Below are 144,179 nucleotides of genomic sequence, written 5' to 3'. Positions count from 1 at the left end.
AAAATTACTGCCCTCGATCTGACCTTCGTGGTGATACCTCACATGCATGGTGCAATTGCTGTTTACACATGACAGCAGACCGACGCTTGCGTTCGCCTTTGCGCGTGAGCACGGGGGGACAGGGGTGCTTTTTTTTTTTAATTATTTATTTTGCTTTTTTATTATATTTTTAAACTGTTCTTTTCATTTTTTTTAATCATTTTTATTGTTATCTCAGGGAATGTAAATATCCCCTATGATAGCAATAGGTTGTGACAGGTACTCTTTTTTGAAAAAAATTGGGGTCTATTAGACCCTAGATCTCTCCTCTGCCCTCAAAGCATCTGACCACACCAAGATTGGTGTGATAAAATGCTTTGCCAATTTCCCAATGGCGCTGTTTATATCTGGCGAAACCTACGTCATGAAATGCTCATAGCTTCTGGTTTCTTAGGCCATAGAAATGATTGGAGCCATTCTGGTCTCTGATCAGCTCTATGGTCAGCTGGCTGAACCACCGGCTGCATTCTCGGGTTCCCTGTTGGGACAGGAGAGCCCGGGGAAAACCATGGAAGACGGTGGGGGGGGGGGGGGATGTTCCCTCCCATTGCTTATAAAAGCAGTCTAGAGGCTAATTAGCTGCTAGGATTGCTTTTATATGAAAGCTGACCGCTGGCTGAAAAGAATGATAGCAAGATGATCATTCTGGTATAACCACTCAAAGTCCAGCAACATACCAGAACGTTGCTGGTCCTTGTTGGGCATGCATTGTAATGTTCTTTTTTTCATGCAGCCTGTAAGCTGAACGAAAAAAAGAGATTGATCGGTGGGTATGCCCACCATTAGAATACCGCCCTTCATCCACCCACTTCTAATGATGGGCATACATGCACCATTTTGTTTTTAACTGTGGTGGTGAAATCACCTCCTACAGTGCTGGAGTCGCTGATTTACGTATCGTGGGAGCAAACGCTGCTGCTGTCAAGATAAATAAATCAGTGCTGCAGCTGAATGGCCTAAAAAATATATGCTGAAGCATGGGGGCAACCGCCACAAAAGTTAGGAGCAAATCGCTCCTCCGCCCCTGCTGCCCCCATGCTTTGGCATATGTGCTCTTTTTTTAACTGTGGTAATGAAATCACCTCCGACAGCACTGGGGTCACGGCTTTACATATCGTGGGAGCAAACGCTGTTGCTGTCAAGATAAATAAACCCTTGCTGCAGCTGAATGGCGTACCTGCTAAGCAAATGATGGTTAACAATAAAACAAAGTAACATTACAGTATAGCAGTAATGCCTTGTACACACGGTCGGATTTTCCGACGGAAAATGTGTGATAGGACCTTGTTGTCGGAAATTCCGACCGTGTGTGGGCTCCATCACACATTTTACATCGGAATTTCCGACACACAAAGTTTGAGAGCTTGCTATAAAATTTTCCGACAACAAAATCCATTGTCGGAAATTCCTATCGTGTGTACACAAATCCGACGCACAAAGTGCCACGCATGCTCAGAATAGATTAAGAGATGAAAGCTATTGGCTACTGCCCCGTTTATAGTCCCGATGTACGTGTTTTACGTCACCGCGTTCAGAACGATGGATTTTCCGACAACTTTGTGTGACCATGTGTATGCAAGACAAGTTTGAGCCAACATCTGTCGGAAAAAATCCATGGATTTTGTTGTCGGAATGTCCGATCGTGTGTACAGGGCATTAGACTTACCATACTTGCAAAGCAAATACAATAAAACATAGTAAAAATAAAACATTGCAATCTGTGCCTAAAAAAATATATGCTGAAGCATGGGGGCATCCGCCCCAAAAGTTAGGAGCAAATTGCTCCTCCACCCCTGCTGCCCCCATGCTTCGGCATATATGCTCTTTTTTTTAACTGTGGTGGTGAAATCACCTCCGACAGCGTTGGAGTCATGGCTTTATGTATCGTGGGAGCAAACGCTGTTGCTGTCAAGGTAAATAAACCCGTGCTGCAGCTGAATGGCGTACCTGCTAAGCAAATGATGGTTAACAATAAAACAAACATTACATACCATACCATACCTTCAAAGCAAATACAATGAAACATAGTAAAAATAAAACAAAGAGAGAACGATAGATATAGAACAATAGTGGGTGAACAGTAGAGAGGGAACATAAGAGAGAGGACAATAGAGAGAGAGAGAGAGAGAGAGGGAAGTAAATACAACCACAACTATTTTTGGCTTTTTTATTTATTTTTTTGTTTTTTTGTGTGTTATTTTTTTTTTTCCACTTTTATAAAAACTGTAAAAAAACCTTCAAACTGAACGTTGCAGATTAGGGTCTCTCGAAATGTGATGGCCATCACATCTTTCGAGACCAAAAAAGACCCTGTGTTAGCGTGCCCATGACTGTGTGGTGCTGTACTCTACGCTAATACTCAACTAGTGTGTGGTAGCGTTTGAAACATTCACCAATGCAGAGACCAGGTTGGTCAGGACAGGAGGGACAATAAAAGCACAGGAGGGTTCTGACGATCTCTTCCTGGAATTTAAGGAAGGATCCAGTCCGTCCTGAAGCTTTGTATAGCACAAAAGCATTCAGCAAAGCCAATTGAAATAAATAAACAGACACTTTTTTGTACCAGCGTCTGGCCTTATGGGCAATTAGGTACGGCGCCAACAACTGGTCGTTGAGGTCCACCCCTCCCATGTTAAGGTTGTATTCGTGGTCACAGGGGGGTTTCTCCACAATACCAGACGCCGTAGGAATTTGGACTGCCGTGTCTGCGTAAAGCGAGGACAGGATGAAAACATTCCGTGAATCCCCCCACTTCACTGCTAACAAATTATTACTCTTCAAGCAGGCTCTCTTCCCCCATCTAAGTCAGGATTCTACAAGCCGTTGGGGGAATCCCTGGCGATAAGATCGCACGGTGCCACATGCGCTAATTCCACAATCAAAAAGGTGACTAAAAATTGTCATGCTTGTGTAATAATTGTCCACGTATAAGTGGTGCCCCTTTCCGAATAAGGGTGACACCAAGTCCCACACTATCTTACCAGCGCTCCCTATGTAGTCTGGGCAGTTCTCCGGCTCTACGTGACTATCTTTTCCCTCATAAACCATAAAACTACATGCATAGCCTGTGGCCCTGTCACAGAGCTTATACATCTTGACCCCGTATCTGGCACGCTTGCTGGGAAGATACTGTTTGATAGACAAGTGGCCAGAAAACTTAATCAGGGACTCATCAAAGCAGACAACTTGATCGAGAGTAAACAAGGCTGCAAAACGTTGGTTGAAGTGGTTTATGAGGGGCCGAATTTTTTAGAGGCGATCAAATCCAGGGTCACCCCGAGGACGACAGAGTTCATTATTGTTGAAATGCATTAACCGCAAGATCTGCTCGTATCGTGTCCTGGTCATGGAGGCAGAGAACGCGGGCGTATGGTGAATTGGATCAGTGGACCAATATGACCGCAACTCGCTCTTTTTAGTTATGCCCATGAGGAGGAATAGGCCCAGGAATTCGGAGATCGTAATTGGTATCCAATCTCTGGCAAGGGTCAGCTGGGGATTAACGGCAATGAATTGACCAGCATACAAATTGCTTTGGTCCACAATAGATCTATAGAGATCTTCGGTGAAATACAGCGAATAAAAATCAAGTGACGTAAAATCAACTGTTTCCACCTGAATTCTGGGTTGGCCAGTGAATGGGGGAAGTACAGGTGCTGCAGAAGTGGTGGGTTCCCAATTAGGATTGGCAAATGCAGCAGGAAGGGCACTATGGGCTCGACGGGCCTGTGTTTGTCTTCTTCTTGGTGGCAGCGGAACACTACTCGTGCTTGCCACCTCGCCAGCTTGGACTGCACTTATGGGACTCGCCACGTCACCAAGTTTTACTGCAGTGCTGGATGTACGACCAGGATGTACTAGGCCGCTGGTGCTTGCCAGTTCACCAGAAGGAAAAGCGGCACTAATACTGGCTCTCTACTCTATACGAGAGCCCTGCGGTTCTTGCACCTCAACGACAGCAGAAGAAGATCGGGGTCTGGTATGCCTGACCTTGGCAGGGACCACAACTCGTTGTTAGAGCTATATGTCAGGGTGCCGCTCATAGGCGTGCGCACGGGGTGTGCCCAGGCACACCCTAATCACCCTGTGCAGAACAGATTCCGCCTACTGACCTGACTCCCCCTCCTTTCCCCCCACCCCCAGCGCTGCCACCTTCCATCTTCTCCTATCCCCCCAGCTGTTGCTGCAGAATGTTTTAGGGTGAGTGCGTGAAGGGCCAGTAAATATTTAATTTACCACCCCATCCCTTTCTGAATGAACATCGAGAGTGATTGGTAGTGTGTGTTTGAGCTTTGGGGTGCACACCCTAATTTCATAGGCTGCGCACACATATGGTGCTGCTGTCGTCTACAGGACTGCATTTTGAGCCTGAATCTGACAGATGAGTGACTTCCTCTTCACTATCTGTCATGCTCAGAAACGTGTAGGCCTCTTCACTGCTGTACCTTCGATTTGACATTTTGGTCTCTAAATTTACTGGTACAGTAGTGAGACTCACAGGTAAAAAAGCTCCTGACTGTTAGTGATTGATTCAAATGCTACCAAAAAACTGTTAACGTTCGCAGGGATCAGCCTGAATGTTGTAGTTTTGTGTTTTGTGTTTTGTAAGTGACAGTGATCGATTGATACTGCACTTGGGTGGGCTGGGCTGGGCGCAGTGGCTAAACCCGGGTGCTAGCAGGTATCTGGGCTGATCCTGCTAACACTGCGTTTTTGAGAACCCTAAACTGCTGGGGACACTAGTATAGATCTGATCAGATCAGATATCGATCCGTTCAGACACTATACTACTAAGGGAGGCATATGGTGCGTGCGTGGGTGTTAGCGGTACTGGTACTAATCTGACGCTCCCCGGGGCGATGCAGACCCTATCTGACGCTAAAACCTAACTTTGATCACCCGCCGGGTGATCAGGGGGTTAAACCATTATTGGGTAAAATATGGCGGGTGCCCTGACACTATAAAAAAATAACTAGCTAAACTGCGTCACCCGTGACACTTATACTGTGATCACAGGTGACAGGGGATAATCAAGGGGTTAAATCTTTTTTTGGGGGGGTTAGGGGGTCCCTAGACCTATCTGGGCCTAAGACTAATTACCCTAACACTGATTTTTGTCACTAATGACACTAGTACAGCAATCAAAAAAAATCTGATTGCTATACTGGGTGACACAGTGACAGGTGGTGAAGGGGTTAACTGGGGTGTGATCGGGTGTGAATTGTGTGCCTACGTGACTTGGTGTCAGTGTAGTGTTGTGCAAGTCACTGTAATGCCCCGTACACACGGTCGGACTTTGTTCGGACATTCCGACAACAAAATCCTAGGATTTTTTCCGACGGATGTTGGCTCAAACTTGTCTTGCATACACACAGTCATACAAAGTTGTCGGAAAATCCGATCGTTCTATACGCGGTGACGTAAAACACGTACGTCGGGACTATAAACGGGGCAGTGGCCAATAGCTTTCATCTCTTTATTTATTCTGAGCATGCGTGGCACTTTGTCCGTCGGATTTGTGTACACACGATAGGAATTTCCGACAACGGATTTTATTGTCGGAAAATTTTATCTCCTGCTCTCCAACTTTGTGTGTCGGAAAATCCAATGGAAAATGTCCGATGGAGCCCACACACGGTCGGAATTTCCGACAACACGCTCCGATCGGACATTTTCCATCGGAAAATCCGACCGTGTGTACGGGGCATTAGATGCTCTCTCCTCTCGATCTGGAACGGAAAAGACCGACACAAGGAGAGATGACATCACTTCCCCTGTCAGTGTTTACAGTTACACAGACAGGGGAAGGATATCATTTGTCAGGGGTGATCACCAGGTCCAGGCCAGAAATCATTGGCCTGGGCTTGGGGATTGATTGGTTCCTGATCGAATCCGATCATTGCAGCCAGCGCGGAATGTACAGCTACGTGATTTTGTGCAGCCGGGCCAACCTGCCGCAGTATAACTGCGGCGCCTGGTCTGGAACTGGTTAAAGAATTACAAAGGCAATAAACCACAGTGGTCACAGAAATTTGCTATACGCAAGAGGCCCTTATTTATTCACCAAGAAAAAGTTGAAGGCCCAAGGTGAAGTCTGGGTTGTTAAGTAATTTAGCCAAGGGGGTATGAGCAGATTTAAATGTATACGTGTTTGTCACTCTATCCCACAAATCGAGTGAAAAAGAAAGGGTGGGACATGATACCAGAGGCCTGTCCTTAGTCTGTTGCCACAATAAATGGCTAGCCAGTCTCGACGGGAAGAGTCCAACTGCATCCATATGGGCCACTGAGCCTGGGTATGGAATCTGATCAGTTTGGCTAATTATGCGGCTTGAAAAAATACTTGACCATGTTTTGGGGCAGTATAGTGTATGCCAATTCACCCTAGGCCTCTTTTCCCCCCAGACATATTATCATTTTTATTTTATAGTTCTGTTCACTATAGAACAAAGTACATTCAGTACTACTTTGTCCTTGTTTCTCAGTACTTTCTAAACCTAGTTACATACCTCTCAACTTTTTGAGATGGAGACTAGGTAACCTATTAGCAAAAGTATGTAAGTGCTTTTTTTATTACCACTACTATTACTTTATAGTGGCTTTTGAAATTTACAAATGCAACAATTTAGAAACTGGATGAAAGGTTTAGCACAGGGAAACACTTTCTGAAAGAGAAAAGTGCATTTTATATACAACTATATACAGTGCCTTGAAAAAGAATTCATACTCCTTGAAATTTTCCACATTTTGTCATGTTACAACCAAAAAGGTAAATGTATTTTTTTGGGATTTTATGTGATACACCAACATAAAGTTGCACATAATTGTGAAGTGGAAGGAAAATGATAAATGGCTTTCTACATTTTTTAAAAATAAATATATACGTATATACTTGAGTATAGGCCAACCCGAATGTAAGCCGAGGCACCTAATTTAACCACAAAAAACTGGGAAAACATATTGACTCGAGTATAAGCCTAGGGTAGGGAAATGCAGCAGCTACTGGGTAAACAATGCCCATCTGCAGCCTTACTGTGCCAATTTGCAGTCTAATTGTGCACATTTGCAGTCTAATTGTGCCTATTTGCAGTCTCACTGTGAACATTTGCAATCTCACTGTGACCATTTGCAGTCTAATTGTGACCATTTGCAGTCTAATTGTGACCATTTGCAGTCTAATTGTGCCCATTTGCAGTCTCACTGTGACCATTTGCAGTCTGTGCCCATTTGCAGTCTAATTGTGCCCATTTGCAGTCTCACTGTGACCATTTGCAGTCTCACTGTGACCATTTGCAGTCTAATTGTGCCCATTTGCAGTCTCACTGTGACCATTTGCAGTCTCACTGTGACTATTTGCAGTCTAATTGTGACCATTTGTAGTCTAATTGTGCCCATTTGCAGTCTCACTGTGACCATTTGCAGTCTCACTGTGACCATTTGCAGTCTAATTGTGCCCATTTGCAGTCTCACTGTCACCATTTGCAGCCTAATTGTGCCCATCTATAGTCTCACTGTGCCCATCTGTAGTCTCACTGTGCCCATCTGCAGCCGTACCTTTCATTACGAAAACAGCGTGTGTCTCCCGGTGTGTTATGCGGTGTGTTCGGCTGTCCATTGTAACAAAGCCTCCTCTTCATCTGTGATAGATGGAACGCTGATACAGTTTCCCAGCATTGTATCAGTGTTCCTCTATCACAGACGAGGAGGAGGCGGGGCTTTGTTACAATGGACGGCCGAACAGACTGCATAACACAACGGGAGACACACTCTGTTTTAGTAATGAAAGTTATGGCTTACTCAAGTATAAGCCGAGGGGTGGGGTTTCAGCCTAAAAAATGGGCTGAAAATCTCGGCTTATACTCAAGTATATACGGTATGTGAAAAGTGTGGCGTGCGTTTGTATTCAGTCCCCCTGAGTCAATACTTTGTAGAACCACCTTTCGCTATAATTACAGCTGCAAGTCTTTTTGGGGATGTCTCTACCAGCTTTGCACATAGCTCCAGCTCTGTCAGATTGGATGGAGAACATCTGTAAACAGCAATTTTTAAGTCTTGCCACGGATTCTCAATTGGATTTAGGTCTGGACTTTGACTGGGCCATTCTAACACATGAAACTACTTTAATCTAAACCATTCCATTGTAGCTCTGACGGTATGTTTAGGGTCGTTGTCTTGCTGGAAGGTGAACCTCCACCCCAGTCTCAAGTCTTTTGCAGACTCTAACAGGTTTTCTTCTAAGATGGCCATGTATTTGGCTCCATCCATCTTCCCATCAATTCTGACCAGCTTCCCTGTCCCTGCTGAAGAAAAGCACCCCCACAATATGATGCTTTGCTTTTAGGCCAAAAAGTTACATTTTGGGCTCATCTGACCAGAGCACCTTCTTCTACATGTTTGTTGTGTCCCCCACATGGCTTCTCGCAAACTGCTTCTTATGGCTTTCTTTCAACAATGGCTTTCTTCTTGCCACTCTTCCATAAAGGCCAGATTTGTGGAGTGCACAATTAATAGTTGTCCTGTGGGCAGATTCTCCCACCTGAGCTGTGAATCTCTGCAGCTCCTCCGGGGTTACCATGGGCCTCTTGGCTGCTTCTCTGATCAATGCTCTCCTTGCCTGGCCTCTCAGTTTAGGTGGGGGACCATGTCTTGGTAGATTTGCAGTTGTGTCATACTCTTCCCATTTTCGGTTGATGGATTGAACAGTGCTCCGTGAGATGTTCAAAGTTTGGGTTTTTTTTTATAACCTAACCCTGCTTTAAACTTCTCCACAACTTTATCCCTGACCTGTCTGGTGTGTTCTTTGGCCATCATGATGCTGTTTGTTCACTAAGGCTCTCTAACAAACCTCTGAGGGCTTCACAGAACAGCTGTATTTATACTGAGATTAAATTACACACAGGTGGACTCTATTTACTAATTAGGTGACTTCTGAAGGCAATTGGTTCTACTAGATTTTAGTTAGGGGTATCAGAGTAAAAGGGGCTCAATATAAATGCACGCCATACTTTTCAGATATTTATTTGTAAAAAAATTGAAGACCATTTATCATTTTCCTTCCACTTGACAATTATGTGCCACTTTGTGTTGGTCTATCACATAAAATCCCAATAAAATACATTTATGTTTTTGGCTGTGAAATGGTGGAAAAAAACTTGCGCTAATGAGCAAAACAAAGTGAAAGAAATGACTTAAATTCAAAGATGCAGCTGCAACAAAATACTTCAAATATCCATAAAGTAAAAATCATCTGAATTAAAATTTGTGCGCTAGCAAAATATAGTGAAGTGATACAATACAGAAGCTCCTAGAGGTGATATCTAGAGCCACAATATGTTTGAAACCCAGCATAAAAATACAAAAACAATAAATAACAAATTAGTGCGTTACATCATATCTCAATGAGAAAGTGAAAAAATATATATATATAAAAGTAAAAAAGAAGTGAAAGTTCTGAAGGTACGATTGATCACTCAATCCTTTAAAGAACACCACATTCAGTTCATGAAGCCACGTGAAAAAGGAGAAAGGGAGACGTTCCTTCGGTGTATCACATCAGAAGCAGAGAAGTGAAAAGATGCAAAAACGCTTCCAAACCACCTTTGATTGCAGGAGAGGAGTGATGGATGTGCCCTTACCCCATTCGTTGGACCTCCTCTATGGCGAGGTCATACGGGCCTGCAGATATAACCCTCTGCGGGGACAGATGGAATGTTAGTATCCAGGTCCTGTTAGCGTGCACCGCCAACTTCGAGCTGATCCAACCGATCCACACGCTGCAGCATCAGAAGGGAGACTCGGGATTGGAAGGATCCATAATTGAAAAAAGAGGGGAGAGGGCTCCAATAGTGTAGTAATAAAAAACATGTGATGGTAAGCACTGCGAGGCCACGCCCTACATGTTTCGTCATACGTGACGTCTTCTACGGGGCACCGTAGAAGACGTCACGTATGACGAAACATGTAGGGCGTGGCCTCGCAGTGCTTACCATCACATGTTTTTCTGTTTGCACGGGCGTTCAGCCTCTATTTTTATGCCGGCTTTTTAGATTTTATGATTTTCTATTTGTAAAGTTTTGTATACATATCTTCGGTTTATTTTAACCAATAAATCCCTTAATATTACTACACTATTGGAGCCCTCTCCCCTCTTTTTTCAATTATGGATCCTTCCAATCCCGAGTCTCCCTTCTGATGCTGCAGCGGGCGGATCGGTTGGATCAGTTCGAAGTTGGCGGTGCACGCTAACAGGACCTGGATACTAACATTCCATTTGTCCCCGCAGAGGGTTATATCTGCAGGCCCGTATGACCTCCCCATAGAGGAGGTCCAACAAATGGGGTAAGGGCACATCCATCACTCCTCTCCTGCAATCAAAGGTGGTTTGGAAGCGTTTTTGCATCTTTTCACTTCTCTGCTTCTGATGTGATACACCGAAGGAACGTCTCCCTTTCTCCTTTTTCACGTGGCTTCATGAACTGAATGTGGGGTTCTTTAAAGGATTGAGTGATCAATCGTACCTTCAGAACTTTCACTTCTTTTTTACTTTTATATATATATTTTTTTTCACTTTCTCATTGAGATATGATGTAACGCACTCGTTTGTTATTTATTGTTTTTGTATTTTTATGCTGGGTTTCAAACATATTGTGGCTCTAGATATCACCTCTAGGAGCTTCTGTATTGTATCACTTCACTATATTTTGCTAGCGCACAAATTTTAATTTAGATGTTTTTGGCTGTAACATGACAAAATGTGGAAAATTTCAAGTGGTATGAATACATTTTAAAGGCACTGTAGATGAGGGACAAATGAGGAGGAAAGAGGGACAGAGGTACTTTGTTCCAAATCAGGGACAGTTCCTCGAAATCGGGGACAGTTGTAGTTAATAGTACCGATCTTCTCCCCTCTTGTCCTGCCACAGCCGATCCAACAACTTCTTTGAAGGAGACAGTAGACTCATAGCTACAGCTTGTCTTAGCTGCAAACATTTTTTAATGATAAACAACAGCAAGAAGAATGCAGAGGCTGACATGTCCACCCCCTCCCTGCGTTTCTCTTACTGTTGCAAGCGGAACTGTAAAATAAAAATTATAATGATAGATCTTCTTTAAATTGTGAAAGAAGTTTCAGTCTTTGCCACCCTCCCAAATAATAACCAGAAATAGGGGGTGACCAACTAGTTTAGGAAGGAGAGCCGTGCCACGTCCAATAATCTATAGCTACAAGATAGAGGGTTCCCCTAGGTGGACTTTTCCGGCACTTGCAAGGGCAAACAGGTAGGGTGTATAAAGAGTAAAGGGCGTTTGTATATAATAAAAACAGTATAATTTTATTAGTATAAACAAGTACATATGATAAAAACAAGCAGTAGATATCCAAGATAACATAATGAAACTACACAGTAGCCATGATGAACACACCAAAAAGAAAAATAGTGAAAAAAGCTCTTCTCAAGCCCGACGCGTTTCGGGGTACTAAGTGTCTGTACGATCCTTCTTCAGGGGCAGAATTGAGAAGGGTTCATCTGTGCTGAGGTGTGTAATTAATTGCTTGTAAGTATTTCTAAAAAAACAGAGGGCCACAGAGTGGTGGCGAAGTATGGCGACAAATATTAATATCGTGGCTGATATAGGTCTAAACACTTAGATGGTGAAAAATGCAGGATGGTGGGCTGCAGTCACCGTGGGGAGGTGTGACAGTGCTCCCGTCCCGCCCGACCCAGGCACGTGCAAGCCAGAGCGGCGTACTGAGGTCACAGGAAGACGTCTCTTAGAAGAAGACAGAAGTGTATCAATGCAGCCTCACCGCCCAGCGTCCAGCAAATGTACTGCCTGAAGAAGGATCGTACAGACACTTAGTACCCCGAAACGCGTCGGGCTTGAGAAGAGCTTTTTTCACTATTTTTCTTTTTGGTGTGTTCATCATGGCTACTGTGTAGTTTCATTATGTTATCTTGGATATCTACTGCTTGTTTTTATCATATGTACTTGTTTATACTAATAAAATTATACTGTTTTTATTATATACAAACGCCCTTTACTCTTTATACACCCTACCTGTTTGCCCTTGCAAGTGCCGGAAAAGTCCACCTAGGGGAACCCTCTATCTTGTACCCTCCTAAATAATAAACAATACTCTGTTTATGATCAGTCTTACCTTTATTGCATTTTGAGGAAAAAACAAATATACTTTAGCAGTTCATCTGGCATAAAGTGCTGTAATACATATATTAAAGTGCATATCCACAGAAACTCAACAACAATGTTGTCACCTTATGTCTGGGTGTGTAACAGAGACTTACATTTGAAACCAGTTATTTAGATGGTGACATTGTACTATATGGAAAATCCTAGAATAATATTGGGAGACGCATACCAAATCGTGTCTGTCATTTGGAGATACCCTAACCAAGGGTGTGTGCTTGTAACAACTTGTATCCCTAACCTTCTATCCCACACCTAGGTACAGAAGGTGGAGGAAGGGGAAGAGAAAAAGGAAATCAAAGAGGAAAGGGGAAAGTATTTGAGGAAAAATAAGATAGATCAAGATAAAGATATTGGGGGAAAGGATGGAAAACCTAAAGATGATGAAAAGATGGGGAGGAAGAGGCCAGAAGAGAAAGAATCTAGAGTAATAGGATAGGCTCTGAATTCTAGTAGATAATGATGAAGAAAACGCAGAGATGAGGAAACCTATTTTTACTAGGTCTGAGAAGTGTCTAAAGTGAACCTATACAGACAGTGTAATTGCAACAGAAGTAGAACTGTCCCTATCCCAGGAGAGCATCTCTTCCAAGTGGTAAATGGAATCAATCTCACAAATCATTTCCAACCGTGGAGGAATATCTGGTTTACGCCAATGGTTAGATAGATTAGCGCAAGTATGTTGGCAGGTGTTAGTACCCTTTAATTGGTATCCCTCCTTTAGTGATATAATGGGTGTAGATAGTGCACTTTATATAATGCCAGCTGTGTGTGAGGCCCAGGGAAGTTAGGGTATGGGAGAAGGACACCCCTGATCAGCAAAGATATAGTGCTGTGTTTGGGCTGTATTAGAGAGTCCTTTGCAGGGCTGAACTGCAGGAGTAATGAGAGAGGACATTAAGGAGCAGACAGAGAAACCTTAACCCTACCCCCGCGCCCTTGACCCCCGACGAGCGGGTCCCTTGGCTCAGTTTAGAGTGGCCTCTCGGTCTATGGAGGATGTCTTTTATGTGACAGGAAGGAACACCCGGTGTGAGTAATACCGTTGTTAAAGACACTGTAACATCTGGGGAAGATGGCTTTAACCATTCTTTGAGACTTAGAAGGGTTCTGCACTTGTGTGACCTCTGCATGGGAAGTTATGTAAAGGAGGAGAGTGTTCTGTACTGTGAACTTCTCAGTGAGTCTTGTACTGATACTGTATTGCAAAGTGTTTGCAACCTAGAAACTGTACTGGAGTAATGTTTGTGCAGTAAAGCATTTAAAATGCACTTTGACTGGACATTTATTTATTCTGGGTTACAGGCCTCAGGCTAGGAATATGAGGCGAGCAGGGTTTAGGCCAGGTGAAGGTGGCACAATATGGTGGAGTTTCCTTAAAATGTTTGTGCAGTAAAGCATTTAAAATGCACTTTGACTGGGCATTTATTTATTCTGGGTTACAGGCCTCAGGCTAGGAATATGAGGCGAGCAGGATTTAAGCCAGGAGAAGGTGGCACAATATGGTGGAGTTTCCCTAAAAGAACAGTTAGGTGACTGTCTCATCTAAAAAGAAGCAGGGTGGGTCCAAGGCTAATATGGTGCGAACCACCAACTAATAACTCATCCTTTACAAGTAGATACCAGCAAATGACAAAGTAGATTCTTTTAAATTTGCTTACAAGGTCATGGGATCATGGAGAGGAGGAGGATAATTTGGGAAACAATACCCTGTTTAATAGGAGATATGACACATTTGTACACTGCAATACAGAACCCACTAAAAAAGAAAATCTAACCCAAGGAAACAAAACACAAATATTAATAGGCACACACATACTGTATTGCCAAAGTGTAAAAAATAAAATGTGCACATCAAGCAAAATAAAACATGAAACAATTTGTTAATAACATGAAATAACAGTCCATAACTCTATGTGAAATCTTGAATAATAAATAAATCCAATGATCTGTATCACTCAGTTCTATCCCTACTGTGCTGAGACGCACTTCAACAAAATGACCATCTGTTAAAGAGTAAGCCAAAAAGCACTAATAATCTACCACCATTGAATAAAACTTGCTTCCCCCTATGGTCTTAAATGCCGTATAGATGGATATCCTAATATGCACGAGTATTTACGCGTTCAATGCTAAGCAAGGAGTATCCAGCACTATCAGATAGTCACATATTTATACAGTTTCAGTAAGGTAGTATCACAGCCACAACCCATCCTTAAATGTCTCACTCAGTATCATGCATGTACACTGCACATCTACAGTATATGCTTACAAGAATGTGCTGATTTGTCAGTGAGATATCCATCTATACAGATTTCAAGACCATAGAGAAAAGCAAGTTTGATTTCATAGAGAGAAGATTTATAAAAGCGTTTGACTTTACCGTTGAACAGGTGGGTATTTAATAGTAAAAAGGTGAGGCCTGAGTATGTACGGTAGGCTCTTTACAAAATAATCTGAAGTGGGAGACTGGGGATAAAGAGAAGGCAAATTTATTAAATACCTTCATCAGCTTTGTGTATACAAAGGAACATGGGGGAGCTCATGTCCAAATTAGGGATGATATTGACACAGCCCCAAATGATCCACAATGGCTCAAAATTGATAATTGATATTCAAAGCCATAGTTTCTAATTTTTAGGGACTCGTTAATGACTGGAATAGTACCGCTGGATTGGTGTAAGGCTTATGTGGTGCCAATATTTAAAAAGGGGTCAAAGTGTAGCAAAGTCCCGGGGGCCCTGAAACCCAATGGTGACCTCCAGAGTTAAGGACAGCTGACATCCTTCAGTGTAGAGTGGGTTAAAAGGTATGGTGGGTGTAAAGCAAGATGAACAGGTGGGCGCCAGACACTTTTTGAAGAAATTTTTTTGTCTCTTAAACAGAACTGTGGGAGAGAGGATTAGGGCCAGGACACCCTTAGGTAGATGCAGTGTTAATTGGCAGACTCTGAGACTTCTATAGGTAGACAGCTATACAGGTGAAGGCCTCCAGCCGGACACCACTTCTGTATAGGCAGGATCACTGTGTCCTATGGCAATGATCTTGTAGCTGTTACTAACGTTAAAGGTATTTAAAACGGAGTTCCAACCACAGATTTTGTTTTTTTTTTAATATATCTGTTACTATCATATGATATTGTTTTTGCATTAGATCTTGTGTTGTAAATAGCGCTGCTTTAGTTACTGTTTAAATTAAAAACTCACCTTATATTCCTTATGATCGGGCGTTCCTATCTTGCTTGTGGGCAGGTGAAGCCCACAAGCACAAACTTCCGCGTTTCAAGGTTGCTGAATAACCAGCATGCACCACCTGTTCTTGCGCATGCGCAGTAAGCTAATTTAGCAGTGCAGGAAACTTCTCAGGTTGCCATCACAACGGGCGTCATCGTCGGAAGTGCCCGCCCCATTGTGATGGCAACCATGATAAGCCTATCAAATACCGGGATTCTAGCCCTCGGCGCTGCCCAGTGACTCCTGGGAAATGTTGACACACATCTCCCAGGAGCACTAGCGAACACAGGCGCCGAGGGAAGTGACATCAAGCGCCATGGAGAGGAAGGGGGCAGATTACAAGAGACTCCATAGCAACAGCCCTAAGCAAGTATGTAAAAAAATATTTTTTTTTAATGTTTTTTCTGATGTTTTTTTCCAGTTAATTAATGTAAAGTTAATTTTGTGGGTGGGACTCCGCTTTAACTATCTGCAACACGAACAGTTCTCTTTACCCCACACTCACTGACTGTGGGTCTTCACTCAATGAGCTCTCAGTCTCTCTCTCTCTAGACTTCAGGTCCACTAGCCACTGGATCCTCTGAGCTCTTTCACTGTAACACTCGGTATCTTCCTCAAGCGTCACCCCCACTTCACTGCTGGGTCCCTGGCTTGGTACTCACATATACTCCTCAAGCTTCACCCCTACTAACATGTTAGGTCCCTGGCTTGGCACTCCACAAGCATCACCTCTGCTGTACCGCTGAGTCCCTGACTTGTCACTTGCTGATGTTTTCCCACTTCTTGACCATCCCCGGTTGGCGAGAAGTCTGCTCTGGTACTGGTCCCAGCTTACTCACAATGGTCACCGATAGCAAGGTGGATGGTCCCTTTGTGGTTACAGTTCCTCCTTTACCTCTGACCACGACTGGTTCCCCGGCCGGCTGAACCAATACTTCTGGTTGGACTACAAGCCTGCAGTCCCAACCCTGCACTACACCTGGATAGGCTCTCAAATAGCCTAGCAGCCAGATGTCCCCGGGATAAGCCTTAGGTTTCTGGCCTAGCAGCCCCCCGATCACCTGACTCTACCCAAATTAATAGGTTCTCCCAGCAGGCCAATGGGCCCAAGAAAATCCCTGCCTATTGGATGAGACACCCCATTCATTCCTAATCTGTCCCTGCAATGCCTTCGTCTTATCTAATGTCACCAGATACCCGGTCATCTAGTGACAGAAGAGAGAAGTGCAGCAATTCCAGAATTAGGGTGAAATCAATTGACCTCCTTACAATTGGCCAAGGCAACTATCTCTTGGCAAAAAAATTTAATAGCAACCCTGCCTAAACATCAGGGTGCTACATCAGTAACTATAGACCTGTTAGTTTAACTTCTATAAATGGGAAGCCCTCACTGGACCCCACCAACCTGAACAACTTAAGACCCATCTCATTCCTCCCATTCACCTCTAAACTTCTAGAATGCTTAGTCTACAACCGTCTTAGCTCCTACCTCAGTGAAAATAACCTTCTTGACCCCTTACAGTCTGGCTTTCACTCGCAGCACTCCACAGAAACTGCCTTACTAAAACTCACTATCGATTTACTAACTGCTAAAACCAACAGCCAGTACTCCATACTCCTACTACTTGATCTCTCTTCGGCCTTTGATACTGTTGACCTCCAAGATTCTGCTCTATCCTGGTTCTCTGCCTATTTATCACAGCGCTCCTTCAGTGTCACCTACAACTCTGTCTCCTCCTCTCCATTGCCCATTTCTGTGGGGGTCACCCAAGGCTCTGTTCTTGGACTCCTTCTCTTCTCTATCTACACTTCCTCCCTTGGTCACTTGATAACCGCCCAGGGCTTCCAATACCACTTGTACGCCGATGATACCCAAATCTATCTGTCTACTCCTCACCTCACTCCTTCAGTCTCCTCTCGCATTACTAACTTACTAACTGACATATCAGCATGGATGTCTCACCACTTCGTTAAACTAAATCTCTCTAAAGCTGAGCTATTAATATTCCCCCCCCTGCCCGTGCCCCCCTCTATGACTTTTCCATCAAAATCAACAATGCAACTATCAGTCCCTCCCCTCATGCCAGGGTACTAGGTGTAATCTTAGACTCTGACTTGTCATTTCAGCCTCAAGTCCAATCGTTGTCTAAAGTTTGTAGAATTCACCTCCGTAACATCTCTAAAACGTGTCCCTTTTTAACAAATGAAACCACCAAGCTCCTCATCCACTCCCTTGTTATCTCTCACCTATTGCAACTCCCTTCTCATTGGCCTGCCTCTCCATAGGCTATCCCCTCTTCAGTCTATCATGAATGCTGCTGCCAGACTTATACACCTTACCAACCGCTCAGTGTCTGCCAACCCTCTCCTCCAATCCCTACACTGGCTCCCAATCACCTAGCGAATTAAATTCAAAATACTGACGACAACATACAAAGCCATTCACAAGTCTGCCCGGAGCTACATTACCAATCTCGTCTCCAAATATCACCCAAGTCGTCCTCTCTGCTCTTCTCAAGACCTTCTACTCTCAAGCTCTCTCTTCTCCTCCTCCCATACTCATCTTCAGGATTTCTCCAGAGCCTCTCCCATCCTCTGGAACTCGCCACCTCCATCTGTCCAGCTATCCCCTACTTTTGCTACCTTCAGGCAATCCCTGAAAACTCATCTCTTCAGGAAAGCTTATCACGTCTCCAACTAATCTTTTACAACTTTCATCAGCTCATTCCCCACAGTTACAATCTTTTGTGCCACCTGCCCCACCCTATTAGATTGTAAGCTCTTCTGAGCAGGGCCCTCTTAATCCTCTTGTATTTTATTGTATTATAACTGTATTGTCTCCCTTTTATATTGTAAAGTGCTGCGTAAACTGTTGGCGCTATTTAAATACTGTATAATAATTATAATAGTACTGGAGCATTCAATAAATGACCATATACAGTGAGGGGTCAAATACTTATTTCACTCATTAAAATGCAAATCAATTTATAATTTTTTTGATATGCGTTTTTTTTGGATATTTTTGTTGTTATTCCGTCTCTCACTGTTAAAATAAACCTACCATTAAAATTTTAGACTGATCATTTCTTTGTCAGCGAGCAAACGTACAAAATCAGCAGGGGATCAAATACTTTTTTCCCTCACTGTAATGGGCTCTAAAGTTCTAGTCCCTAAGAAGGAATGGGTGGCCAAACCTTTTGATGACACTTAAGCATCTCAAGAGAAGTTCCATTCTAAAGCTCTCATCTTAGAGATCTTAGATCTCAAAATGGCCACATTTGCCTGTATATAGTACCTTAAAAAAAGGTTAAGCCGGAAGCATGGGGCAGAACCGCGTGTGTTAGAGGCTCAGCCCAAGGGGAGCCTGACCAATGCCGGCGGTAAAGGAGAAGCAGTTGCCACAAAGGGAAGACCACTCCTGTTACCAGAGGCAAGTTTGGAAGGGATGAAGTTCTGAAGGAGTACCAGAGCAGACGCTTCACTAGCTGGGGACAGTGAAGTAGTGGGAAAGCTTCAGTGGAGACTCATCCAGGAAGGCAGCAGGTAGCTGTGAGTAAAGCTTGAAGAAGTACGGCAGGTAGCTGTAAGTAAAGCTTGAAGATAAAGTACAGTGGTAAGCTGTGGGTGAAGCTTGGGAATCCAGCATGTAGCTGAGAGTCCAAGAAGTCTAGTGAAAGACAACGAGCTGTGCTTAAAGTGATTGTAAGGCTTTGTTTTTTATTTTTTTAAAATAACAAACATGTCATACTTACCTCCACTGTGCAGTTTGTTTTGCACAGAGTGTGCCTGATCCTTGACTTCTGGGGTCCCCCGGCAGCACTGGTAGCTCCTCCCCGCATCGTATAATCCCCTAGGAGAAGCTCTCTCCTGGGGGGGGGGTTTACCTTGCGGACGCGCTCCCAAGTCCAGCATTCGGCGTCTATGGACGCCGAATGTAGAACTCAGCCCCGCCCCCCACATCATTGGATTTCATTGACAGCAGCGGGAGCCAATGGCTGCGGTGCTATCAATCTATCCATTCAAGAGCCGAATACCCCGGGCAGAGAGGAAGAGCACGTCTCCGGCGGGGGAACACAGGACTCAGGTGAGTAAACCCGGGGGCGCTGGGGGGGCGGTCAGTGACAGAAGTTTTTTCACCTTAATGAATAGGATGCATTAAGGCGAAAAAACATGAGGGTTTACAATCCCTTTAAGGATCTACAGTGGGATACTGTGAGTTAAGCTGGAAGATCTACAGTGGATTACTGTGAGTTAAACAGGAAGATCTACCCAGAGGAATCTAGCAGTTTTCTGGATGCTGAGTTCATGGAGGAGGAGGTAGCCTCGGCAGTAGGGTCATTCCCTAGTGGTAAGGCTCCTGGACCCGACGGTCTGCCAATTGAGTGGTACCGCCATTACTCGGAGACCTTGGTGCCCAGACTGCTTCAATTATACACAGAATGTTTTCAAAAGGGAAGCCTCCCCCTCTCCTTTTATGAGGCTCACATTGTATTGTTGGCTAAACCAGATAAGGACCCATTACAGTGTTCATCATATAGGCCCATTTCTTTATCAAATATGGACTTCAAAATACTGACCAAACTGTTAGCTACTAGATTGATGTTGGTCCTGCATCAGGTTATCTCCCCAGACCAAACGGGGTTTATGCCCAAAAAGGCCACGGATATTAACTTGCGCAGGGTTTTCACTCACACGCAGCTGGGCCCAGATATTTCCAGCGGTGGAATACTGGTCTTTCTAGATTTGGAAAAGGCCTTTGATTCCGTGGATTGGAATTACATGAGGGTGGTATTGGAGGTACTTGGATTTGGTCCTAGGTTCCGGAAGTGGATCGACATTCTATATCATTGTCCTACAGCAGCCATAAAGTTGAACAATATGTTATCCGAATTTTTTCCAATATATAGGGGCACTCGCCAAGGATGCCCTTTATCCCCAGGTCTTTTCTCTATCATGATTGAACCCTTGGCTGCGGCTTTGCGAGCCTCTGAGGAGGTACAAGGGATAACGGTGGGTAGCCTGACTGAAAAAACAGCACTATATGCGGATGATATGGTTCTTTTTTTGCAAGACTCCAAGAATTCCCTGTCGGCAGCTTTAGACATCCTAAACTCCTTTGCTCGCTTTTCGGGTCTGAGGGTCAACTGGGGGAAATCCCAGATTCTATCACTCAAGACTCCATCCCCTAGATGTGAGATTCCCACAGATTGTCCTTTGCAGAGGGTAGAAGTGATTAAATATCTGGGGTTACACATATCCAACTCCGTATCAGACTTTATTGCTTTGAATGTCGATCCGCTTCTGACTAAACTAAAGTCCAGGCTACAGGCATGGCAGAATTTACCATTGACACTCATAGGTAGAGTGAACTTAGTGAAAATGAAATTTTTGCCTCTGTTTCTGTATATATTTCGGAATTCCCTTGTTTGGATTCCGAGATATATATTCAAAAGAATAGATCAGCTCATAACGACTTTCCTGTGGCAGGGGCGACACCCCCGCATTAAACTTCGGGTGCTGCAGCTGCCGTGGAAACAAGGGGGATTGGCGGTCCCAGACTTTCATAAATATTTCTTAGCGGGTCAGCTAGTAATCGTACATAGGTGGTTTGTTATGCCTGAGGACGACACTGCTAACACTCTAGAGGCAGCGGTTGTTGGTTCTTATGAGGCACTGAGACATCTCCTGTTTCGGGGTTTCAGGGCTCCGTATAGACTCACAATATCCATGCGTGCGACTGGTAGGGCATGGGTGGCGGTGACCAAGATGGGTAATGCGTCTGAAATTTCTCCTCACACACCACTTTGGAAGAATCCTATATTAGCACACTTTTATGACCATCCAGATCCGGTCATCTGGACTAAATTTGGTATTAAGACACTGAAAGACATAGTGGGTGGTGGGGAACTTCTACAGTTTGACACCCCTAAAACTAAGTTTAATCTTCCCAACACTCACCTGTTCCGTTATTTTCAGCTCAGGCATGCATATAATGCCCAGTTTGGAAATAATGGAATTACCCCGAAAATGAGTGATATTGAGTCTTTACTGAGGGAGGACACTTTGGACAAGGCCTTGTCTACAATATACAAACAACTGTTCGGTGAGGGGGGAGATCTCCTTGCAAAGTGTAGGGCGATGTGGGATGAGGTGTTCCCCCAGATGGACGGGGATGACTGGGACGATGTATGGGACATTAATTTTACTAGATTGGTTTCTGCTAGAGACCAACTCATTCAATTCAAATTGCTTCATCGCATATATCTTACTCCAGCTAGATTAGCTGGAATGTTCCCTACCCGGTCACCTAGTTGCTGGTGGTGCAGCTCCCTCACTGCTGATTTCATGCATATTTTCTGGAATTGCTCGAACATTCAAGCATTTTGGAAGGGAGTTACAGAATGTATAGCAGAAGTAACAGCCATTCCTATACAGCCCACAATAGAGGTGTGCCTTTTGGGGTTGGTGGACAATTTAGCCCCAAAGAGAGTGACTAGTACTTTGCTAACGATCCTAATCTTTATTACGCTAGAAAAATGATAGTGTTGTCATGGAAAAAGCCTAATCCTCCATCTGTATCAGCGTGGAAGGGTGTGGTGAATAGGGCTGCACCTTTATACAAGGCTACATACATTAGCAGGGGCACACCACAAAAATTTGATAGAGTGTGGGGCAGTTGGATGAATAGTGACACTACCGTGGCGGATTGAGTGATACCTAATGGAATATGCTTATAGTGGGTTTTAACATGTATGTAACTATCTGACATATCCTAAAGTTTTCATTGACTGATATTGTGAAAAGGTGGCCTAATTACTATTATCTTATTTTTTATTTTTACTGAGCGAAGGTCTGAAGGGAAGAGGAGTGAGCCAATGCTGAAGAACTGTAAATAGTTTATTTTGTGTGTGGCCCAATGGGTCTTGTATGTACTTGTTATGGTATGTTAAAAAAAGCAATAAATAAAACTTTTCAAACAAAAACAAAACAGGAAGATCTACAGTAGGATACTGTGACAGAAGTTGTTGCCATAGGAGACAGTGGTTGCTACAAGATACAGATTGCTGCATTCAGCTTAAAGGCCCTCGTTTTGTATTACCGTCTGCCTAGTTTTATTTTTGTCTGCAGAGTTTGCCTTAATTGCTATTGTATTTGCCTAAGGGTGTCCTGTGCCCTAAACCCTCTCTTCCCACTGTTCCTGTTAAGAGAAATAAAACTCACTTTGTTAATTTTTACAAAAAGTGACTGGCGTCCAATCTTTCCACCTTGCACAACACCCATTATGCCTAGTAACCTGCACTCTGCAATCAAGCCCTTGGAAGTCCAGGAGACCGATTCACTAGAAAAAAATAAATTTTAAGAAAAAGTCAGCATGGATTCATGAAAGACAGATGCTGTCAGACAAATCTGATTTCTTTTTATGAGGAGGTGAGCAAAATCTTGGACAGAGGGGTGGCCGTGGACGTGGTATACTTTAGATTTTGCAAAAGCATTTGACACAGTTCTCCACATATGGCTAATGTGTAAGGTAAAATCTTCAGACTTGGAAAAATCAGTTTGTAAATAGATAGAAAACAAGCTAAAATGCAGTATTCAAAGAGTAGTGGTTGATGATTCTTACTCTGAATGGTCTAAGGTTATCAGTGGTGTACCCCAAGGTTCCCCACCAGGTTATAGAGTCTGGGATTGAAAGTACTATTTCAATGGATGCAGTGGAAGAACATCCTTACAGGATGTCTCCAACTTACAAGCCAACATCAATGCACTGTCTAATTGAGCAACTGTGTGGCAAATTAGGTTTAATGTTGATAGATGTAAAGTTATGTACTTGGGGGTAAAAATATGCATGCATCTTACGTACTAGGGGAGTACAACTGGGGGAATCTATGGGGGAGAAGAATCTGGGTATTCTGGTAGATCACAGACTTAATAATTGCATGAAATGCCAAGCTGCGGTTTCCAAAACAAGCAAAGCAAAATCCTTTCTTGTATTAAAAGAGTTATGCCGCGCACACACGAGCAGATTTTTCGTCGGACTGAACTACGAAGGACTTTTATGCCGCGTACACACGGTCGGACTTTCCGGCATACTTGGTCCGGCGGACCAGAGTGTGCCGGACAATCCGCCCGTGTGTGGGCGGCGGCGGACTTTTCCGGCGGACTTCTTCCCAAAAGCCCGCCGGACCTAGATTTGAAACAAGTTTTAAATCTTTCCGTAGGACTCAGTTTCGGGCGGAAAGTCCGCTCGTGTGTGTGCTGGTCCGACGGAAAGCCCGCTCGTGTGTAGGCTGGTCCGACGGACCAGATACGACGCGAGGGCAGGGTATTGCATCTCGCGCTCTCTGCAATAGGAAAAACAAATTTTCCTATTGCGGTGAGCGCGGTGCATGCCAGGCCCTTAGGTCTGGTATGGATTATAAAGGGAACCCCCTACGCCGAAAAAACGGCGTGGGGTCCCCCCTAAAGTCCATACCAGACCCCGATCCGAGCACGCAGCCTGGCCGGTCAGGAAAGGGGGTGGGGACGAGCGAGCGCCCCCCCCCCCTCCTGAACCGTACCAGGCCGCATGCCCTCAACATGGGGGGTGGGTGCTTTGGGGGAGGGGGGCGCCCTGCGGGGCCCCCCCACCCCAAAGCACCTTGTCCCCATGTTGATGAGGACAAGGGCCTCTTCCCGACAACCCTGGCCGTTGGTTGTCGGGGTCTGCGGGCGGGGGCTTATCGGAATCTGGGAGCCCCCTTTAATAAGGGGGCCCCCAGATCCCGGCCCCCCACCCTATGTGAATGAGTATGGGGTACATGGTACCCCTACCCATTCACCTAGGGAAAAAGTGTAAGTAATAAAACACACTACACAGGTTTTTAAAATATTTTATTAAACAGCTCCGGGGGGGGGATCTTCCTCCGGCTTCGGGGGTCTTCTTCCGGCTTCGGGGGTCCCTCCGCTTCATCTTCTCCCGGCGTCCGGTTGGTTCTTCTCCGCTCTCTTCTCCCGGTGTTCCTGTTCTTCGGCCGGCTCCTCTGCTGTCTTCAAGTAGCTCTCTTGCCAGCAGAGGTCCGGACTTCTGGGCTTCTGGGCTTCTGGGCTTCTGGGCTTCTCTTCCCCAGATGTTGACACGACGCTCTCTCCTGCTGGACTGCTCTCCGAGGGCTGCGTTGTGACTTATATAGGTGGAGACCCCGCCCCCTTTTGATGTCACAGTCCCTGGGCATGCTGGGACTGTGACGTTTTAGGGGGCGTGGTCACTGGGTGATGTTGACCACGCCCCCTAAAACGTCACAGTCCCAGCATGCCCAGGGACTGTGACATCAAAAGGGGGCGGGGTCTCCGCCTATATAAGTCACAACGCAGCCCTCGGAGAGCAGTCCAGCAGGAGAGAGCGTCGTGTCAACATCTGGGGAAGAGAAGCCCAGAAGCCCAGAAGCCCAGAAGTCCGGACCTCTGCTGGCAAGAGAGCTACTTGAAGACAGCAGAGGAGCCGGCCGAAGAACAGGAACACCGGGAGAAGAGAGCGGAGAAGAACCAACCGGACGCCGGGAGAAGATGAAGCGGAGGGACCCCCGAAGCCGGAAGAAGACCCCCGAAGCCGGAGGAAGATCCCCCCCCCCGGAGCTGTTTAATAAAATATTTTAAAAACCTGTGTAGTGTGTTTTATTACTTACACTTTTTCCCTAGGTGAATGGGTAGGGGTACCATGTACCCCATACTCATTCACATAGGGTGGGGGGCCGGGATCTGGGGGCCCCCTTATTAAAGGGGGCTCCCAGATTCCGATAAGCCCCCGCCCGCAGACCCCGACAACCAACGGCCAGGGTTGTCGGGAAGAGGCCCTTGTCCTCATCAACATGGGGACAAGGTGCTTTGGGGTGGGGGGGCCCCGCAGGGCGCCCCCCTCCCCCAAAGCACCCACCCCCCATGTTGAGGGCATGCGGCCTGGTACGGTTCAGGAGGGGGGGGGGCGCTCGCTCGTCCCCACCCCCTTTCCTGACCGGCCAGGCTGCGTGCTCGGATCGGGGTCTGGTATGGATTTTAGGGGGGACCCCACGCCGTTTTTTCGGCGTAGGGGGTTCCCTTTATAATCCATACCAGACCTAAGGGCCTGGTATGCCCCGCGACGGGGCTCGCAAGGTGTCAATCTCGCCGATAAAAACGGCAAGATTGACATCCTTTTCTAGTCCCGTCGCACCTGAGTCACGTTCAAAATGAACGGACTTGTCCGTGTGTGGGCAAGTCCGTTCATTCTGAAAGTCCGCCGGAACTCCGGCGAAAGTCCGTCGGAAAGACGGGCGGACTTAGCCCGCCGGAAAGTCCGGGTGTGTGTGGGCAAGTCCGTCCGTTTTAAAGTCCGGCGCACCTGGCGGACAAAGTCCGTCGGAAAGTGTGCCGGACCAAGTAGGATAGAAAGTCCGACCGTGTGTACGCGGCATTAGACGGAGTTCCGACGGAGTTCTGATGAAACGGACTTGCCTACACATGATCACACCAAAGTCCGATCCTTTCGAACGTGATGACGTACGACCGGACTAGAATAAGGAAGTAGTCAATAGCTGCCCTTGCGTTGTTTTTGGTCCATCGGACTAGCATACAGACGAACAGATTTTTCGATAGGAATTGAGTCCGTCGGAAAGATTTGAATCTTGTTCTATTTCTAAGGCCAGTCAGATTTTTAGACAGAAAAGGTCAGATGAAGCCCACACACAATCGAATTGTCTGACGGATTCGTTCCGTCGGACCTTTGATGCCGAAAAGTCTGGTTGTGTGTATGCGGCATTATGGACTGCAGAGAGAGAGAGACATTATTTTACCCCTGTACAAATCATTAAAAAGACCTCATCAATCTGGCGTTTTTTTTTAAGCCCAGTGTACATGGTGTCATGGGGGGATATAATCGACATGTATAATTACATAAGTGATCCATATAGTGAACTCGGTGTAGTGTTATTCTCCTTAAAGTGGATTTCAAACCGTTTCTGTGTTTATTAAAAGTCAGCAGCTACAAAAAGTGTAGCTGCTGACTTTAAATAAACACACACTCACCTGTCCCACGATCCAGCGATGCGGCTGCCTGAAGCCTCAGTTCTCTCCCCTGCCTCTCCCCAATGCCGGCATCCCTAGTGTGGGTGCCCGGCTGTGACAGCTTGCGGCACCACAACTTCCACTTGAGTGGAAGTTGGGTACCTGTCAAAACTAGGTACCCGCTCCCCCCCCCCCCCAAAAAAAATAATTACATGCCAAATGTGGCATGTTGGGGAGTCAGGAGTCCTTAAAGCGGAAGTTCCAGTTTTGGGTGAGACTCCACTTTAAAGTGATTGTAAAGTCAAAAGGTTTTTTATCTTAATGAATTCTATGCATTAAGATAAAAAGCCTTGTGTGTGCAGCAGCCCCCCTCAGCCCCTCTAATACTTACCTGAGCCCCATCTCTATCCAGCAATGTTGTAGGAGTGTCCTGGCTCATTGTCTGAGATATTGGCTCCCACTGCTGTCAAAGTCAGTCAGCCAATGAGGAGAGAAAGGAGTGGGTCTGAATGGACACAGGGAGTTGTGGCTCGGGTGACTCCATAGCAAGCTGCTTGCTTTGAGGGCACTGAACAGGAGGGAGGGGCCAGTAGCACCGAAGAAGGACCCGAGAAGAGGAGGATTCAGGCTGCTCTGTGCAAAACCACTGCACCGAGCTAAGTATGACATGTTTGTTATTTTTAACTGAAAAAAAACGAGAACGAGACTTTAGGATCACTTTAGGGTCATTACAAAGGACAAGGGGGCACTCTCTACATCTGGAGGAAAAGAGATTTAATCTCTAGATATGGAAGGGCTTCCTCACAGTAAAAGCTGTAAAAATTTGGCATAGACTCCCTCAAGAGCTGGTTCTGGACAGCTCAGTAGATTGTTTTAAAAAAGGCCTGGGCTCTTTTCTAAATGCACATATTATAACTGGTTACTAATATTTATAGGTAAAGCTGATCCAGGGAATATACGATTTCCTATTCTGGGGATCAGGAAGGAAATTTTTCCCCTGTCCCAGCAAATTGTATCATGCTTTATTGTTTTTTTTTGCCTTCCTATGGATGAACTGTGGGTATAGGTTAGTGCAGTGTTTCTCAACCTTTTTCAGTCAAGGCACCCTTTAAAATTCTGCACCCCATTCTAAAATGTGAAAATCAAAACGAAGACTTTGACATAATGCCGCAACATCTAAACACATTTTTTTTTTTTTTTTTATTGAAAGCCTATGCGTGCATAACACACCCAAAAAACTTCACCCGGTGCCAAAAAAATGTGCACACACATAGAGAGTGAACACAAAAAAGTGCAACGGGTACACAGACGTGCCAATTCCCTGATCCCCCGGGGCGTTAGGCTCCAGACGGGGACAAAGGTACTTTACAATGGTCTATCTGGCCGAAGCCAGACAGACCCCGTTCTCTGGAGGGCCTGCCGAAACAGAACCCACCCAAGTACTAGGTGGGGCTCCCCCGAAGGGAGACCCCATGAGAGAGGGTGAACTAAGCCAAAAGGCCATGTCCACCCCTACCCAAGACTTTCGGGGCTGGCCCAAGGACCGCATCCTTACTCATCACACAGTGAGGCAAACCGTGTACAAACATAAAAAGACAAAAAGTGACAAACATAGGTTTCAAATAAATAAAATAAAGTGGGGAAGGGTTAGTGGAGAGGAGAGAGGAGAGAGGAGAGAGGAGAGTGAAAAAAGGTGGCCATTGTGTAAAACAATGACCAGGCCCTCCGGCCAGGAATAAAAAATTCCTCTGGTCCCAGCCAAAAGGCCTGGCCCAAGAGGCAGGTGCTAAAAAAGCGTGTTCTATGGTGCAGTGACCGTGGTGCCTCAAATCAAAGTGACTGCCACTCACAGTGATTATTTGGCACCCCTGGACGGCCACTCCAGGGGCACATACTCCATAGGCTTTCAAGACCAACCCTGGCCCACAGCCCAGACCACAGCAGCCCCCACCACAGACAGAAAAGGCATGAAGTTCAGGGAGCTTGGTGAGAGTCCTTGCCCCTAAGGCTTCACCGTCGCTCCCATCACTCCTTCCAATTTCACATTCGGGTAGATACTAACCACACCCCCCCACCAGCAAAAGGGGAGTAAGCGTTCTCTTCCCGAATAACTGTCTGTAGCTAGAGCTACCTCAATCCAGGCCAGAAGGCCAGGGACCCGACCCTCCGGCCAGACCAAAATGCAGCACCCATTCTCACCAGGAGCACCCTTCCAGACGGCTCAGACTCAACCATTGGCCGGTCCCCAGTCTATCTGTTGGGCAACTCAGCATAGTCCCTGCTGAGTACCGCCCTTCCAGGCACTATAACATTGGATTTGCTGGCCCTCCCCAACGAGAGTGACACAGCGCTCCTCTGGAAACTGATAAGAACAGATACTACACTTGATCTTAGCCAAAAGGCCGAGAAGTGATCTAAACACATAGGACACCCAACATTAGAGGTGATTTATTCTTCCAAAGCAAATACATCTTTGTCACCCCATCTAGTTTATAGCCTCCCTCCTGATACTTGCAAGCTATGGAGGCGTTATGTGCTAAAGTAATTATCTTATCTTTTGTGTGTTTTATGTGTGCCTTTAAAATCACATCTGGGAGTTAATGGCTTTCCCTAAGTGGATTATAGGCTATCATAAATCTGTGGGCCAGTGGTCTTGAAAGGACTTATAGTAGGTTAGAGTGTAGCCATCTGGGCCTGGCACCCTTCCAGACTTCATAGATTTTAGTGTTCGAGAATTTTTAATGATGGGGGTCCGCTAAGTCTTGTATATCTGCTGAGAGCTTGGGCATGCCAGAAGCTTGGATATACAGTTGAGCTGCTAAGCATTTGGTCTCCTAGGAAGAGTGGGGAGTCTGTTCTTCTAAATTCTAGAGTAATAGTCTTTGAAGGCCCAATCTATGCCAGGTAAGGTCTTAACTGCAATGTCTCCCTGCGTCCCAATATGTGGAATATTTCTTGCTTTTGTACATTGAAGAGCATTAACAACCATTCTTCCTGGCTTACAGAACACAGAATGCCCTTATACATGGTGTAAGTTTAGCTTCTGCTTTATTGATAAGGAGGAAGTTTAGCTTATCCAGAAGGTTTTTCAGTTGGTCTCCCACCGGTATAGCCAATGATTTCTTATGCGCCCTTTCTAAAGGATAGGTTTCCAAAAGTAGGGAGTCAATCTGGGAGTTAAGAGTTTTCTTTCTGTGGGACCACAATTTTATGAGCAACCCCCGGATATATGTGTTTACCAGAGACAGAAAGGTGAAACATTCTAAGTGTCATTTGTGGTACAGAACAAGTCTAATTATTGCAGGATTTGAATTTCATGAGCCGGATCTTGTAAGAGTATCTTAATTAATTTCCAATGCAATCCCTAGCTTAAGGAAGCGATGTGTGAGGGCATGGTCCAACAGGGTGAAAGAGCCAATAGTGGCAGTAGAGAGCACGGAAAGGGTACTCTGCGAAATAGATGTAATCAATTCTGGTATACGTACTGTAGAAAGTTTAGTCATTGACATGTGTATTGAGAGTCCTCCAGCTATCCACTAATTGATGGTCATGAAGTAGCTTTTTAGGTTTCTGCAATGTTGAGGTAAATGAGAAGTTCCCCTCAAAACCTCCAATAGGGGATCCAATGCAAGGTTACAGTCACTTCCCATTAGGAGATTGCCCTTTTTATGTTGCTCTATTAAGGCTTAGCAGGATTCTAGGGCGGAAACCTCATTTGGCAAATACATACTGACTAGAATAGTCTTTTGATCGTACATAAAACCTTTTTATGTGAAAGAGGTGACCTGCCCCGTCTCTAACAGCTTCTAGTTCTTTTCAAGGCATCTGTTAGCATATTGCTTTTAAAGTAATTCTATTGTCATAGCATACACTTTCATATTATAACACCAGGATTGTAAAAGCAATACAAACAATAGTTATTTTTGACAATCCAATTTAGGCTTACTTGAAAAATCCTCCCTGTTGTGAGATCTGCCAGTCTGCTGGCCATCTCTTTCCACAACTTTCAACACGCTGTGTGCTCTTGTGAGTTTCATATGCAATCCAGGCGCAGTGTGATTTCAGCACATTCATCTGAAGGGGCTGAAATCACACCGGACTGCACAAAAAGTAGTGCATGCACTACTTTAAAAAACTCACAGCAATTGGATCACATGGTACTACTGTACCATACAATCCGGTGCAAGTAGACACACTGTGTTTAGACCTACATTTGGGGTGTCATTAAGTTAATACTGACACCCACTACAGATAGCAAGTGCGGTTCGGGAAATATGCATGGAATGTGGGTCTCCCGCACCACGTTCTGGTGGGAACTGTCCCTCAGGCCCTGTTCACACTATCAAGTGTATTAGTAATGCATGTAAAAGTGTGCAAATTCACAAGGCGCATACAAAGTCATGCACCTGCAATGCACCTGAAACTTGCAGTAGTGTACTGGCCCTAATACTGTACTGTAAGAAAAAGGTAGAATTAGGCCTCATGCACACAAGTGTAAAAAACGCATTTCAAAGCATTTGTTTAGTTATGAATATGAATGCATGTGTATTGTTTTTAATGGGGACATGGACACAGGTGTGTAAGCATGCACTACATTCAGGTCCTTAAACCAAAATCAAAAAAATCTGCATCTAAGGACATGTATTTTAGGTGCTTACAAGTGTAAATGTGTACAAATGCATATATACTGTACATGTATACCCGATGCAAAAAGTGCATTATTTTGAAAAAAGCAGAAGGAAATATAACTCAATTTTTACGCATTTAAATCACATATATAAAGGCAAGCATTTTACGCAGGAACTTTTGTGCCAGAAAAACCTTACCTATATGATCAATAAAATTTTTGCATGTACATGTTGCATTTTTTTGTGTGCATAGTCTTCAAGTGAGTTCTTTTCTCAAATGTCTATACAGGTAGGCCCCAGCAGGAACTTGTCAAGCAAATGTATGGACAGTTGTAGCTTTCAAAACGACTGAATAATACATACAAGGCAACAAAGATTATAGTTTGATATTTAATTCAAAGGTTTATGCAGCTTTTTAAATCTTAAAATAAATTGGGGCATTAGGAAAACAGATACACAGCTACAGCTCTTCCTTAATCTTCTTTGCATCATCATCACTGCTTGTTTCAGACGAGTCCTAAAAAAAGTGTGAGTTGTTAGAAGTTGTTTTCAGGCAATACAGTATGGATTGTAAAATACTATAACATAGTAAATAAAGGAAAAATGTTAAAGCAGTATTAAACTAAAAAAAATGTATTATATTACAGTTTTTCAATTGTTAGATGTGGTGGCTGCTTTCGTTTTCTCTTTTTTAGGCTTTCTTCTCTGCATACACTTCCACCATTGTGTGTACCTTCACCACTTTCTGTACACTTCCTCCACTCTGCGTACACTTCCACCACTCTCCGTGCACTTCCACCACTCTGTGTACCTCCACCACTTTCCGTACACTTCCTCCACTCTGCGTACCTCCACCACTCTCTGTACACTTCCTCCACCACTCTCTGTACACTTCCTCCACTCTGTGTACCTCCGCCACTTTCTGCACACTTCCTCCACTCTGCGTACCTCCACAACTATCCGTACACTTCCTCCACTCTGTGTACCTCCACCACTCTCCGTTCACTTCCTCCACTCTGTGTACCTCCACCACTCTCCATACACTTCCTCCACTCTGTGTACCTCCGCCACACTTCATACACTTTCTTCCACTCTGCGTACCTCCACCACTCCACATACACTTCCTCCACTCAGTGTACCTCCACCACTCTCCATACACTTCCTCCACTTTGCGTACCTCAACCACTCTCTGTACACTTCCTCCACTCAGTGTACCTCCACCACTCTCCGTACACTTTCTCCACTCTGTGTACCTCTGCCACTCTCAGTACACTACCTCCACTCTGTGTACCTCCGCCACTCTCCATACACTTCCTCCGCTCTGCGTACCTCCACCACTCTCCGTACATTTCCTCCAATCTGTGTACCTCCACCACTCTCCGTACACTTCCTCCACTCTGCGTACATTTCCACCACTCTCTGTACACTTCCTTTACTCTGTGTACCTCCACCACTCTCTATATATTATACACTACTATATACAATGATTATTTAAATGTCAGAACTAATAATCTCCTCCTATACCTGCCCATTATGAAAGCTAGCACTAAGCACCTCCCTATTATACACTTGGCTGTAATGACTTTCTCTTTTTTTATATATATATAATGCTGGTTTTGTCAACTAGCAAAAAATTATAGTTTGTAGCAAACGCAGTTTCTTTTCAGTGGTGTGAAATATTTGTGTTTTTGCTTGTTATATGTCCTAGGCTCTCCATTAGTGAGTTGTGGGCTCTTCATGTTGGGTATTTTATTTTCTGGAGAATATTAGAGGAAAAGCAGGGACATGTGAAGGTGGACAGAAGACAAGACATAGAAGAAAGCAAGGCCCCCCCTGCTCCACCTAAAACTACAATCACAGATCACTTCTATGTGGACTGTCCCTCTGAAGCTGTAGCCGGGAGGAGCAGTCATGTAGGTGATGGATGATCACTTCTGTGATGTCTAGATGTATGAGGGTACCTGGGGCAAGGGGCTGCTCTCCAGATCTCTGTGTACCTCCACCATTCTCCATACACTTCCTCCATTTTGCGTATCTCCACCACTTTCTGTACACTTCCTCCACTCTGTGTACCTCCACCACTCTCCGTACACTTCCTCCACTCTGTGTACCTCTGGCCATTCTCCATACACTTCCTCCACTCTGCGTACCTTCACCACTCTCCGTACACTTCCTCTTCTCTGTGTACCTCCGCCACTCTACGTACACTTTCTCCACTCTGTGTACCTCCACCACTCTCCGTACACTTCCTCCACTCTGTGTACCTCTGCCACATTCTATACACTTCCTCCACTCTACATACCTCCGCCACTCTCTGTACACTTCATCCACTCTGTGTACCTCCGCCACTCTCCATACACTTCCTCCACTTAGCGTACCTCCACCACTCTCTGTACAGTTTCTCCACTCTGTGTACCTCCACCACTCTCCGTACACTTCCTCCACTCTGTTTACCTCTGGCCACTCTCCGTACACTTCCTCCACTTTGTTTACCTCTGGCCACTCTCCATACACTTCCTCCACTCTGCGTACCTTCACCACTCTCTGTACACTTCCTCTACTCTGTTTACCTCCGCCACTCTCCGTACACTTCCTCCACCACTCTCTGTACACTTCCTTCACTGTGTACCTCCACCACTCTCCGTATACTTCCTCCATTTTGCATACCTCAACCACTCTCTGTACACTTCCTCCACTCTGTGTACCTCCAGAACTCTCCGTACACTTCCTCCACTCTGCGTACCTCCGCCACACTCCATACACTTCCTCCACTCTGTGTACCTCCACCACTCTCCGTACATTTCCTCCACTCTATGTACCTCCACCACTCTCTGTACACTTCCTCCACTCTGCGTACATTTCCACCACTCTCCGTACACTTCCTTCACTCTTCACTCTCCCTGTGTGCCTCCACAACTCTCTATATTTTATACACTACTATATACAATGATTCTTTCAATGTCAGAACTAAATATCTCCTCCTATACTTGCCCTTTATGAAAGCTAGCACTAAGCACCTTCCTATTATACACTTGACTTGATTTTATTTTATTTTATGGAGAATATTAGGGGAAAAGCTGGGACATGTGAAGGTGGACAGGAGACAAGACAGTAGAAAGCAAGGGCCCCCTGCTCCACCAAAAACTACCCTTAAAGATCACTTCTAGGTGGACTGCCCCTCTGGAAGCTGCAGCCAGGAGGAGCAGTCATGTAGGTGAGGGATGATCACTTCTGTGACATCTAGATGTATGAGTGTACCTGGGGGCAAGGGGCTGCTCTCCAGATCCAGGGCTAGACTGGCACAGCGATCACCTTCATTGGCACACATCTTCCAACAGGCAACCTGAGCGATCCCTGCTTGTTTGTGGAGTGACACTGAGCACAGACCTAGATAGCCAATCTCTCTGAGGCTCTTCCTGTCTGTCCTGTTCCCGCCTCCCGCTCTTAGTGTCTCTGCCCTCCTATTGTGTATGACCAGCTTTGCAGGACTTCATCTTGCCAAACCTGCTGTCCAGTCTGCTCACACAGCACCTGTCCAGGGAGGACACAGCACGGCCGTCTACTGTCAGCAAACCCTGTCCCTCCTGCTGAGACTGAGATCTGCTCTTTCCCGTACCTAGATACCAACCCCACCAGAGGCGGCTCTTTAATTAGGCAAATTAGGTGGCTGCGAGGCCCCTGTGAGCACGGGGCCTTAGGCGACTGCCTAATTTAACTAATTAAAGAGCTACCTCTGAATACAGGAGGTTTGTTACTAGCAATCACCAGTATCACAAAGGGGAAAAAAAGCCTAAAAAGGAAAACTAATGAAGCCACCATATCTAAGGATTGATAAGCTGCAATTTTTGGTTTTGGGTTTAATAGCGCTTTATTAGGCTTTTATTGCTGTCTGTGCCTGGAAATTCATCCTCACTTCCTGTCCCTATCCCAGAAAATGTGGATAAATATCCCCAGCGTGGACAGAGACAACATTAAAAATCTGACTCTAATCATACCCCACTCTATCCAAAACAAAGTTGGTATATTGTAGTTTACCAGACCTTAACCGCTTAACGATCGCCCACCATAGATATACTGCGGCAGGGTGGTCGCTCTGTGTCAGATCACGTACCTAGTACTTGATCTGACACTTCCGGGTCTGGAGCATGCACACGCACCGCTGGTGACCCGCTTGAGCTGTGATTGGACACAGCGGGAGCCAATCAGCGGGCCCCGCCAATCGTTCAGAAGAAAAGCAGAATGGTGGTCTGCCTACGTAAACAAGGCAGATCGCCGTTCTGTGAGAGGGGAATGTTAGGTGTCCAATTTGTCTCCCGCAATATCGCAGTCCTGCTATAAGTCGCTGATTGCCACCATTACTAGTAAAAAAAGAAAGATAAATAAAAATATACCATAGTTTGTAGATGCTGTAACTTTTGCGCAAACCAATCAATAAACATTTGTTGGGATTTTTTTACCAAAAATTTGTAGCAGAATACATATTGCCCTAAATTGATGAAGAAATTTGGTTTTTAAAATTTTTTTATTGGGAATGTTTTATAGCAGAAAGTAAAAAAAAATGGTGGTTTTTTCAAAATTGACAGTCTTTTATGTGTACATAGCACAAAATATAAAAACCGCAGAGGTGATCAAATACCACCAAAAGAAAGCTCTATTTATGGGGAAAAAAAGGACAATTTTATTTAAGTACAGTGTCGCACGCCCACGCAATTGTCAGTTAAAATAACGCAGTGCCGTAACGCTAAAAATGGCGTAGTCATGAAGGGGGGTAAACCTTCCGGAGCTGAAGTGGTTAAATCATTAAATGCATGAGCCATCTAGGGAGAGGGTAGTATCAGATGTAATAGCAGATTTAGTTGGACCTGACTATGAATTAAAGCCAAACTCAAACAAACAGGGACCACGCTGCAACTGAAAGCCGGGTTGAGGTGCAATATTTACATATAGAATGTCCATTTGGCTGTCAAAAAAACCCAAAACAACGGGCATTTAGGAATTGCCAGTATCACCTACTGCTCTCTGGAAAGTATTTTTCAGAGGCTCCCATAGGTGTGGATGATAACTTACAGCAACATTTTTTTATTACCCTTTTTGGGATAAAAGTTTTACATATATATCCTGGTGGGGGGCTGGTATCTTGTTAAAGGGGGCTTCCAGGTTTCGATAAGCCCCCCGCCGCAGACCCTGATAACCAACGGCCAGGGTTGTCGGGAAGAGGCCCTTGTCCTCATCCACATGGAGACAAGATGCTTTGGGGTGGGGGAGGCAGGCCCCCCTTGCCCCAAAGCATCCACCCCCCCATGTTGAGGGCATGCGGCCTGGTATGGTTCAGGAGGGGGCGCTCGCTCGTCCCCCCCCCCTTTCCTGACCTGCCAGGCTGCGTGCTCGGATAAGGGTGTCGTATGGATTTTGAGGGGGACCCCATGACGGGGTTCCCCTTAAAATCTATGCCAGACTAAAGGGCCTGGTATGGTCTTGGAGAGGGAACCCGTGCTGTTTTTTTGTTTTTTTTATTGGGCGTGGAGTTCCCCCTAAAGATTCATACCAGACACAGTGCCTGGCATTGTTGGGATCAAAGTCAGATCCCTGCTCACTGAAGTCGGACGGATGTTGCACTTCAAGTCACAGGGAAAAGTCAGATCCACTGTCGTGTCGTACCAGTGTGAACCTGGCCTAATGAAGCCACTACATCCATATGTAAGCTGCAATAAAATATTTTTTTTCCATTTGAGTTTAATACTGTATTTGATGCTGCAGTTTTTGGTTAGATTTATCACTTCTCCTAAAATGTTTTGTAGTGCTCTGCTCACTACAGTCACCACGGTCACATGCTGTAATGGTGGCCAAACTTGCTTTGATTTTTTTATCCAATCAATTTGTGATTTAATCCAAACAATCCGCAAACAATCAAATAGCCATAACTTTACTTTTGACTCAATTTAGATTTAATCAGACTGAGCTGATTATTATTATTATAGCCAGAGTGGAATATTATCAATCGTTTTGCATCACCATCAGCGAGATACTTTGTTCATGAGTACAATTGTATTTTAATCAATCCGATTATGAGATTACATGAGGGAAACAGAGATATGATTGATAACTTATGATCTTATTTTAAATATCGATCGAAATCTACTTTCCACCATGTGGCATATTAATCCAATGGTTTGTATACTATAGATCGATGATTCCTATTGGAAGAGATCGATTGGATAAGAAATTGATCCTTTATCGAAGCATTTATGGCCACCATAAACATTTAATGGGGATACCAAACATCATATTCTGTGGTCTCCCTTGACACCTTACTATTGTATGCAAATCAGTGATATTGGATGATGGGCGGTTGGTGATCGCATACATTTTTATAATAATATCTGTTAAAGATCACAAAATATAGATACGTTACCTCCTCCTTGGTGTTTGATGACCTGAGCTCATTTTCTAAGAACTCTGTGAATGCCGTGATTGTTTTGTCTCCTGTATAGCGGACAGACTTTAAAGAAAAGGAAAAGTTAGCTAATGGAGGTGTTTTCCCAGACAAAAGAACATACAGGGTATCATAGCTCCCAACTGTCCCTGATTTCGAGGGACTGTCCTTGATTTGGAACAAAGTCCCTCTTTCCTCCTCATTTGTCCCTCATTTTGTCTGATCTATACAGTTATATATTTATGGAGTTGTAAAGGCAAAAGGTTTTTTATCTTAATGCATTCTATGCATTAAGATAAAAAACTTTTTGTGTGTGGCAGCCACCCTAGCCCCCCTTAAAGGGGTTGTAAAGATGTTTTTTTTTTTTTTTTAAAAATAACAAACATGTTATACTTACCTTCACTGTGCAGCTCGTTCTGCACAGAGTGGCCCCGAACCTGGTCTTCTGGGGTCCCTCGGCGGCTGTTTCAGCTCCTCCCCGCAAGCATTTACCACCTTCATGCGAGCTCCCTCGCACGGTGGTGAGTGCTTGCGGGCGCGCTCCCGTGATACAGCCGGCGGCTATAGCCGCTCGCTGTATCACTCGGCCCCGCCCCCCGGCGCGCCGCGTCATCGGATGTGATTGACAGCAGCGCGAGCCAATGGCTGCGCTGCTTTCAATCCATCCACTGCAGCCAATCAGCGACCAGGCTGAGCTGCAATGAAGCTGACGAGGACGAGGAGCGAAGATTCGAGGCGTCAGGTAAGTAAAACGGGGGGGCTGGGGGCGGCGGTACTGTCAAAAGTTTTTTCACCTTAATGCATAGAATGCATTAAGGTGAAAAAATTTTTACCTTTACAACCCCTTTAATATTTACTCTGAGCCCCTTCTCTATCCAGCAATGTCCATGATTCCCTCGACCATCCGTAACTCTCATACTCATTGGCTGGGGCACAGCCGTGGCGCCATTGGCTCCTGCGGCTGTCGATCGACGTTAGTTAGGCAATCAGGGGAGAGAGGGAGCAGGGCCAGGTCAGGGCTCCGTGTCTGACTCGGCTTGGGTGAAAAAACAGTGAGTCTTTAGTATCACTTTAAAGGCACTTTTTATCTTTCAAAAGGTGTTTCCCAATGCTAAACCTTTCATCCAATTTCTAAATTGCTGCATCTGTCAATTTCAAAAGCCAGTATAAAGTAATAGTAAAAATAGGAGCCAGTAAAAAGCACTTGTGGGTTTAACTAATCATTTTTTTTTAAATAATTTTAACAGGGTGTGGCGGGGAGAGGGGGGGGGTGTCCTATGCCTACATACTTTTGCTAATAGACGTCCATCGTGTTAAAAGCAAACAAAATTTTAAAGTACTTTTGGATGACATTCCTCAAGTCAGCAAATGTACTGATCAGAATGTTCATACGAATATTCGTACTAGTGTTTGTTTGAAAATCTACGACTGTATGGCAAGCTTAATGTGGAACTAAATTCCAACAAACAATTTCCTACTCTGTCCCTCCCTCTTACACAATTGCTAGAATTTTTTAATTTCATTTTTTACAATTTATTTTCTTGTGCTGCAAGGCAGTTGATTTCTGGCCTAGGTTGGTTTCCGTTGCCTCCTGGGATTGTAACATCACAGCTATCCCAGATAACAGTGGGGTACTAAACGGTGAATCTGTGTACACACAGCAGATTTCTGCGCATGTGTACAAATGATGCTGGGCGCTATATTGCCTATCCACCAGAAGCCGGTGGCATTTCTGTGCATGTGGTAATCGACTGCGTGTGCACAGATGCACCACCAGCCTCTTCCAGCTCCCAAATACCTACAAGAGACCAGTGGTGCATCTGCACACGCGCTAGTTTTTTATAAATGGTGGCGCGGAAGAGGAGTGATGGGAAGTAGTTCACAAGCAGTTTAGTTCTGTTTTAGGAAGCCCTACTTTGGATGCAGGAGAACGATGAACTTTGTTGTTTCTCACATACAGATTAAAAAACTTCAGTACTATATCAGAAACTGGAGATGCCCAGGAGATTGTCCTGACAAGTCTATGAGGGCTCACTACACAAGCACAGCCAGCAGTAAAGATTTCTGCTGGAGGAACTAGTTCATACTGTCCTACTCAGGAATGTAAGCATGGGGGGTGGTTAGTTTACATCATGAGGTATGGTAGGTAAGTGTACTTTTCTGAAAGTACACTTCCTCTTTAATCTTTAATAGGAAGTTAGGGGAATATAAAGGAATGGATCAATTGTCAAGTTCGTTATTGTAAATTGAGATAACCATATCATGGCATCCTGCAATGCTTTAAAAAAGATGCATGCATCTAAACCTGCATTTAGAAAAAAACTTTTATGCAGGTACAGTACATGACAATCTTGCTGTTAAGCTGGCAATGCATGGTTTGAAATTTGGCTGGTCCAGCTCCCTACTCAAAACGTGTTATATATTTAATCAACTTCTGTCAAAGAGACACAACGGAAAATTTTCCATTGATCGGAGGCTGCAGCCAATCAGCGCATTTTTTGACAGTGGTGGTTGCTGCTGTCAGGATACAATGTCTCAGCAGGTGGGTGTTGGGATTCCCTCATCTGTCTTTTTTGGATGGAGGAACCTGTAAGTTTTTTTATTTCAGGTTGAACTAAATGAAAACTAAAGCCGGCCATAGGTTGGAATCTTGGCAGGTTCAGCAGGGACCAGCCGAAAGTCAAACCATCTATAGGCATGCTGAGTGTACCCAAGTCAATTGATAGATTGACTTGGGTACAACCTGCATGCCGAATTTTTACATGTGATTACTGCCAGTGGCTATAGCCACTAGCAATATTCACTATATTCTCCCGGCAGTGACAGCTCCCTCCCTAGCTCCACAGGAGAGATTCCCACATCATCACTGACTGTGTTGATGGGGGAATCAAGTGATTTTCTTTCTTGCAACCCATGGTTGCAGGAAAGAAAATTGCACCATCTATGGACGGCTTTAGACAAGCCATAGATGATTAAATTTTCTTTCCTGCAACCACTGGTAATTGCATGCCAAAAATCCAACAGGCTGGTTGTACTGAAGTTGGATCAACTTCAGCACAACCAGCCTGCTTATACGTGGATTGAATCTTGGCCAGCCTCTACGGAACCGGCTTAAATTCGATCCATCTATGGCCGGCTTAATCGTGTGTGGCCAGCAGTAGTTAGAGAGGACAGGTTCACTTGAAACAGAAGTCTGATTGTGTCACATTCTCAGATTGTTTCCTTACCCTGTTATCTGATCCTGCAGGGAAGAAACGGAAATAGGGGTAGCGATCCAGCACTATAAGCTGAATGTCATTGGCGGTACAATCTATTTTAGCAATTGTCACATTTGTATTATTCATATATCTTTTTCCTAAATCCTCCCACAGTGGTAATAGCTCTTGAGATTCCTTGTTCCAGGGAGCATCTGTAATGGGGAAGAAGAAATAACAGTCATACTAAATGAGCAAGTTATTTATGTGTACATGGATGTTAATGTAATGCCTCCTCCATGTTTTTTTCCTGTTTCCAGCTTCCTTCAGAGATAAGGAAAAATATAGCGAGTAGGTGGAATTTAGCAGCACAGCCCAGTATCCATTTCTGATGTATCCCATAAGACAGAAAAAGCAATGAAAGAGACATTTGAATCTACTTTGGATTGCAAGCTAGTCAAGTGTACAGGGCTGCTTTGGTGCCTAGAATCCAAATGTTTATATGCAAGCCTTCTTTTAATCCCCATCTTTGAATGTTGAAATAATTATAATCATTTTTTTATCGTACATCATGGGAAACAGAGCCTTAAGTAATAACTTAATGGGTATATAGGCACCTTCAGGTGATGGACACTGGTATACCCAATCCAGGAAGTTCACTCCCTATATAACGCCTCCTCCTTCCAGGAGCACATCAGTTTTTTCGCCAGTGTCTAAGGTGTTGGTCATGAGTAAAGATGTGCTCTAAAGAGCTCCAGGAGGGATCCATGCTGGATTTAAATAGCCTCCTAATTGGATGGTACCTGGGCCTCGTATCTGAAGCACAAGGTTTTGCCTGTAACGCCTCTTTGTAGGGCTGGACCCCGAGACCCAGGGCTTTGGTCATGCTACATTACCTAAAGCTTTCCTGGTGGGGTGCTTTTTACAGGTCCAAGGGAGTAGAACCCCGATATAAAGGGACCCGGTCCATGAAGGTTTGCTAAACGCAGCCCACCGTGATGGGTGAAGGTTGGATTGTCTGTTAATTCAGCAAATCCTGCGGCGGGGATAAGGTAAGGGAAGAAACTTAGGAAATGAAAAGTCCACCTATGCTTTCTTCTTTAAGGGAAAAAATGTTGTCATGCCTTAATTCTCCACTAGAGGGAGTCTATGCACATACCTTAATCTGTTGTCATCACTGAAAAGCTCAGTGTGAGTTTGTGTCTGGCCGCAGCAGCTTGCGCAGGGGGATTTTCTCAGGTAAGAGATCTGCCAAAATGCTTTTTTTCTTGCCCCTGAAGGGACAGATAGTTAGGGAAACACCAGAGGTGTACCCCCCTTGTAATACCCCATTCCCCCCGCCGTGGGGGATGCGGAGGTCCCGGATTTTGTTTCATCTGTTGTTCCTTATGCTGGCTGGTGTCAGGGGCTCTGCCTCCCCCCCCCCCCCTCGTGTAGGGTCTGCAGACCTGAAAGCCACCCGCGGGAACATTTTCAAAAACGAAAGAGGGGGTGGGTTTACAGAGGGGGCAGGGCCTAGGCACAGCGCCGTGCAACGTCCACGAGGATGCACGGCAAGCAAGCAGGATAATTAAAATACAGCTGGAACAGTCTCTCCTCAGCTGACGAGGTGGAAGCAAGCAGTCTGCATACAGGGACACAGGAGCTGTGGGGCATGTGAGGGTTGCAACTGGCATTCCTGATACAGGAAGGACTTTTTTCCCAGCACTAGGCTGAACTTAATAGCGGCTTTACTGTCATGACTATGTTCAGCGATTAAGTGAAATTTAATAGTGCCTCTGTTTTTGTACTAAGGACTATGCGTACCACCCCCAGGCTCTAGGATCTCCAATCGCATCTCCACACTGTCATCCTCGTCTGAATTACCAATTATGGCAAGCCAGGGTGAGCCATTGGAACAAATTGATGGTGCAACTGCTTCTCACATCTCAGCCCCTGTATACGTGACTGAAGATGTCCTTTCCTCCTCCCTGCAGGGCCTGGAAGGAAGATTAGCGGCTTTAATCGCATCCTCCATTCAAATGGATAGGAAGCGTGCTAGATCCCCCTCCCCCACTTCAGACCCTTTGCAAGGGGAACAGTGGGCACAGGATGAGGTGTTACCCTTAGCCAATCAGGAGGAAAGACAAACCGATGATTCCTCTGTGGAGAAAAAACGGTAGATGAACCTTTTTCAGCCTCACAATCTGAGAAATTGCTGATACAATCTCTTACAGAGATGGTTCGTTCTACTTTCATGCTACCCCTAATGGAGTCTCCTGAAAGCTCCATTTCTTCCTTGGGTTCCTTAAAACCTTAACAGTCTTAACAGCACCAAGAGTCTCTCAGCGGAGAGAGAGGTGATCCATATTCTAACTTGGACAGAAAGGAATGTTCCATGCCTTTCAGCAGTCTTCATTCCGGGAGTACAGAATTGGCAGGCAGACTACTTGAGTCGCCAGCAGTTGTTCCAGGGGTAATGGTCTCTTCACCCCGACATTTTTTGGACTATTTGCCAAAGATGGGGGACTCCAGACGTAGATCTTCTAGTGTGCAGGTTCAACATGAAGTTAGTCAACTTTGTGGCCAGAACAAGGGATCCACTTGCATGCGGAACAGATGCGTTGGTGACCCCGTGGGATCAGTTCTCACTGATCTATGCATTTCCCCCTATTCAATTGCTGCCTCGACTTCTTTGCAGGATCAAGCTGGAAAGAAAGCCCATAATTCTGGTAGCACCAGCATGGCCCAGAAGGTCATGGTACGCAGAAATCGTAAAGATGGCAGTGGAGGGTCCATGGTCCCTCCCACTACGGCAGATCTGCTCTCACAGGGACCGATAATCTATTCTACCTTACGGTCTTAAATTTAAAGGCTTGGCTATTGAAACCCACGTTCTGACGAAACGTGGGCTTTCCTGGTCAGTCATCTCTACCCTGATTAATGCAAGGAAGCCAGCTTCCAGAACTATATATTATAGGGTCTGGAGGGCTTATGTCTCCTGGTGTGAATCCAAGGGTTGGCACCCTCGGAGATATATCATAGGCAGAATTCTTGCCTTTCTACAATTAGGGGTAGAGATGAAGTTGGCCTTGAGTACTATTAAAGGCCAAGTCTCAGCTTTATCGGTCTTATTTCAAAGACCGCTTGTTACACATTCTTTTGTCCGGGGTTTTATGCAAGGAGTTATGCAGCTTAATCCGCCAGTCAAACCTCCTTTGAACCCTTGGGACTTGAACTTAGTTTTGTCAGTGTTACAAAAACAGCCATTTGAACCAATACAACATATTCCTTCTGACAAGGAAGTTGGTATTTTTGGTTGCTATATCCTCAGCAAGGAGGGTCTCGGAATTGGCTGCTCTTTCTTGTAAAGAGCCATATTTGATTATTCATGAGGACAGAGTTTTTGCCAAAAATGGTTTCAGGTTTTCACCTGAACCAAGATATTGCCCTGCCATCGTTTTTTCCAAAACTATGTTCCAGGGAAGAAAAGGCACTACATTTGTCTTCATGTGGTGAGAGCAGTGAAAATCTATTTAAAGACAATTGCTCAGATTTGTAAGACTGATGTCTTATTTATTCTGCCAGAGGGTCCTAAGAAAGGACAGGCAGAGTCGAAATCCACTGTCTCTAAGTGGATTCGGCAAGTTATAATTCAAACTTATAATTTAAGGGGTAAGATTCCCCCTTTTCAAGTTAAGGCGCACTCTACCTGGGCGGTTAGTGCTTCTTGGGCAGTGCATCACCAGACCTCCATGGCTCAGATCTGTAAGGCTGCAACTTGGTCTTCAGTGCATACATTCACAAAATTTTATGAGGTGGATGTAAGGAGGTATGAAGATATCGCCTTCGGGGGCAGTGTGCTGCAGGCAGCAGTACAGGTCCTCATGTCTGGGGGTACCCTCCGGGTTGTGTCTCCCTCCCCTCAAGTAGCATTGCTATGGGACGTCTCATTAAGTTATTACTTAAGGCTCTGTGTCCCATGATGTACGATAAAGAAGATAGGATTTTTATAACAGCTTACCTGTAAAATCCTTTTCTTGGAGTACATCATGGGACACAGAGGTCCCTCGCCTCTTTTTGGGGTTTAAGTATATTACTTTGCTACAAAAACAGATGTGCTCCTGGAAGGAGGAGGGGTTATATAGGGAGTGAACTTGATTGGGTTTACCAGTGTCCATCACCTGAAGGTGCCTATATACCCATTAAGTTATTACTTAAGGCTCTGTGTCCCATGATGTACTCCAAGAAAAGGATTTTACAGGTAAGCTGTTATAAAAATCCTATTTTTTTATAATAATCATTTTTTATTTGTAGTTTATTTAAGAATGCAGTTAACATTTGGAAGGCCTCAACATTTGGCCATGAAGTATACCATGCATTTATAGTCACACAGTAATAAAAAAAAAAAAAAAAAAAAAAAGGAGTATGAGAAAGAGCATGTGATCCGTTGTTAAATAATTAGCTAACCAATCACACACACTATCAATTATAATACTTTTATTTAAATATGGTTATTTATATGAAATGTACTTTTTCTGCAACAGAATACATTCTGAAACATTCTGTCATTGGTTGAACTGGATGGACTTGTGTCTTTTTTTCAACCAGACTAACTGTCATGTAACTATATAAACCAAAAGGCTGAATTATACGTAGGGCATTTTTTACATAGTTAAATTGTTCCAGTTGAGACCAGCTTTCTCTGATTGGAGGAGAGGTGGTGACGTCATGATCTCCACCTCTTCAATCAACTTCAATCAGAGAACATTTAGCATTTTTTTTAGAAAATGGAAAGTGTTTTGTGAATGGTGCCCATTAAGAGAAAGCAACCGCCTGCGTTCAGTAAGCAGAAGTGCAGTTACTTGGCATGAGACCTGGAAACTAGCAGCAATCACTGTAAAAGTGATGTCTACTATAATTAAATTTTTAGCTTCCATGGGGATCCCCCAGGTATGGCGCATACATATTTTTATTGGTCTAAGCTGAACCAATGCAACTATGTAAAAATTGCCATACCTGGAATTTAGCTTTAACTCCAGACATTTGTTTTGTTTTCTATACAGGTAATATTTGTCAGGTTTTTATTTCTGCCTGTGAAATTTTTGGGGTGGACCTGTAAAGCCAGCAATAGGATGTACAGTCAACACTGGACACAGCAGTGAAAACATTGTCAGAAGTTATAGCTCTTCTTTACTCTACAATACATGTGTAGCACCCTCTAGTGTGTGCTACTAGAATAACCTGAATTGGGGTCGCTGAATTGGGTCAGGGTTACTAGATGCCAGGGATAGATGACTCATCCTGGCAGCTGTCTGGTGCCCCCCTGGTGTCTGGAAGGTTGGAAAAACTTCTAGAACTAGAGGGTGGGGGTTAGGAGGATCTGCCATGAATATTTATGAGGCCTCAGCCAATCCCCAGAAGTGGTCTGGCAGGGGACTGTGACAACTTCACAAATAGACATGGGCCATTTCCCAGCAGGGGAGTTGGGTGGAAGATGGAGAGGCTGTCGGTGGCCCTTGAGGGACCCCTTACCGGGGGGGGGGGGATACCTCAGGCTGGGTGCTCAGGAAAGCTGGCCTGAAAGGATCCTAACACAGGAGGCAATGGAAGGATTCATGCCGGAGAGGCAGCGGAAAGGAGCAAGGAGAGACAGCGAGTAGATCATCACAGTCAAGAGGAGAGACTACCATCTGTAGCAGGTCTCTCTTGAAGACCGCGTAGTGCCAAGTCTTCATCTAACCTTGCCCTGGGATCCATGCATGTGTGCCAGTCGGGCAGGACTGGGGCAGGAAGTCAGTCAGGAGGACTGGGAGGAAGATCAGCCAGGCGTGGCTCATGGCAACCAGGTGGGCTAGCATTTTCTGCAAGCAAGTGGAGCTGGAATCAGTGGCCACAGGGAAGCAGAAGGAAAGATGCCATGCTGTTTACTCACATTTAACTACTTTTATCGAAGGACTGGAAGTTCCTGCCTGTAATGGGCCTTTCCTGAACTAGCAATATCCAACTAATTCCCACAGGGGTGAGCAGCAATGCTGTGCATTGAAAACTAAGTTTGTGCAGGTGGAAGGAAGAAGAGTACCTTTTGTAAATAGGGAGGAAGTTGTCCCTGGTTCAGCCTTTTGGACATTCTCATGTTGGGCATCCCATAATTCCCTACCCCATCCAAGTTATCAACCCCTAATAAAACATCAAAAACAAGCCAGGGACTTTCTGCATTGGAATGTATAAAGGAAATGCTATGTGACTGGCTGTGCAGCAGTGGGGACCTGGGACATTAGTGACTCCTACAGGAGTAGTGCTACACATGTGGTATTGTTTTTGTGTTCCCACGGGAGAGATTTGACTTCATTTCCTGACAGGGTTTTTTCCCCAACAGGGACACGGATTGCAATAAAAACAGTGGTTGTAACCCTTCCATGGTCTAACCAAAATAGAAATAAATGTATTATCTAGAGTTGGGCTCAGAGGACATAAACTGAAATTCTAACTTTTGTGGTGGTCAAGCCAGTCGGTGTTTGTGTCACACGTATGGACAGCTATATACCCTGGACCATTACACAACATGTTGGAGAATAGAAAAAGTGGTAGGGCTTATATGGCAGTCATATTGTTGCTGACTCTAGTTCTATATCAGGACTGATCTTTCTCTGTTACGGCTGCCTTTTTATTCCTTTACTGATATTTTTGAAGTGTGTTGCAATTTATTCATACAATTGTACTGGGAACTGCTTTTATATTGAAAGTATTAAATATATGCAGCGATGTGCGAAAAAATAATAAAGAAATAAATAGTCCATAGAAAAAAGTATAACCATTTCCTCTGTATCCTGTGTTAAACAGAATTTATCTTCCTGTGGTTCCAATTGACACATGTGAAGAGTAAGAATATTCTTCCAGTGATTAAGATCAGAGGCTTACCAGAAATATTGGCTGCTCATTTAAGTGCAGCAAACACACATAAACAGCATCACTCTCAGGGGACAGATGATTCTTCTTAGTAATCCTCAATATTAGGACTCCAAAAAATAAATCCAAAAAAGAAACTAATATAGTTTAATACTGCCTAATGTAAGCGATAATCACACCCAGGTGAGTATAGTGACAATACGTGCAGATGAATGTGCAATCACCGGTCACCTGCCTTCACCCCCATGCGATGCGTACTCACCACCAACTGACCTGGAACAGTGTTATGGGTAAAATAAACACTGGTAGCAGGCATCAAACTGGAAACTCCTTCCCAGGCTCTCCCCTTTCTTTGAGCAGTGCAGAAATAAGTGCAGCAAACACGCATAAACAGCATCACCCTCAGGGCACAGATGTTTCTTCTTAGTAATCCTCGACAATTTTTTTTTTATTTTAGAAAAAATAAAAAAAATTGTTAAAAACACAACAAACGGCAAGTACAGATCAACAAGATTTTGTGGATACAGCATAAAAGGATAGAATTCCCAACATGTTTCACCCATATATCGGGCTTCTACAGGGGATGCTGTCCAACTAGAGGTACAAGCCTTCTATTGAAAAAACATATACATACAATAATTACATCAACAGTTAATTTGAGACAGTAATATCACATATGTAATTAAAATGAAGGTATTATCTAACAGCTTCAATCTATACATGTGCATGTCTATTGTCAGTGCAACACTCCTTACCTTGGTCTCTTGAAATATTGGTCAAATCACTAAAAGGTCACAGGTGTCTAAATGCGTTCAGAGAACCATGTGCTAAAGGTGACCATAAAACTGCTATATACGTTTTAGACAGCATTTGTCCCTTGGCTTTGAGTCCACTGCAGAACTTTGTTTTTGTAAGTTGACACTTTTCTATTTGGTTTTTATATTTTATTTTGGAGATTTGTTTTTATCTTTTTATATTCAAACTAAATTTGATCTATTTCATTACCTGTTTAGTCGGTCTCTGAATGCCCTCTATGGTCACGTTTAGCACATGGTTCTCTGGACGCATTTAGACCTTTTAGTGATTTGACCAATATTTCAAGAGACCAAGGTAAAGAGTGTTGCCCTGACAATAGACATGCACATGTATAGATTGAAGCTGTTATGTAATTAAAATGAAAGTATTATGTATGTGATATTACTGTCATAAATTAACTGTTGATGTAATTATTGTATGTATATGTTTTTTCAATAGAAGGCTTGCACCTCTAGTTTTTCTATTTTTCTATAGTGACAATACGTGCAGATAAGTGTGCAATCAGCAATCACTAGACCCCCATGCAATGCGCACTCACTGCCAACTGGCTTTTAAACAGCGTTACGGGTGAAGTGGCCACTGGTAGCAGGCATCAAACTGAAAACTCCTTACCAGACTCTCTCCTTTCTCTGAGTAGTGCTCCACTCATATGACTCAAAGTACCGTAAGCAATAAACAAAAAAGGTGCTGTCATAACCAGATGTGACCAGAACTGTGTGACTGCAACAGAGTGAACCAGACATAAATAGGTGAAAGTAAGTTTATTTAAGGAAAATGCATATGTGAACACACCGCAAATACAAGTGAACAACCAAACAATCAGTGATATAGAACCAACCAGCATATGTAGCAAGAGGGAGTACCAGAATCGTAGTCAAGCCAGGCCGGGGTCATAAACACGGAATCAGTAGCTGGGAAGGGAGATAAACAGGACAAGAGAGGATGGATGGATACAGGAGGGACGGGTCAGGTACAAGGCTCAGAGTCCAGAGTCCAGGGTTCAGGGTTCAGGTAACGGACAGGAAACAGGATTAACAGGTTCCAGGTTCCAGGTTCCAGGAATCAGGTTCGGGTTCAGGTTACAGGATGCAGATCAGGGCTCAAGGACAATACCAGGGCAACATAAGTGTGCAATTGCCGGGTATTTATACTGCAGCTCTGCTAATTAAGGTCAGGTGACACCTGTCTGCAGAGGGGAATACCTGCTCCATACTGCCAGGATCCATCCGCTGGTGGACGCCAGTACTGCAGTCCAAAGATGACATAACATTAACAGGGAAAAGCTCTCCTGACAGTTCCAGACTGCCAGGAGACACCTGCTGGTGGACCTCAGTACTGCATGCCGAATAACAGATATTACCAGCGGATGGAACATTTCCTGACAGTACCCCCCCCTCACAGGAGCGGCCTCCGGACGCTCCAACTGGTTGTAATTGTCCATAGTCTATGGCATCAAGCAGAACAACAGATGGGGGTACATCAGGCTGGGCCACAGGCACTTCAAGCGGGGCATCAGGCACCTCAGAGCAGACAGCGGGCACATCAGGCCAGACAGCGGGCTCTGGGTCCTCGAGCTGGGCAGCAGGCTCATCGGACTGGACAGTGGGTACCGAGACATCAGACCAGGCAGCAGGTACTGGACCCTCAATTTGGACAGCGGGCACAGGCATTGGTACAACAGGCCGAGTAACAGACACTGGCACCTCAGGCTGGGCAGCAGACGGTGGCACAACAGGCTGGGCAGCAGACGGTGGCACAACAGGCTGGGCAGCAGGCATGGGCACTTTAAGCTGGGCAGCAGGCATGGACACTTCAAGCTGGGCAGCAGGCATGGGCACTTCAAGCTGGGCAGCAGGCTCATCAGGCTGGGCAGCGGGCTCATCAGGCTGGGCAGCGGGCTCATCAAGCTGGGCAGCGGGCTCATCAAGCTGGAGAGCAGGCACTGGCACTTCCGGCTGGAACACGGGCACCGAGGCGTCAGGCTGGGAGGCGGGCACCGAGGCGTCAGGCTGGGAGGCGGGCACCGAGGCGTCAGGCTGGGAGGCGTCAGGCTGGAAGGCAGGCACCGAGGCGTCAGGCTGGAAGGCAGGCACCGAGGCGTCAGGCTGGAAGGCGGACACATCTGACTGGAAGGTAGGCACGTCAGGCTGGAAGGCAGGTACATCAGGCTGGAAGGCAGGCACCGAGACATCAGGCTGGAAGGCAGGCACCGAGACATCAGGCTGGAAGGCAGGCACTGGGATGTCAGACTGGGTTGGATTAGCTGGTGCGGAGGCAGGTGGGGTTACTGGCAGGATTGTCTTGATTGGAAAAAACTTTCATTTTTTTTTGGTTTAGCCACTGAAGCTCTGTAGGTGAGGGGTGCAGCAGACTGGAAAGGAGGATTGGGATATGGCAGAGAAGAGGTAACAGTAGCTGGGGGAAGTTCCTGTGGGTTTGTGAGCAGCTGAGAAGAGACAGGTGGGTTGAATGCAGGGTAAGTACAAGGAGCAGAGACTGGATATGAGTATTTGGTTGGGAGCAGCGTATACTGAGCTGCAACTGAGGTTGACATGGTTGATGGGGAAACATACACTTGGGTAGGCTGGTGTTTGGTGGCAGAGGTGGTTTGTTTGGCTGGAGCTGCTTGCATCATGTCAGACCATGCTGAAAGTATAGGTTGTACAAACTGTGCTTTTAAATCTCCATGTCTAACAAAAGACTGAGCAGACACAATCCACTCAGCAATCACCTGTGGGGAACAGGCTGAATAGTGCTCACAAAAATCGGCTGGATCATCCTCAAAAAGCCACACTAGGGATACAACCTGATTCATATCAAAAAGAGGAGTAAAATCATCACGGCCCTCTGGAATACAGGGCAGGGCCAGCTCAGTACATATCTTGATCAAAGGCCGCACCTCCCCAAACAATATATAACCCTGATCGACCAGGAAGTGAGCCAAATGTATAGTGGTAAACAACTGGTCACTAAACCATCCTTTCAAAGCCTGGCGGCAATAATCACCACTTTCAGATGCCAGCAGAGAAAAATAAATAACCTCATCGGCATTCATGTTTGCAACCAACTGAATCAAAATGGTTCCCCTGTGCAGCCACTTCTGGTCAGGGATGGCCCTGGTATTCTGTCATAAACCAGATGTGACCAGAGCTGTGTGACTGCGACAGAGTGAACCAGACATAAATAGGTGAAAGTAAGTTTATTAAGGAAAATGCATATGTGAACACACCACAAATACAAGTGAACAACCAAACAATCAGTGATATAAAACCAACCAGCATATGTAGCAAGAGGGAGTACCAGAATCATAGTTAAGCCAGGCCGGGGTCATAAACACAGAATCAGTAGCTGGGAAGGGAGATAAACAGGACAAGAGAGGATGGATGGATACAGGAGGGACAGGTCAGGTACAAGGCTCAGAGTCCAGAGTTCAGGGTTCAGGTAACAGACAGGAAACAGGATCAACAGGTTCCAGGAATCAGGAATCAGGAATCAGGGTTCAGGATCAGGCTACAGGATCAGGGTAACAGGATGCAGATCAGGGCTCAAGGACAATACCAGGACAACAAGTGTGCAATTGCCGGGTATTTATACTGCAGCTCTGCTAATTAACGTCAGGTGACACCTGTCTGCAGAGGGGAATACCTGCTCCATACTGCCAGGATCCATCCGCTGGTGGACGCCAAAGATGACATAACCTTAACAGGGAAAAGCTCTCCTGACAGTTCCAAACTGCCAGGAGACACCTGCTGGTGGACCTCAGTACTGCATGCCGAATAACAGATATTACCAGCGGATGGAACATTTCCTGACAGGTGCTCAGTGTAGTATTTATTGCAGTACTTAGACATACAGTTAAAATATCATGATAAAATCCAAACGCATGAAAACAACTAAAACACATAAAATGGATGACCGATTAACTCACATCATATGCCGCCACCTGGTATAATATTGTGGCCTGACGTTCACGTTATAGTTCCCTACCCTAGAGGAGGGAGTTTGCAGTTTGATGCCTGCTACCAGGGTTTCCTTCACCCATAACGCTGTTTTAAATCCAGTTGGTGGTGAGTGAGCATGGCATGGGGGTGAAGGCTGATGACTGGTGATTGCACACTTATCTGCACGTATTGTCACTATACTCACCTGGGTGCGATTATAACTTACATTCGACAGTATTACACTTTATTAGTTTCTTTTTTGGATTTATGTTTGGAGTCCTAATATTGAGGATTACTAAAAAGAATCATCTGTCCCCTGAGGGTAATACTGTTTATGTGTGTTTGCTGCACCTGGTTGAGCAGTCAATATTTCTGGTAAGCCTCTGATTTTAATCACTGGAAGAATATTCTTACTCTTCACGTGTGTCAATTGGAACCACAGAAGGATATTTTCTGTTTACACAGGATACAGAGGGACTGTTTTCACTTTTTTATGTGGACTGCTTATTTGTTATTATTTATTTTTTTGCACGTATACAGCGCTGCATATATTTTATGCATATTTTGGGGGTTTTGGTATATTGCCTTTTTTGCTAGCAGCTGTGTAATTACCGTATATATTTGAGTATAAGCCGTCCCGAATATAAGCCAAGGCACCTAATTTACCACAAAAGACTGGGAAAACGTATTAACTCGAATATAAGGCAAGGGTGAGAAATGCAGCAGCTACTGTAAGTGGAAAAGAGGGTCAACGATGCCCATCTGCAGTCTCCCTGTGCCCATTGCATACCTCACTGTGTCCATTGCAGCCTCCCTGTGCCGATCTGCATACTTTAATTTATGAACTGCCAAAAAAAATCTAGTAAGTATGGGTTAATTTACAGTATAAACTACAGTTCACTTCACTATGTGCTGCAATCATTAAATGAAATACAAGATCGCTTCTTGCTGCAGGTTAATCAGTCCAGGAGAAAGATAAATAGGTATTATATGAAAACTGTCAATTTGTACCCAATGATTTCACAAAGGCACTCAATAACTGATGACTGAAATCTCAATAGCAGAGCAAGAATGACTGAGAAGGGATTAAACAAGAAGGCTGGTGATTTAAAAAACATTGCACAAGTGAAAATCTCTGAACAGTAGGTGTCCGTCTAGAGATGTGAATGAACTTTTAGGCAGAGCTCAAGGACTATTGCATTTTATGGAAAAAGTCTGCAAACAATAAAAGGAAAGATGCCGATCTGCATACCTCACTGCATACCTGATCTCCGTGTCATGCAGTCAGACGGCGGCCATTCCAGTGTACAAAAGCCGTGCCTCCTCCTCGTCCTCTTCTGTGATAGAAGGAACACTCAGTTTCCCAGCAGCCAGTGTTCAGTGTTTCGCCTATCACAGACATCCTCTCGTCCTTGTCCGTGGGATGAGGACAAGAGGACGTCTGTGATAGGCGGAACACTGAACACTGACTCACTGCTGGGAAACTGAGTGTTCTGCCTATCACAGACGAGGACGAGGAGGAGGCGCGGCTTTTGTACACTGGCCGGCTGCCGTCTGCATGACACGGAGATCAGGTATGCAGAGATAGCACACAGTGAGTCGAGTATAAGCCGAGGGGGGCACTTTCAGCACAAAAAATTGTGCTGAAAAACTCGGCTTTTACTCGAGTATATACGTTATTTACATAGCGCTCACTATTTATATTTTATATTGAAAGTACTTTCCCAAGAGAGACCCAGCATCTTGTTAGGTGATGAACTAAATGCTCTTTAAGAGGACCTAATGTCTCTGTACTGTACTAGAGAATAAAAATAGCTATACTTACAAAACATGACAAAGGCATCACTTGATTTATTGAACGCAACTTTGTTGAAGTTCTTCCCCACCAGCACTTTAACAGGGTGTTTGTCCCAGTCGCTGGGGATCTCTTCACTATTTGTTTGCAGCTGTTTTAAAAAATATAGTTGTTTATCACACTTGCTGAAATAATGAGGCAAGAGTGCCAGTCAAAATACATACTGTAAATACTATTAGGCTTCATTCGCACAGCCATAAAAAAAAAACGCATATACAAAGGTGTTTTTTAATTATGGATCTGAATGTAGCTGCATTGTTTTCATAGGGGCCATTGACACAGGTGCGTAAACATGAGCTGCTTTCAGATATGTAACACAGAATCCAAAAATCTGTGCCTATGAACATGCGCTTTATGTGCTTGCGTGTATAAACCTACATATATGCGCTTGTAGGCGCATAAATTAAGTCTAAACAAAGAGGGGAAAATAAGTTATCAGAAAAACAAGTTATGTACACATTTGTGTCTTTACATATCTTTAATTGCATTTAAAGACATCTATATGCAAGTATTTTACTGATCACTAGGCAGGAACTTTTCGCCTAGAAAATATGTGTAAAAACCCCAGTAAAATTTTTACGGCAGTGTAAATGAGACTTTATACTAGGAATGTGTCCCAAAGAATATATGATAGTTTGCCAACACTCTGAAACAAGAGATAATTGTGTTATTTATAACAACCAATCAGGTGCTTCCTTTCATAATTTCATACTGCATTAAGAGAGTAACAGTAAAATTGAATTTATTATTAGTATCACAGGCAGTTCTTCTTTTAGACTGTCTGTTTGTCTTATTGAAATGTACAGACCAAGTATTTGTACTCTAGACTAGTACTCTAGACTCAGATAGACTTATGCCCTGTACACACGATTGGACATTGATCGGACATTCCGACAACAAAATCCATGGATTTTTTCCGACGGATGTTGGCTCAAACTTGTCTTGCATACACACGGTCGCACAAAATTGTCAGAAAATCCGATTGTTCTGAACGCGGTGACGTAAACACGTACGTCGGTACTATAAACGGGGCAGCAGCCAATAGCTTTCGTCTCTTAATTCTGAACATGCGTGGCACTTTGTGCATCGGAATTGTCCACACACGGTCGGAATTTATGCGAACGAATTTTGTTGTCGGAAAATTTTATAGCCTGCTCTCAAACTTTGTGTGTCGAAAATTCCGATGGAAAAAGTCCAATGGAGCCCACACACGGTCGTAATTTCCTACAATAAGCTCCGATCGCACGTATTCCGTCAGAAAGTCCGACCGTGTGTACAGGGTATTACCATTCATCACACATAAAGGCAGGAAAGTTACAGAATTATGTGAATTACAAAGAAGCATAAATGAGAAGGGGTTTATAAAAATGAAGTTTAATTGAGTAGATTTTTTTTTATCTGTATGTTACCTTGGCTTTTCCATCCAAATAACTTCGACAGAAACTTCTAACATTTTCAAAGGTTACATCATCAGCGGGCATTCTGTATTTGGTATCACTTGTTATGTTTAGAATACGAATTGCTGGAGTGTCAACTTCTGTGATGCGGAAATATTCAAACAGCCGACCGTTACGAGATTCATCCGTGTCGACCAAAACAAAAATGATCTGGAAGATCAATAATGGGTAAGCTTCTGTACATATTTTTTAATAAAATAAAATACCATACCAAACCTATACTACTACAGTATCTATACAGACTTCTTTAACCATAGCAAAGTGGTGGGTGTACACCACAGAAATCACCGTCAATTAGTATACCTACTTTAAGTTGTTGAATGCTAAATTTATTGGTGGACATCTTTTTTTTTAACACTACTGCTGTTTAAATTATGATAAAAATAATTACAATATATTTAAATTATGTTCATGAATAAGCTTACCATACCATAACTTGTCTCTAAATATTAGGCACATGGAGACAAGGAAACCACCTTGTCTCCATGGGGACAAGGGCCTCTTCCTGACAACCCTGGCTGGTCGTTGTGGGGGTCTGCGGGCAGGGGGTTTATCAGAATATGGAAGCCTCCTTTGACAAGGGGAGGCCCCAGATCCCTGTCCCCTCTATGTGAATGAGTATGGGGTACATTGTACCCCTACCCATTCACCCCATAAAAGTGTACTGTCACAAAAAATAAGAGACAGTTTTGGAAAAGTTCTTTATTAAAAATGAACAATTTTCCCCATTGTGGCTCCGTGTCTTCTTCCTCCGGTCTTCTCCCTCCGTTTCTTCTCCTGCTTCTTCTCCCACCGCTTCTTCTCCCTCTGCCGATAACTTCTTCCTCCGCCGACTCGGTCTTCCTCTGACCCTCGAGGGGTCTCCGTATGATGTCCCCCGGATGGTCACGCCCCATAGCTATATAAGAAATGGCAGACACTGGACCTGACATAACAGCGGGAAGCAGCGCCGGAGGAAGACTGGGACGGTGGAGGAAAAAGTCATCGGTGGAGGGAGAAGAAGCGGAGAGAAAAGAAGTGGGAGAAAAAGCGGAGGGAGAAAACCGGAGGAAGAAGACACGAGCTACCATGGGGGATATTCTTCATTTTTAATAAAGGACATTTCCAAAACTCAATGGCGACCCTAGGGGGGGGGCCAGAGGGGGCCCTGACCCCCCCAACATTATGCTGTGCCCCACCATGTGCCCCCCCCAAAAAAAAAAATTTTTTTTTCTTTTTACAAAAAATCAATGTCTAAGAGGGAGAGAGTCCCCAGTCAGCTCCTGCGGGTGATTCCTCCCCCCTCCCCTGCTCGCTGACACTGCATAATGCGAGCGTTCACACAACCACGACCGCCTGATCTGCTCCTTCACCTGCATCCTCATTGGCAGGGAGAAGAGCGAGTTGCAGGAAGGACTCCACCAGGACTTTCAGTTACTGAAAAAACAGACTGATTTCTCCCGTCCTTAGGACAGGAGGACCAGCCTGTAAATTCCAAGAGATGCTAGACCAGAGCTGTCAATAGCAGGGGCAGGACAGCAAGAGGAGGCTGGGGAACCCCACAGTGGCAGAACACCAGGGCCCGGAGGCAAGACAACCTTTGCAACCCTGATAGTTCTCCCACTGCTTTGGATCCTTATATTTTCTTGATATGCTGGTGACATATATCTCTTGTTTTCTGCCACCCTGGGGGACCCCAATACAGTAGGAAGGGAGCTCACTGCAGAACATGTGAAAGGGCCCGTTGTGGGGTCGTAGTAAAGGGCCCCAGGATATATATATATATATATACATATATATATATATGCATTTTATAGTTGCCCCCCTACTTTTGTCCCTGTCCCCCCATGTGCCCCCCCTAAATTTGAAAGCTGGAGACGCCACTGCCAAAACTGTCTCTTGTTTTTTGTAACACCACACTTTTTTTTGTGTGAATGGGTAGGGGTACAGTGTACCCCATATTCATTCACGTGGGGGGGGGCAGAATCTGAGGGCCCCCTTGTTAAAGGGGCTTCCAGATTCTGATATGCCCCCTGCCCGCAGACCCCCACAACGACTGGCCAGGGATGTCGGTAAGAGGCCCTTGTCCCATCAACATGGGGACAAGGTGCTTTAGGGTGGGGGGCGCAGAGCCCCCTGTCCCAAAGCACCCACCCATCCATTTTGAGGGTGTGTAGCCTGGTATGGTCCAGGAGGAGGAGGGGGCGCTCGCTCAATCCCCCCTTCTCTGACCTGCCAGGCTGCATGTTCAGATAAGGATCTGTTATGGAGTTTGTGGGGGACCCCATAGGGTTTTTTTTTTTATTTTGGCGTGGGGGTCCCCTTTAAAATCTATACCAGACCAAAGGGTCTGGTATGGTCTTGGGGGTCCCACCCTATTTACTTGACTTATGTTCAAATCAATGGGTGGAAATCTTGCCCAAGTCAGACCAATGTAGTGCAGGGAGCATTTTCAAAGTTGAACTGACACAAGTCTGACCAGTTAAGACAGCTCTCATAGGGAGCCATTGATTTTGACATGTCATGCGACTTGTGCTCTGGAAGTCGGAGGGCATGACGGACTAGTGTGAACCGACCCTAAAACCTAGAAGCTGATTGGTTACTATGCATAGCTGCACCAGATTCTGTGTGCACCAGTTTTAGCATATCTCTCCCAATGTGTCCATTTAGAGATATTTCCCTTCAGTTCTTGTCCTGGTGAAAACAGTGTCAAAGGAAAATAAATTAAAGTGTTTGTACCCCAAAACTTAATGTGTGTGTCTGGTTGTTGTGTAAATGCTTTTTATCTTTACATTGAGGGGGAAATACCCAGTTAGCTTGGCATTCCCCCAGCTTTTCTAATTCAATCTAACCAGGTGTAAAATGTGCTTGGCTTGGGGTGTCTGGGTCCCACTGAAGGATGACTAATTCTTAAGTAAGGGTTGGATTTATTTACAGTAGGGATAAACTACATTACAATTAAGAAAATGGGGTAGAGGGAGATGGACAGGGAAAAAACGGGGGGGAGGGGGTCTGTCTACTATCATACACACATTCTCACAGAATCACTCAGGCCAGGGTCCTTTTTATCCAGACTTGAGACCCAAATCCCAGCTGGGGGGGGGGTCATCAGAGTCATTGAAGACAGTTGAACCAAAAGTCATAAAACGTTTGTTCCTCTCCCAGGCTCAACTTTCAGTTCCTTTGAGCAGATTATCACACAGGATGTCCATCCAATTCATCACCCTTCAGGCACCATGCTGGCCAGGTGTGACGGGGAAGTTGAATATCCTCAGCAGTCCCCATGGTTAGATAATAATGACCTTATGCCCTGTTTACTGCAGGGTGGCTGTAAACACTGTCATTTGCCCCACATCAAAATCCTTTTAAAGCTATGTTGTACAAGACATATTGTTCTCATGTCTCAGCTACATTAATATCAATTTTTTCCAGTATTACACCAGGCCAAGCATAGAAACAGATGTGTTGGTGTGGTTAGTTATGTGCTGTGCAACCTGCTTGGAGTTACAGGATGCTTTGTTGATGCACAGCATGCCTGTGTCTCCCGTAGTAAGTTTGGCTGTACCCTGACCCAGAGCTGCTGTGTTGATTGACAGTGGCTTCTGAAAGGCTGCACGGGTGGCATGGCAACCAAACTGACTGGGGAGGCACAGTGTTCTGTAACTGCAAGCAGGAAAAAGTGGCGAGGCCAGTAGGCATATACATCACCCTGCTATGGGGAACAGGGACAAACGAAGGCTGTGTAGTCATGTGATCACATTTTTTCAGGTACAAATATTTTTATCCAAATTTTAAGAAAATAACAATGAAGCATCCAATCTGCCTACGCAGGGGCTTGGAGTGATAGAAAACAGAACAGAGCTTCATGTATTGTCAAAAGAAAAGGGTACAGTAGCAATGATCACGTTCAAGGAGCGCAAACAGTTGAAAAACAAGGTCCAAGATCTTTAAGAATAACACTGTCAAACTTGGACAGGCTGATTCCCTGGGAGTGATGAAATATAGGTTACACACTCAAAAAACATAAAAAATCAAAAAGGACAAAAGAGGGGACAAAACCCCATGAGGAGAAAGATAAACGGAAGAAAAGGGGTGGGAGAAAGTGGAAGCCAGTAGAGGAAAAAAGATAGGGAAGAAGAGCAATAGGGATATGGACTCTGGATCATCAGGCCGGCCGGTCATGAGCGTCCAATACTAGCCGGAGGAAGCAGGGTGTCATGGTTATGCAATAGAGTTTCTTTGTCAGCTTACCTGTCTCCATGTATTCCTCTCCAAAGACCAGCTGCCTCTTACCTGACTGGTTTTATAACCTCTCCTCTAAGCATGGCCCCACCCCAGGCCCTATCAGGGAACCCTATATTAACCTGTGCACTGCAAGCCAGCAGTGCTGATCAACCATTGTGTTTTAGCCTCCGTGTGTACTTGCTGTGTTTCCTACGTCTGATTCCTGTTAGCGACTTTGGCCTGTTCTTACTATTCCTGTCTGCTCGTGACCCTGACCTTTGGCGTGTCCCCGACCATCCCTGTTTGCCAGTGACCCTGAACCTTGGCGTGAACTCTGTTGTCCTTGTCTGCTTGTGGCCCTGACCTTTGCTTGTCCCTTACTTTCCTTGTTGTTCCAGCCTGCTGCCTCCTTCCTCTTCTCCTGTAGTCTACCGTGAGCGTGAGCTGTGAGACCCTTTGGGCCGCGACCTGGAGCCAGACTGCAGCGCAGTCCATCCTTACCACTAAAGGCTCTGGTGAACACCTGCTGGCTCTTAGACTCCGCGCCCTGGGGAATCTATGCTCTAGCTCCCAGTGGGATCTGTGTCAGTGATCCTGTAGACCTGCTTCCTGAACCTCCCAGGGTTCAATCTGCAGCAGTCAGTCCTAGGGTCCACTACCTTGTAGTGCACTTCTGACTTCTACAGAGTGCATCTGTCACCTAGCCTCAAGGTGACCTGACAGTTTGATCAGCCATGGACCCGACTGATGTGCCGCTACCCGCAGGTGATCCGTTGCAGGGCTTAGTTCGCAGACTTGAGACCCAGGAATCGCATCAGACCCAAGTGATGCGATTCCTTCAGGATTTGGCATCCCGTTTTGAACAAGGTTCAGGCCTCATTAGGACCCCCGGTTCAACAATCTCAACCGCTATCTGCTGCTGCACCTATCGCACCAGTCGCAGCACACACATTCATTACAACTGCCAGCTCCGGCCCGTTTCTCTGGGGACTCCAAGGCTTGCAGGGGGTTCCTTAGCCAGTGCATGATTCATTTTGAACTTCAGCCCCAAAATTTCTTGTCCGATCGGGCGAAAGTAGCCTATATTATATCCCTTCTGTCTGGCAAGGCGCTAGCTTGGGCTGCCCCTCTGTGGGAACTGAATGATCCAGTGGTTTCTAGCCTGTCTGATTTCTTGAAATTTTTTCGGAATATCTTTGAGGAACCGGGTCGTGTCTCCTCAGCGGCTAGCGCTCTTTTACGTCTCCGTCAAGAGTCCGCTTCTGTGGGACAGTATGCTCTTCAGTTCCGTATCCTCACAGCTGAATTGAGCTGGAATAATGAGGCCCTAGCTGCAACCTTTTTACATGGCCTCTCTGATAGAGTGAAGGATGAATTAGCAGGAAGATCCCTTCCTGCTGATCTGGACGGTGTCATCACCTTGTGTAACTAGATCGATATTCGCTTTCAGGGGAGGGCCCTGGAAAAAAGACGCCAGCACTCCCCGTTCCTTAGGCAGCTTGAGCTCCCAGTCCCTTCTCTTCAATCCGAGGAGCACCCCCTGCCCGCTGAGGAACCTATGCAGCTGGGCTGGACCAAGTTGTCTCCTGAAGAACGCGCTAGGCGCAGAACTCTGGGCCTGTGCCTCTATTGTGGGGCCAAAGGTCATTTTCATGACACTTGTTCTCTTCGTCCGGAAAAATGATCGGGGCTAATACATCTGGAAGGTGGAGTATTAGACCCTGAAGTATCACCTTCACCTCCTCGTCTTCTTCTTTCTGTGTTCCTTCATGTCGGCACTTCCTCTCGTTCGGTCTCGGCACATCTGGATTCCGGAGCGGCTGGCAATTTCATGGATTGGGAAACTGCATCTTCCATGAGACTTACCCTTTTGCCCTTTTCAACGCCATTGGTGGTCTTGGCGATTGATGGCACTGTTCTCCCAGGGGGTCCTATCCGCTTCCAGATCCTTCCTGTTAAGATGTCGGTAGGGGCACTCCACCAGGAGTGGATATCCTTCCTCGTCTTGCCTAAAGCTTCATCTCCTATCATATTAGGTCTTCCTTGGTTACGGTTCCATTCTCCACACATTGACTGGACTGCTGGACGCATCCTGGCTTGGGGTTCCTCCTGTTCCTCTTCCTGTCTACTCAAGGTTACCCCAAAAGAGAAACTTCCTGTTGCCACCATCCCAGTATCTTCTGCTCTTCCCACTGCATATAGCGATTTCTGGAATGTCTCCTGCAATAGTCGGGCTGAGGCACTCTCTGGGTCATGTGGCACTCTGGATGAGGAGCCCACCTATAAACTTGAGCCGATCATTCATTCCAGTTTGCATGGTCATTTACCTTTGCCTGTTCCTGGACCCCCTTGGACGCACACCCAGGTTGACTCGTCTACCAGTTCCACAGTCGCTACGCCCTATGATGCGATTCTGGTGGTCGCTGCACCTGGCAATGCTGTTCAGTCGGCCTCTGCACCAGTTCAGCCTATGCCCAAGGGTCTGGGGGACCCTGCTCAGACTCCTGATGGTCTTCTTATGCCTTTGCCCATTCCTAAGAAGCCTTTAGCCCTCAATAAGTCCTCTCGTCCTCTCCCTACCTTGGTTTCGGTCTCTGAGGATAATCTTAAGTACGAGGTTAGTCAAGTTCTCGATTCCCGGCGCCGTAGAGGCATTCTTTAGTACCTCATACATTGGGAAGGGTTTGGTCCTGAGGAGAGGTCTTGGATCACTGCATCTGAGATCTTTGCGCCTCATCTGTTGAGGAGGTTTCATCTGGAGTTTCCCTTTAACCCAGGGCCCAGGCGGGGGAGGGGGAGGCCTCATAAGAGGGAGGGTACTGTCATGGTTATGCAATAGAGTTTCTTTGTCAGCTTACCTGTCTCCATGTATTCCTCTCTAAACACCAGCTGCCTCTCACCTGACTGGTTTTATAACCTCTCCTCTAAGCATGGCCCCACCCCAGGCCCTATCAGGGAACCCTATATTAACCTGTGCACTGCAAGCCAGCAGTGCTGATTAACCATTGTGTGTTAGCCTCCATGTGTACTTGCTGTGTTTCCTACGTCTGATTCCTGTTAGCTACTTTGGCCTGTTCTTACTATTCCTGTCTACTTGTGACCCTGACCTTTGGCGTGTCCCCGACCATCCCTGTTTGCCAGTGACCCTGAACCTTGGCGTGAACTCTGTTGTCCTTGTCTGCTTGTGGCCCTGACCTTGGCTTGTCCCTTACTTTCCTTGTTGTTCCAGCCTGCTGCCTCCTTCCTCTTCTCCTGTAGTCTACCGTGAGCGTGAGCTGTGAGACCCTGGGGGCCGCGACCTGGAGGCAGACTGCAGCGCAGTCCATCCTTACCACTAAAGGCTCTGGTGAACACCTGCTGGCTCTTAGACTCCACGCCCTGGGGAATCTATGCTCTAGCTCCCAGTGGGATCTGTGTCAGTGATCCTGTAGACCTGCTTCCTGAACCTCCCAGAGTTCAATCCGCAGCAGTCAGTCCTAGGGTCCACTACCTTGTGGTGCACTTCTGACTCCTACAGAGTGCATCTGTCACCTAGCCTCAAGGTGACCTGACATGGGGGAAGGCACATTGAAGCCAAGGTTCCCAAATCTTTAGGAATTTGGTGTGAGAGTCCTTAAGAATGCTAGATATCTGCTTGTTAGGCATTAAAGCAGTCATACGGTCTGTAACGCCCTGAAAAAGAACTGCACGATTCCTCTAGGCCTGTGCAACTGTTCTTTTGGCCAACAAAAATAAGTACAGTAGGTTTACAGCTTTTGCTGATGGGCATAGAGGCCCAGGATAGTGCGGTTGTAGTAGGGCTAGTTTAACATCCTTTCTGATAGCTAAATGAAATAGAGTGTGTAGTAGGCCGAAGCCTCGGGACGAAAAGCCTATCAAACGCAGACAAACCATATATGTAAGACATCCCTGCGATGGCCACAGCCCTGGAAGCAGTGGTCGTTAGAACTAGGGTTGGCATGGGCAATATGAGCTGGGACCTTATCCACCACAAGAGCACTTTATATGCCGTTTCTAGGGTAGCAGTGTTGAATGAGCACTTTTCTACGGTGGACCAGGCCTTGCCCATTCCCATTGGGAAACATATGAGAGAGAGGTAAGGAAGTTCTGCAATTCAGAAATGCATAGAGGGTGAAGGTGAGACCAGGCAAGCCTGGGGAGTGTTGTCATATGTGTTCAAAGGCCATTTTCCAAAAGGGGTAGGTAGAGGTACGATTGAGGAATGATATGCAATGTTGGAGGTTTGTGGAAAAACTCAGATTGTGGGGCCTCCTGCGCTTCCTGGAGAGAAGCCCACGTCGGAAAGAACTGGGAAGTCAGGAAGTGCTGTACTTGTGTGAAACCATGAGCAGTCCACCAGTAAAACGCCTGAGACTGATCCATGCCCGGGCAAAATAGGGGGTTGTGAAGGATGGGCAAAAAAAGCAAGAAAGGCGACATGAGGTTGCCCCAGTATCTGACAGAGTTCCACGATTTCAGGCCATGCTGCATGAGAGGGCTAAGAGTGGGAGGGCATCGTTTAAAAGAAAGCCAAAGGAGGGCCTGAAGGGGTGGCCACGTAAATAGGGAGCTCCAGAAGGGCCCACAGGAGAATGCCCGTTGAGACATAAAGAAAAAACAGCTGAGAGATCTGAGCAGCTAAGTAATATTTAGTGACATTAGCCCATATAAAATAAAGGATCCTATTCTGCACTAGATAATTTGACGGGACCTGTATAGGTAGAGTGCGTAAGTAGTACAGGATCTTGGGCAAAATTGTCATTTTTACAGAATTAATACGGCCTATCTAGGACAAGTATGGGCATTCCCATGACTGCATAAGAGTGGACAGAGAGAAAAGTAGAGGGTAATAATTGGCAGAAAATAGGGAAGAGTAGTAGGAGTTCAGTCTGATACCCAAGTATTCGATAGAGGAGGATGCCCAATGGTAGGAAAAATGGAATTGTAGATACGTAATTAGGTCAGGAGGTGACCTGTTTTTGATGGCGCAGAGCTGAATAGGATGGACAACTTTCCGAATGTTATCGCTACAGAGATGCAGGCATTGAAAGTTTTGCAGGAGGTATCAGATTTGGCGTACAGGGAGGAAAGAAACTCTGCAAAAAACGATTCTATCTGTGATGGATTAGAAGTAAGGCCACCTGTACGTGTCTGCAGCCGAACAGACAGATATGGTTTGCCAGCAGAAATAAGTTTTCCAGCCAACATAGGCCCAGGCTTATTGGCACATGTGTACAATTTATGTCTGATCCACAGTAGGGCCTTCACCATAGAGCCTTCTCAGCCTGGGAAGTAGACAGGAGGTCCAATTCCGTGGCCAGAATGTCACAGGTTTTGTTAAGTGCTGTAGAGGGGTGTGCCTTCCAACGAGCGCACACACACAGTATACTGTATATTATATATTTTATATATATATATATATATATATATATATATATATATATATATATATATATACACACACACACACAGTATCAAACAAAAGTGAGTACACCCCTCACATTTTTGTAAGTATTTTATTATATCTTTTCATGTGACAACACTGAAGAAATAAGATATTTGGGGGGCACACTCTAAAAAATGCATTAAAGATGGTGCAGCCATAAGACCATACAGTAGAAGAAAATATTACAGCGCACACATGCAAAAAAGACATTTACCTCAAGCAAGGCTAGTTTAAAACACCTAAGCATTTCTAGAAAAACATTATCAAAAAATATGGGGATTTGGTCACACCGTATTGCTATATGGTGCTAAGCCCACTTACTGCGACAAAGTACCCCATAATCAGTGGGTCCTACACTATCCATGGAGTGGGAGAACCTGCATCTCTGAACCATGAGAGCATTACACTCTTCTAAATGGGAGAATCATAAGGTCTCCACCCATGACACAAGTGGACACTAATTAAAGGTACTTATGTTATGTAGTGAGGTGCTCCGCACCCAAAGGGATTTGGTCAGAATCCATACAATATACAAACAAGATATTTGGGGGGCACACTCTAAAAAATGCCTTTTGGGTGCGGAGTGCCCCAAAGTGTCAATATTTTGTGTGGCCACCATAATTTTCCAGCACTGCCTTAACCCTCTTGGGCATGGAGTTCACCAGAGCTTCACAGGTTGCCATTGGAGTCCTCTTCCACTCCGCCATGATGACATCATGGAGATGGTGGATGTTAGAGACCTTGCGCTTCTCCACCTTCCATTTGAAAATGCCCCACAGAAGCTCAATAGGGTTTAGGTCTAGAGACATGCTTGGCCAGTCCATCACCTTTACCCTCAGCTTCTTTAGCAAGGCAGTGGTCATCTTGGAGGTGTGTTTGGGGTCATTATCATGTTGGAATACTGCCCTGTGGCCCAGTCTCTGAAGTGAGGGGATCATGCTCAGCTTCAGTATGTCACAATACATGTTGGCATTCATGGTTCCCTCAATGAACTGTAGCTCCCCAGTGCCAGCAGCACTCATGCAGCCCCAGACCATGACACTCCCACCACCATGCTTGACTGTAGGCAAGACACACTTGTCTTTGTACTCCTCACCTGGTTGTTGCCACACATGCTTGACACCATCTGAACCAAATAAGCTTATCTTGGTCTCATCAGACCATAGGATATGGTTCCAGTAATCCATGTCCTTAGTCTGCTTGTCTTCAGCAAACTGTTTGCGGGCTTTCTTGTGCATCATCTTTAGAAGAGGCTTCCTTTTGGACCAACAGCCATGCAGACCAATTTGATGCAGTGTGTGGCATATGGTCTGAGCACTGACAGGATCACCCCCCCACCCCTTCAACCTCTGAAGCAATGCTGGCAGCACTCATACGTCTATTTCCCACAGACAACCTCTGGATATGACGCTGAGCATGTGCACTCAACTTCTTTGGTCAGCCATGGCGAGACCTGTTCTGAGTGGAACCTGGCCTGTTAAACTGCTGTATGGTTGTGGCCACCGTGCTGCAGCTCAGTTTCAGTTCTTGACAATCTTCTTATAGTCTTATAGCCATCTTTATGTAGAACAAATTCTTTTTTTCAGATCCTCAGAGAGTTCTTTTCCATGAGGTGCCATGTTGAACTTCCTGTTCTTTCCACTCAGTTCCTCTATTCATAGAAGCTGTCAGGGAGCTATTTAGCCAGTCTGATGTGGAGGTGCAATAAAAAAATGTCAGGGGACAGAGTATAGAAGGTTAGCAGGGTCAGCAGCTTGTAGGGCAGAGTATAGGAGCTATCAGTTTGTTTGTAGAACAGTGTAGAGAAGGTCAGCGGGGCAGATGATAGGAGGTCAACAGTGGAGTGTACAGAAATTAGTATGGCAGTGTACTGGGGGTCAGTAGGGCATAGGACAGGGGTCAGCAGGGTGGAGGACAGGGGTCAGTAGGGCGGATTACAGGGGTCAGCAGGGTGGAGCACAGGGGACAGCAGAGCCTAGAATAGGGTTCATCTGAGCAAAGGACAGGGGTCACCGCTGGCAGGGCAGAGCCAGAGACAACCCAGCCTCAATCCCACACCACCCAAGGCATCAGGTCCGGGGTCCTCTCCGGCCACTTAACAATCTCCCATTGAAACCCCCATTCACTCCATCATACCCCATCCCCCTCCCCTGCCCACCCCACCGTACCAACCCCCCTCCCCACCGCCCAACTTTTAGCAGCCCCACAGCCCCCTCCCCCTATCTCCTCTAGTACCCCAAAACCCTCCTTGTTCCTCCCTCTCCACTTCCCTCCACCCTTCCCCACCACCCCTTGCACCAAACCCTCCCCCCTCCTTGCCCCCCCTTTTCACTTCCCTTCCACCCTTCTCTACAACCCCTTGCACCACAACCGGACCAGTTCTTATCTCCTAAGTTTTCTTCCTACAGATTCTTGTGTGACAGGTACACTGCATCTGATCATCATATTTAGACATATGTATATTTGTTCTGTACAGCTCTCATTCGTTTTATTGCACTTTACCTTTACAAGATTTTTGGCATACAATTATCTAAAAGATGTTTTTAGCTGCCACCTTTCCATTTCTACAAATGTATACTGTTCCGTATATATGTTCTTATGTACCTCTTTGTTTGTCGAATAGCCCTGAAGAAGAGAGAGTCACTGTTCCCCCGAAACGCGTTGGCTTGATTTTACTTGTTGCTACCTCCAATAAACAGCTTTAAAACCCATTTTCAAACTCATATTTACTGGATACCAGGCTCTCCTTCCTATCTACTTTCCAAGGGCAGAGGACAGGGATAACCATTGGCAGGGCAGAGGACAAGGGGGCACCACTGGCAGGAGAGAGGACAACGGTTCGCCGCTGGCAGTAATTAGGATAGGGGTCACAGCTGGCAGGAGGGAGGACAGGGGTCACCGCTGGCAGGAGAGAGGACATGTGTCACCACTGGCGGCAGGGAGGACAGGGTACTCTTCTAAGGAGGTCACTGGGCTGAGCTCTGTCTCCCATCCCTGCACGATACACAGCCATAGCATTAGGCACTAAGATCTCCTCCTCCCAACAGCACACACTGTAACTATTATCTGCACAATGTATAGCTGTTTATTGTGTTGCATGTCTGACCTTTGAAATTCCCTGGTCAAGACAGCAGCTTAGCTGCAGTAACCAGCTATACACTGTGCAGATTGTAGCTGTGTGTAATGGAATCAGATTTCAGCTACAGTGTGTGCTGTGGAGAGGAGTAGATGTTAGTGCTTGTGCTCAGGCTGTGTAAAGTGCAGGGATGGGCGACAGCCAGCACAGCATCGGGGGTAGTGGGTGTCTTTCGGGGGGTGGGGCGCAACTGAAATCTGGGGGGGCACAGCCCACCACAGTACCCCCCCTAGATCTGGCTGTGGAAGCCATACTACAGCTTCTATGAAACATCTAGGAATGGAGGACGGGCGGTTGATTGAAAGGTCCATCTTCTCCATTCATAGGAGGAATTGGTCATGTGCTGAAGAGTACAGAGCTAGAAGGTAGAAAGGTAGCTGGTCTAGGTTTAGAGTTTTACGAACTGTCATTCCTCTCTCCTAAAGAAGGAATGGAAATTCATAGCTTTGTTCCTGATGTGTGAATTCATGGAGCAGCTGCTTGCACCAGACATGATACACTTCAGACAAGGGGCTTAGCCAAGAGGTTGATGCTTAGTGGGAAGGCACTGGGCTTAGTACATGCAGGATGACTGAATATTTCTGAAATGTTAGGTGGCATTTATTATCTGCTTGGGAATGTATCTCCACTATGGCAACCAAGGAAAACGGGGACAGTTTTCAGAGACAACATACCACAGAAAGAATAGCATTGTGGAGTTTGAGACCATAAAATACCAAAAACAGTAGAATGCAAAGGGGTGAATTTACTAAGGGCAAATAGACTGTGCACTTTGCAAGTGCAGTTGCACTAATTTTGCCCAGAGCTTAGTAAATGTGGTGCTGATTTCCATCATCCAATCATGTGCAAGCAAAAATTATGTTTTTTCATTTTCCTTGTGCCTGATTGAGTATTCTTTACAAAGTGAAGCTTTACCACATTTACTAAGCTCTGGGGAAAATTATTGCAACTGCACTTACAAAGTGAGTCTATTTGCCTTTAGTAAATTCACCCCAAAAGTGATAACAGGGCAGCAACTACAGGGCTTAGAGCAGAGCACAAAGCTCAGGGGATAGGAAAGTACTGATGAATAAACAGATTTATTGTGTAGAAAGACTGGGGTGTAGAACAGTCATATCGGTCATATACATGATTGGGGTGTAGTGTGGACAGTAGGGGAAGACCTGCAAAAAAAAGCTACCATATACATTGAGGGGAAGAAAGGGAAGAGGCTAAATAAGAGAAAAGAGATGCAAGAGAATGCAGAGCAAACTATGTGGCCAGGAGAAGCTGCCAGGGAATATATTTAGGTAGCATGGACAATGGGGAGAGGTGCCAAATAATGTAGTGTGGCTTTCTTTGTAAACACAGGGGTGGGGAATTACCGTACATGAAATACTGGCAGAAGCCTCAGTAAAAACAGGAGTTTAGTGTTATTTGAAAGCTGGAACTTTCATTTCCTTTGGTGAATATCAGGTACCCCGGTCTAGGGATTCACATTTTAACATTTCTCTTTGAAAAACCCTGTATCTGAAAGAGGTGGCAACCTTTCTTAATGTGATTGTAAACAATCACCTTGTAAAATAAGCCATTCAGTTTAAAATAGAGATGAAAGGCAAAGCATTTTTGTATGGATAGCAAAAAACATTATAAATATCTTTTTTTCCCTTTTTTTATAAGTGATCACATTTTCTCCATTCTCAGTTGCATAGGAGCTTAGGGGAGGAGAAGCAGCAGCACATTGAGCTTCACAATAAATGGCTGTGTGGGGGGTGTATGTCAGGACAAGTCTGATCATTGGAAGAGAGCAGGCTGAGTTCCCAGCATAGCTAGAGAACTTCCTGATATGTGCCTGCTGTAACATGTATAAGAACGTTTCCTGTTCTCTTTGAATTGCTTCATTTGTATGAAATCATTGGTGTTCCTGATAGTCCCCTTGCTTTCCTATTAAAAACTGACCACACTAAGCAGGAGAGCTCAGTGTGGTCAGTTTTTAATAGGAAAGCAAGGGGACTATCAGGAACACCAATGATTTCATACAAATGAAGCAATTCAAAGAGAACAGGAAACGTTCTTATACATGTTACAGCAGGCACATATCAGGAATAGGAAATGTTGGGGTAACAAACGCATAAAGTTACTTTATGAAGGGATCAAATTAGAGTGAACTTTCATCAAAATTGAAAACTACTTTACATAACGTCTACAACTGTTTTGTGAAACCAAAAGTATATAATACCATCCTGCCCTATGGTTCTGTACAGTATTGTCCTGATTAGTGTCAATGATAGTTACACAACATACTAACACTTGTCTATCTTTTGAGTATTTACCTGGCATTGTATTACAATACATACCTGTCCTCTAAATTCCAGTGCAGCGGATTCATAACTCTCATATATTGGATTAAAGTTTTCTGATTTTTTTGATGTGAAGAGCAGAATGTGATTATTAACAGGAACATCAAATATAGTCACAGATGTCTGGAAAACAAAACCAGTAATCTAGCCAGAGACATTGCTACTTAAACGACTCATTATATATCATAGTTTCAAGTAATGCAATGTAATTTAATCTAAAAATGCAGACTGTAGTAGGTCAATTACCTCCAAGTTATACTCTGTTACCACATCCATGATGTAAATTCTTATTGATCGAATTAGGTCCAGTTTGCTTTTAATTTCCTCTTCTGATAATAAATAGCGGATAGGTTTCTCCTTTAGTAACAGAAAATAAAATAAAAAGCGTATATTTTAAACAGATATCATTTCTATCAATTGGAAGAAAACATTTTCTCATAAAACACAGTTAATGTGAGATCCAAAGTAATGTTGTGTCCATTTAAAACAAGATTTAACTAAACAAGCAAACAAGCAAAAGGTGAACAATCATAAAATTCAGAATGCTGCAGCTACCATTATTTTACACATAAATCTTCATTGCAGAAAAGCAATGCACCACTATGTAAGTTTTAATGGACCTGCAGCATTATTTCAATGCAGCACACCACAAATGGTTCACATCTATGCACTGTGGTGCGCAAAAACCTAAGTGTGTTATGTGTTTTTAAGGGGTGCACTGGGGTGCTGTTCAAAATGAATGGCACTGCACTGCACTTCGTTCAAGTTACTGCATGTTTTGCACCTTAAATTACTGCCATTCAGCATTCTAATGTGGCCCTTTATTATGATAATAATGCAAATAATCACTGTTTAGCTATCTAACAATTTTTCTTGTCATCCTGACCATACATATTATATATATGATCAGATTTTGCACACATCATAGTTATTCCACTTTCAACTTATCTGCCAGTACAAGACCAAGACAGTGGAAGAAAAGCTGTTGCATTTTCACAGCATCCAAACTGGCACCAGCAGCCCTTCTGCCAAGTCCCTTCAGCTTCTCCTGAGCAGTCTCTCCACACAGCACATCAATTGTTTCTACTGTCACCAACACTGTCTGCAGGTCCTTCTCTAAAGCAGTAGGTCCACTCTACAGAGGGTCCTTTAGGACTCACCCTGGCACATATCATGTATGCTGTGAAAGACTGTATGTCCTTGCTTGCTTCACAGGTAGAGTGGGTGCACATAGACCTATTATTGCTCAAACAGGATTTTACCAATTTGGGGGAGAGAGCCACAGAAAAGGAGGGGAGAATGACTACACTCACACAGGTTACACATTCATCTAAAAGGGAACTCTCCGTGTGTAAACTTAAACTTGATGACTGAGAGAATCCTACCAAGGGAAAAAATCTCCCATTGGTTTTCTAGAGAGATCTGAGAGCAATACTCCTAAACCATTTCTATAAACATGGCTTAAAAATACCCTATCAAACCTGGGAATTCCACCTTCCTCCAGCCAGAACAACTACACCAGGGGCTAACTCATGCCAACCCATAACCCCTGACTAAAGTCTTCAACATCAGAGACAAGGCTGCAATACTTTTGGCAGCTAGGCTAACAAGTGACATTGGCTATGATGACTCCCATATCTTTATCTTTCCTGGCTTTTTGTCTGAAGTGCAGAAGCACATAGCCTTTAGAAGCCTTTAGAAGTTAAAAAGAGAGGGAAATATATAATGTATACCATTGCTATATCCAGTCAAGCTTGGGAGAGTAGCCAAGGGCAAATTTGCATTTTTTGCCAATCAGGTCCTCCAATCAGACCAGTTAAATGGTAAAGACCTGCCTTTGCATAAAAACATGTGTTCAGAAAACATTACCTACACTCCTAGCTATACTCTACAAGCAATGCAGAGGTAATCGGTGACCCCTTCTTCAAAACTTGTATTCATATCAAGCCCCCACATCTGTTTTTGTGGAATTATGGGGCTTATTCCCTTTCCCCTTTTCCTTTTCTTACTTAAGGTCCCCACTTAAGGGTTTAAAAAGGGCACATTCTCCTTCCTTCAGCCCAATGGCAGGTGTTTTATATGGATAGGGTTGTTCCAGCTTTGACAGTCCATATGATGCATCCTCCTTGATACATGCCTGTTTTTAATTTTCCTGCTAATTTGTTATCTGGATTACTTACAACAGGACAACAATGTTTTACTTGGGATGTCTCTCTCCACCTGAAGTTACACCACCAAAAGGGTGGCCATGTCTGATTTTAATATGACACTGAGCTACTACCATTGCAAAGCTTGGATGGACAACCTGAACTCCCAAAGCAAGAATTTATTATATTGCAGCTAACCAATTCCTAGATGTGGTGGCTGGATTTAGGATGTTTCCCTTTTTCTACCTGTTGATCCTGCTGTTATTTTTCAAATTAGTTTAACAGACTAAGCTGGCCAAAGAAAAGTGTCAGTTAGAATGTTAAGACAAACCATTTGACAAAGCTTGCAATGCTTACAATGGTCCACTTTTTTACATTGATGTACAGTAGAACCTTTATCCTAAAGGAGAAAAACAATTGCTGTAACTGTTTAAAAAATGTTAGCTTTAATTTATTAGTCTATATCTGCTAGCTAGTGCATCTAACACTACCCTCTCCCCAGTTTTACATTTTTTTTCTTTTGGATAGAGCAAGAGAGGGTTATAACACAGATTTTTTTTTTCGCCATCAGTTTCCCATTGTGGAGATTGCCCTTCACTGCCTGTCCCACAGCCAAACAGGAAGTGACAGGAAATCCCTGCAAATTAAGGGAATTCGTTGGGGACCCCCAGGTCACCAGAACTAGTGTCCTCATTAGAAGATTTCCTTTCTATTACTTTTCTGGGGACAACCCAAGATCTGGGTTTTCTTTTACTTTCACTTTCAATGATAATGGTAAACAGGACAAATAGAGAGGGTAAATCTCCTGAATGGGGGCACAGGCAGCAATGAAAACTGACAGGTAATCTAATTCCTCTCCACTCCACCCAAAACTAAAAAAAAGTATTGCCTTTAGTTATACTTTAAGGATAGGTAATCTGTGATTCATTCATATTTTTTTTTTTGGGATTAATACTGAAAAGTCCGTGAATGAAACATCCAAAGGTATTCGAAGAAAGTGAAAAAATGAGGTTAATCGATCACACAGACACCAACATGTGAGGAGATCCGCCACCGTATGAATTACACGCTTACCAGAAGGCAAGCTTAGGTAAGCTTGTACTGCAACCTGACGCTCAATCGCTGGTAAGGTCACACCATGACTTTCCAGTATAGGGCCAAAGACAAACAAGGTGGCTCCGTCCGGTACGACAGTCAGTATGGGGGACCCAAAGAAATAAAAAAACGGCTCTCCATAGTGCTTTTATCTGCATCTTCTACGTAAGTGCAACCTTTAATCTTTAATAAACTTGGGTCTTATTGATTTACACTATGGAGAGCCTTTTTTTATTTCTTTGGGTCCCCCGTACTGACTGTCGTACCGGACAGAGCCACCCTGTTTGTCTTTGGCCCTATACTGGAAAGTCGTGGTGTGACCTTACCAGCGATTGAGCGTCAGGTTGCCATACAAGCTTACCTAAGCTTGCCTTCTGGTAAGTGTGTAATTCATACGGTGGCGGATCTCCTCACATGTTGGTGCCTGTGTAATCGATTAACATAATTTTTTGGTCTTCTTTGAATACCTTTGGATGTTTCATTCACGGACTTTTTATAATTATACCCACATTTCTTGGTTGTGATTATTCATTTATTTTTTACCACTTTTTTATGTTCTTTGGCACTAATGTTGCTTGTTTTGTAATTACCTTTTTGGGTCCATCAAGGATCATTTGACTTTATTTATTTATTTTCAGTATATATCTTTCACTTTTGTCTTTGTAGCGCTGCTCACGTTTTTATATTATCTATTGTATTTGTGTATACTCACAATTTTTGAGCTGCAGCTTTTTTTATAATTATTCGATTCAGGTAGCGCAGTAAATATTTTTTTCTGTTGGGATTAATACTGCTTTAAACTCATTGCAGTTTGATATATATTTCTAAACTTACAGTTTGAATAATTACAAAGCAATGTAAATGTCTTGTAAGTGCAAACTTATTTCCTAGAATACCAGGGGTTTAAGTTCCAAGTCTCCAAGAGATTCACTTAATGGGCTCTAAAGTTCTAGTCCCTAAAAAGCAATGGGTGGCCAAAACGTTTAATGAAACTTAAGCATCTTAGAGAGCTTAGATCTGAAAACGGCCACATTTGCCTGTATATAATATCAAAACTGTCCCTGATGGATATACACAGGAATATATGTTGTACACACATAAATGGTTGTACAAACATTATTTGCATACAGCTGCCAGCAAGGCCCTGCATAAAATTGTACACACGTGTGGATGAGCTCTAAAAATGTGGGTTTTTTTTTATAGCCGTTCCTTCTACTCTAAAGTGTATGTTACCCCTAAATTTATTACAGCTGATATGTGTATTGTATGCTATGTAGATGTGTAAATGAGCAGCCTGCTGTATTCTTCTGGACAGAAATACCTGGTGATCCTGCCAGTCATTTTCATTTACTTATCCAAACTGACCAGGTCATACATGGAAGCAACTTCTTGCTGGTATGGTGAATTTGCATCTCACTCTTTCCTTGTGAGAGTTACAGGATGCCATGCCGACGCCTGGAGTTTCTGTATCTCTGTAGTCAGTTTTATAGCCATCCCCCCAGACCAGCGCTTGATTGACAGCACCTGAAGCCTCACTGCAAACTGCAATGCACACAGATGGGGAAAGTATTTCCCTGTGGTATAAAACATCACTAACAGCCTGGACTGCAGAAGGAGCACCCTTCTGGAGCACAACGTATACATATAGTGAAATTGATTCCCCACTATGTTCAACCTCACAAAGAGCCAGCCCACTTACAGAATTGAAATGCCCCCTGATATGAGAATAAAGAACGTATGAACGGCTGTTTTGTCATGTGACTGCTAACTTAAAGACCAAAAAAGTTATCCTTTTTTATTTTTAAACACATACAGCATCCCACAAAAGTGAGTACACCCCTCACATTTTTGTAAATATTTTATTATATCTTTTCATGTGACAACACTGAAGAAATTACATTTTGCTACAATGTAAAGTAGTGAGTGTACAGCTTGTATAACAGTGCAAATTTGCTCTCCCCTCAAAATACCTCAACACATAGCCATTAATGTCTAAACCGCTGGCAACAAAAGTGAGTACACCATTAAGTGAAAATGTCCAAATTGGGCCCAATTAGCCATTTTCCCTCCCTGATGTCATGTGACTCATTAGTGTTACAAGGTCTCAGGTGTGAATGGGGAGCAGGTGTGTTAAATTTGGTGTCATCGGTCCCACTCTCTCATACTGGTCACTGGAAGTTCAACATGGCACCTCATGGCAAAAAACTCTCTGAGGATCTGAAAAAAAGAATTGTTGCTCTACATAAAAATGGCCTAGGCTATAAGAAGATTGCCAAGACCCTGAAACTGAGCTGCAGCATGGTGGCCAAGACCATACAGCAGTTTAACAGGACTGGTTCCACTCAGAACAGGCCTGGTTGACCAAAGAAGTTGAGGAAAACGTGCTCAGCGTCATATCCAGAGGTTGTCTTTGGGAAATAGATGTATGAGTGCCACCAGCATTGCTGCAGAGGTTGAAGCACAAGAAAGCCCGCAAACAGTTTGCTGAAGACAAGCAGACTAAGGTAATGGATTACTGGAACCATGTCCTGTGGTCTGATGAGAGCAAGATAAACTTATTTGGCTTAGATGGTGTCAAGCGTGTGTCGCAACAACCAGGTGGGGAGTACAAAGACAAGTGTGTCTTGCCTACAGTCAAGCATGGTGGTGGGATTGTCATGGCCTGGGGCTGCATGAGTGCTGCTGGCACTGGGGAGCTACAGTTCATTGAGGGATCCATGAATGCCAACATGTACTGTGACATACTGAAGCCAGAGCATGATCCCCTCCCTTTGGAGACTGGGCCGCAGGGCAGTATTCCAACATGATAACAACCCCAAACACACCTCAAAGACAACCACTGCCTTGCTAAAGAAGCTAAGGGTAAAGGTGATTGACTGGCCAAGCATGTCTCCAGACCTAAACCCTATTGAGCATCTGTGGGGCATCCTCAAACGAAAGGGTGCTTCTACTAAATACTGAGCAAAGGGTCTGAATACTTAGGACTATGTGATATTTCAGTTTTTCTTTTTTAATAAATCTGCAAAAATGTCAACAATTCTGTGTTTTTCTGTCAATATGGGGTGCTGTGTTAATGAGGAAAAAAATGAACTTAAATGATTTTAGCAAATGGCTGCAATATAACCAAGGGTGAAAAATTTAAGGGGGTCTGAATGCTTTCTGTCCCCACTGTATACTTTAATACTACCACCAATGAAGCTGGGAAAAAGGGGAGGTTATAATTACACTGCCACCAATGAATCTGGGGAAAGGGGGTGATAATCACCTTCCTTAACTCAGCTTTATTGGGGCAGATTGGGGCAGATTGTTAACGATTATACCAGACCCCCCACTGCCCAGCAAGATTCAGTAAATATACTAGTATGCATTGTGCACAACCTACCCCCGGGCCCACACTGTAGTGGCTACTACAACTAGTTTGTACACTACCTCAGGGCCAAGATCAATGCACGCTCTCTCTCCTGTGGGGCCTGCTGGTTCTGGCTAAATTAATCAGAGCAGGAACTATCAGGCAAATGTCAGTAGGAGATCACTCCATGTTTCAGAGTCCTGGCACTTGGTACAAACTAACAGGGAGGACAGAGGGAAGTGATTAACAGAAGCACAATCACGGGCAGCCACAACATACATACCACATGTAGGTGATAGAACAGCAGATGGTGGATGGACATCAAGGAACAGCTCACCCCTCCTTGTCCTGATTGGGACCCCCTCTCCTCTGGGCTCCATAGAGGCTGCATGGCTGGCTGTGGCAACAGTTTTGCTCCTGATTGGGAACTAATAAATCCCGGCACCCAAAGTAGAACAAGAAGAGCAGCTTTGATTGTAGAAGAGATATACAGAATCTCTTCTGCAATGACAACCTAACTGCTAGCATTTTTTTGTTTTTAGCTTTGTTTAAAAAAAAGCACTATACCCTCAAAAAAAAATGCCTGAATCACATGGTGGTTTCCAAAGAAGCTTAAAAGGCCGATACTGATATGCATGCAAAGCCAGCCAATCAGATATATTCTGGCTATGCCATTCACCCATATGCCTGTGTGGGGTTATCACTATCCCCTAAAAGATGAAGCTCATGTTTACATCTGAATGGGTATCTTTTGACAGTTGTAGAGTACACTTTTATAATAATATAAAGAGCAAAGGGCTTCTTACCTTTTTATATATAGCAACCATGTTCCCTGTAATGCCAACATATGACAAAATGTCTTCATTACTAACAAATCCAAAAGGAAACTCAGGGACATCTTTGGCTGCTTCTGTGAAATGCTGTATCAGATTACTGTTCAGATCCTGTATAAAACAGTGGATTATATAAAGAGACTATACATGTATTCATCTTGTCTTCTTATATATGACACTTATGAGCGTATGCAATAAAGCCATGTAAGGAGTAATGCTCATGTGCAGACAGAACCAGCCTTATGTTATATGGTGCATGTTGTAAAAAAATTAGTATGGTTCCCCCCATGCGCACTTCAAAAGCAAAAAAATATAATGCTACATGTTACCATTACCTGACTCTGATATCAAGAAAATAACAGCCAAATCAGGCCAATAGAACAGAAAATAAGGTCCCCCAGTCCTACTAGCAGCTCGTAGTGTTGCTTGTATGTTGTAATTGTCTTTTGCAATGGTATAACATAGTTACATAGTAGGTGAGGTTGAAAAAAGACACAAGTCCATCAAGTCCAACCCATGTGTGTGATTATATGTCAGTATTACATTGTATATCCCTGTATGTTGTGGTCGTTCAGGTGCTTATCTAATAGTTTCTTGAAACTATCGATGCACACCTATGTAGTTGATGCTACATACAGTTTATAAAGTGCTCACAGTCGTGAGCAACTAACAACTGTTAGCATGGTCCAAGCAAACTATTTAAAGTTAAATGAAATCTTCAGCACAGATCAACATGTGTAGATACATTCATTAGTGGTATGATTAGAACCTAATACATTCAGTATGTGCAATTTATTATCCCTGAACATCTCACACTGATTTATTATAATAAATAGATAGAACCTAGTTATAGTTCTATTTTTTATTCCACATAAAAAATATTATTGCTCATACCTTAAAAAATCCAACCACACTAACTGTATCTGACTGAATAAAAGATTCATACTGCTCAGTAGTGTTGAGTAACACAAAACTATGTCCAATTCTTCGGTTTATCCATGTCACAAAGGCAGCGGCTGTTCTGACACCTTTTGGAGAAAAAATACATTGAAGCATAATAAGAAGTCGGGATTGTAATTATTATATATAAATAAGGCAATCAAAAGATGTATAGTAACTGTCAATTTACATAATAGGTCAGTATACAAAGGCCTCAGCGGCTGGGCGTTTAAAAAAACTCATCAGGGTAAAAGTATGGGAACTGCAGGGCTAACTTGTCCTTTGAATGTGTACATTATAGTGTAAAGTTTAAAATAGACAGTCTCATTTACTTAAAAGAGAAGTATCCACCTAAGCGGATGCAGCATCGGTCTGATGCTACATCCATCCCCCGCCACCTCTAAGACTGAAAACCGAGAGATCAAAAACCACTGACCACTCATTTCTTGGTCCTCTATGAGCAGAAAGCAGTAGCTGTCAGCCACTAGTTCTCTGCCCCTTCAGCGCTCACTGTAGCGCTAGGTTGTGGAGGGGGCAGGAGCAGTTGGCTCAGAGTCTCAGCAGCTTGCCAAGAGGCTGAGCCAGCTTCTGGTCCAGGCATCCCAACAGTAAAGTTAGAATTCCTCCAGAGTCTGACTGGCTCAGTGATGTAAGACGATAGCAGATTTTAGCCCAATGCTGGCTGAATATCGGTCACAGGAGTGCAGAACTAAGTGCACTCCTGTGACCTAGAGGAGAAGTAGGGCAAAAAGAACATTGGTCCTACTTCTCCTTTAAGATACAGGAATGACAGTCTCTATTTTACTATTACAAAAGGTTTCTTGCAAAGGAAAACAGTACTGCAAAACATACATGTTGCCTGGAGGAGAACCTGTCCATCTACTTTGTGGCAGTTATCACTTTATGTAAAGTTCAGCAGGGCATGGTGCAAAGCTTTTAGATCTTTGAGTGGGATGCTAATGGGTATAGTTTCATATTAGTAAACTAATGTTGCTAAAAGGGTAATTTTAACTGGAGACTTTTCCATTTTTGTAAGATGTTTTTAAGTTCTCAAAATTATGATAGTTTTATTGTATACTTTACAGTATATACTTGGAATGTAAAGTAGTTTTTTATGTGTTTAAGTTTGTTTGGCTTTCAATTTTGATGAAAGAAGGATTGCAGGTTGGACAGTGTTTCAGTGGGTATATTTATCACCAGGGCTTCAATTTTGGTCTGGTTTGAGTTTATAACCTGATTCATGAGAAACATGTTGAAAGTTCAATAGAGACAGTAAGTGCTTTGTTAGGGTTAGTAAGATGTTGTCTTACAGAAATGGCAGAAATTGGTGCATACTGAAGTGTCCTTGCCAGGTTTGGGAAGGAATATAATATGGAAGCTTGTGGGTGGGCGCATCATGGTTTGGCGGCAGTACCACCTACTCCTGTCCAGATACAGTTGAAAAACTTATATTGAAGTCAAAGAACAGCAGTTCACAACAAGCCCGGTGGAAGGGGGCACAATCGGGAAACACTCACGGATGACAGCGCCGTGTAGCGGACCAGGTCTTAGCTGAGCTGACAGTGTCCGTCTTGAGGGGTGAAATGTGGCCTGGCCGGTCCAAGCTGAAGTGGAGAGGCTTCCAGGAGAGTGGCAAATCCCTACACTTTCCCTCCTCGTCTGGAACCTTACCTTACCACTAACACTGTCCCTGACAGATGGGTGACCTGTCCTTATACTAACCACACGCTAGAATGTGCGCCAAACCCATGAGCCAGGGTCCTAAATAGACTCACAACTAAGCCACACCTGAGATGGCTACCAGAGTCACATGGGCGGCCAGCATCCAACCAGATCACTGCCCCAGTGATATATGTGTAGCAATAACTCACGGTGGAGCTGCTGGTTTAAGCGGGCCTGCCCTCTATGCTCTTCACCCTTCTTAAATTGTTCAATCCCCTTGACACAACTGTAGTGCAGTGTTGTTACAATATAAATATCAACTTTAACCCACAATATACACTTATGGTTATAGTTACCTCCACCTGGGTGCTGGTAACTCCACCTGCAGGAGAAATGACAACACTGCACACAAATTTCAATAATAACCAAAAATAACTTCTTTCTTTGGATAAATAATATATTTATATAAAGAGTTATTACAGCAACTTTACTATCACATCAACTTAGTGTAATAGTATAAGAAATGGTTATGACAATCAATAACAGACACAGATATATATATATTTGTATAAATCTATACCCGGGAGCTCCCCCTGCTCTAGACCTTAAAGTCACTATCCTTTGTAACTAAATGCAGGGCCCTGCAATGAAAAGGTAGTCCTGACATCTTCTGTCTTCTCTATCTTTTATAATTATAATCCATAAAGGGATTCCTCCTGGGTGTTGCGCAGTGTAATATAACACACTAAAACAATTGTAATCCAGCAGATTGACTAAGTGTTCTCATATGAAGAAACAAACATCTAGCATCCGCTCTTGAATACTGGAGTCTATTCAGATGTGAAGTTCTCCAACTTAAGTTGTTCCGTGGGACTATCAGTCCCAGCAACACTCTGTGCAGTTCTAATTGTGTGTGTAGTATTTAAATAAACTTCTGGGTGTTAACCCTCTCACCACACAGGATCCGAGCAGGTGGATGCCTCCGTTTCAACAGTTCTCAGTCAGTATGGAGCCACCACCTCGCTGTCACACTGTTCCGTTCACTAACGATCAGGAGTCCTCGGTTATCTCCCCACGGGTCTCCGGAATGATCACTTCTGCTGTCCTAGCACACTGTGATGCGATGGCAGGATCCTTGCAGCTGCTCCGCTCCTCTGCAAAGTAGGCCGCAACCCTGTGGGACACACACACCCACAGAGTCCTTCTGGCAGGCCAGGCGTCCCAGGAACAAGAGACCTAAAATGGCCGCTCCATACCCTTTTATATCCTCCCACAATGCAGTTCAGTTCTCACCTTGTCCAAGAGCATTGTGGGTGGGTCAGAGCTAAAGTTCTGAAGTAAACAATAAATCACTTCCATGTCACTTCACTTATTCATGAAACGTAAACATATTGTACTTTCTCAATTGTCCACAAGATGGCACTAACACAACTTATGTACTATATAACACACATATGACTAGGAACACAAGTTGTCAGCGCTACATATGTTTCTCTTGACTTCCTCTCCCTCAGCAATGCAACAGCAGTTGAGGCCACCTGCAGTGGAGAAATTGGACTGCACCTGCCTACACTCTGAGCAATAAGTTGGAGAGTTAGGGAAGGCATTGTACAGTTTTGTCATGTGGATGAGAGCTGTGTGTTTAAATATCTCAGTATAGTATACTCAATAGTAGTATAGGTAGGTAAGCCTTTCAGGCCCCAGTGTTTTGCCATTGCATACGGTTTTTAAGATCTGGTCTATTTTTTCAATAGTTATGGAAGTATTGAGGTTGTCAATGTCTACTCCTGTTAGCTTCGGAATTTCACATTGTCAAAAGTAGGTATGGTTGCGAGAAGATAGGTTGGGATTCTGCATATTATATGTGAGCCCTTTCTAGTTTTATAGGCAGTTATAGTATTGGTCAAGAATGGTCATTATTGTAATAGGGTCAAAATGTTCAGGGCCCTGCCTGTCTTTAATGGAGTGTACAATCTTAGGTTAATACAATTTAGGGGCCATCACAGGCTCTCAACAAGAGTGCCGACTATGCTAGCCTTTTCTGCCCAGCTCCACCATTCATAGATAGCGCTTACTACAGTGTTGTTGAATGAAACACGACTTAATTAATGGAGGACAGGTGGATAATTGATAGATCTTGCCGAATTTATAGATCATGTTTCTTTCATAGAAACTGCAGCACGGCTTCCATGAATGTAGCATCTGGGCCTGCTCATGAGAGCCTGTGACAGCCCCTTAGCTGTTTTAAACCCTGCCGCAGCAGAATATTACTGCAGTTGAGGTGGGCATGGACAGAGGAGGATTTCAACTAAAAGAAGAGGCTTAGACACAAGGGACACATCCTACTGTAAGTTATGTACCTTGTGCTGATTTTTCTACTTTTTTATTTTGGCTGCACTTAGGCTTTAAGCTTGCAAGACAAGCATGGTATCACATGGGCTTTATCTTTCATAAAACATTTGGCAGATGTTCAGCATTATCTTTTCAGCATTAGCTATGTCTAATTGTTGGATTTGGAACCTGACATGGGTTAGGTGACAAAAATTGGCAAGAGAGGTCTCCTTTTAAAGTTTAAAATTAAATGTACCAAGTGCCAATATAGTTTCTCTTTAAAATTCAACTCACATTAAAACTTATTTTAGTTTGTTGTGAGCAGAATGGGGACAGGTTAGAGCATCTGTTAGGTTTGTATTGCTGTCTGTGTTCCCTAATGGAGAAATTTCCCCTCACTTCCCATCAATAGGGGAAACAGAGCTGTGTGAAGTTGGCACCCCATGTTTGTAAAACCTGAATAAAAATATACCATTCGTTTGTGCCGCGTTTGTGCTGATTTGTGCCGCAAAAATGAGCGTTTGTGCCGGTTCGGTTTCTGAGATATTAAACATTCAATTTAATGCAAGCCCTGCCCACTTTGCACCCCATGTCCCTGAATTTTAAAAACAAACGTGCCATTCGTTTGTGCCGCGTTTGTGCTGGTTTGTGCCGCAAAAATAAACGTTTGTGCCGCTTTGGTTGCGGAGATATTGTGCATTATAGTTGCTGTAACCCCGCCCATTTTGCACCCCATGTTCCTGAATTTTAAAAACAAACGCGCCATTCGTTTTGTGCCGCGTTTGTGCTGGTTTGTGCCGCAAAAATAAACGTTTGTGCCGCTTTGGTTGCGGAGATATTGTGCGTTATAGTTGCTGTAACCCCGCCCATTTTGCACCCCATGTTCCTGAATTTTAAAAACAAACGCGCCATTCGTTTGTGCCGCGTTTGTGCTGGTTTGTGCCGCAAAAATAAACGTTTGTGTCGCTTTGGTTGCGGAGATATTGTGCGTTATAGTTGCTGTAACCCCGCCCATTTTGCACCCCATGTTCCTGAATTTTAAAAACAAACGTGCTATTCGTTTGTGCCACGTTTGTGTTGGTTTGTGCCGCAAAAATAAAACTTTGTGCCGCTTTGGTTGCGGAGATATTGTGCGTTATAGTTGCTGTAACCCCGCCCATTTTGCACCCCATGTTCCTGAATTTTAAAAACAAACGCGCCATTTGTTTGTGCTGCGTTTGTGCTGGTTTGTGCCGCAAAAAGAAATGTTTGTGCCGCTTTGGTTGCGGAGATATAGTGCGTTATAGTTGCTGCAACCCCGCCCACATTGCAACCCATGTTCCTGAATTTTAAAAACAAACGCACCATTTGTTTGTGCCGGGTTTGTGCTGGTTTGTGCCGCAAAAATAAACGTTTGTGCCGCTTTGGTTGCGGAGATATTGTGCGTTATAGTTGCTGCAACCCCACCCACTTTGCACCCCATGTCCCTGAATTTTAAAAACAAACGTGCCATTCGTTTGTGCCGCGTTTGTGCTGGTTTGTGCCGCAAAAATAAACGTTTGTGCCGCTTTGGTTGCGGAGATATTGTGCGTTATAGTTGCTGCAACCCCACCCACTTTGCACCCCATGTCCCTGAATTTTAAAAACAAACGTGCCATTCGTTTGTGCCGCGTTTGTGCTGGTTTGTGCCGCAAAAATAAACGTTTGTGCCGCTTTGGTTGCGGAGATATAGTGCGTTATAGTTGCTGCAACCCCGCCCACATTGCATCCCATGTTCCTGAATTTTAAAAACAATCGCGCCATTTGTTTGTGCCGCGTTTGTGCTGGTTTGTGCCGCAAAAATAAACGTTTGTGCCGCTTTGGTTGCGGAGATATTGTGCGTTATAGTTGCTGCAACCCCGCCCACATTGCACCCCATGTTCCTGAATTTTAAAAACAAACGCGCCATTTGTTTGTGCCGGGTTTGTGCTGGTTTGTGTTGCAAAAATAAACGTTTGTGCAGCTTTGGTTGCGGAGATATTGTGCGTTATATGTTGTCAAACCACATTGACTTTACACCTTGTTATTAAAGCTTACATACAGAACCTAAACTCAGCTTGGGTTTCCTTAATGTAAAGCTCCTCCCACTGTACTGGCACTGCACTTCATATTGTACCCTGAAAAAGGCACCTCTGCCGGGTTAGCCCCCCCATATCAAAATTTTTGAAAAAATCTTATGCAGTTTGTTAGATCTTTGTTAGATCAGGTTAGATCAACCGTTGTTTGCGTTAGATCTCACACAGAAGAAGCAATATTAACAGTTATTTGCTGGGGGGGCTAACCCGTCATCAGCCCCCCCTTATCAAAAAATTGACCAAACAGTTAGCTATTTTGGAAGCAATTTGTTAGATCCGGTATGATCAAGTGTTTTTAACGTTAGATCTCACATAATTAGAGACTGATTAAGTGATTAATGTGGGGGGGCTGGCCCCCCCTTATCAAATTTTTGGCCCAAAAATCATTCAGGCTAATAGATATTCGTTAGATCCGGTAAGATCAAGTGGTTTTAACGTTAGATCTCACATAATTAGAGACTTATTAAGTGATTAATGAGGGGGGGCTGGCCCCCCCTTATCAAATTTTCGGCCCAAAAAGCATTTAGGCTAATAGATATTCGTTAGATGCGGTAAGATCAAGTCGTTTTAACGTTAGATCTCACATCATTTCAGAGATATTCCACATCAAAATAGAGATATTAGGTGGTACATATGGACGGGTTAGCCCCCCCTTATCAAATTTTCGGGCCAAAAATCATTCAGGCTAATAGATATTCATTAGATCCGGTAAGATCAAGTGGTTTTTCACGTTAGATCTCACATAATTAGAGACTTATTAAGTCTTATCAAATTTTCGCCCCAAAAATCATTCAGGCTAATAGATATTCGTTAGATCCGGTAAAATCAAGTGGTTTTAACGTTAGATCTCACATCATTTTAGAGATATTCCACATCAAAATAGAGATATTAGGTGGTACATATGGACGGGTTAGCCCCCCCCTTATCAAATTTTCGGGCCAAAAATCATTCAAGCTAATAGATATTGGTTAGATCCGGTAAGATCAAGTGGATTTAACGTTAGATCTCACATCATTTCAGAGATATTCCACATCAAAATAGAGATATTAGGTGGTACATATGGACGGGCTGGCCCCCCCTTATATTCAGCGCAATGAAAATCACACCCAACTTTTGCTGCGACGCAAAAACTTTTCCTCAGCTGCGGGGGCCCAACTTATGATCCTGCACACAAGCCCACTGCTTTCAGAAAATGCCCCTGACCTGAGCTCATCATTGCACATCCATTCCAGATGCTCGTATGTGACATCACATACATCCCATACATCACATACATCACATACAAGCACGTGGGTTGGATGCGAGAGGTGAATCAGCAGGATGAGTGTGCCAGGACAAGTAGATGTGTCTCATCTCTGCTTCCTTTTACCACTCTGCATGTCACACATATCATAGATGAGAAGAGGGTACATTGGTGGGAAAAATGAGCAGGAGGGGTTTAGATGTGGGACAGAAGAACAGGAGGGTACAGCCGTGGGGCAAATGTGCAGGGGGGGTTCAGTTTTGGTGCAGATGAGAAGGAGGTTCAGTGGTGGGACAGAAAAGCAGGGGGGGTAGAACAGTGGGGCAAATGTGAAAGGAGGTGTATTGGTGGGACAGATGAGCAGGAGGTTACAGTGGTGGGGCAGGAGAACAGGGGGAACATAGGTGGGGCAGAAGAGCAGGGGGTACAGAGGTGAAACAGATGTGCAGGAGGTACATTAGTAAGGCAGATGAAAAAGCGGGTTACAGTGGTAGGGCAGATGAGAAGGTGATTCAGTAGTAGACAGAAGAGCATGGGAATATGGCGGTGGAGCAAATGTGCAGAGAGGTACAGTGTGAGGCAGATGAGAAAAATGGTACATTGATGGGGTAGATGAGCAGGGGGGTTACAGTGGTGGGGCAGAAGAGCAAGGGGGTACAGTGGTGGTGCAGATGTGCAGAAGGTGCAGTGGTGGGAGGGATGCGAAGGGGGTTCAGCAGTGGGACAGAAAAGCAGGGGGGTACAGTGATGGGGCAGATGAGCAGGGGAGGGGTTTAGTGTTGGGCCAGATGAGAAGGGGGTTACAGTGGTGGGAAAATGAGCAGGAGGGGTTCAGTGTTGGGGCAGATGAGAAGGGGGTTTAGCGGTGGGACAGAAGAGCAGGGGGGTACAGCGGTGGGGCAGATGTGAAAGGAGGTGCATTGGTGCACAGATGAGCAGGGGGTTACAGTGGTTGGGCAGAAGAGCAGGGAGAACAGAGGTGGGGCAGATGTACAGGGGGGTACAGTGGTGGGGCAGAGGAGAAAGGAGATACATTAGTGGTACAGATGAGCAGGGGGTTACAGCGGTGGGGCAGAAGAGCAGGGGGAACAGAGGTGAGACAGATGTGCAGAAGGTACAGTGATGGGGCAGAAGAGAAAGGGGGTTACAGTGGTGGGGCAGATGAGAAAGGGGGTTACAGAGGTGGGGCAGATGAGAAAGGGGGTTACAGTGGTGGGGCAGATGAGAAAGGGGGTTACAGTGGTGGGGCAGATGAGAAAGGGGGTTACAGAGGTGGGGCAGATGAGAAAGGGGGTTACAGTGGTGGGGCAGATGAGAAAGGGGGTTACAGAGGTGGGGAAGATGAGCAGGGGGAACAGAGGTGGGACAGATGTGCGGGAGGTACAGTGGTGGGGCAGATGAGAAAGGGGTTTACAGTGGTGGGGCAGATGAGAAAGGGGGTTAGAGAGGTGGGACAGATTAGAAAGGTGGTTACAGTGGTGGGGCAGATGAGCAGATAAGTTCAGTGTTAGGACAGATGAGAAGATGGTTCAGCAGTGAGACAGAAGAGCATGGGGGTACGGTGGTGGGGCAGATGTGCAGGGGGTTACAGTGGTGGGGCAGTTGAGCAGGGGGGTACAGTGGTGGGGCAGTTGAGCAGGGGGGTACAGTGGTGGGGCAGATTTGCAGGTGATACAGTGATCTGAGGTGTGAAGGTGTATGAATTGGGGTTGATCTGAGGCGTGAGAGTGCAGGATGTTAATTTCCCACTACTAAAGTAGTTTACAGCATTTACTTTATAAAAAATCCTTTTCGTGATTGAGATTGTGAAGTTGACTTTTTTTGTTATAAAATCGGCTCAATTTCTTTGAAAACATTTTTCGGCACACTGCTCAAAAGGCTGCTTACCTCCTGGCCTATCAGTTTTTATTAAAGATGGAAAATGAGCTGTGGAGCAAGACCCGCTGTCGCCCAAAACTATTTTCTCATTTTCAATAATCAAAGAAGGTAAGGAAAAAAGGATGGAAAAGGTAAGAGGAGAGAAGGGGGGGGTAAGGCTGGGGGGGGGGGGGGGTGAAATGGCGTTGGTTCAGGATAACTATGGTGAACGGGCTCCGGAACTTATCTGTGACATTAAGTCCCAAGAAGGGCAGTACCCTCTGCGGAAACGACAAACTGGTTCCATAGTCCCCAAGTTTTAGAGTATTTTTCCTGTTGGTGTTGTGCAGTGAGTACTCGATCTTCCATCTCATTTGGAATGGAGTTTTTATAGAGTTTGGCTCAGATGGAGGAGACATGTAGCAGGTAAAAGCTGGATCACCAGCAACCTTGTATTCCGTAAATTTTTGCGTGGTTTATCTGTCTCCCAGAAGTGGATCAATTTAGGGCACGACCAAAATATGTGAAGTCGTGTTCCTCCATCCCCCTGGCATCTCCAACATTGGTCAGTAGTTGCAGGGTGAGGTACCACCTTGTTAACAGTTTATAGTTGGTCTGTTTAATTTTCGTACAAACCAATGATTTCAACGAAAATCTGAGGACATGTTGTATCTGAGCAGATGTAAATGTACGCCCCAGCTTACTTTCCCATTTGTTCAAGAAGGGTAAGTGTGGTTGTTCAGCCGGACAGTTCAAGAGGGCGTATGTTTTGGATAGAGCCTGTGGAAGGGAACCCTCTTTGGAACAGTATGCTTCAAAGGACGTCAGGGGACGATTAAATCCCTGTGGATTAGGCAAAGTATTGAGAAAGTGTTGTAATTGTAGCGCTGTCCACAAGGAAAGTTTGAAGGGCTCATTAGCACTACTGTGGAAGGCCATTGGCCTCCCGTTAGGAAGTGGGATGCCTGGACCCTACCTGTTTGGCTTAGGGTCCGAAACATTTGCGGTTCCAGACCAGGGAGGAACCACGGTTTTTCTATGATAGGGAGCAATGGGGAATCAGGGAAGAAAGCTGGTTCTGTGTGCTGACCTGGGAGTATATGCGGAGTGTCGTACCCATTATGGGGTGTGACTTCAGCCCAGGCGGTAGCTGGTCATAGCACCACAGAGCCCCTGGCAGCAGAATGTCAGTCTGGGCCTGTTCCAGTTGTGCCCACAATTTAGAGCAGCGATGCCAAAATTTATTAATTTTAAGCTACTGCCACAGGGGCCTAACTTCTCATATAAAATAACGAACTGTTATGTATTTATCATAGATTAAATAAAACATCTCACTGATCAAACTGCAACAAGCTTTTATCCCTACTTACATTGCGATTATTACTGATTTCTGCCATGTGCATGCTAGGTTTAATGCAATAATATCTTCATCTAACAATTATCTACTAACTTGGATGTTGTTATTGGCAAAGAATATGAAATCTCTGAAATGATGTGAGATCTTACGTTAAAACCACTTGATCTTACCGGATCTAACGAATATCTATTAGCCTGAATGATTTTTGGGCCGAAAATTTGATAAGGGGGGGGCCAGCCCCCCCACATTAATCACTTAATCAGTCTCTAATTATGTGAGATCTAACGTTAAAACCACTTGATCATACCGGATCTAACAAATTGCTTCCAAAATAGCTAACTGTTTGGTCAATTTTTTGATAAGGGGGGGCTGATGACGGGTTAGCCCCCCCAGCAAATAACTGTTAATATCGCTTCTTCTGTGTGAGATCTAACGCAAACAATGGTTGATCTAACCTGATCTAACAAAGATCTAACAAACTGCATAAGATTTTTTCAAAAATTTTGATATGGGGGGCTAACCCGGCAGAGGTGCCTTTTTCAGGGTAAATTATGAAGTGCAGTGCCAGTACAGTGGGAGGAGCTTTACATTAAGGAAACCCAAGCTGAGTTTAGGTTCTGTATGTAAGCTTTAATAACAAGGTGTAAAGTCAATGTGGTTTGACAACATATAACGCACAATATCTCCTCAACCAAAGCTGCACAAACGTTTATTTTTGCAAAACAAACCAACACAAACCCGGCACAAACAAATGGCGCTTTTGTTTTTAAAATTCAGGAACATGGGGTGCAATGTGGGCGGGGTTGCAGCAACTATAACGCACAATATCTCCGCAACCAAAGCGGCACAAACGTTTATTTTTGCGGCACAAACCAGCACAAACGCGGCACAAACGAATGGCACGTTTGTTTTTAAAATTCAGGGACATGGGGTGCAAAGTGGGTGGGGTTGCAGGAACTATAACGCACAATATCTCCGCTACCAAAGCGGCACAAACGTTTATTTTTGCGGCACAAACCAGCACAAACGTGGCACAAACGAATGGCGCATTTGTTTTTAAAATTCAGGAACATGGGGTGCAAAATGGGCGGGGTTACAGCAACTATAACGCACAATATCTCCGCAACCAAAGCGGCACAAAGGTTTATTTTTGCGGCACAAACCAGCACAAACGCGGCACAAACGAATGGCGCGTTTGTTTTTAAAATTCAGGAACATGGGGTGCAAAATGGGCGGGGTTACAGCAACTATAACGCACAATATCTCCGCAACCAAAGCGGCACAAACGTTTATTTTTGCGGCACAAACCAGCACAAACGCGGCACAAACGAATGGCGCGTTTGTTTTTAAAATTCAGGAACATGGGGTGCAAAATGGGCGGGGTTACAGCAACTATAACGCACAATATCTCCGCAACCAAAGCGGCACAAACGTTTATTTTTGCGGCACAAACCAGCACAAACGCGGCACAAACGAATGGCACGTTTGTTTTTAAAATTCAGGAACATGGGGTGCAAAATGGGCGGGGTTACAGCAACTATAACGCACAATATCTCCGCAACCAAAGCGGCACAAACGTTTATTTTTGCGGCACAAACCAGCACAAACGCGGCACAAACGAATGGCGCGTTTGTTTTTAAAATTCAGGAACATGGGGTGCAAAATGGGCGGGGTTACAGCAACTATAACGCACAATATCTCCGCAACCAAAGCGGCACAAACGTTTATTTTTGCGGCACAAACCAGCACAAACGCGGCACAAACAAATGGCGCGTTTGTTTTTAAAATTCAGGAACATGGGGTGCAAAATGGGCGGGGTTACAGCAACTATAACGCACAATATCTCCGCAACCAAAGCGGCACAAACGTTTATTTTTGCGGCACAAACCAGCACAAACGCGGCACAAACGAATGGCGCGTTTGTTTTTAAAATTCAGGGACATGGGGTGCAAAGTGGGCGGGGCTTGCATTAAATTGAATGTTTAATATCTCAGAAACCGAACCGGCACAAACGCTCATTTTTGCGGCACAAATCAGCACAAACGCGGCACAAACAAATGGTATATTTTTATTCAGGTTTTACAAACATGGGGTGCCAACTTCACACAGCTGGGAAACAGACATACGCACATTTTTATTAGAGTCTGGAAGGGTAAGTGCCTGCATTGACAGGCATTGGGCTTGTGTTGATGGCAACAATTTGACATTAGTTTGAGACACTTCTGTAATGCTTCCCCATTCTAAACTATATTATAAAAATGTCTAGAGTTAGTTTCAAGCTGTTTATCCTATGAGGTACTAATATAGTCTGCAGCTTAAATAGGTTGTAAACCTAAAAAAAAAAAAAAAAGAAGGAGATCCTGTTCCCTTATAGCAGTTTAAACAGCACAGTGCTTTTGCTGTCTAATCTGTCCCTCTCTAAGCTGTAAAAAGCTGGTTGATCCTGCCTGTTCCCGTGTCCCCCTTAGTGTGATGACCATGGTAATCATGGCTGCTGATCTATGATTACCGTGGTCAGGTTAAGTGCCTCCATCCTCCCACTGCTCTCTTCTCTCCCCTTCCCTCCCTGCCTGTCAGCTCCTGGGTGTGTGAGCCGTCCCTCCCCTCCTGTCACTATTAGTAGCTGATAGTAAGGTTACATAAAGATTACTGCCAGCCCCCCTGTTTTATCAAGCCATCCTACTCTGTGTAAATGTTTGTGTAAAATGGTGCCTCTAAATACCTCATCACCGGTCTTGTGACCTCCAGCCGTTCTCCTCCTCCGAACTAAGGGCTGCAGTGGGAGGGGCTGAGTGGACAGCACAGTGGTCACGTGACCTTCCTGGCTGACATCAGAGGGGGATCTCGGCCCCTCCCACTGTAGCCCTTAGATCGGAGGAGGAGAGCGACCGGCGGTCACGTGACCAGCCAAGAAAGATCTGAGATAAGGTATTTAGAGGCATCGTTTTACACAAATATTTACACTGTGTAGGATGGCTTGATAGAACAGAGGGGCTGGTAGTGAAATTTTGTTTTGACTTTACAACCACTTTAAGTCACTTACCTTTGCAGTCTATAGGCTGTTTCCTTTCACCATTAATGAACAGTTTGAATGTTGGGAAATCTTGGATTTTAAATTCTTTTCCAAGATCTTTTTCCTGTGTGATGTCAACTTGGCCAAATTTAACTTCAGATTGTTCTTTTCTGAGCTGTCCAGCAGCTATTGAGAACTCTTCTTTCACTGTCTGTGATGGCGCAGATAAAGCAACGTCTAGAATAAAAATGGAAAACAATTACTAAAATAAATATTTTAAATATTACTTGGATATTATCTGTTCTACAGAGAAGTCCTAAGTCACATGTATAGTTCTTTCAAATCTGAGTCAAGCAAACTTCTACTTTGGTCCAGTGGTTGCTAGGAGTACATCTGTTCCCATAGGGATGAATTGGCTGCAGTGCGTGTGTGCAGAATTAAGATGAGCCAGCCAAGATCAGGTCAGTGGTAAAGCTAAAAGCAAGTATAAGCTTGAGCTGTCTGCATTCATGGCGGTTGGGGCTTTATTAAAGGACAACTCCAAGGTGAGGTTAGGAGCATCTACTAGGGCTGTTGAATTACAAAGTGCAGTCACACATGACCACAGATTTCTGTTTAGAAGTCAGAGCATCGAAAAGTGAATTCTAATTAGTTGCTAGGAATTTCTGCACTTTCCGCAATATTTCTACCCTACATAATTGTTTATAGGAACATCTCAGCTATCTGTAAAGGTAAAATGAATTCTACATATTTACTCCCCTGCCTCTTCCCTTCCCCACCAGTCACTGGTTGTTAAGGAAACTGTTGTCTTCAAAGGTGAAAGCCTCCTAACACCTAGTGACACTAAGTGCACAGAGCAGAGACACTAGTTTCCCATAATGTCCAATTTCTCCTTGTGATTGACAGTAGGCATTGGGCGGATTCTGTAACCAATAGCAGGCTGTCTGTTAACCACTTCAGTCCCGGAAGATTTGGCTGCTCAATGACCAGGCCATTTTTTGTGATACGGCACTGCGGCGCTTTAACTGACAATTGCGCAGTCGTGCAACGCTGTACCCAAACAAAATTGACGTCCTTTTTTTCCCACAAATAGAGCTTTCTTTTGGTGGTATTTCATCACCTCTGCGGTTTTTATTTTTTGCGCTATAAACAAAAAAGCGCCAATTTTGAAAAAACACAATATTTTGTACTTTTTGCTATAATAAATATCCCTATTTTTTTTTTAAAAAAAAGCTAATTTTTTCCTCAGTTTAGGCCGATATGTATTCTTCTATGTATTTTTGGCAATAAAAATCTCAATAAGCGTATATTGATCGGTTTGCGCAAAAGTTATAGCGTCTACAAAATAGGGCATAGATTTGTGGCATTTTTATTATAATTTTTTTTTTTTTACTAGTAATGGCGGCGATCTGCGATTTTTATCGTGACTGCGACATTATGGCGGACACATCAGACACTTCTGACACATTTTTGAGACCATTGACAATTATACAGTGATCAGAGCTATAAACATGCACTGATTACTGTGTAAATGTCACTGGCAGGGAAGGGGTTAACTAGGGGGGTAATCAAGGGGTTAACTGTGTTCCCTAGTGTGTGTTCTAACTGTGGGGGATGGGACTGCTATAGGAGATGACAGATCACTGTTCCTAGCTAGTAGGTACTCACGATCTGTCTCTCCTCAGCTCACAGAACAGGGATTTGTGTGTTTACACACACGTCCCTGTTCTGGCTCTCGTGCCCGCGATTGCGCATGGCCAGTGGTCATCGCAACCGCCGGCCACATGCATCGGCACCCCCGCAGTGCAGCACGCGCCTGCTATCCCGCTTAAGGGAGCCGACGTACAGCTACGACAGCTCGCGGGATCGTGCCAACCTGCCGCAGTATAATGATGGCGGCTGGTCGGCAAGTTGTTAATTCCTAATGGAGTGGACCTGATTGGAAAAGAGTATCTGTGAATCCCCATTGGGCTCTGCCCACCCAGCTTGATATATCCTTGGCTGCTGCACAGCCTATGTAAAAGCTGAAATGGCAGGAGTCATTTGTACTGCGATGCATACTAGCTCATTATGCCTTTGTCTTGCAGGTTTTTTTGTTTTTTTTTCATATGGGTTTACAACCACTTTAAGGTCTCATGCACACCAGGCGTTTTTACAGCTGCTGTTCTGAGCCTCAGAAGTTTTTAAAAAAATGTATTCCCTGCACTGCTGTATCCCATTCTCTGACAGCTTCTGTCCACAACATTGGTCCCTAGTATTGTAGTGACTATGCTGACAGCTGCCTTACTACATGTCCTTGATTTAGACATGCTTTGTGTTAGGAATGATGAAAGAAGGGAGGTCACCAGGGGGCCCCATCAGAATTTTGTTATGGGGCACCATTATCTATAGTTACACCAGTGACTTTGAATTAGGATGCTCACAATCCAACAGCATTCAGGGGGAATTTAGATTTGGCTGGTTGTCATCCATGTCACACTCATTTCATTTGAATGCAGAACATTGCTCAGTGATCACTAAGGGTTGCCACATATAGGTGTACAACTTTTGTTACAATTTTTAAAAAAGTTTTAGGCCCCTTTCACACGGGGCTATCCGTTTTGATGGACTCCGCTTGCTCAGCAGGGATCTATCCATTGATCCCCGCTGAGCCGGCGGATGACAGGTCCGTCTCTGCTCACCGTATGGGGAGGGACCTGTCAGAGCCCCACTCTCCTCTATGGGGGATTGGATGAAAACAAACTGCCCTCCGGTTTTCACCCAATCCGATACACCAGACCGATGGAAAATAGGGTTTCCATCCGTCTGGATTTAGCGGATCGGAGCGATGCATGGAGGTGCATGGAGCGTCCGTTCAGGTCCGCCTGAAAAACTAACAGGCGGACTTGAATGGTCCGCATGTGTGAAAGAGCCCTTATACAGATTTTAATGCTAAATAAATCTTTGAGCCTAGTGCTATTTGCATGTATCTGCGTTTTTGCAAGCAGCATCATCGTCTCTGGGTGTATTTCTATGACTAACTGCTGAAGAAGCAGGTAATTCTTTCATGGGACTGACTTACCATAATGTGAACCAACCTCTGTGAATGCCCTAATGTCTATGTTTTTGGTAAGTCTCCACTTTATTTACAGTGGAGTACATTGTTTATCCTGAGAGAGAAGTGCTGCACTCACAAATGGCTTAAAACTCACATAAAGGGTAACTCTACTTTTCTGGAGAAATAAACATTTCCCTCTGGGTGATCTATGTACATTGCAGGGATGTTAAAAAACCTTGTTGCGGATTCCTACCATTTGTTATTCCGAAGAAATAGCTGTTTGTCTGTGTCCATGATCAAAGTGAATCTGTATGGGAGTGGTTTTATAATTATCAATCAGCTGCTGCACCTGCAGGGCTCTAATGAGCAAGTTGGCACGGTCTGCATCCCTGTAGATATGATTTCCGTTTGGGAGTATCTCACCAAAAATGACGTTTTTGTTAAAGGGGATGCCAGAAAGCTGACTTCTTAGTGCAGACTTCTGGAAAAATCTGTAAGCCAATTTCTGGGGGGCATTTTGTACACCACCTGTGTACAGAACACATCCAGGTAGCCAAAGTGCATTGCACTTTACAGAAAATTACAGCACTGCAGATTGAAAACTAAAGTTCAATTACAATATGACTTGATTTGCAATTGAATACGCTATATGATTTTTTTTATTTGATATTTTTCTTTCTCCCCCACGAAAATTAAGTTGCCCTTTAAAAAGTTTTAAAAGTAAATATATGACATTGTTGCTTAAAATAGCAGTTTACACAAGGTTAAGCAAGGGTTTAATCAAAGCACTTTTTGGATTAATGCCTAAAAACGTATCACCTATTAGCGGAATAAAAGAAAATAGGAGAACTTAGCAAATATTTGTATAGGAAGGCTATCTAAACTATATGTGTTAAAATATGATTGGTTTAACACATTGTGAAAATAAAACATGTACCATGGAATCAGCTTTAATTATAGTTCTAAATTTAAATGTCACATTTTGTTAATCATTTTATAAATATGGTTTGGATATAAAGGGCATGGCAACCATCTATTGTACAAAAAAAACGTACAACATAGAAAAAAAAAATACCTAGTGTTATCTGCGGCAGAAATGGTCAGTCCACACAAATTGAGATTTAGAGTGGAAATTAAACCCATTAATATAACGGTTTCCCAAAACAGTTATATTCAAAGCATTCCATGAATGATAACTGTCACAGTTGCTTGTACTCTCAATCAAACTATTAAGCCATCAAATGGCTGGTGTCATTCCTGATTACATGGACAATAACATGGCAGCTGCAGATCACACAGAGGCTAAGATGGCAGCTTACAAAGTTCAAAATAGCCACTCCAGGTGAGTTGAAATGAAACACAATGTGAGAGGGGTTCAAGGGTGCCAGCATAGCCCGTCTATAGATACACATCAAAGAAAGGTTCCGGAATCTCTGTGCTCCCTAAAATCTTTGACTGTGTATCATAAAAACATCACAGACACCATGGGGATATCACAGATGTAACACGTTTTACACTAGTAGCAGCTATTCCTCAACCTCCCGTGTCATACCAAGACTGACCAATATATGTAGGTGGCACAGTACTTGATTAGTGTCTGCCTCTAGCTAAACACAGCACTCTTCTCATAAAATCAAATCTTGTGTGCCATGTGCCGCCATACACCATGCAATCTATGTAATTAAAAAACAGGATCATTTAAAGAATTTGGTTGTTTGTGTCAAACCCTTGACCCCAATGATAGAAAAGCCTCCACCACCAAATTACACATGGCCTGAAAAAAAGCTCTCATTGTGTGATGTAGGCTTGAATGGTCAGGGTAACAAACACTTTAAGGTTAGGGTGCGTATTACATTTATGTTTGGCAAATGTTATACAAGGAGCAGTTAAAATCTATTACCATTTTTCTTGATTTGTTATGTTTCCCAAGGGGCAAAGTACATATAGTACTTTGTCTCATCTTTCTATGTGCTGTCTAAGGTTAGCTTGTGAGGTCATACACCACTCTTCCCTCCGTGGCCATTCAATAACGCAGCCAGCAAGGAGACAGCTGCTTTAACAGATGGCACTTTTCTCCATCTGCTAGCACTTGCCCGGTTGCCTGGAACAATTTTTTTTAACAAGTCAGCTATTGCCTGGAAAATTTTAGCTGACAAGGCCCCTTCCAACTACATTCCTTGAAAGACACTTGTCTCTGGTTATTGCTTGGAGTTGGAGAAAAGTGCCATCTGTCAAAGCAGCCATCTCTTTGCTAGTTGAGTTGTTGGACCGCCATGAAGGGAGGAAGGGTGCCATGTCCGACCTCACAGCTAGCCTTAAGCCAGTATATAGACAGATGGGACTACATGTATTTTGTCCCCTGGGTAACAGAATACATTAATAACAACCAATTATAGACTTCTTTAAAAGCAGCCTAAGCACATAAGGTATGCATTTTTACATTTTATGCATAATCAATACTTACATTACTAAAGACCCAAACCCAGTACACCAGTATAGCTTGTGACCTGAGAACACCAAATAAAATCTTGGGAGCCAAGTACAGAGAATTTATACCATAATATATGGCATTGGTTTACAAAAACCAAAAAAGAACCAAAGCAGATCAAACAGAAGCTCAGGGAGGTCGTTACTTAAAAAAGAACTGTGAAGCAAAAGCATGTGACTGAGCACTGTATATGTGCAGATTTAAGTGCATTTAAAGCTATGTTGAGAGATTACTTGTATAATATTGAAAATAATTCCACTGTACTTACAGAATTTGACCAACAGATACTTATTTTCCTTGAGTGCCCTAGAGAAGTTGGAGCCTGTAAGTACAAGAACATTGTCCTCCTCCTTGAACTTTGGTGCCTTGTGCTTCTTTGTTTTGGGCCCTATTCCCGGTTTTTGTTCCTCTGCTATAATGAGAACTGGTAAGGATACAAGACAACATACAAGCAGCAGAGTCTTCATTCTGGCTGGACACTTAGGCTAAGAAGAAAAGTAAGTACATCTGTTTAGCCTCGTGGTGACATTCCCAGTGAAGCGGAACAAGTGGTAGTTTCACACGTCACATTAACTGATTAAATCTTTGCCAGGAAACAATGCCAAAAAAATGCCACTGCTTTCCGCATTAATCACTATCCTACAAAGGGACAAAAAAGACAGCAGCCTAAAGCTGTGTATGACCTGTACCCAAAAGCCTCTTGCACACTGCAGCTTGAAAAAGCTCAGTACAGCTTATTTTTTTACTGAGCTAAAATACAGCCCATTAATTGTAATGGGCCTATGCACACAGGCACGTAAACAAGCGCCGTTTATTCTTCAGTAAAAAAAAAAAATATATATATAGAAAGATCAACATTTTTGGTTAGTAATGTACAACTCATGCGGACATTTCCGTGCCAAAATGTGTCTCATGCAAGTGTTTAACCACTTCCCACCCGACCTATAGCAAAATGATGGTCGGGAAGTGGTTCAGTTATTCTGACTGGGTGTCATATGACGTCTAGCAGAATAAGCCGCCATAGCGCGCCCAAGAGTGTGGTGATCGCTGTTGTGGTGTGCCAGTCTGACACACCGCAACACCGATCTCGGTAAAGAGCCTCTGACGTGGGCTCTTTACCACGTGATCAGCTGTGTCAAATCATGGGTGATCACAGTGTACACAGGAAGAGCCGTTTATCGGTTTTCCTCACTCGCATCTGACAGACGCGATTAGAGGAGAGCCGATCAGCTGCTCTCCTGACGGGGGGGGGGTGTGACGGGAGGGCCCATAGCAGTTTCGGAGGCTCAGGGTGAGAAGGTGGCAATCACTTCCCAGCAGCAGATAGAGGGGGAGAAGGGAGAGGAGGTGTTTGTTGTCCTTCCCCAACAGTTAGCCGGAGCAGATGGTGTGGGGTTTCCAGCAGAAGGGCTGGCAACAGGGCCGAGTACTGCTAAACTCTGCCCTCAACTAACAGAGGATGGATTTCCTGTGAAGGTGGATGGGGCTTCAGTCTCCACCTGTATACCCCAGGGATGCTGGGCAGTCGGCCCAGATCCCCAACAGCATGACGGAGTGAGCTCAGTCACCCTGTCTTCTCTCCAGCGGCAAAAAGGACTCCAGGGAGAAGGGCCAGTCCAGGCCTCTCCCCAGCGGCAGATATGTTCTCTGAGAGAGGCAGAGGTTGGCTGGGTGAGTAATGCTTTGTTTGGAACAATTTGTTTGGGGTACTGTGTGGGTACAGGCATTAGTGGACTGGAACTACTGACTAACTTTGGAGTCAACCCGTCTGGGGTCTCCTCCTGTGTTAGTCTTCTGCCGAAAGGGGAGAGATGTGACGGGAGGGCCCGTGGAACTCAGAATCCCTTGGAAAGTAGGGGATGCCCTTGTTTCAGCTCCCCATACACCTCTTATGTCTAAGTCACCCTGTGCTATCCTGGCACAGGGTGAGTGAGAAAATATATCTTGGACTACTTAAAATGGGACAGTAATATTTGTCCACAATATCTCCCAGGATGTATATAGAGACTATTATTGGTTTGTTTGATTCTGAACTCAACCTGTTAATTGAGTGAGCTGATCACATTAGCCTCCAGGACTGGCTAGGAGACGAACAGTCTAGTCTGGCTTACCACAGGTTCTAAGGGTATTCCACACATTGTTGTTTGTTCTAATTAACCCTGTGTTGATGTTTATGGTAATGTGTATTGAATAGTCACCTAGTCTGGGTAAATGATTTAGTAAACTAGCTCATGTTAATTAGGTTACAGTTGTATTGTTAGAGGAGGTTCCAATGGCATATAAAGTCTTGTAATTTTGATTCTAAATAAAAAAATAGTCCATGTTAGCATCTAAGCAAGTCTCGCCTTGTTTTGTGCTTATGAGCGGTTGGAATATCTGATATATGTATCCAGACTGGGAGGAAGTGGTATACTGACGGAAGCACTCAAGCGGAGTGTGGGACTTTCTGTGACAGGGGGTCTGTGCGGATGCCCCGGGGATGCCTGCCCAGGGCCACCAGGGATGCCCACAAAGGACACCCACCAGGTATGCCACCTTGGATAACCAGGAATATGCCAATCAGTGCCCAGGCAGATGCCAATCAGTGCCCATCAGCAATGCCTGCCAGTGTCAGAGTGCCATCAGTGATGCCTATCAGTGCCGCCCATCAGTGTCGCCTATCAGTGCCCATCTGTGCCCACCATTGCCACCTATGAGTGCCCATCAGTGCCACCTATCAATGCCCATCAGTGCTGCATATCAGTGCCGCCTATCAGTGCACATCGTCAGTGCCCATCAGTGCTACCTCATCAGTGCCACCTTATCAATGCAGCCTCATCAGTGCCCATCAGTGAAGGAGAAAACTTACTTATTTAAAAAAATTTGTAACAGAAACTAAGAAACTTTTTTTTTTCAACATTTTCGGTCTATTTTTATTTGTTTAATTTTTTTGTTTGTTTATTTTGCTCTATTTGTGGGAACAAAATGATACATTTTGTTTGGGTACAGTGTAGCATGACTGCGCAATTGTCATTTAAAAAGCAACAGCGCTGAAAGCTGAAAATTGGCCTGGGCAGGAAGCGGGGAAAGTGCCTGGTATTGAAGTGGTTAAGGGATCAATGAAGAGTATCTGAGACTGTCACAAAGCTTAATACCTGCATAAAAAGTCCATGAGGGACACTGATGTCTACCAATTCTTGATCCACATACTAGTACCAGGACAGTATTATATTGTGTTGCCAGTCTTATGCCGCGTACACACGAGCGGACTTTACGGCAGACTTTGTCTGGCGGACTTTTCGACGGACTTTACGACAGACTTTACGAATGAACGGACTTGCCTACACACGATCAACCAAAGTCCGACGGATTTGTACGTGATGACGTACGACCAGACTAAAACAAGGAAGTTCATAGCCAGTAGCCAATAGCTGCCCTAGCGTCGGTTTTTGTCCATCGGACTAGCATACAGACGAGCGGACTTTTCGACCGGACTCGAGTCCGTCGGACAGATTTGAAACATGTTTCAAATCTAAGTCCGTCAAACTTTTAAGAAAAAAAAGTCAGCTGGAGCCCACACATGATCGAATTGTCCGACGGACTCAGGTTCGCCGGACCAAGTATACCGTAAAGTCCGATCGTGTGTACGTGGCATTAGGCTCGATTCCCACTAATGCGTTTTTTTATGATTTTTCGCATTTTGCAGAAATGCAGGGAATTTTGTAACATGGGTTCCTATGGAACACGTTCACATCAATGCATTGTTGTGCCTCTGCGTTTTTGGAAAGGGTCGGGGACTTTTTTTCCCGCAAAAATGCAGAGTTTTGCATGTAATAGGCTTCAATAGACCCACATTCAAAAAACGCAAGTAGTGCATTTTTGCCGCGATTTGCGTTTTGCGATCTGTGTGTTTTTTTTCTTTTACGTTCACTGTATATAGCTGGTTGCTAAGGAGCAGGTCGGGAAGTCGTCCGCCGTGTCTTTAACAAGCGATGTGTCATCAGCCGTCAGCGGGCTTCCCTGCTGACAGCTGGCTAAAAAAATTCACCCTTCAGTCTGGAATGGATTTGGAGGGGACACCCCCATGCCAAAATTTTTTTTAAAAATGGCGTGGGGTCCCCCCCAAAATCCATACCAGACCCTTATCCAAGCATGCAGCCCGGCAGGTCTGGAAAGGGAGGGGGGAGGGAACGAGCACCGGGAGAAGACGGCAGTGGGAGTAGACGACTCTGGGCTATTTTTTTAATAAAGGACTTATTAAAAACCGGCTCTTGTTTTGTTTTTTTTTTACATTTCACTGCTTTTTAGGGTGAATGGGCACGGGTACAATGTACCCGATACCCATTCACATGGGGGGGCGGGATCTGGGGGCCCCCTTGTTAAAGGGGGCTTCCAGATTCTGATAAGCCCCCTGCCCGCAGACCATGACAACCACTGGCCAGGGTTGTCAGGAAAAGGCCCTTGTCCCCATCAACATAGGGGCAAGGTGCTTTGGGGTGGGGGGCGCAGAGCCCCCCTGCCCCTAAGCACCCACCCCACCATGTAGAGGGCATGTGGTCTGGTATGGTTCAGGAGGGGGGGGGCGCTCGCTCATCCGCTCCCTGTCCTGACCTGCCAGGCAGCATGCTCGGATAAGGGTCTTGTATAGATTTTGAGGGGGGCCCTACGCCATTTTTTTAAATTTTGGCATGGGGGTGTCCCCTCCAAATCCATACCAGACTGAGGGGTCTGGTATGGTCCTTGGGGGGGACCCCACACCGTTTTCTTCGTGAATTTTTTAGCCGGCAATTTTTTACATTCAGCTGTCAACAGGGAAGCTCGCTAACAGCCGATGACTGTTGAAAACTTTTTAGCTTTAATGCGTGCATGTCTATGTTTCAGTTTAAGCTGGTGCCATGAACGCTGCCCCAGGTTTCCTACCAGAGTGTGTCCTTTCTCTTGCAACATCCTATGTAGACACCCTTACATGCAGGGACTAGAGTTGCATCTCTCTGCACTGACTGTGTGCAGCAATAAAAACACATAGCCCCATAGTCTAGGATGACCAGGCACTCCCCTGTTTCTCCCTACAGAATAACTGGAGACTGCCTTTTTCTTGTGAAGGCCAGAAGTTCAGGGAAGCAGCACTGAGAGAGCAGGAGCCAGAAGCACTGATAAGTCATAAAAGTGCTGGGGTAAGGATTTTAAGAAATGGTTTTCTGGGGAGTGTTCATTTTATTGTGCTCATTGTGCTAGAACAAAAAGTGCTGAGGGTTTAATACTATACTTTTGCATCAGTGCTACTTTAGGCTCCATTCACACTAGCACATTTTTTGATGCATTTTGCATTTTGCAGAAATGCATGGGAATTTTTTAACATGGGTTCCTATGGAACATGTTCACATCAATGCCTTTTTGTATCTCTGCATTTTTGGAAAGGGTCAGGGACTTTTTTTCATGCAAAATGCAGCGTTTTGCATGTAATGGAATTCAATAGACAAGCATCAAAACGCAAGTGCACCGTTTTTGCAGCGTTTTTACAGCGTTTTTTATGCGTTTTTGCCGTTTTTTTTTTTTTTGTTTTTTTTTTTATTTTTTTTTTTTTAAATGTAAAAAAAAAAAAAAAAAACACAAAACGCAAAACGCCGCAAAAACGTCGCAAAAACGCTGCTCAAAAACGTGGCAAGCATGACAAAAAAAACTCCAAAAACGCTCAAAAGCAACATGCATAGGTGTGAATCGAGCCTTAGAGCAGCAGAAGAAAAAATGTATGAATCAAGCTGCAATCATTTAGTAAATCGGTCTCACAGCTCCTGTTTGGGATAAGCTTGCTGTTCATTGGATTTAATATATTGCAAGTTCTGGATTGGCTATTCACCTCTTGCCTCTGAGATACAGTAAACCACAGAAGCATTGCTAGGAAATATCTCTAATGGCCAGAGGTTGCAGGGCCGCCAGGGGCAGTGCACAGCCACCCACTTATGTTGCCATCAGTAACACATTTTTGGGTATAATAAAAAGTTACAAACTGCAGCCCTGCCTGCCAGTGTCCTCTGGCTAGGTCCTCATTGTCCTGGCACAGCATGTTTTTTGGTGCAATAGTATATTGTGTGCTTACATTTCCCCCCAATCTGGGTCCTCACACCTAGAATAGAATCTATAGCAGGGCAGAGTGGCAATGTGTAATAATCTTTTACTCTGTAACTGACTCATGGTATATTGCATCTTTTAAAAACTCAGATGATCTTGCTACTTTGTGGTCTGGACTTCATGCCTGTATTCCACTGTAACCTCTGCAATCACTCCCACTTCATTTTATTTTGGACCTTCTAGGTAAGTTTATTTATATCTTTCCTGGGTCTCTTTGGTTGAATTCTCTTTGTGTTCCTTTTCAACTGTCTGTTGCTGTGGCACTAATTTATGACTATTTTTTTTTAGCCTGCTCTGCAAAGGGTCCATGCATATATCTGTTAGGTAAGGGTCCATCCCTGTACATGCCTTTTTTCGCAGGTAAAACAGTACTATCCTGCAGTGTATCTTCTCAACTTATCCATGTTCAGCTTCACTTTGGATGAACCCTTTGGGGGAGATTTACTAAAATGGGTGCACACAGAATCCAGTGCAGCTGTGCAACTGTAACCTATCAGCTTCTAAGTTCAGCTTGTTCAATTAGGCTTTGATAATAAACTTAGAAGCCGATTGGTTAATATTTACAGCTGCACCAGATTCTGCGTGCACCAGTTTTAGCAAATCTCCCCCTTTATTTCTACACCTAGTTAAAGTGTCAGTAAACTCAAAAGTTTTTTTGAGTCTTGTATAACAGTGTGATCATCATCTGGGTGCATAACCTTTCCATTATGCATATTTTCATTAGTAGTAATTACCTGGTTTATCCTACCAATTCAGTGCACTTCCCTATTGTCAGTGCTATAGCAGGTGATCCTCTGACTGCTACGTTGCCACGCAGCCTGCATGCTCCACCAGTTCCCTATTAGGAAGCCTTCACTTCCCCCCTCTCCTCAGGAGGCCGCCAGCTTCCCCTTTTGTGCAATGGTTTATCAAGCACACATTTTCAGTAAAAAATACGTTAAAGTTCATTATAGGGCACAGAAATGTAATATATTACCCAATGAAAAAAATAGAAGCAATGAGGTTGCGCCAAGTAAAGAGATATCCAACAAGTAAAGTTTAAGAATTGTGCGTCCCCGCAAAATGATGATGAACTTCAGTACCCTTTATTTTCTATTGATGCTTAAAAAGCCCCTAGAGGTCCTCACTTAACCTTGAATAATGGTCCCTGAATTTCTGCTCTCACTCCAGTGTGTAATGCAAGCAACATTTTCATACGTAGGCACCCCCTCCAACAGTTTACGTTCATGTGTGTGTGTGTTTTTTTTATTTTTTTTTTACTAAAATTTTATTTATATGACATAGGGGACAAAAAGCCCCTATGTAACATAAACCACTTGTGGCGCGTTCTCTTTAATTACATGTCAGTGGTCTTTTAGACTCTGATGTCTAACTTGCCTTCCACTGAAGCTAATTAAGAGCAGATCACAGAAACTGGAAGTGACACGTCCCTCAATGATTTTCCTGGAAGTCTGCACTAAGATACAAGTAAGATTTTAGACTTCCTCTGTATTTGGAATTATATTTTACTCCCTAAGGCTCAACTACTTTTAAAATGATGCAGACACTGCAACTTTCCTCAATAGAACCCTGCAAGCACATCAGCTGATTATGTTAAACACAGACACTCTGATTCAGGAATCAGTCTGCCAAGGACATAGTTGAGCATACAGCTTTTTCTTAAGGCCCGGTTCACAATGGTTCAACATACACTCCAACTTTGGGAGCACATGCTGCATGACGTGTATAAATCAATGGTTTCCTATGAGAGCCGTCTTAACTGGTCCAACTTGTGTCGGTCTGACTTTGAAAAAGGTTCCTGCACTACTTTGGTCTAACTTGGGTATGATTTCAGCCAATTGATTTGAATGTAAGACGCATCCAAGTCGGATCATTATCCTAACTGATCTGACTTGTGGCATGCGACTTGTGCTCTGAGGATCCTGAAGGGTAACCCCACCCCAAAAAACGGGTTCTTCTCCCTCCGTGTCACTCTCCTCTGCACAACGTCTGACCCAATTGTTTATCATACATAGGACCTATAGGACTCCGATAAAACAGATTCAATGGGGTAGGAGAGACACTCCGGAGTGCCCACAATGTCAGCAATCTCCCGCAGGTCTCCTCCATATGCTATGGAAATGTCCCAAACTGGTCATATATTGGCGTGAGGAAGTGAGCACGATCAACAGTGCTTTTCTTTCACACATCGATCTACTGTAGACCCTAAGTAATCCCTGTTGGGTTGTTTGGATGAGGAATAATTTTTGCCTGGGACAGAATGCTGTTCATAGCGCGTAAGCTTATTGCCATGAAATGGTTGCCACCTAGCCCTCCATCATTTGGGGATTGGCGAACTCAGGTCAATGATACTCTTTTGAAAGAACAACAGGTTTATAGAAATAGGGGCACACCTAATACATTTTATAAACTTTAGGAGCCATGGCTAGCGGCACCTGGACTGGCTCCATTTGCACTGGTTTCTCTCAGATTACTGCAAAGAGGATGATTGGGAGGGCTTGTGGTGAATGAATAGGATTTATACTGATGGGTACTGGCTAGTCTCTCAAAAGTCAACCACTCAGCTATGTGGAAACACATTGCTTAATATAATTATAAGATGGTTGCTCAAATGTGAAGATTGCAGTGGGTCATTCTGGGTCGTATAATTGGTGAATTGGAGAATTTGGAGATTGGCAGGCCATGGTGAGACAGACGTTATGCTAAATAACAAATGCTGTTCTGCAACCCTAAATAAGTGCTTTCAGAGTAGTATGTTTTTGGGTGTGAGACTAAAGCCCTGTACACACGATCGGACTTTTCCGGCGGAAAATGTTGGATGTGAGGTTGTTGGCGGACAATCCGACCGTGTGTATGCTCCATCAGACAATTGTTGTCGGATTTCCACTAACAAATGTTGCCTAGCATGTTCTCAAATTTTCCGCCAACAAATGTGTGTTGTCAGACTTTCTGATTGTGTGTACACAAGTCCGTCGGACAAAAGTCCAAAGTACAAACATGCATGCTCAGAAGCGGTGGTCTTGTAAACTAGCGTTTGTAATGGAGAATGCAGCGCACAATTCTCTTCTTCTTTAATGGGATAATAATGAAGCTACTTTGCTGGTGACACTGATGGAGTTATTGCAAACAAATTTTCAAAGGCTTTTTTTTCTAGTGATATCAAGTAAAATATTATTATGTTTTTTTTTTTTTTTTCATTTGTGCAAGTTACCACAACACCATTATCCCGTAGTTTTTAAGAACAAAGATACAACTATGTTGGTGTCCCTTGTTAATTTTACATTGTATTTTTTAAAATGTAATTGCCTACTCCCAAACTGTCATTTGAAGTAAAACACATAGCCAAGTATTATTCTCCCCTATTTTTTTATTGTGCATTAAAAAAAAAATTAGACATGTTATCTGCCAATAGAACCTAACCAAAATATGCATTCTATGCATCCAAAAATATAGAAAATATACCAAATCAAATTATTATTCAACCAAAAAAAAAATGTCAAAGCAATAACTCCAAAGCCAATAAAAAATAACACGTTATCTCCTCCGAATCCGCAACATGTCTGGTTGACAAATGGCCGTTCAGAAACTAACTGAAAAGCACGAACTGAAAAGCACGAAATGAAAAGCGCGAACTAAAAAGCACTAAATGAAAAACGCGAAAAGAAAAGTGCGAATCAACACTCACCAAACTTCTACTAACACAAAATTAGCAGAAGGAGCCCAAAGGGTGGTGCTAAAGAGATGAAAAACCACGTAGTATGTCTAGTACGTCGCTACGTTCATAATTGTTGGCCAACATTTGTGTAACCGTGTGTATGCAAGACAAGTTTGAGCCAACACCCTTCGGACAAAATTCCACGGTTTTGTTGGCGGAAAGTCCGATCGTGTGTACGAGGCATTAGACTATGCTAATGTCGGGTTGGATATGTGCCTTTCTACATAATGTACCAGCATGTGACATGTTAATAGGTGTATTTTACACTGATATTTCTTGGAAATGGCTTTCCCTTTTTTTCTTATTTCTTTCTTATTTTATATTTGTTTGGCTGTGACTATTGTTTATAAAAAAAAAACTGCACTGTACCCCTACTCATTCACATGGGGGGGGGGGCGGGATCTTTGGGCCTCCCTGTTAAAAGGGGCTTCCAGATTCCGATAACCCCCCACCCGCAGACCCCCACAACCACCATCTAGGGTTGTCGGGAAGAGGCCCTTGTTCCCATCAACACAGTTCACATCCTTACCGCTCTTACAGTAAAGAAACCTCTACGCAGTTTAAAGTTAAACCGCTTCTCTTCTAATTTTAGTGAATGGCCGAATGTCTTTAAATTCCTTTCGCGGAAGAGTTTTATCCCTATTGTGGGGTCACCAGTACGGTATTTGTACATTGAAATCATATCCCCTCTCAAGCGTCTCATCTCCAGAGAGAATAAGTTCAGTGCTTGCAGTCTTTCCCCATAGCTGAGATCCTCCAGTCCCTTAATTAGCTTTGTTGCCCTTCTCTGGACTGTCTCCAGTTCCAGCACATCCTTCCTGAGGACTGGTGTCCAGAACTGGATGGCATACTCCAAGTGCAGCCAGACCAGAGTCTTGTAGAGTGGGAGAATTATCGTTTTATCTCTGGAGTTAATCCCCTTTTTAATGCATGCTAAAATTATGTTGGTTTTGCTTGCAGCATGCCATTGCTGAGCCTATCATCTACTAGGACCCCCAGATCCTTTTCCATCCTAGATTCACCCAGAGGTTCACCCCCTAGTGAGCAGATTGCATTCATGTTTTTGCCACCCATATGCATTATTTTACATTTTTCTATATTGAACCTTATTGCCATGTAGTTGCCCCCCCAATTAATTTGTTCAGATCTTCTTGCAAGGTTTCCACATTCTGCAGAGAAATTATTGCCCTGCTTAGCTTAGTATCGTCCGCAAATACTGAGATTGAGCTGCTTATTCCATCCTCCAGGTCATTTATGAATAAATTAAATAGGATTGGTCCCAGGACAGTGTCCTACGTCAGTGATGATGATTGCCGCATGGGGGCGTGGCTGTACGGCAATCATCATCACTGATGTAGGACGCTGTATGTTGGACTAGGAAGTGGATGAGCGAGTTGAGATCCAGGACCAAGGAAGGGGTGAGATTTGTTTACATGCCTGCACACCTCGGGTCCGCCGTGACCGCAAGATCCGCTGCTTTGGAGAGATTGAAAGTCTTGTTGTGATCACTTTTGCTGGTTTTAAAGTTTCACAATGTGAGTGCAAAAGTTGAAGATTTAAAGTGTATTTTAATAAACTGTTTTTTTACATTATTACACTATTGGTGCACTTTTATTATTTACATGTGGAGAATTATTTGATACACACGGTTGGAATTTGGATACTCGTTTTGAAACCCTGTCCATGTGGTTTAAAAGCGTCTTAGCCTAACATGAGAGTGTAGGCATTGGAATTCGGTGAGTGCGTTTCTTTAGGGGAGTGGAATCACTGATACACTGGTGTGGTGGATGGAATAGGAGGATCTCACATCGATTCTGGATTCATTTGAAAACTTTATGGATTATTTTGTTTGTGTTAATTATTTTTGATTATTTTTATTTTTTCACTTGTCACAGGGTATAATCAGTATTTATTATTTATTATTCATTATTTCTATTTTTCACTATGTATATGTATATTTAGTGTTTTTCAGTTATGTCATCTTGGGGTGATCAAACACCTGCTTCAGCACACATCTAGCGCCACTATTTTTGCCTGGTTACTTATTAATGTTACTTTTTTCAAGTCTATTCCTAATTCTATCCTCCATTAGACATGAGGGTGCTTCCTGTGACGTGTCATGAGGATAAAAATGCAGTCGTGGTTACTGAATCCCCCGTTTCCCTCATGAAGACTGTCTTTTTTAACCAGATTCCCTTCATCATTCTTTATGGGGCCAATATGATCCGACCTCCCTCTTTTACTAATTATATACTTAAAGAATTTCTTGGGATTTTTTTTACCACCCAGGACTTTTATTAGCTCTTTTAAATGTATTTCCCATTGGGATACACTGGCTAATACCCTTATTTAATATGCTCTTAAAGCACACCCATTTTTCCTGAAACTGAAACTAATTGACCTGTGATCGCTGTTTCCTAAATTGCCCCGTATTTCTACATCCGCGATCAGGTCTGTATTGTTAGTAATCAGTAGGTCCAGTAATGCATTGTTTTTTGTTGGTGCAATTACCATCTGACCCATGAAATTGTCCTGTAAGACATTTAGCCGAAAGCACGGTTCCTTCCGCCCAGTCTATGTCGGGATAAATAAAATTCCCCATTATAATGACAATTCCCATCCTTGCCGCCATTCCAAACTGTGATAGGTGGTCCGCCTCCCCCTCCTCCTTTTGGTTAGGGGGCCTATAGCATACTCCCAGTATTACTTTCCCCTTGGTTTGGGAATGGTTGGATCAAAGTTGGTTCCCATTCACTGAAGTCGGACATGAAGTCGTAGGGCAAACTCTAATCGGAAGTTATCCGACTTCCATGTCGGAGTAGTGTGACCCAGCCTAAAGCAGATCTTAAAATCCTGAATAAATCTCCTTCCCCATCCCTCTACCTTTCAAAATCTGATGCATGCCCAAATACACCACCAGTCTCTGCCACTTATTTGGGACCTGGTTAAGATAGGAGGCTCATTTTCATGCGCATGTGCACAAATTCCCCATTTTTTTCTAGCACTATATCGATCTGTGACATTTGTGTGCATGTGTAGAAATATGTCACATGTGTGCAGATGGACCACAACCGCGATTTGTGTTTCGCGCACGTGCTGCATCGTGCTGCCCATATGCATCTTTGGTAACTCACTCCCTGCTTAGATTGCTGCAACACAACTATCCCAGGAGGCAGTGGGATCCAGCCTTGGCTGAAAAGCAGAAAATGCTGCTTTGCACAAAAATCAATAAAAAGGTAAACATTCTCCTTTTTTTTTATTTGTGTAAGAGGAGCAAAAAATGTTGCTTTACTGAGTAAAGTTCAGCTTTAAGAACAGGAACAGAAACCTCTTCCTTTCTATACTGTACTTGTCATTTTCTGCAATCCTCAATAAGTCACTTTATTTTGAACATCCTTGTTATAGGTACGTTTGTTAAAGTGGGATTCCACCCAAAAAAACAAAAATACCTGTAAAAATTCTAAAAAAAAAAAACAAACAAAAAACATTTGGATATTTTTTTTTTTCACTTACCTCTAAATGCCTGTTGCTAGGTGGTCCCTCGTAGTCTGCCTGTTCCTTTGCCTGGGCTGGTGACATCACTTCCCCCCAGGCACAGGAAGGGCTCCGCTCTGCTCCCTCCCTCCTGTCAATCATCTGGGACCCATTACAGGTCCCAGGTGATTGAGCGGCCAATCACGGCGCGCGGCGCCGCTCGCGCATGCGCAGTGGGTGCCAGGCTGTGAATCCACAGCCCGGCGCCCACAGTTGAAATGCCGGCGCCGACGAGCGGAGGGGGGGGGGACGAGCGGGGCTTCGATCCCCCGCATCGCTGGACCCAGGAACAGGTAAGTGTCCAATTAAAAGTCAGCAGCTGCAGTATTTGTAGCTGCTGACTTTTAATTTTTTTTTTTTTTGATGGCCCCCCTGGGTGGAACTCCTCTTTAAGTATGCATCATTACACGCTTGATTGTAATTCCCTAATCAAGAATACTTTCATTCTTGATGTTTGTTATTATGGAAGATATATGTAGCAGATGTATACTGAAACTTTCTTATTGTTGTTTACATCCTGTTTTCTTGAAATCACTCTGCTACATTACTACTTTGTACTGTTTGTATTTGTAAATTGTAATTCCAATTAAAGCGGAGTTCCACCCAAAAATGGAACTTCCGCTTTAAGGGAAGGTGACCCCCTGACATGCCACATTTGGCATGTCATTTTTTTGGGGGGGGAGCGGAAACCCTTTTTGCCTCATCTCCACAACCGTGCCCAGTGGTTGTGGGGGTCTGCGGGCAGGGGGCTAATCCCTGCCCCCTCTACGTGAACATTGTACCCCTACACATTCACAAGCCAGCCTTCACCAACGGGGGGAGCATTTTTTTTTTCTTTTCCAGGTCCAGTGGGCGGCGTGATTGACGGTGGATTTACATCATAGGACACATTTTTTTGTGTTTTTATTACCTTGTGACACTTTTTTGGTGAAGGGGTAGGGATACCCCATACTCATTCACATGGGGGGGATCTGGGGGCCCTCTTGTTAAAGGGGGCTTCCAGATTCCGGTTGTTCCCCTTCCCACAGACCTCAAAACCACTGGCCACAGTTGTGGGGATGAGACCCTTGTCCCCATTAACATGGGAACAAGGTGCGTTGGGGTGGCAGGGGGACACCCACCCCCCTATGTTGAGGGCATGTGGCCTGGTATGGTTCAGGAAGGGGGGGCGCTCGCTCATTCCCCCCCTTTCCTGACAGGATGCATGCTTGGATAAGGGTCTGGTATGGACTGGGGGGGTGGGGGGACCCAACGCTGTTTTTTTTTCATACTTAATGTCTGCTTTTTTTTACAATCAGTTGTGAGCGGGAAAGCAAAGAGCAATCAGGATTTACAGGGAACCAATTTGTGGGAATATATTTCGCTAACGTAACATAGATTTATTTTTAAAATGGAAGCCAATTTAACATGGTAGATAATAGAGAAGAGTTTGCATTGACTCTCCAGCATATGTAATCATTAATGTTCAGTGGCCATTTCAGTGGGCAACCCCATCAAGTATTAAGAAAGAGCCTTTCTCTTCATCGATGGCGTGGATAAGATCTTTAGCAATTTAGGTCCATGCTATTAGGATTTGTCAGGGGGGGTTTTTTCCCCAATTTTTTCAAATGTCCAGTTTTGGTGATCCTGTCCCCATTGTGGCACCATTTTCCTGTTAGAGTAGACAAGAGTAGAACTTGGCTGGTCCTCTGCGGCTGTAGCCAATTCTCTTCGATCTGCACTGTATTTTGTAGTCAGAAATACTCATCTGCTCACCACTAATGTAAAGAGAAATGATTTGTAGGTTAATGGTAGCCACCGTTTTCTTGGCCGAGTTCGTCACCTGGAGGACATCTGTGCACATTGTAGAATGACAGCAAGGATGACGGGTGCTGAAATGTTTCAGTACCTGACACTCAAATAGAAAGTACCTTCAGGAGCTGTAATCTCCACCCAACAGTACAAGTATAGTTCCCACCTCGTTGAAGAGAGACAGCAGGATCGAGCATGTGATCAGGTAGAGTTACAGTTTATTGACACTGCAATGATCACCAATGGGTTGGGGGGGGGTATACATTTTACTGCTGCTGTTAGTCACAACTTGTGAGGAGGGTGCGGGGCCCAGGCACACTGTGTGTGTGTCAAGCGGCTTGCTATGGGACAAGTCAGCGGGGATGACAGGGCCAAGGAGAGGAGGATTGGGGCTGCTCTGTGCAAAACCATTACCCAGAGCAGGTAAGTATACCATGTTTGTTATTTATTTTTTTTATCGCTTTAAACCTCTCTGTACTGGCTGCCAGTACTAGGGGGTTGCATTTCACTGCCACTGCAATCACCAGCAGTGCAAAGGGGTTAAAAGGCACGACTACTGAGCGGTAGTGGGGGGGGGGGGGTGGGTGTAATAGTACTGACACCATTGCTGGGGGTTATTATTACGGTCACAGACACTTTCTCTTCAATGTGCACTGTAAAAAATGCAGCAGAAGCAAAACTATTTGGGCATTGATGTATGCTACAGCACTGCTTTTTGTGCAGTCCTCGAGAAGGATCAGGGGGTGAACGTGAGGCACTCTGCTATAAGTTATTTTGGATTTCTTGTCAGCTTCAGCAGGTCTGGACTTTAATTTAATTGAAAAGGCATTTTCACCCAAAATGACTGTTGTCCAGTAAAGGATTTATGTTTTTCCACACCATTCTCTGTAAATTCTAGAGACTGTAGTACACCAAAATCCCAAGAGATCAGCCTCTACAAATTTGCTTGGATCACAAAATATCCCATTTTATCTTGGCATCTTTCTTCCAGATCTCTTTAGTAATGCCTCAAGGAAGGAGTTTCCTGTAATATAAAACAGTCACTGCTGTCCTCTCTCTCATTGTGCAGTGTGACTGCTCTTGTATTCGCTCCCTTCTGTACTTATCTGCAGGGAGCCTCTGTACTGGTTTGACCTGCTGGGCCCCTCCGACTGCTTTGCTCTTAGCACAGGCTATGTGCAGCACAGTGATGATGTCACTGCTGCTTTTACAAGGTGACCTGGGTTTGTAAAGGAAAGTGGTAAATACAAAGGAGATTTATATCCTTGGTGACTATCGAGGAATGCATTTAAATGTTTACATTTTTTGGGCCCAGAGTTCAACTTTAAGAGACATGTAGTCTTATTTAATTAGGCTGTGCAGTACAGATATCTAAAGGTCAGTAACCCATGGACAACCAAATTTCAGATTACCGCAGCCAGCTAAGAAATGGTTTCTTGCTTTGCACATCCACTGCCTGACTGTGGTCAAAGGGAACCTAAAAGAAGAGAAATATAGGAGTGGTCTTTTCTGACATATTTTACCTGGCTACCCGATATTATGCACATTTTATGTTTCAGGTCAGTGATGCATCAATTAAAAAAATAAGAATGATTACCACAGCCCTCAATCCTGCACCTTCAAAAATAAATAAATACAGTGGCTTGCGAAAGTATTCGGCCCCCTTGAACTTTTCAACCTTTTGCCACATTTCAGGCTTCAAACATAAAGATATAAAATTTTTATTTTTTGTGAAGAATCACCAACAAGTGGGACACAATTGTGAAGTGGAACAAAATCTTTTGGATTTTTGAAACTTTAACTAATAAAAAAATGAAAAGTGGGGCGTGCAAAATTATTCGGCCCCCTTGCGTTAATACATTGTAGAGCCACCTTTTGCTGCGATTACAGCTGCAAGTCGTTTGGGGTATGTCTCTATCAGTTTTGCACATCGAGAGACTGAAATTCTTGCCCATTCTTCCTTGCAAAACAGCTCGAGCTCAGTGAGGTTGGATGGGAGCATTTGTGAACAGCATTTTTCATTTCTTTCCACAGATTCTCGATTGGATTCAGGTCTGAACTTTGACTTGGCCATTCTAACACCTGGATACGTTTATTTGTGAACCATTCCTTTGTAGATTTTGCTGTATGTTTGGGATCATTGTCTTGTTGGAAGATAAATCTCCGTCCCAGTTTCAGGTCTTTTGCAGACTCCAACAGGTTTTCATCCAGAATGGTCCTGTATTTGGCTGCATCCATCTTCCCCTCAATTTTAACCATCTTCCCTGTCCCTGCTGAAGAAAAGCAGGCCCAAACCATGATGCTGCCACCATGTTTGACAGTGGGGATGGTGTGTTAAGTGTGATGAGCTGTGTTGCTTTTACGCCAAACATCGTTTTGCATTGTGGCCAAAAAGTTCGATTTTGGTTTCATCGGACCAGAGCACCTTCTTCCACATGTTTGGTGTGTCTCCCAAGTGGCTTGTGGCAAACTTTAGACAAGACTTTTTATGGATATCTTTGAGAAATGGCTTTCTTCTTGCCACTCTTCCATAAAGGCCAGATTTGTGCAGTGTACTGATTGTTGTCCTATGGACAGACTCTCCCACCTCAGCTGTAGTTCTCTGCAGTTCATCCAGAGTGATCATGGGCCTCTTGGCTGCATCTCTGATCAGTCTTCTCCTTGTCTGAGCTGAAAGTTTAGAGGGACAGCCAGGTCTTGGTAGATTTGCAGTGGTCTGATACTCCTTCCATTTCAAAATGATCACTTGCACAGTGCTCCTTGGAATATTTAAAGCTTGGGAAATCTTTTTGTATCCAAATCCGGCTTTAAACTTCTCCACAACAGTATTACGGACCTGCCTGGTGTGTTCCTTGGTCTTCATGATGCTCTCTGCGCTTTCAACAGAACCCTGAGACTATCACAGAGCAGGTGCATTTATACAGAGACTTGATTACACACAGGTGGATTCTATTTATCACCATCAGTCATTTAGGACAACATTGGATCATTCAGAGATCCTCGCTGAACTTCTGGAGTGAGTTTGCTGCACTGAAAGTAAAGGGGCCGAATAATTTTGCACGCACCACTTTTCAGTTTTTTAATTGCTAAAAAAGTTTAAAATATCCAATAGATTTCGTTCCACTTCATAATTGTGTCCCACTTGTTGGTGATTCTTCACAAAAAATTAAAATTTTATATCTTCATGTTTGAAGCCTGAAATGTGGCAAATGGTTGAAAAGTTCAAGGGGGCCGAATACTTTCGCAAGCCATTGCAGGTCAACAATGACAGTTTCAATATTTCTGTCCTCACAGAAGGTTTGTTTTTTTTGTGCCTGTAATATACAAAACAAGAAGGGGGGTGTACTAATACTGGTGCACACAGAATCTGGTGCAATTGTGCATATTAACCAATCAGCCTCTAGGTTTTATTGTCAAAGCTTAATTAAACAAGCTGGAGTTAGAAGCTAAGTTATTATGCAAACCTGCACAGGAATATGTATGCATCAGTTTTAGTAAATAGCCCCCTTTGTGAGAAAATCTGGATCTCTGGTTTACTTATCCTTAAGTATTCCTTCTAAAAGGAATGAGTGAAATAGAAGATTTAAAGCTGGACCACACAGCAAAAGAAATAAAAAAACAAAACAAAATAATCACTTTTTAATTGAAAAACAATACAAGCTTAGCAATCCACTACTTTTATTAGTAACTGTTATATTTCTATGGAGAGTTTGATTTGTTAGCTGAATTCATGAGACCGCATCTTGTGTGACCAGAATATATTTATGTTGCTCCAGATCAAAAATAAAACAAGAAATTCAACACCCATCAATGCAAAGTGTTACATTTTAACATGAAGCAGCTTGCTGTCTAATCACACTAGAAAATTAACTTTTTAAATACGGTGGAACCTTGGATTGCTAACATAATTCGTTCCAGAAGAATGCTTGTAATCCAAAGCACTCGTATATCAAAGCGAGTTTCCCCATAGAAGTCAATAGAAACAGATAATGCGTTCCACAGTGCCTTCTATGGTATGCAGTACCGCATGTGGCCAGAGGTGGGGGGGCACCGGAGACTCGGAAACCGCTCTGAGCCACTCGGATGCACTTGAAAAAGGAGTGTTTCGGAGTGCATCCGAGCGGCTCCGAATGTCACTGGCACCCCCGCACCTCTGGCCAAATGCTGTACTGCACATTGCAGAGGCTTGAATCCTGCTTGTTTTGCGAGACAGCGCTCGCAAACCGTGTCAGGATTTAAAAAAGTAATAGCTCGTATTGCGAAACGCTCTTTAAACGCGTTACTCGCAATTCAAGGTATTACTGTACAAGTCTTGCATGAGATTTTTAACATGTCACAATATACAACAGTATATATATTTAAAAAAAACAAAAAAACTGTACCTTTTATTAAATAAAAAGCAGTCCTTATCCTACGAATATGTGCCACAAAACTAACAAACAATCTATGTGTCCGCTTCTTTTACTCAATCTCTCAGAAGGAAGTCTTGACCTTCTTCATATTGCTGTGACCGGTTTTGTATCATTTGATTATAGGTCTCTTTGATATTTATTAAGAACAATTTGGAACTAATCAGTCCTTGTGCTCTAGACAAGTGACTTTGCCTAGGCTGAGGCGATATCATGTCACAAAGAGGCTGCAGAATGGGCTGATCTGTTTTAGACATTGTGAACACAGCCAAGAATCATAAAGGCACCAGAATGTATTTGGCTACATCATCTTTCAGCTAGCACATATGCAGGCAGAAAATGCTGACTGGATACCTAAACAAAGACTACTTTTTTTTTTCCTTTGAAAGAGAATTAAGCCAGCATTAGGAAGAAAAAACTGACCTCTGATAAATAAATACCTGTAAGTTTTGGAAAATACTTAGCATGTATACATTTATTGTAAGCATACATCTGCTGAAACACACACACACACACACACACACACACACACACACACACACACACGTATTTCATGAGTAAAAGGACTCTAGATGACCACTAGATGGCAGTAAATACAAAGAAATGACCCATCTGGGTAATTTTAAAACACAATTTACAATATTAATCTTTAAAGTTCTAAGTCAACAAAAGGACATAGAAAAGTAGGAAGAACAAGCTACCTCAAAAGGGCAAGGTTGTCTAAATTAAAATATATATAAAATCAATGCAGATGTACTCTCATACAAATTTAAATAGAAATTGCTGTTAAATTAAAAATCCTACAGTGAAAAACAGCTTACCTTTTAATATCTATAAACTTTAAAGCGGTAGTAAACTGCAAAAAAACAAACAAACAATCTTCTCCCTGCAAATTAATGTCATAATGTGCTAGTATGCATCGCACACTAGCACATTATGAAAGACTCACCTGAAAACAAAGCCCTCCAGCGGTGGGCTGTCACTGCTGACAGGGCTTCCATCTTCACCCTGTCTTCCTTCTGGGTTCGCGGGTAGCTGATGCAGGCATGTGCGTGGGGCTGCGGCACAACTTCCTCTATGGACGGCACGTCGTCAACTAAGAGTGCAGTGCACATGCGCCGGTGACGTCACCGGCGCTGCTAAAGTAAATATCTTCTAAACGGTGCACGTTTAGGAGGTGTTTAATTTATACCTACAGGTAAAGCCTAAAAAAAGGCTTACCTGTAGGTAAATAATAAAAGAAAAACTACGCCTTTACTACCACTTTAACATATACTAGTAAAGAGAAAACATGGGAGGTGCCAGTGGCCCACTGGCTACAGCAGCTCTCCGAGTCACTGACCCTGTACAAGTATGCAGATTGGGAAAGTTAGAGAGAAGTCAGAAGCCCCAACTTTAGTTCAGGTTAACATGACTGCCAGTCAACAAGCATTTTTAGAAGTCAGAAAAGGCAGCTCCCATGTTCCCTTTCAAAAAAACAGGGAAATTAAGCAAGGAATATGGAGAGGACCATCTGTAACACACATGCTATTTTGCATTGCTCTGGTTCACTGGTTTGTGTCTCTCCATTCAGGAGTAAACCTAAGACAAGAAGGTAGAAGTCATGTCTCTGTAGGTGTTCCGGGACTAACTTGTGGATCATTAGCACTAAAGTGAGAGTTTATCATACCAGTTAACTTCTTCATATAACACTGAACAGAGCTTAACAAATCCTTCAAGTACAAGACATTGGGGTTGATTTACTAAAACTGGAGTGTGCAAAATCTGGTGCAGCTGTGCATGGTAGCCAGCTTCTAATTTCAGCTTGTTCAGTTAAGCTTTGACAAAAGAAAACTAAAAAAAAAAAAAAAAAACCTGGAAGCCAATTGGTTTCTATGCAGAGCCTTCACCAGAGTTTTCACTCTCTAGCTTAGTGAGGCAACCCCAATGTCTCAATACTGACTTGATGGGCTGTCTAGTCTTGCAGCCAAGTGTAAACTCCGTTATTTACATTACAGAGAACTAGTAATTTCCAGCAAAACAGACAACTGACACCACAGCTACAGTGCTGCAACAGTGGAGGGGGGGGGAGCATTTTTATACAAAGCAACAATTTGAAACAATCTTTTTGCAGACTAGCCTGTTACCAATGTTTGCAATGTTAAATTATCATCATTTAATTATAGCAACCAATTTTTCCAGACTTGAAAATGGTTGAGCGAGAACAAGCAGTACTAAAATGGTCATAGGTTCCAGTGAAACATGTTGAAAGGTGGCAGTTTTCTTAGTGTTCGGTCCCTCTAGTCCTGAATGCTAGTCTTGTTATTTTTAGGTGTCAGCGGCTGGCACAGGCTTTTCTTTGCTCGGTTCTTGTGCTTTTTTCTCATCATTTGCCGATTGTTGTGGATTTTCCTCTTTAGTGGTTTTGACTACCTCCTGCAGGTTATATTTCCTGAACAAGGTATAGTCCTTCACTACACTCAAACAACAAACGTTTTTGATAATTTCAACCACAATTGTATACTCTGGGTTGCTGAGGTCCACCTTGTTCTCTGGATTTAGGCTGCTGACAATTACTGAAGCAAAAAAGAAAAAGTTAAAAGTAGTAATCAGTCAGAGACCTCCTATAGCGATATTGAGATACATATGAAGTATAAAGCTTAAAGTGATTTTTTTTTTTTTTTAAATAACAAAGGATGAAGCTTTACAAAAACATGTCATACTTACCTCCACTGTGCAGCTCGTTTTGCACAGAATGCCCCAATCCTCGACTTCTGGGGTCCCTCTGCGGCTCTCGTGGCTCCTTCTCTTATAAGATAACCCCCTAGGAGAAGCGCTCTCCCGGGGGGGGTGTTACCATGTGTCCAGCATTTGCGTCCATAGACACGAATGCTGGACTTGGCTTGGACTTGGATTTGATTGTCAGCAGCAGGAGCCAATGGCTGCGCGGCTATTAATCTATCCAATCAAGAGCCGGGACCCCTGTGCAGAGAGGGAGAGCACGTCTCTGCCGAGTGAATGAAGGGGCTCAGGTAAGTAAAACAGGGGGGCCGGTCACTGCCAGAAGTTTTTTCACCTGATGCATTAAGGTGAAAAAACACAAGGGTTTACAACCTCTTTAAAGTGTTACTAAACCCACAACAGTAAAATCTGTCTGTATATGTGGCATAGCATGCTTGTTATACTCAATGTGGAACTTAAGGGGTTAATCCTCTGCATTGTGTAAAAAGGCTGTTTAATCCTGTATGCATAGATCCTTCCTTCCTGCACTGTCTATCTGGGGAAAGCCAGCTAACACAGGCAGAGTAGTCAACCTGCACATGCTCAGTTGTGTCTTTTATGCTGGAGAGAATAATTACTTGTTCTCAGAGCTAGCCAGGTCACTTTTTTGTTGTTTTAGGTTGGATGATGGTGAATTTAAATCACCAATGTTTTTTATTCCTCTGGAGGTCAAGCATGGAGGGTATGATCCATCACGCATCTGGTGGACAGATTACTGGGAGGGGCTGGGGAAAACCCAGCTGTCATGGTGCACGTTGGCACCAATGACAAAGTCAAGGGTAGATGGAGTGACCTAAAGAACGATTTTAGGGACTTAGGAGCTAAATTGAGGAAAAGGACCTCCAAGATAGTATTCTCAGGAATACTACCAGTACCTCGAGCCACACCAGAAAGGCAGAGGGAGATTAGGGAAGTAAACATGTGGCTGAGGAGCTGGTGTAGTAAGGAGGGGTTTGGGTTCCTGGAGAACTGGGCCGACTTCTCAGTCGGTCAACAGTTATATGGAATGGACGGACTGCACCTAAATGAGGGTGCAGATCTGCTGGGAGTGAAGATGGCCGAAAAGTTAGAGGGGTTTTTAAACTAGGCTATGGGGGGGCGGATCGAGGGGTAGAGATAGTCAGCAATGAACATATTCCAGGAGGGTAGTATTGGGGGCATTAGTGGTAGGTTGACTAAAGCACATAAACCTGGGGCAAGTATAGTAACAAGTCCTATTTGCAATCTCAGAACACCCAATAAGAGGACAGTATGCGACCGCTCTAAACTACGTGGCATATTCACCAATGCCAGGAGCCTGGTGAACAAGATGGGTGAACTAGAGATACTATTGAACGAGGAGGATTTAGATTTTGTGGGAATTTCAGAGACCTGGTTCAACAGCTCTCACGATTGGCTGGCAACCATTCAAGGGTATTCCCTTTATCGCAGGGATAGAGAGGGTAAAAAAAGAGGGAGGGGTATGCCTATATATCAAGAATATTGTACAAGTGAACGTGAGAGATGACATCAATAAGCGAGCTAGGGAGGAGGTGGAATCCTTATGGGTAGAGCTCCAAAGGGATGAAGCTAAGAGGAAAATAATACCGGGAGTATGCTATAGGCCCCCTAACCTGAGGTAGGAGGGGGAGACAGACCTTCTATTACAATTTGGATTAGCAGCAAGGATGGGAAGTTATCCAGCCATACACTGGGCAGAGGGAACCACACAATCGTCTAAGGCTCGCCAGTTCCTAAATATATTGCAGGACAATTTCATGGGTCTGATAGTAGATGCACCAACTAGAAACAAGGCGTTACTAGATCTACTGATTACCAAGATTACAGACTTGATCACGAACAATGTGGAAATACGGGGCAATTTAGAAAACAGCGATCACAGGTCAATTGGCTTCAGTATAAATCACACAAAATAGGGAACACAAGGGGAACACAAAGACACTGAATTTCAAAAGAGCCAACTTCCCTAAACTACGAACCTTGCTAGAAGATATAAATTGGGATAACATTTTAGAAACAAAGAACAAGGAGGAGAGATGGGTTTGCTTTAAGAGCATATAAGGGCATTAGCCAGTGGATCCCATTGGGAAATACATTTAAAAGAGCGAACAAAAGTCCTGGATGGCTTAACTCTAATGTAAAAATGCATATAAAAAGCAAAGGAGAAGGCCTTCAAAAAAATGCAAGGCTGAGGGATCATCATCAGCATTCAGACTTTACAAAGAATGCATCAAGATATGTAAGGGTGCAATTAGGGTGGCTAAGATAGAATACAAAAAGCACATAGCGGAGGAGAGCGAAAAAAAAGTCCCAAGAAATTATTTAAGTATATATACAGTAAAAAAGGGAGGGCAGACCATATTGGCCCCATAAAGAATGAGGAAGGACATCTGGTTAGAAAGATTGTGAGATGGCGAAGGTATTGAATTTATTCTTCTCCTCGGTCTTCACAAGGGAATCGGGGGGCTTCAGTAACCAAAACTGCAGTGTTTTTCCTCATGACACATCACAGGAAGCACCCTCATGACTAACAGAGGACAGAATTAAAAAATAGACTCGGAAAACTTAACATTAATAAATCACCGGGACCAGATGGCTTGCATCCGAGGGTACATAGGGAACTCAGTCAAGTAATTGCCAGACCATTGTTCCAAATTTTTACTGACAGTCTACTGACTGGATTGGTACCAGCCGATTGGAGAAAAGCTAATGTAGCAACAATATTTAAAAAAGGGCCAAAATGCATCCCTGGGAATTACAGACCAGTTAGCCTAACATCAATAGTATGCAAGCTCTTGGAAAGGATGATAAGGGACTATATATACACAAGATTTTAGTAATGAAAACTGTATCGTTAGCAGGAATTAGCATGGATTCATGAAGAATCGTTCTTACCAAACCAATCTATTAACCTTCTATGAGGAGGTGAGCTGCCATCTAGATAAAGGAAGGCCCGTAGACATGGTGTATCTGGATTTTGCAAAAGCATTTGACACAGTTCCCCATAAACGTTTACTGTACAAAGTAAGGTCCTTTGGCATGGACCATAGGGTGAGTACATGGATTGAAAACTGGCTACAAGGGCAAGTTCAGAGGGTGGTGATAAGTGGGGAATACTCGGAATAGTCAGGGGTGGGAAGTGGGGTCCCCCAGGGTTCTGTGCTGGGACGAATCCTGTTTAATTTGTTCATAAACGACCTGGAGGATGGGGTAAATAGCTCAATCTCTCACTAAGATAACAGGGCAATAACTTTTCCGCAGGATGTGGAAACCTTGCAAGAAGATCTGAACAAATTAATGGGGTGAGCATTTACATGGCAAATGAGGTTTAATGTAAAAAAATGTAAAATAATGCATTTGGGTGGCAAAAATATGAATGCAATCTACTCACTAGGGGGTGAACCTCTGGGGGGAATCTAGGATGGAAAAGGGCCTGGGGGTCCTAGTAGATGATAGCAGCTTGGCATTGCATGCCATTGCTAAGCCTGCTAACAAAGCAAACAGAATATTGGCATGCATTAAAAAAGGAATTACTGTATTTATTGGCGTATAACACTCACTTTTTCACCATAAAAATCGGGTGCAAATAGCGTGTGCGTGTTATACGCCAATACTTCAATTTTAGCTGCCTCAGAGGGGACAGGGAGCGGGGCAGGATGAGCGCCGTCAGATTACATTCAGTGAGAATCTCCTGTTAACTTGGCGGCCTCTGTAATAGGAAGCCCCGTCTCCTGGGCCGCCATTGGACCACTGTTCTGTTTGATCAGGCTGCACTGATGGCAATGGTGAGGCTGCTGCATTGATGGCAATGGTGAGGCTGCTGCATTGATGGCAATGGTGAGGCTGCTGCATTGATGGCAATGGTGAGGCTGCTGCATTGATGGCAATGGTGAGGCTGCAGATGGGCATTGATCAGGCTGCATTGATGGCAATGGTCAGGCTGCAGATGGGCACTGACTCTTATTTTGCTTCAAAGTTTCTGATTTAAAAATGTAGGTTTTTTTTCCTGAAACTTCCCTCTTAAAATGAATGTGCGTGTTATACACCGATAAATACGGTAACTCCAGAGATAAAACAATAATTCTCCCACTCTACAAGACTGGTCTGGCCACACCTATAGTATGCTGTCCAGTTCTGGGCACGAGTCCTCGGGAAGGATGTACTGGAAATGGAGCGAGTACAAAGAAGGGCAACAAAGCTAATAAAGGGTCTGGAGGATATTATGAAGAAAGGTTACGAGCACTGAACTTATTGTCTCTGGAGAAGAGGTGCTTGAGAGGGGATATGTTTCCATTTACAAATACCATACAATAGGGATAAAACTTTTTCGCGGGAGGAAGTTTAATATGACACGTGGCCACTCACTAAAATTAGGAGAAGAGGTTTAACCTTAAACTGCGTAGAGGGTTCTTTACTGTAAGAGCAGCAAGGATGTGGCATTCCCTTCCACAGGCGGTGGTTTCAGTTGGGGGCATCGACAGTTTCAAAAAACTATTAGATAAGCACCTGAACGACCTCAACATACAGGATTATACAATGTAATACTGACATATAATCACACACATAGGTTGAACTTGATGGACTTGTGTCTTTTTTCAACCTCACCTACTATGGAACTATGCAATAATGAGAGTAAAATCAGAATTTAATGTATTTTAAGGTAATTTAGTGAACACAAAGCAGTTTTTTTTGTTTTATCTCTGCCTGGAGTTCAGTTTTAAAACTCCTCTGTTGTACAATGGAAAAGACAAGATCATAAACCTCACTAAAAACATTGCGAATGGTCAGTTTGTAGTCCAATCATAATAGCAGCTTTGCAATGCCACATTTGACCAGTAGCTAACAGTGTCATTAAAATAACTTAAATCTGCTCAAGGCTTCCCTGACATACATGACATTTGATAAGTCATCAACTGATGGTCAGTTTAAGAGAACAATACCTGCCAAGTCTTTTATGACTTCATCTCGATTCATATGATTGTTGTTCCTTGCTTTGTACACTATCTGGAAGGTGCCTTTGTTGGGGGCCTTAAACCAAGGCTGAAAGAAAGTCTCTGCATACTTTATGAGATCTTCAGGAAAAGCTTTGCATGTCCCAGTCACTGGCAGCATACGGAGGATCACACGCGATTTCCTCTTTTTTGTGGTGTACAGATCTTTTAATATGTGGTGCACCAACTTCTCAGGCTCTAAAGCATAAGACAACATCACAAAAACAATAAATAAAACACTATGGTCCTTAAAACATAGGCAAAACTAGGCAAGAGGAGGATAACAAATCCAGTCACTCGGCAATAAGGATTTTATTTTACTATATAGCTTTTATAAACGTAAATAAGTTAATCTCCCTCCCAGCTCTCTCAGATGGTGGCATCCACAGCAATTTAACAGCAGAGTTCAAAGAGGCAAGGATATTGAGCAGTACACTACTATGTTTAGGGCACAGGTCTGCTTTAAAGCGTTACTAAACCCTAAATCAAAAATGTAATATTATCCAGCTTATCAATTATTAGATGTGGTGGCTGCATTAGGTTTCTTTTTTACGTCTTTTTCACGTCTGTTTTCACCTGGTGATCTAGTCAGTAACACACCTCCTGTATTAGAGTGGACCCAGTCTGGATGAGGGAGCACAGGGGACACATTTGGACAGCAGCATTGTCAGTCTGGGGGGAGTGTTAGATGTCCTAGCAGATTTAAATAGACTAACACATTGAAGCTGAATGCTAGCTAATACTTTATAAGCAGTTATAGAAAAGTTTATTTTTCTTTTTGGGATAAAGGCTTTACATAAATAAATAAAAACGGATCATTGTAAGCACCCCTGCCAGTATTAAATTGGTTTGCCTCATCTCTAACTTTATACACCTGCAAGAGAGCTTGTTCTTTTGAAAAATAGACTTACTGGTTGGACCACCAGATGAAAATAAATGAAAGCGTAAAAAAAGAAAACTAATGCAGCCACCATATCTAAAAATTGATGAACTGAAAACAATGGTTTGCTTTTGTGTTTAATACTGCTTTAAGTGCTGCATTAGAAATCTTACCAACATTTAGAGTCCTTATGAAGACAACATTATTGGCTCCACTCTCCACTGAACGAAACCTGTGTAGATTTTTCTCTGTTGATGTGCGAATCTGATCAACTTCTTTTTTCAATGCTGCTTCAACATCATCATCCTCCACCTCTTCTTCCTCCTCATTTCCTGATGCTACGTCATCCTTTTCACCTAGCTGAATGAAAAGAAACATATTTTTCCTTACCACGGCCATTATTTGCAGACTAATTGGATCAGACATTTTTCAGGACAGTGCAAAATAACAAGCATGAAAATTCTTTTATGGGATGTTGCATATCTGGAATCCCCACTATCTGCATCAACAGAAACATACAAATCAGATAAATACAGCAGATAACTGAAGGAGTAAACCTACCAATAAAACTTAAAAAGGAGTTCCCTTTAAAAATTAAAAGTCAGCAGCTACACATACTGTAGCTTCTCACTTTTAACATTAGGACACTTACCTGTCCTGGAGTCCAGCAATGAAAGCACCGCAGCCAATGCTTACATCGGCTGGTCGGATGCTGCCCCGCCATTACTGGTAAGGGAACCTGGCAGTGTAGCCTTTTGGCTTCATGGCCGGGTCTCTACTGCGCTGCACTCTCTCACTGGCTTGGCAAAAGGGAAAGGAGGAGGGGGGCCGAGCTGCTGACGGCCTGGTCTCCCTCCCCCCAAAAGGTGCCAAATGTGGCACCGGAGGAGGGGGGGGGGGGGGTGGAATCGTTTAAGGGGAAGTTCCACTTTTGGGTGGAACTCTGCTTTAAAGGGTGTTTGTTGTCATTTACTGCAATTAGCAAATTATCACCCCGCACTACAACTTTATTTAGTGGGCTTTATTCACAAAGCGGTATCTTACTGCATCTGAGTACCGTATTTATCAGCGTATAACACGCACCCCAATTTAGGAGGGAATTTTAAGGAAAAAAAAAAAAACTTTTAGGAGGGAAGTTGAAGGGAAAAAAAAAAAAAAAAACTTACATTTAAATGCCCATCATTGCAGCCTTCTCAGTGCAGCCTTGCCCCAGTGCAGCCTTCGATCCTCTATCCCTGCCAGCCTGGGCTTCAAAATCGCCGACCGCGATTTGAAAATGGCGCCGCCGGCGCCGAAATACACAGAGCCGGTCCTCGGCTCTTCCCGGCGGCTCTCGTTCACTTTCGGCTCCACTCGTAGTCCCGAGCGGAGCTATCCGAACCTAGCGAGTAGGTTCGGATAGCTCCGCTCGGGACTACGAGTGGAGCCGAAAGTGAACGAGAGCCGCCGGGAAGAGCCGAGGACCGGCTCTGTGTGTTTCGGCGCCGGCGGCGCCATTTTCAAATCGCGGTCGGCGATTTTGAAGATGTGACAGCTCGGGATCGCAGGGGATCGGCGTATAACACGCACCTGCGATTTTCCCCTGATTTTAAAGGGGAAAAAAGTGCGTGTTATACGCCGATAAATACGGTATGTGGTAAGATACCACATAGCATTTTTAAAAATGTTTTTTTTCAGTATTCACAAAAAATAAATAAATAAAAGAAGAAGGTACTAAAATACTGCGTAAGTTATTTTATTTTTTTTAACTCTTTATTCAGTTTTCAAAACTTTAACATTTCAGTAAAAATAGAAAGAGAGAAGAAAGGATACAAATAGGCATAATCTTATCTACATAGTAAGATAAATAAATAAGCAAGAATGGGAATACATTATACTAAGAGGAGACAAATGGATAAATAAAAACCACCTGGGCAAGGGGAACAGCCTCACCCCCCATCCTCACCCACTTCCAATATTATAAAAATTAATATTACACCTTAATTCCACCCCTATTTTCCAACCCTCCCCCTCCCCTTTAAGTGAGCTTATGTTTAAATTCCAATATGGGGTTTATCAATCTTTTATTGCCTTTCGTGTGGTTTACCTTATTAAAATTAGTTATCTCTTTACTTCCACACTAACATTTCCCTTTCCTATTATTTTATCTATTCTGGTTGTTTTTCCGACTCGGTTATACTTTTTACACTTTATACGGGGGGACCTATTTTTTCCAGCCAGGGCCTCCACATCCTGTCAAATTCCTTGAGATTACCTCTCTTTGTATACACTACTCTTTCTCTACATAGGGTCTCATTTATTGTCCTGATCCAGTCTCTAACTGTAGGGGGAGCCTTCGATTGCCATCCCAATGCAATCATTTTCCTAGCTTGAAACAAACATCTCAAAATTGCTATAGTAATACTCTTCCTCTCTCCCCGTTCCCTCCTATACCCCAGTATATATACTATGGACTCCATCTCTAATGTGGTTCCGAATATATCTTTCATGGTGTTGATCACTCCTTCCCAATATCGGAACAGCTTGGGGCATCTCCACAACATATGTATAAGATCGCCGGTCCCCTGACATCTGGGGCATTTAACATCAGATCTTTTCCCAAATTTAAACAACCGCTTGGGGGTTTAGTAAGCTCTATTTAACAACATCAGGTGAGATATCTTCTGCGGGGGAGAGACCGATACCACCGGTCCCATTTCTAGGATTTTCCTCCACTGCTCCCGTGTTATTGCCCCCATGTCCTCTTCCCATCCTACTCTTACAGTGTGGAGTTTCCCCTCACCGTTAGCTTTTTTACTTATTTGCCCATATATTTCAGATACTAGACCCTTAGCGGAGCCTACCTGAAGTATACTTTAAAAAGGGGTGTTTCTTTCCATTCCAAGGGTTGTATCCTGAATTGGGCTTCAAGGGCATGCCTAAGCTGTAAGTAGATGAAGAATGTGGACTGCGGTAGGTTGAATTCACTTTTCAGTTTCGAGAATTTTTTAAGAATATTACCCATATAGAGTTGTCTTAGCCTTTTGATACCTCGTTTTTCCCATTCTCTGGCTTTTCCTATCTGGAGGATTTCCTGCAGGTTGTTATTGCACCAAAGGGGTGTGTATTCAGTAAACCTGTTATATCTGCTTTTTAACCATTTTCCATATTTTAATTGTTGGATATCTATAGCAGAAGGAATCCGCCTCTAATGCTTCAATTATTGTATTATGTAGAGCACCTGTTAATATTATTCTTCCATTAGGGGTACCTCCATTCGGAACAGCGAAGAGAGTTCATTATTAATTTTAAGTCTAGCACTGGGCCTTTTATAGAGCATTTTTAATTCAACCGGTGAAAGAGGGACCAAATCCAAATTTCCCCAACACCCTCCAAATATATCCCCACCCTACGCTATCAAAAGCTTTAGTCACATCCAGTGATAATACCACTCTTGATCCCTCGTTCTCCGTTGGGGTCTGTAAATTAAAAAATGCCCTTCTGATATTCATACTTGTGGATCTGTTGGATATAAATCCAGCCTGATCTGGGTGGATCAGTTTTGGAATAATTCTATTCAACCTAGCAGCCAAAACCTTAGCCAAGATTTTGGCGTTGGAGCATAAGAGAGAAATAGGCCTATATGCGGTTACGTCTAAAGGATCCTTCCCTTCTTTCTGTAAGACTATAATAGTTGCCTCTAACATTGAGGCAGGCAATCGACCCTCCCTAGCTGCCCCACCCAGTGTTTTTAGCAATTCCGGGATTAAAATATCTCCATAGTATTTATACACCTTAATCGGAAGCCCATCTGGACCTGGGGATTTTTGCTTTGCCTTACTAGCTACTGCCTGTTGGAGTTCTGCAAGTGTTATTGGGGTTTCCAAATCCTCTCTTTCCTCCAGCGTAATGGCCGGTATTTCCAAGTTTCCCAGGATATCCTCCATACACCCTCTACTCCCCTTTTCTGTGCTCTATAGAGGTTTTTATAATATGTCCTAAATAATTGCACTATCTTTGTGGTATTATAAATAATCTCTCCTCCAGGAGATCTGATGGAGAGAATAGTAGATGGGGGGGGGGGGGGGGGGGGGGAGAGTTGGCCTTCACCAACTGCGCCAGCATCCTTCCTACGCTCTCACCATCTGCAAAAGAAGACTGCTGTTGAAGGAGTCTTCTAATCTCGACTTTCTGCTTAATTGCTATCTTATAGTCTTGTTGGTTATCTAACCACATTTTTTATCTCCCGGGTGTTGGATCTATTGTATAGTTATTTTCGGCCTCTAACACCTCCCTTCGGATTATTCCCTCCCATATCCTAGCGTCTTTATTATATTTGGCAACCTGTTGTATTAGGACACCTCTAAGAAAAGCCTTCAAGGTGTCCCATAGTATCCCAAAAGGGGAAGGAGGAGGGGGGCCGAGCTGCTGACAGCCCGGTCCCCCTCCCCCCGAAAGGTACCAAATGTGGCACCGGAGGGGGGTGGAGGGTGGAATCGTTTAAGGGGAAGTTCCACTTTTGGGTGGAACTCCGCTTTAAAGGGTGTTTGTTATCATTTACTGCAATTAGCAAATTATCACCCCACACTACACCTTTACTTAGTGGGCTTTATTCACAAAGCGGTATCTTACTGCATCTGAGTATGTGGTATGATACCACACAGCATTTTTTAAAAAATTTTTTTCAGTATTCACAAAAAAAAAAAAAAAAAAAAAAAGAAGGTACTAAAATACTGCATAAGTTATTTTATTTTAGTATTTAAGTAGTGAAGGCCTGCAGTAATTTACCGCCAGCACAGGCTGTCACTAGCTGGTTGTTAAAGAGGAGCTCCAGGCTCCCCCCAAAAGAAATAAAAAAGTCAGCAGCTACAAATACTGTAGCTGCTGACTTTTAAAATTAGGGCACTTACCTGTCCAGGTTTCCAGCAGTGTCCTCACCCGAGCCAATGCTTCAATCGGCTATCGAGTCCTGGCGCCACCATCTTGATTAAGGGAAACTGGCAGTGAAGCCTTGGGGCTTCGCAGCCAGTTTCCTATTGCGCTGTGCTTTGTGAATGGGCCGCAGTCTTCTGCGACCTGTGAAGCGTCCCAGAAGGCTGCGGGGGAAGGAGGGGGGGCGCTAACTTCCGGCTCAGTTCACTGCAGAGAAATGAGCTGGAAGTGAGAGTGAGTACCTGTCAAACCTGCCCCCCCAAAAAAGTGGCAAATGTGGCAGCGGAGGGGGGTGGCGGCTGCCAGTTCCTTGAAGTAGTTGTAAACTCTCTCATATACCCAATGAAGTGAACAGCCTCAAACGATACAGCGATATGAAACAAATCATTCTACATAAGTTTTACTTGTTTGTCTGCAGTCTTCTCTTTTGTACACCCCTTCAAAAGTGCCGATTTTAGATCAAATCCTTCTGCATGTTTCAGTATTACAGAGGAGAGCGTGGAGAGCTGCAGTCAGAAGTCTGAGACACTGTGCGAGAGCTGATTGGAGGGAAGGAACACACCCCCCTTCACACACAGAAGTGTGTTCTGAATAGACAAATGTGCTGAGCTCTTCTCCCCGAAACAAATTTTATCTCATGTGTGGGGAAAACTTATCAGAGGTGACTCTTGCTGATAACAGAGGAACAAAGCACCAGAGAGAAATTAGGCCCTTTACCGTGTGATCTGCTGTGTCCAATCACAGCCGCGCACATGTTAACACTCAAATGCTGGTAATCGGCTCTCATCGCCTCACATTGACAAAGTGTGTGGCGGGCAGAGCTGATCAGCGGCATCTCCTCGCAGGGGATATCGAGACATGTAATCAGGGCACTGATTACAATAAAGCGCCACCAATCAGTGCCCAATAGTAATGCCAGTCAGTGCTGTCCATCAATGTCCACTAGAGCCGCCTATCAGTGCTCATAAGTGCGGCATATTAGTGCCTCCTCATTAGTGCCCATAAGTGCCACCTCAGCAGTGAACATAAGTGAAGGAGAAACATTACTTATTTACAAAATTTACTGACAATAACTAAGAAAAACGTGTGGTTTTTTTTAATTCTCAGTCTTTTATTTATAAATAAAAAACCCAGCAGTGATTAAATACCACCAAAAAAAAGCTCTATTTGTGTGAAGAAAATGATAAAAATTTCACATGGTTACAGCGTAGCATGACCGCGCAATTGTCAAAGTGTGACAGCGCTGAAAGCTGAAAATTGGCCTGGGCAGGAAGGGGGTGAAAGTGCCTTTTAGGCAAGTAGTTAAAGTGGATGTAAACCCTCACATATACCCATTGAAGTGAACAGGCCCAAATGATATACAGGGATGAAACAAATCTCCCTATATAAAAGTTTTACTTGTATATCTGCTGTCTTCAGCTTTATATACTGTTTAGAAAGTTCAGATCCTGTTAGATTTTCTCTTCCCGATTACCTCTGCAGTGAAGCTTGGGCATACAGTCAAGATAGGCGATTGGAAGAAAGGCACACACCCCCTCTCCTCATAGGTAGAGACTTTCAGCTTTGTCCCTTGAATCGTTCAGCATGCTGCTAATCTACAGTTGTGCTCATAAGTTTACATACCCTGGCAGAATTTATGATTTCTTGGCCATTTTTCAGAGAATATGAATGATAACACAAAAACTTTTCTTTCACTCATGGTTAGTGTTTGGCTGAAGCCATTTATTATCAATCAACTGTGTTTACTCTTTAAATCATAATGACAACAGAAACTACCCAAATGACCCTGATCAAAAGTTTACATACCCCAGTTCTTAATATGGTGTATTGCCCCCTTTAACATCAATGACAGCTTGAAGTCTTTTCTGGTATTTGTGGATGAGGCTCTTTATCTTCTCAGATGGTAAAGCTGCCCATTCCTCTTGGCGAAAAGCCTCCAGTTCCTGTCTTGCATGAACTGCATTTTTGGGATCTCCCCAGAGTGGCTCAATGATATTGAAGTCAGAAGACTGAGGTGGCCACTCCAGAACCTTCACTTTATTCTGCTGTAGCCAATGACAGGTCATCAGTGCCCATCAGTGAAGGAGAAAACTTGCTTATTTACAAAATTTTATAACAGAAACAAAGAAAAAAAATTTTTCTTTTTTCCAACATTTTCGGGTTTTTTTTTTTTGTTTAGCAAAAAATAAAAACAGCAGGAGGTGATCAGATACCACCAAAAGAAAGCTCTATTTGTGGGAACAAAATGATAAAAATTATGTTTGGGTACAGTGTAGCATGACCGCGCAATTTTCATCTGCATCAGATAACCCCCTGGGAGAAGCGCTCTCCTGGGGGTTACCTTGCAGGCGTGCTCCCGAGTCCAGGACTCAGCCCCGTCATTGGATTTGATTGACAGCAGCGGGAGCCAATGGCTGCGCTGCTATCAATCTATCCAATCAACAGCCGAGAACCCCCTAGCAGAGAGGGTTCAGGTAAGTAAAACGGGGGGGGGGGGGGGGGGGGGCGGCGGTCACTGACAGGTGTTTTTTTTCACCTTAATGCATAGGATGCATTAAGGTGAAAAAAACACTTACCTTTACAACCCCTTTAATGGCCAGACCATTTTTTGCGCTACGGCACTGCGTTGCTTAAACTGACAATTGCGCGGTCGTGCGATGCTGTACCCAAACAAAATTTAGGTCCTTTTTTTCCCACAAATAGAGCTTTCTTTTAGTGGTATTTGATCACCTCTGCATTTTTTTTTTTTTTTTTTTGTGCTATAAAACTAAATATCCAAAAAAAAAAAAAAAATTGTAAAAAAAAAAATTCTTTATATCAGTTTAGGCCAAAATGTACTCTTCTACATGTTTTTGGTAAAAAATAAATAAATAAAAAGAAAGAAATCGCAATAAGCGTATATTGATTGGTTTGTGAAAAAGTTATAGCGCTTACAAATTAGGGCATTTTTATTATTATTTTTTTTTGCTAGTAATGCCGGTGATCAGCGATCTTTAGCGGGACTGCGACATTGCAGCGGGCAGATCGGACACTTTTTTGGGACCAGTGACATTTATACAGCGATCAGTGCTAAAAATAGCCACCGATTACTGTATAAATGTCACTGACAGGGAAGGGGTTAACACTAGTGGTGATTAAGGGGTTAAACGTGTTCCCTGGGAGGTGACTGACTGGAGGAGGAGGAGAGAGATCGTTGTTCCTGATCACTAGGAACAGACGATCTCTCGCTACTCCCCTGTCAGAACGGGGATCTGTTTATTTACAGATCCCCTTTCTGCCTCTCTGTGGAGCAATCACGAGTGGCTGGTGGACATTGCAGCAGCCAGCCATGCGCATCAGCTCCCCCGCTGTAACACAGACCGAACAAGCCGACCTGCCGCAGTATAATGATGGTGGCTGGTCGGCAAGTGGCTAAATATGCATGTCTGCACAGCGGGGAAGACCTCCACCACTTAGCTCAGGAGGGTGGACTCTTGTGTGATCCCACCCATGTCTACTGGCCAGGTAAGTGTCCCATAATGTATAGCACATTAATACATTAAGGCTTGAAGCTTCTGGGACTTGTTTACTTTCACTGCTCCTTCTAAATCAATGTACAGCATGAGTGGAGTTAGATGTCAGAGGACTTGTGGTGGTGAAGGTGTAGCAGTGTGTTGTCACTCACCTTCTCAGCCCCATACAGCAGGTCCCCATACTCGTTGAGCAGGCTGTACGCTTCTCCCACACACTTCCTCTCATTCATGTTGCAGGTGATGAGGATTCCTTGCATGCCCACCTCCAGCTGCTTGCCGCCTCTGTGCCGCTTGGCATTGCTCAGGTACTGAGTCTTCCCTCTCTTCTTCCCTTTCTGCACCTCAGAACTCATCCTGGCCTCCGCACCTTCAGAGACACTCACTCACGTGTCCGCTCCGGCGCTTTCCTTTGACGTCAGCACAGTGCGACTGTGTATTGGATGAGCCACGCTATTGTGGTTGGCTGCGCTGTGGGTGTGTTCTGTGGAGGAGCAGCTAAGAAGTGGGTGTTGTGTGACAACAGTGGGATGGAGGGATAGTGTACCGTAGGCTGTAAGTGCCTTACCAGGGAGAGGTAAACACAGTCACTGAAATCTTGAAAGTGACACTAAACGCTGTTGGAAAAAAAAAAAAAAAATTTTAACCATTTGTTTACAAATACTTTTTTGACACTTCTCAAATTGTTGTAAAAATCAGCTGCTTTTTTACTAGAAAATTACTTAGAACCCCTAAACATTATTATTATTATTATTATTATACAGGATTTATATAGCGCCAACAGTTTACGCAGCGCTTTACAATGTATATTTTTAAGCAGAGGCCCTAAATAAGGAAATAGTGTTGCAATTTTTTTATGTCATACAGTATTTGCGCAGCGATTTTTTTAAATGCACATTTCTTTTGAAAAATATACACTTTTGTGAAACAATATAATGCCCAACTGTTTGGTAAATATGAAAGACGACATTATGCCAAGTAAATAGATACCTAACGTGTCAGGATTTAAAATTGTGCATGCTCATGGAACGGCTCCAAACTACAGTACGTAAAAATCTCCATAGGTAACACTTTAAAAGCCTTTTCAGCAGTGGTTCTCAACTCCTGTCCTCAGGACCCACTAACAGGCGATATAATTTGCTGCTCCCCAAGGTAATACTTAAAATCTGGCCTGTTAGTGGGTCCTGAGCACAGGGCTTGAGAACCGTTGCTTTACAGGTTACCAGTTTAGAGTTGCACAGGAGGTCCGGTGCTAGAATTATTGCTCTCACTATAATGTTTGCAGGAATACCTCATATATGTGGTGTGAACACAGTTTAGATGCACAACCTCCGTATGCATTCGCCTTTGGGGACAGGGGCGCTTAAAAAAAAAACATTTCTATCTGTCACTTTACATTTTTTTTAATCAATTTTTAATGCTATCACAGCAGATCAACAGCATCTGTTGTGATAGCATGTAGAGGAGGCGCCTTAAAGAATGAATGGCACCACTGCATCTGCTAAACTGTAGCATGCGTGTAGCACACAATTTTGCGCATGTTCCCAACACAGAGATGTGAAGAGGACACCCACCCCCCCGTGAGAAACTAGCAATAATATTGTATATAATACATTGTATATTAACAATTACTCCTACTTTTGTCCATGCTTGCTTTCCTTCTTGTGAATCCCTTTTCAGGCTGCTTCTGTGCAGCCAGCGTCTCTGCACCCACACCACCATTTTGAAAGCTTGTGTCATCCTGAGCTTGCCTGAGATGGAACTTATGACGGTCACGCGCAACATCTTACACATTATTTGCAGGTGCTGGAATAGTGTTTAACACCACATCGCTGATGGCGGTAAAAGGGTTAAGGGAGGTATATAGTGAGACTGGATGTTTCTCATGTAAGGTATCACTGTTAGGTCACACTACATTATACAGCGCATATTCTAAATTTCACAGCTGGGGAGCAGCATGTGGGCATTCATTTGTACCATTAAAGCACTTCAATTTTACCCCCCAAAAAATGGCCAATGCAGTATTTATCCACGCCCACAAATTCAACAAGTTCTACCTACATAGATGAAGTTTTGTAATCACAGTGCAGTGGGTCTGTGTGGCCGCATACCAGTCAGGGTGATTATGCTGACCCGTGTCCACAGCAAAAAGTGCCTACAATGGGCACCTATCATCATAACTGGAACACTGAGCAGTGAATTCAAGTATGGTTTAAGGAGCACAACGGGTTAGAGGTGTTGACTTGGCCTCAAAATTCTCCAAATCTCAATCATGCATCTTTGGGATGTGCTGGTGTAGCACCCTCTACCAATAGGTAGGTGCTTGTATGGGATTTTTTTTTACTAGAGAGACTGTCAGCACAGGCAAATTTATGCAGGCCACTGGAGAGAGTTGTCGGCCGGGTGAAGTGGAAAATGGAGTACTAGACAGCAGGAGGATGCCCGGGGAGAACTGTGAAGGAACTTTGCCTTTACACGGTCATTGGCAAAGTCCTCACCATTACACGGTCATTGATGAGGAACTCCTGGAGCAGAGGGGCAAGTGAAGCTGTCAGAACATACGGTCCAGTCAAGTTCTCCATCAAGGACTCGGGGCAGAGAAAGGTCGGGGAGTGTACCACAGTGGAGGGCTGGATGTGCCAGGAAGTCTGTGAGGGAACTTTACTTTTACATGGTCATTAGTGAAGTCCTCATCATTACACGGCCATTGATGAGGAGTCCTGGATCAGGGGAGAGACTATGGGGAGTAGTGCCAAATCGATGTGGCCTGAGGGCACAGGATTTGCAAGCTGAGCTAGCTGGGAACAATAGTCCATCACTCAGAATATGCTTTTAACCTAGTAGGCCTCCGGGCAGAGGTACTGCAGGCCTTTGGCCTAGTAGCAGCAAGCAACCAGAGTCAGCAGGAGGAACTGTTCAGAGTGGGTCCTTTTTGCTTACAGAAGAAGATGTGACATTACATTAATAACTACAGTATAAGTTTGTGCAGGAGGAGAGGATTTCTGGGAACATCACCCTTATACGGTCAAGAGTGATGTCCTCTTCATTACATGGTCATTGATAAGGAAGTTCTGGAAGCAATAGTCTGCAGGAGTTACGCAGACGAGGAGCAATAGTCTTCAGGGTGATGCAGCAAAAGACTGGGCATCCCATATACCCTTTTCCCCAACCAAGTTCTACCCCCCAATAAACAAAATCAAACAAAGCAAAAGACTGTTTATTGTGGCTGCAAGATATACAGTCAGGTCCATAAATATTGGGACATCGACACAATTCTAATCTTTTTGGCTCTATACACCACCACAATGGATTTGAAATGAAACGAATGTAGTGAGGCCCTTAGGCCAGAAGCTTCAGAGTTTGTACCATTGTCCGAAAGAGCTGAGAAGTGTTTATCTCCCACTGAAGTAGAAGAGAATAGTGTCCATCCAGAAATAGAGGACACACCAAAAGAACAAAGGGGAAAGAGGAACATTCGCCCACCTAAGAGACTAACCTATGATACTTTGGGCGAGTGTTCTGAGACAACAAAGGTTACCAGCAAAAGGAATGTTGATGAGCCTAGTTCCTCCTCAGTCAATCCGGACAATGAGAACCCTGTTTCACCCCTTGGCACATCTGTATCCGATACTAAGGTGACAGTTGTGGGTAGCTTTCCAACACCTGAGAATTGGTGGGAGGCTCCTCTGTCGGTCCTGTGCACTCGTTTAAAGGCTAAGATGTGTAACAGGAACAAGGTATTACATATCTTTGGGGACCAAAGATGTAAAGCAGGGGGAGTATGTAGCGCTGACAACTTTTGTTTTTAGCCATATGTGTGTTATACAGGACATAAGTTGTTATAGTGCCATCTTATGGACAATTGAAAAGGTACAATACTTTTATGTTTCATGATTAAGAGAAGTGACATGGAAGTGGTTGATTGTTTACTTCTGAACTTTAACTATGACCTACCCACAATGCTCCTGGACAAGAGGAGAACTGAACTGCATTGTGGGAGGATATAAAAGGGCTGGGAGCGGCCATCTTAAGTCCCTTGTTCCTGGGACGCGTGGGCTGCCTGCAGAGCTCTGTGGGTGTGTGTGTGTCCCACAGGGTTGCGGCCTACCTTGTGAGGGAGCGGAGCAGCAGCAGGGATCCTGTCATCATATTACAGTGTGCTGGAGCAGCAGAAGTGATTGTTCCGAAGACCCGTGGAGGAGGTAACCGAGGACTCCTGGTCGTTACTGAACGGAGCAGTGTGACGGCGTGGCAGTGGTTCTGTATGGACTGAGAACTGTTGAAACAGAGGCATCCATCCGCCTGGATCCCGTGTGGTGAGAGGGTTAACACCCAGAAGTTTGTTTAAATACTACACACACTTAGAACTGTTACAGAGTGTTGCTGGGACTGATAGTCCCACGGAACAAGTTAAGTTGGAGAACATTACATCTGCATAGACTTCAATATTCAAGAATTGATATTAGATGTTTGTCTCCTTCGTATAAGAACACTTAATCAGTCTGCTGGATTATAACTGCTTTAGTGTATTACCTTACACTGCGCAACACCCAAGAGGAACCCTTTTGTGGATTACAATTACAAATTCATAAGCTAGCGAAGGCTGAAGATGTCAAGACTATCTCTTTTACTGCAGGGCCCTGCACTTAGTTACAAAGGATAGTGACTTTACGGTTTAGAGCAGAGGGAGCTCCCTGGTATAAATATAGATATACACATACTTAAGTACATTTGTGTATGTTACTAAGACTGTTATAACTATTTACTATACTGTGACACTACGTTGGTGTGATAGTGTAGTCATTGTAATAACCCTTTATATAAATATACTACTTACTCAAAGAAAGACGTTATTTCTGGTTATTACCGAAGTTTGTGTGCAGTGTTGTTATTTCTCCTGCAGGTGGAGCTACAGACACCCAGGTAGAGGTAAATATAAATGTAAGTGTATATGGTGGGTTAAAGTCAATACTCATATCATTACAACACTGCACTACAGCTGTGCCAAGGGGATTGAACAATTTAAAGGGGGTAAAGAGATAAAAGGACAGGCCCGCTTTAAACCAGCAGCTCCACCGACAGTTATTGCTACATGTGGGGGCTCGTCCGGGATAACTGTCACTCTGAAATCAAGCACCCCCTTAAGAACCATAGAATGGATCCCCCCACTGTGGCACAGTGGTGTGAGGCGGAAGGCACCCACTCAGAAGCGAGTGTGGCCATGGGACTCTGGGGAGATATCTGGGAGAAAGAACATAGTAACCGAGTGGTAAAAACACTCTCCCCAGAACAAAGAGCCAAGGTGGTCGCAGTAATGCCCCGTACACACGGTCGGACTTTGTTCGGACATTCCGACAACAAAATCCATGGATTTTTTCCGACGGATGTTGGCTCAAACTTGTCTTGCATACACACGGTCACACAAAGTTGTCGGAAAATCCGATCGTTCTAAACGCGGTGACGTAAAACACGTACATCGGGACTATAAATGGGGCAGTGGCCAATAGCTTTCATCTATTTATTCTGAGCATGCGTGGTACTTTGTCCGTCAGATTTGTGTACACACGATCGGAATTTCCGACAACGGATTTTGTTGTCGGAAAATTTTATCTCCTGCTCTCCAACTTTGTGTGTCGGAAAATCCGATGGAAAATGTCTGATGGAGCCCACACACGGTCGGAATTTCTGACAACACGCTCCGATCGGACATTTTCCATCGGAAAATCCGACCTTGTGTACGGGGCATAAGACCCAATCATGAGACATTCCGCACTTATGCATTATTGGAGTGGAGGAAGGGAGTTCCGGAAAATTTCAAGGGTGCGAGTGTTGAGCTCGCTGACAGGACCACATTTTATCTGACCCACCCAAGGGAAGAAGGGGAGAATCTTGCCACCTTCCCCCAGATGAGTTAATCAGAAACCAAGGTTCCATCACAGTCAGCACCGGCTGCAATTGAGCCAGAACTCTTTACAGCCCTGGGAAATTTGGTGTCCCAATGTCAAAAAGGGAACCCAGCATATTCAGGAACTGGGTACCGAAAACGGGGCATTTTCTCGGGCCAACGGCCTGTACCCAAAGGAGAAGATACCTTTGAGGAGTGGTTGGAACAGGCCACGCAAGTGTTGGATGAGTGGGACATCCCTGAAACGCAAAGAAAACTGAAGCTTAGCAAACAAAACTGTGTAGCCCAAGACTACTTAGATATTCTGCAAGGTGTGTTCGAACGTACTGAGAAGGTCTCTGACCTAATCTATCAATTAGAACACACCTATCAAGAAACAGGAGAGAAGCTGTCAGAATATATGAGACAAGGTCATTCACCAAATATTGTTAAAGAAGGGACTAGATCCTAGTAAGGTGGATGAAGTTCGAGCCAAACAAGTTTTAAGAGGTGCCCAGCCTTTGGATCCCATCACCCTCCAATATGCCTCCATCTTGATGAGTTCTTAACTGAAGTACCCAGATCTAATTCGGATTGTACGGGAGCAGAGGCGGCGCCAGGTGGGTGCTTGGGGGTGCTCAAGCCTCCCCAAAAATTATTTAAGCACTCCCATAGCACCCCCAAAATCCACATGGTAGTATTTGCAGATGTTAGTTTTTTGTTTGTTTTTTCCTTGCCTGCATGTTCTCTATTGCTGCCTGGAAGCTGGGGACTCTTTTTTTGTTGTGGGAGGGTACAACAGCTGCCGCCGCAGAAGCCGATAATCTTTAGCTAGACCCGGCACAGACTAATTTTAGAGGCAGATGGATATCCATCTCTCTGCTGCCTCCTCAGCCAATGGTAAAGACTGTACCCGCCCCATCCCCCCAACCCGCCTTCTATGATTTCTGAGAAGAGGAGATTCAGCAGCTGGAGAGAAAGAGGGGAGGGGAGAGGACACAGCCTGCTATGGGGGACACATTCCTCAGCCCCAGCACTGAGAAACAGTGAGTTGTGTTTGTCTGCACTGCTGCCAGCATGGAGAGAACAAGCTGGTTTCTACAGTGTGGGAAGGTTAGCAGAGGAGAACAAGATGGTTCATCTATCCATCCTGTATTCTGACACCTGCATTCCTCTCTGCCAGCATAAGTCATATGGTTCTTATAGAGACTGACACTCATTCATCTATCCATTCATCTATCCATCCATTCATCTATCCTTTCATTTACTTATCCATCCATTCATCTATCCATTCATTCACTCATCCATCCATGTACATAGTGCACTCCTTATCCCTGCATTGTGTACATAGCGCACGCCTGACCCCCGCATTGTGTACATAGCGCACTCCTGATCCCCTCATTGTGTACATAGCGCACTCCTGATCCCCACATTGTGTACATAGCGCACTGCTGATCCCCGCATTGTGTACATAGCGCACTGCTGATCCCCGCATTGTGTACATAGCGCACTCCTGATCCTCGCATTGTGTACATAGCGCACTCCTGATCCCCGCATTGTGTACATAGTGCACTCCTGATCCCCGCATTGTGTACATAGCGCACTCCTGATCCCCGCATTGTGTACATAGCGCACTCCTGATCCCCGCATTGTGTACATAGCGCACTGCTGATCCCCGCATTGTGTACATAGCACACTCTTGATCCCCGCAATGTGTACATAACGCACTCCTGATCCCCGCATTGTGTACATAGCGCACTCCTGATCTCCGCATTGTGTACATAGCGCACTCCTGATCCCCGCATTGTGTGCGTAGCGCACTCTTGATCCCCGCTTTGTGTGCATAACACACTCTTGATCCCCGCATTGTGTGCTTAGCACACGCTTGATCCCCGCATTGTTTCCGTAGCGCACTCCTTATCCCGCATTGTGCACACGCTTGATCCCCGCATTGTTTCCGTAGCGCACTCCTTATCCCGCATTGTGTACATAGCGCACTCCTGATTCCTGCATCGTGTGCGTAGTGCACTCCTGATCTCTGCATTGTGTCTTAAGGCACTCCTGATCTCTGCATTGTGTAGGTAAGGCACTCCTAATCTCTACATTGTGCGCGTAGCGCACTCCTGAACTCTATATTGCGTAGGTGGCACACTCCTGATCTCTGCATTGTGTGCGTAGCGCACTCCTGAACTCTACATTGCGTAGGTGGCACACTCCTGATCTCTGCATTGTGTGTGTAGCGCACTCCCGAACTCTACATTGCGTAGGTGGCACACTGCTGATCTCTGCATTGCATATGCAGTGCACTCCTGATCTCTGCGCTATGTACGCATCTCTTTCCTGAACCCTGCATTGTGTGCGTAGCGCACTCCTGAACCCTGCATTGTGTGTAGCGCACTCCTGAACCCTGCACTTTGTGAATAGCACAAGCCTGAATCTTGCACTTTGTAAATTTATGTAAATAGCATACCTCTCCACTGTGCACTCTTAACGTGGCGCACTCCATACATCCCCATACACCCCCTATGCTCACTGCACACTCCATGCATTTCCCACACACTCCCTATGCTTGCTGCACAGTCCATGCATTCCCCACACACCTCCTATGCTCGCCGCACACTCCATGCATTTCCCATTTCGCTGCACATTCACAAAATTGATTTTCAATGCCACAGCAAGAAGAAGCCAAAATGACCCCTCAGCTCTTAAACACCCATGTGAGTCTTTTTTTTCCTGTACATTGCTTCAGGGAGGGGAGAACTAAATTCTGCAATAGCCTGGACAGTCACAGCTCCTTGGTTTAGTGTAGGCAGCGAAGGAAACAGAGGAAAGCATTCCCTATATACTGTATGTTGTGTATATTTAAACACCGAGAGGCTGTTGTTACAAAATGCTAAGGGGCGTTGTCAGAGGGAACACAGACACCTAGTATTCCTTTCTTCCAGAAGAAATCATGTTTACTATAGAGCCCAGGTCGGCAACCCATGGACCACGATCTACCAGTCGATCGCATCCAGGTGACTGGTAGATTGGTCCTGGGCTTACCGAGCTTCTGGCACAGATTGTGGATGAAGGCCGCGGCCAGCCACAGAACAAGAAAAGCAGGGCAGGAGGGAGCAGGCGGGGGCATCAAGCCTGCCTCATGAGTCAATGCCTTGTCCATAGTTTCGGCTGCAATGTGGGGTGGAGTGATACCAATAGCAGTACGCCTCTCATTCTTGGTAGCAGAATCCACAGCAGCTGGAAGTTCTGCAAGAAGTTAAGGTCAGTCGGCATGATAGGGCACAGTAAAAGCTATGTGGGTACAATAGCAGCTATATAGGCACAATAGCATAAAGATGCTATTGAGCCCATAAAAATACTATTGAGCCCATACAGATGCACAATATCAGCTATATTGGCACAACATGGCATG

General features: G+C 44.1%; 2 protein-coding genes and 1 pseudogene across 2 annotated transcripts; all 3 read right to left on the bottom strand.

Moving 5' to 3' along the window:
* Nucleotides 1-28,744: 28,744 nt before the first annotated feature.
* LOC141101844 (U2 spliceosomal RNA) lies at nt 28,745-28,906 on the bottom strand (annotated as a pseudogene).
* A 2,590-nt stretch (nt 28,907-31,496) lies between these two features.
* PDILT (protein disulfide isomerase like, testis expressed) lies at nt 31,497-98,845 on the bottom strand. The gene is made up of 11 exons (XM_073591070.1): nt 98,541-98,845; nt 92,778-92,984; nt 79,147-79,280; nt 78,226-78,363; nt 71,075-71,185; nt 70,826-70,951; nt 55,657-55,854; nt 54,218-54,338; nt 40,781-40,962; nt 37,533-37,619; nt 31,497-31,637 (listed from the first exon to the last, which is right to left on the bottom strand). The coding sequence occupies exons 1-11, from the start codon at nt 98,737-98,739 to the stop codon at nt 31,581-31,583; spliced, it is 1,560 nt and encodes a 519-aa protein (XP_073447171.1). The 5' UTR covers nt 98,740-98,845; the 3' UTR covers nt 31,497-31,580.
* A 19,514-nt stretch (nt 98,846-118,359) lies between these two features.
* On the bottom strand, nt 118,360-135,337 carry THUMPD1 (THUMP domain 1 NAT10 acetyltransferase adaptor). The gene is made up of 4 exons (XM_073591069.1): nt 135,036-135,337; nt 126,634-126,820; nt 125,530-125,778; nt 118,360-120,384 (listed from the first exon to the last, which is right to left on the bottom strand). Exons 1-4 carry the CDS (start codon nt 135,234-135,236, stop codon nt 120,137-120,139), a joined length of 885 nt encoding a protein of 294 aa, XP_073447170.1. The 5' UTR covers nt 135,237-135,337; the 3' UTR covers nt 118,360-120,136.
* Between the last annotated feature and the right edge of the window lie 8,842 nt (nt 135,338-144,179).

This window comes from Aquarana catesbeiana, linkage group LG06 (genome assembly GCF_042186555.1).
Source record: "Aquarana catesbeiana isolate 2022-GZ linkage group LG06, ASM4218655v1, whole genome shotgun sequence".
NCBI lineage: Eukaryota > Metazoa > Chordata > Amphibia > Anura > Ranidae > Aquarana > Aquarana catesbeiana.
Note: the sequence above shows the minus strand (reverse complement) of the source record. Positions and strands in the feature narration are given on the sequence as shown.

Bases quoted from the DNA above. Each gene is read 5' to 3' on its own strand.
- PDILT (XM_073591070.1), bottom strand. From the start codon at position 98,739: ATGAAGACTCTGCTGCTTGTATGTTGTCTTGTATCCTTACCAGTTCTC. The intron at 79,281-92,777 runs GTAAGTGACTTA...TTTCTCCAAAAG, and splicing joins ACAGCCTATAGACTGCAAAG to GTGTCAGAACAGCCGCTGCC. The intron at 40,963-54,217 runs GTAAGTATAGCT...TCCCCATTACAG, and splicing joins TGATGCCTTTGTCATGTTTT to ATGCTCCCTGGAACAAGGAA.
- THUMPD1 (XM_073591069.1), bottom strand. From the start codon at position 135,236: ATGAGTTCTGAGGTGCAGAAAGGGAAGAAGAGAGGGAAGACTCAGTAC. The intron at 126,821-135,035 runs GTGAGTGACAAC...CTTTTCATTCAG, and splicing joins TGCTGTATGGGGCTGAGAAG to CTAGGTGAAAAGGATGACGT. The intron at 120,385-125,529 runs GTATTGTTCTCT...TTTTTGCTTCAG, and splicing joins AGTCATAAAAGACTTGGCAG to TAATTGTCAGCAGCCTAAAT.